Source organism: Tauraco erythrolophus, chromosome 14 (genome assembly GCF_009769465.1).
Source record: "Tauraco erythrolophus isolate bTauEry1 chromosome 14, bTauEry1.pri, whole genome shotgun sequence".
NCBI lineage: Eukaryota > Metazoa > Chordata > Aves > Musophagiformes > Musophagidae > Tauraco > Tauraco erythrolophus.
Window position 1 is genome coordinate 9,849,726 of NC_141478.1, and position 144,179 is coordinate 9,993,904.

At 41.7% G+C, this 144,179-nt stretch overlaps 3 protein-coding genes across 3 annotated transcripts; 2 read left to right on the top strand and 1 right to left on the bottom strand.

Annotated features, from left to right (window-relative positions):
* Positions 1-327: 327 nt before the first annotated feature.
* CEMIP (cell migration inducing hyaluronidase 1) lies at positions 328-53,857 on the top strand. Its single transcript, XM_086620106.1, has 28 exons — positions 328-403; positions 3,025-3,177; positions 3,855-3,993; positions 4,768-5,004; positions 5,388-5,567; positions 9,616-9,686; positions 10,421-10,516; positions 11,141-11,262; positions 13,461-13,602; positions 14,423-14,614; positions 23,584-23,759; positions 24,366-24,575; positions 30,364-30,569; positions 33,879-33,948; positions 34,822-34,950; positions 35,673-35,758; positions 38,548-38,679; positions 40,599-40,634; positions 40,713-40,868; positions 42,375-42,555; positions 44,266-44,481; positions 45,403-45,614; positions 46,086-46,271; positions 46,957-47,161; positions 47,996-48,082; positions 48,403-48,560; positions 52,712-52,812; positions 53,730-53,857. Exons 1-28 carry the CDS (start codon positions 328-330, stop codon positions 53,855-53,857), a joined length of 4,083 nt encoding a protein of 1,360 aa, XP_086476232.1.
* A 14,363-nt stretch (positions 53,858-68,220) lies between these two features.
* Positions 68,221-73,769, bottom strand: MESD (mesoderm development LRP chaperone). The gene is made up of 3 exons (XM_086620244.1): positions 73,605-73,769; positions 69,247-69,479; positions 68,221-68,513 (listed from the first exon to the last, which is right to left on the bottom strand). Exons 1-3 carry the CDS (start codon positions 73,767-73,769, stop codon positions 68,249-68,251), a joined length of 663 nt encoding a protein of 220 aa, XP_086476370.1. The 3' UTR covers positions 68,221-68,248.
* Positions 73,770-84,749: 10,980 nt separating this feature from the next.
* On the top strand, positions 84,750-86,070 carry TLNRD1 (talin rod domain containing 1). Its single transcript, XM_009990697.2, has one exon. It carries the CDS (start codon positions 84,750-84,752, stop codon positions 85,815-85,817), a length of 1,068 nt encoding a protein of 355 aa, XP_009988999.2. The 3' UTR covers positions 85,818-86,070.
* The last annotated feature ends 58,109 nt before the right edge of the window (positions 86,071-144,179 follow it).

Here is a 144,179-nt window from a genome sequence, read left to right on the forward strand (position 1 = left end):
TTATACCGCATTCCTAGAGTGTCTAGGAATTTCTCCGTAGATTTCTGAGTGTCTATTTGGATACCCAAGTGGGTTTATCCTAAACCAAACCAAGGGTGTGGAGCTGCCCTTGGTTTCTTGCACTGTTGGAGTTGGTCCTGAAGCAGCATGAAGATGTTCTCAGACATAGAGCTGAATGGGAGTGGAAGTGGGTTGGCATAAAGCTGGATATAACCTTCTTCTCTGCAGTGAATGTTTTTTTTCATGAGCTGGGAAAGAAAAAAAGTGACATTTGCTTGACATTCTTTCTTCACAGATACCCATCCAGAGAATTAAAAATCCTGAAGAATGGCTCTACCTACCTCCAAGTATCTGGCCGAAAACTTCATTTTTCTTCTGTTTGTAATCTCTTTTGTAAACACAGGTACGTTTTCCTGCCATGGGGAAAAAGGGCATGGTTTGTAAAGCTATTTTTACATAAAGACATTGCTGGTTTAAGTTGAGCAGCTTTTCACGTTTCTTCATATAAGAAGAGTCAAGGAGAGAGTGAGAAAACTTGGGAGAAAAGCAGTTCTCTGATGTGCCAGTACTCCCAATTGAGGGCAGCAGGAGTGGCAAAGGCTGCAATTTCTGAGCAGGTGAAAATACCCTCAGGAATCCCTCAGACTCTGCCATACGTCTTGCTGCAAACGCTGCAGCTGCATGAAGCAACATTTCATTGCCATACTCAGGCCTTTTTGGTCAAGAAGCAAAACTTTGACTTAATTCCTTGTGCTGTGTAGAAGTTGGACTCTTATTTAAAAAATGACAGAGTAATAATCCAAGCTGGCAAGGTACCTGGACGAGGTGGCAGAAGATGCTTAGCCCGCCAGTGTCCTTGACGTAACTATGTGGATGATGTGTACACTTCCTGCTTTCTGGTATGAACTGGTTAATGAAATTGTGAATTTGAGTCCTGTATTCTGGATTGTGTTGGCTTTTGCTGACTGTTATCCTGATCATCACCATAAATTCCTCTTGATTTCCCCTTAGGATTCACTGTCTACCTCTCTGTTTCTAAATAACAAATTTTGGGGGAACAAGTCATCTTTTGAGACTGCAGGAAGCAATTTGGACACTAGCCTAGCCAAATAAATGGAAAACTGAACAAGCTTTTATACTGGCCACTTAATCTAGTTGATAAATTATACCTCTACATTTGAATTGATTCTTTTGGTGTAATTTATCTTCTCATCGTGAGCAAATTTTTCTATTGTTTTTATTCCTATAGAAATAGTCTCGTTTTTTGAATTTTTTATCAATGTGTATTACAGTTATATTTCAACACCTATTTACAATGCAAGTTCCATTTTTTGCCTGAAATATTTATATTTTCCAACTGTTATTAATTCTGTGTATCTTCTGGTAGGAACCTAGAAGCTCCTTTATTTTCCTCAGTTACTGTAAATCGGAAAAAGTGCCTCTGACATTACTTCCAGTTTCCAGCTGGCACAAGCAGTACCAAAATCAGGTCCTGGATGTTTATCAATATTTGACTTGCTCCCTGGTAGATTATTAGTCCTCTCTGATTTGATCACTTCATGTATATTGAAAAAGTTTGCAGAGAGCCAAGGCATGTGTTGCCTACATGAAATGTCCCTTGCTTACCTTGAATAGCTGGCAGTTAATGGGTCTCTGGAGACACCAAGGTATGCTCTTGGTCCAGTTCTATTGTGTTTTTAAGAGATTGAACTGACGGAGGAATCTGAGAGGAAACCGAATGCAGATGTACAGATTTTCTTTCTGTTGTTGTGGAATTACAGATGTCCCTCAAGTTTCACAGTGGCTGCACGTAAGAGCTCCCTATCAACTGTACCAGCACGGGGACACGTTTCCTTGCATGGATCCACATGGCTGTCCTTTCCATTAGCTGCATGCATTAGTATCTGCAGGGAAAAAAACACTCAACTTCGCTATATGAAATGCCAGACCCATAACCCTGCTAAAATCAGGGGGTTTATCCCGCATCAGTTATCATGGATTTGTGGATCCTGTAGTTTTCCTATGGTGGTTTTGGTTTAAAGGATAAAAATTAGAGAGCTGGTGAGAACTCCCAACCCTTTCTGATGGCAAAGGGCTCATTGTTCAAACTTCCACTGACCTCAGCTTCCTTGGATTAGGAAGGTTTCTACCCTCAGGTAATATGCATCACACATGGGACTCTTGCACTTGCAGTTTTGTTGATTAGAGTAAGATGTGAGGCTCGCGTATCGAGTGAGATTATATCAGGGAAATATTTTATCTTAAGTAAATACTTATAACGTGAGACTCTTGCGTTTGGTATGAGAGCCGTTTAGACTAACACGTCGTGGCAGTCTGTAATCAAATTGTATGTGGGGACTGGTGATGTGTGAACCCGAAGTGGATGAATCCTTATTGCTTCTGCCTGGAAAAGCTCACAAACCCAGAGTCTCTGTCTTGTGAGATTCCTGTTGCTCTCTTTTACTGGGTGGACTGGTAATTCCGTGGTGCTCAGTGTTTTCATGGTTGTTTGAGCCCTTTCACCTTTCCGTCTCCAGTGAAAAGACAGTAAGCAAACATATTTTAACACCTTTACATTAAACAAAGCTTTTCAAAGCTCACAAGTGTTTTGGGGGCATTTTCAAAGGCAGTAGTTGCTTTATCCTTTCATCAACGTCTTCCCTGGGCTTGAGAAAGGCTTTGTGTCTGGATGGTGTGAACGGAGCTGAATGCCACTGCAGGAAGGGCTCAGTTACAGCCTCTTCTCAGGAGTTTTCTGGAAACTACATCCCTCGTAAGGCTCCTTTGCATCAAGTATTGGTTTTTTCCATGCTTCCAGAAAATAGAAAAACATTGAGCTTAAGCTGTTGTTTGTTTTCTTTTGGTCATGACCCACATGTACTCTGCTGCATGGAGATATCACTGTGTTCCAGGGAGACAGCAAAGCGGAGTACTGAGAAGGACACTGTAAAGATGCCCAGATATGGAGCTTTCTGTCTTGAACTGAACAAACAGTAATTGTCTTCACTCTCCATCTCTGCCCAGCAGAAGCAGCTGTCGCATGTCCTGATAAGGATCCTGAGTTAGAAAACTGGAACCCAGGTCACAACAAAGAAAACCGCATTGAAATCCGTAATGGCAGGAAGCTCCTTCTCTCTTCTTCTGCGACTGTCCACTCTATCCACATCACTGACGGAGGTAAAACATGCTGGTGGCAAGGCTGGGGGAAGTGTGCTTTCCACTGTGGCTATTTAAATCAGTCTATCTCACGCTATGAGAGCTTCTTCCTGAGAACTGGGTGGCTGCTGGACAAACCCAGATTTAATTTGGTACAAGGGTAGGTGGTAGCTGAGATGCTATCAGTTCTTTAGCCATTATAATTGACCTATTGACTGTCCTGTCTGGAGAATTTACAAAAGTAGCTCAGTATACTCATTAGTTCTGCTTCTGTGATTTGTTTCAAAAACATTTTTTTACTAAATCATTGTCCCGATAACATCATACTACGACAGTTGTGTTCTCAGGGTCTCAGGACAGGGCAGATACATATTACCCTCTTTGTATCTAAGGACAGAGTCATAGTGTTGCTGGTAGCTGCTAGCATGAATAGCTTTTATTCATCTTAACTCTGAATTTCTTTCTCAGTTTTGAATGAGTCCTCTTCCACGCAAATCTTAATTGCATTCTTTGGGAATTGTACTGAATAAAACCCATGTAATGTCTTTAGGATTTGTACTGAGAGCTAATTTGGGAAGGATGGGCAGAATTTTTCAAAAATTGAGATGAGAGCCCAGCGCTGGGTTTAGCACAATGGTGTCACAACCTCTGATGAGCTGCTGTGTGTTAAACCAAATGTCATAACCTTTTCTATGTAGGAAAACTGGTCATTAAGGACGATGTGCAGCCTATCGTTTTGCGTACTAGACATATACTTATTGAAAATGATGGAGAGTTACATATCGGCAGTGAGATGTGCCCTTACCAAAGCAATGTGGTCATCATCTTATATGGGCGGTACGTATGCATGATAAAATATTATCCTGGAACTTTCTAGGATCTCTCTCTCACAACGGGCAACAAAAATGTTCCTTGAAATTACGTTTCTCACCTATACTTATCATCAGTGCTCTGTGGAAAGTTCAGAAGGTTCTTAAACAATTTAAATGCCCTGTAAAAAACTGATGCAGTTTTGGTTCTGTTTTCAAATACTACTGGAAAATGAACATTGGGGTATTTGGGCATGCCAGAAAATCAGCATGCACCTTGCCACCACTCAAGCTGATTTTCCAGAATAGACTTAAAGCTCATAGAGTTATTTTATTTTCAAAATTCTCCTCCCTAAACATCTTTTCTTTGTGCATGAAAGTGGTGAGCCAAAGGATAATATGTTTATGTCTTGCAGATTGCTACAGGATCTATTAGATTTTCAAGGATGCCAAACTCGTATTCAACAACCACTCCTTGTTAGGGTCCTAACTTCCTCGAGAATTCAAAAACATAGTTGTGTCATTCAGTCTGGGCTTCAGGCCTCCTCTGGCCTGGATATAATGAATATAACATATATAATAATGTTCCAGATTGCTGCTGGTCTTCAGCAGTTGCTAGTATTATTTAAAATAATTTGTTTTTTGTACAATTTGAGCAGTTGCTGATTCTTAGAGGGCTTGAAAGAAATACATTGCAAATCATGACATTTCCCTCCTTGGGCCATAGCAGAACAAGGGGAGAAGCTCCTTGACTGTCAGATACAAACCCAAAACCTGTTCCTTTCCTCCTTTTCTGCTGCAGAGCGGATGATGGCAGCCAGCCAAATCCCTACTTTGGGCAGAAGTATCTTGGAGTAAGTTGGGGTGGCACTCTTGAGATCCATGGAAAGAAAAAGCTGTCCTGGACTTTCTTAAACAAAACTCTTCATCCTGGAGGCATGGAAGAAGGTGGATATTACTTTGAAAGGAGCTGGGGCCATCGAGGCATCATTGTCCATGTTATTGACCCAAAGACAGGGGCAGTTGTCCATTCAGATCGGTGAGTGACTTTTCAGCTGTCTAGATGTGAGGATCTTTGGCAACAGGTTGAGGACAGCATCTCGGCAAGCTCAGAAACACACATTTTAGCATCTTGTTCAAATGGGTGTTATTGCATGTATATACAGTTCTTTTTAGATCAGTAATCCCCAAAACCAAAGAGTGAGCAGTGTTAACCTCACTATTCTGTCTACTACAGTTTAATCAATTTGACTTAACAGAAACCCCTAATATACCCAGTTAGACAAGTGTTTTTTTGCAACGAGATAATATCATCACTGTGAACAATACAGAAGAGTTATTTCTTTGTAGCACTTGCATTTCAGTACAGAAAGCTGCAATGCTGACTGAAGTAAATGTTTCCGGGTGTTTTTATCACTTTAGGTTTGATACCTACAGAGCAAAAGAGGAAAGCATACGTCTTGCCCAGTATCTGGGCAGAGTTGCGAATGGCATGATCCTGTCGGTTGCAGTGAATGATGAAGGATCTAGAAACTTGGACGACTTGGCCAGGAAAGCAATGACCAAACTGGGCAGCAAGCATTTCCTCCACCTTGGGTTTAGGTATGTGCCAGTCCTGCCAGTTCTCCCAGCACAGAGGCTTTATTATGCTCTTGAGATGTCCAAATAATTCCACTCCCTCAAAGGCACAAAGTTCTTTCACATGCAAAAAAAAAAAAAAAAAGAAGAGAGAAACTTCTCAATGCGAAGTTTTAGCAGTTAATTAGGTCACTTAAGATGCACTCAGTGACTATATTGGGTATTTTTATTATTGGATTGAGGAATAGCATATGATTCCCATTAAAAAAGATGTTTTTCCAAGATATTGTTCCCACAAGTTACTTATTCCAATTTATTTTCAAGCCATCCCCAAAGATTTAAGAAGCATATCTACATACACACAGTGAATTGGATGGGCTGAACATCAAGGAGAGTAGAATATTAGCTGTGTAGCCCTGGCTAAATACATATAGACATACATACAGCATATTCTTCAGCTTGTCCAATACGTATTCAGGGACTTGTGCAGCACAGACGTTTAGCAAGCATTAATTTATGCTGTGGACTGTAAATACTTCTCTGGCCAATACAGTGTCTGTGTTGGCACACACACTGTTGAGAATATTTGCTAGTAGCCATTATATTTTTTGTGTTTATCTGAATTTATGTAGGCTTTTTTTTTAAGAGGCACTAAGAGGGTCACTGCAGAACATGAAAAAAAAGTCTGCCTTGTAGGTAGAAGTGATTCACTACAGCAGTTTGTGCGCGTGTGCAGATGGAGTAAGATTTGGGGTAGCTGGATAAAGAGGTTGCATCAAATAATACTACAGGGATTCCTGTGCAACAAATAAGGCATTTTAAAGAATCAACCAAGGCTGCAGAAATAGTCTCCAAAACTAGACTATCTCCATCAGTGCAATGCTTGCTTTCAAATACCCAGAACTCGTATTAAAGCCCAGTAGCCTGCTGGGTTTCTCTTCAAAGACTGAACTTAAGAAACAGAAAAAGATTTTTGAACATTATATTTTTTTTCCAATTGTGCAAGAGGAAGAAATTGATGGGTTTCGCATCTGTTTATAAAAGTAAATTGCACTTGATGTTTTTAGGCTGCTGTGGTGATTTAATGCTATTTTCTCACTTCTTTGTCATAAATGCTTATGATGGAAATACCATAGAAATTCATCTATGGAAGTGCGACTTTCAACACTGCTGTTGTTCGCAGTCAAAAGGCTAATCCTTGCCATGCTGTTATCTGAAATACCACAATATTTCCTTATGTAAATAATAGGGATGGTGTGGGTACCACAATGTGGTAGTAGTTTTGGTAAATATTATCTCCCACCAGCATGCTGGTATGTGGAAAAATACCTGCTTCTTGGTGCACTATTTAATGTATTTTTAGGAGTGTTCTCAGCATTTAAGTTCATCAACTTTCAAAAAAAACGTTGTCTGGATGGCAGCTGGATCCAGATTTATAAAGGCAGTTAGATGGCGGAGTGGAAGAGAGGCAACTTTGTCAGATGTATCCAAGCTTTTCTCCTTGTACACATTGAACTTCCACTTCAAAGTAGCAAGATTTAGATATATTGGTTTATGTTTCTGACACATCTATAACTATGAATAAGGATGTGTATACCTGATAGGTGAAATTAGAAAATTTTTGAAAAATCAGAAAATTAGGAATTTTTGGAAGAAATTTTTAGAAATTTTTGGAAGATCTTAAAAAAATGTTCAAGATGAGAAAGTGACACACATACGTATATACTTTAACTCCTATGGCAAAGCAAGGCTCTGACAGAGGAGAGTGGATGGATTTTTCTTTCTAGCACACCCATGTACACCCTCTACCCACTCACTGCCCAGCTCCCAGGGTTTGCTGGCTGGTCCTGCTGAGCCCAGCGCCTGGTTGTCAGATCTTCTCAGCTGGGGCTGACCATGGGCATCACCGAGACAATAATGTAAGCCCCAGGCAGTAATTTGGCATAGGAAATTTCTATTTCACATTTTGTGAGCTGGCACTTGAATCAGGCTATCCAGCCATAGACTGGATTGTTTTCTGACTGGGGGTTATATAGACAAATCCCTGTCTATCTCCAGTTGATCCATATTCAGCCAGATTGTAAGGCTGTGCAACTCCCCCTTGCTGTAGAAGAGCAATGCTGATTTATCCAGAACTGTTTCTGTGCTCCTGGCATCTCTTTCAGTTCCCTATTTGCTGGGGCCAGAACATTAGGAATTCAAGAAAAATCTTGCATTCCTCCTCTATTGTAGTCTTTTTGAAAAGTGAATTTGCTCTTTTAAGCATGAGCTTTTTTTACTTCCTTCTACTAATAAACTAAAAGAAAGCCTTTCAGCGCCTGAAGATACAGTTGTTCTCTTTGGAATCCCACTCAAATATCACTTGTTTGGCTCTGGATTTACTGGACCCTTCATCTCAAACAGATTGCATGTGTCCTTATGTGTTAGGGTTGAATGACTTTAAAACTATTTTTAGTGATAAAATAACTGGGAGAAACAAGTATTTTAACATATGAAATCGGGCCAAACCTCCTTGAGTTGCAGAACTAACTAGCTTCTTATTCTTGAGATTATTTTTCAGATTGTTTTGAGGCCATCATCTTTTTTGCCATTTGTTTCAAATTTGATGACCATAATAATAATAATAAAAATGAAAAAATGTATCTTGCCTGCTGAGTGATAAAGTGTCCTTCCTGCCCCCATCCTCTTTCTCTCCCTGGATGGAGATCACAGCCCCGCAGTGCCTTCGGCAGTTAGCGTACAGGCAAGTTTTCCAGCAGGAGCATCTGGCTGGCTGGCAGGCTCCTGCGGCACTTGTGCTGGCAGCTTCTACTGAGCCTGTCCTATGCTGGGGACAGGGACACGGCGCTGGGACTGCCTGCCCTTGAGGAGCCATGTCTGGTGTGGACACAGGGCCTCAGCACGGGGTACACCGCTGCTCCCCAGAGCCTGTTCCAGCCGACACCAAAGACTGGGGCTGCGAATCCCAGTAAAGCCCAGCTCATGCCAGCAGTGATTTGTGTGTGTTTTAGTGGCTATCTGTCAATGTCTGTATATGTTTTCTTCTGAAGTCCCAGGGCGGTTTATAACTTCACTTATACCTGCAGATGGTAAATGTAAGGTGACCTGCAAGACTCAAGGGTGAATCTTGATGCAATTGAAATCACTGGGTATTTAGTGATTTAGTGCCTGGGTGCCTACAGAGACATGATTTAACGTGTAGGACTGTTTGCTAAATTTAAGGCAGGGGTTACAGTCTCCCTACCACCCTAAAAGTCTATTTTTTATTCTCTTAGTCATTAAGAGCAGATATGCCTGAACTACTTCTGTTTCGAAGATAAAACTCCCTCCTGACCCCCACTAATTGGGTTCACCTCCAAGGCTGGGAGGCACTTCAGTCTCTGTCGCCGTTGCTTACTCATCCATGTGGTCATTCTCCAGTGCTGCTGATAGCTATTGAACCTACTCAACCAATGACCGTCAGGCTGTGATGAACTTACTTCTGATATAGGATCAGATTCGAACAGACAATTCAGAGTCATAAACCTTTATCCCTGTTCAGTGTTCAAAATAAGGAAACTGGATATCCAGACACTATCTAGGTATTTTTTTATTGCCCTTTGCCAGCCAGTCTGTCTATTAGAAATTCTCATGGGTCATTCCAAAGACAACTGTGATATACGAGGTTTCAGCATGAGCTAAATTTGTTTAAGCAGAAGTGGCCTCTTTTCATATTCTTAAACGTGCACACACATAACACACACAAAAGAAAGATTTTCAGGCTCCCTAAGGAGTTGCCAGTGTCCTATGGGTCTGTCACACATGAGCATCTTTAAATACTCATTTAAAAGAGAAACACAGTTGTTATAAAAGTGTATTAAGCAGGGATTTGTCTTCGAACTTCTTTCTCTTTTGATATATTTCCTGAAGAAATACAAAGTGTTAAGATATTTTTGATTTTAACCAAGCTGCCTGACACACTAATCAGACTGTTTTGAATGTGGTGCCCCTGAAATGCAAGAATATTGCACTATAAAAAAAGATGTATCTTGTGCATGACATAACTGAATCATTTCTCATTTTCTTTTTTCAGGCACCCATGGAGTTTTATTACCGTTAAAGGAAACCCCTCCTCTTCTGTTGAAGACCACATTGAATATCAAGGTAATTTCATGCACAAAATGCTGGCTTGACATTATCTCTGAAAGTTATTGGGTTAATTTGCTCAACGGTGTTTTTATTTGACGCTGCATTAATCGAAGCTGTGAGCAGTTGATGGCTAGACATATTTAATTGAATGCTTTCTGTATATATTGCTTCTTGCCATTAATACAGCTGAAGCAGTTGAGCGAGGTATAACCTAGGTTACCCAAACCCTGAGATAAAAGGTGAGATCCTGCACTAGTGTAAATCCATGTAACTCTGTTCAGCTCAAACTCCACCTCTCTTAAACACAAAGCTATGGAGCAAACCCAGTTCACACTAGCTGAAAAATTAATCACTGTATTCTGCATTGATAGCCTCAAATACTCCTGCAAAACCATTTTCTTGCAAGCTGAAGACTTTTGAGGCTTACCATGTCTTTTAATGTCATTTTCAAGAGCAGCTGACTTGACTTGCTACAACATCAAATAAAAATAGCAATATATTACAAATCATTGGGGTTTTTTTATCCTCTCTTGATTTTAACACATTTTTCCTCCTGATTGTCCAAACAGTTATAAAAGTGTCTGAAGCCTCATTCCAAGATCAGTAAAATTTTCTGGAAGGGCCCCGTGCAGCGCTAATACTGGATAATGTAGCCAGAATATGCAAACGCACACATGGACCATCACCTCTTCAGTTCTGACTTTTATTGATCGCATTCTGCGATTTCACCAATGTTTGGTTTTTTACAGGTCACAAAGGGTCAGCTGTGGCCAAAGTATTCAAACTATTCAAAGCTGAGAATGGAGAACATTTTAACGTCTCTTCGACTAGCGAGTGGGTTCAAGGTAAGAGGTCGGCATGCCATTTAACTCAGTGGTAGACAGTTTACAAATAGGGTGAATCATCCATTTTATTGCAATAGTTTTCCATTTGAGAAGAGTGGACTTGCTAGCTGCTATTTACGTTGCTGCTAACCCAAGTGAAAACATGCACAGATTCTTTCCTCAGTTGTCTCCAGGACTCTCTGAATAACTGGGATCCTTTTTCCTTTACTGTACTGGGTATGAAATTCCATCCCTTGTGATCTAAGAGATCACACAAAACCTCTTACTTCTTGTGACTGCATAGTCATCATGTCCGTGTTTCAGACAACATACAATAACTGGTCGTAATTCAATCTGAAGATCAGAAAAGGCAGCTAAGGAGGACATAGATCCAAACCCCATACCTATTAATAATGCTCATACTGCATACTCCAATTATGTAGCTTTTAATAACTCTGCTCTCCCTTGGCTGGTTGCACTTCACAGCATCATTAAAAGGGACTGACAGACTGGCAGGAAGAGGTAGGAATCAGATCATCAGTGAGGAAACTTGTGAACTATATCTGAGATCATATTATGCTTCATGCATTTTTGTTGCATTCATTAAGCTTGACTCTCGAATGACTTGTTTGCACTTGTCTCCAGATGTCGAATGGACAGAGTGGTTTGAGAAGCCTGATAGAGCAAGATCCAAGGACATGGAGAAGCTTTCAGACTTCAAAGCTGCTCATCCTGATAAAATCTGTAGGCAACCCATTGATATCCAGGTAGGCTAGTTTACCACTCGCTTTAGAGGGGCAAGTCCGCTTTGGACTGACACTGAAGCCCAAAATAATTGTGCTTGTCAGTAATTTTTGTTTCTAAATAAAAGACACTGATTATTTTACTGCTCTGGTACATAACCAACAAGATCTGGTATCCAGTCTTGTATGATTCTGAGAAAAAAGTGTACAGAATTGAGCTCCTTTCAGTAAATTCTGGATCCTGGCGTGAAAAGGAGTACAGATGGGGTCATGGACAGCACAGATGCTATCATGAAATATGTCATTCCCTGCTGGAAGATTAAAAGAAAAAAACACATGAAAATTAAAAAGTTTTTAAATGGTCCCAGAATGAACCCTACCTAAAAATTAATCATAAAATATAACAAGATGGTAAAACTACCAGCTGTAGTAGATTGGAAAAAATGTCAGTGAGCTTGCAGCCATTTCTTGGAGTAAATTGTTTTTTCTCTATGGAAAGAAATTTTAATTCTATTTGGGGCTAAACATTATAATTATACCATCAGGCCAGCATGCTGATGAGAAACCATATGTTTTCTGAGACTGTAAAAGCCTCTTTAAGGAAAAAAAAAACTCAAACCAAAAAACAAGCTGGTATTTTATTGGTAGATCCTTACCATATACTTTATATGTCTATCTGGTAAAACAACTACAGCTGAAGCATTGCCTAGCAAAAGACAATAAAATACTTCGTATCTGTGGGAGGCTGAACCTAAGGTTCTTACACACTCTGAACCAGTGGAGTAGTCCTTATTCACAAGAATACAGCTATTGAAGTAAACGGGAATGCTGACAGGATGAGTGAAAGTTTCCAGGACTAGATGTTATAAAGAATCTCCTCTTGAACAGAGGAAACAACTGCCCTATAATTTTCTGCCAGGTCTTAGCAAATCCACATTCATTTCTGTTTCCACATACACATATTAGAAGCAACAACTTAGTTCAGAACAGAGGTCAGATGTTTGTTATGATATGGCCCTTTCTAGCATGGGTATTAAAAGAGAAACAAGAAAGATATTCTTCTGTTCGAAAAACAAACCTTTATTTCTCCTCTGTTAAACAACAGTTACTTTTTTTCCCACATATATTAAGAGTGAAATAACATTTTTCACTTTATCCTGCAGATCTTAGGGCAAATCCTCAGGTAGTGTAATCTGGTGTTGCTCATTGCCTTCATAAAGTTACACTGATTTATAGCAGCTGGCCTGCTCCAACTATGCTACACACAAGAAAATTGAAGATATGATGATAATAACAGAAGCACGACACAGCCGGAGGCACATTCCTTCAGCTGACAGTGCTAATCCTATACGTGGCAGCAGAGTGTATAAGGAAGGTCTGCACGAGTGAGAGAATCAGGATCAGACCCTCCATTGAAAGACAGCTTATCTCCTGGTGCCTTGTTAAAATGCACGTTATTTGGAATGCCCAATGCAATGCACCACATTTTTGTGAAAGGGTCATAAGAATCGCAAGATGTAGAGCTGGACTGTGAAATTTAACATGACCCTGAGGGGTGACATTACCCCAGCAGCAACACAGCAGAGGCTACATATCGCACTGCTTCTTGCTATGATACTGCCTTTTTTCTCGAGGCAACTCTACAGGCTGGTACTTGTATGTGAGAATATGCCACCTCCTCTTATTCCTTTTGGAGCAATGGGTATTGCAACAGCTTTGGTTTTTTCTTAGAGAGACTGATCCACGCAGAGAAGAAATAAGACCCCCACCTCCTTCTTCGGCAAGGTTCAGACATAGTCCAGCCACAAGCAATGAAACAAGTACACTGAAGAGGCTTGAAACCATGAGTTCATTTGGGTACAAGCATCTGTGTTCAGTGTTTTCATCTATCCTCAAACCAATGGCAAGAGAAAATCTAGGGCACCAAGGCAGATGTTAGTGAAGCTCAGAATACTCCTCCCAAAAAAAGCACATGGTCTTAATATAGATAGAGGAGAAAGGCATGCACTTAGCAATAATCTGTGCAGCTTGCGGATAAAATAGCTGTGTTTGAGCACCAGCTGGAGTGCTGGATAGCACACGTAACAGTCACAATGTTTTGTTATACAACTGTTGTGCATCACCAAAAGCAAAGCAAAAGCCTTTTCTGACATCATCAATGTTTTGGTGAAATCTCTTCACTGCAAGGTAACACCTGTTTTATATTTCTATTCTCATTCCAGGCAATGACGCTTGATGGAGCTAATTTAACAACTGAGGTTTTCTACAAGAGTGGCCACGAATACAGGTTTCTGTGCCATGGCAAGGACCAGACGGGCGAGGGCTGCCAGAACTACCGAGTACGGTTCCTGTGCGGCAAATCTGGTACGTGTCCCATGTTTGAAAGCCAGACTCGGGCAAAGCAGGAATACCATCTTCCAATGACTAGCTCTTCTTCGGTGTAAGAACAACTTGAGTAATTTCCCAAGGTAGAACTTCAGCTGGGCTCTTGATGGGAACACAGATAAAACAGCTGAAGATTTATCTCAGGGTAAATTCCTGAGCACTAACAGAGGCAGCAGGGTGGTGTCTCAAAAACCCAGCACAGCTATGGCAAATACTTGGCAAGTCCCTTCCTGTAAGTATCTTGACTTTTGCTAATGCATTTTGGGATGAGATAGAATTAGTCAGTCACAGTGTGCGAAGACAACAGGTTTTGAAAGCAATATTTTATTTTGTCGTTATTAATTCCAACACTGCCGTACTGGTCGTTAGACAGGTCATTAGGATCCTTCGGCGCTCAGCTGGCAGGAAAAGAAGGGAGGAAGACTGTTGTTTTGCTGGAAAAAGCAGTCATTACGTTAAAGACCACTTGGCTGCTGTAAATAACAGTGCCCAGCACCCACAAGAGCTGCTGCTAAGTGGGTGTGGTGAAAATGAGCCGCTAAGAGCTACATTTAGATTCAGTTCTGGGGTTAGTGGAAAATCCACCTGCCTGCAACTGAAGGAAAACACTTTCTTGTTTGCTTGCTTTCCAAGCCAAAGCCCGTAAAAAGCGTGTTTGGAAGAGTTAACTGGTTTTTGTCGCATGAGGAAATCATCATTTTTGGTGGCATTCCAGGGGAAAAAAAAAAAAAAAAAAAAGAGCAAGCATTTTCTGATAAGATTAACTGAATCCTCCACCCTCCAACCTTTGGCTTTTCAGTGAAACCGAAGCTTACAGTAACCATTGACACCAATGTGAACAGCACAGTCCTGAATCTGGTGGATGACGTGAGCTCATGGAAACCTGGAGACAGGCTGGTGGTTGCAAGCACTGACTACTCCATGTACCAGGCGGAGGAGTTCCAAGTACTGCCATGCAGAACTTGCAGACCCACCCAGGTCAAGGTAGCAGGTAAGGTGCTTCATCTTGCACTGCTGGTGTTGCAGTTCACAAATTCTGGCATTTGCACCAGGTGACTCCATTAAGAACTGCAAAGAGTTGAAAGACACTTGAATTTGACAGCTAGTTTTTAGATGCTTTTGGGAAACATACACCTTTCGTGTTCAAAAGCCATCTAATTTGATTCGGGTTCCTTTCTGCCTTCCCTTTTCATAGCTGACACCATTTTTTATCCCCAAGCACACTATAGAATGGATGTATTTATTTAAGAGAGATGAATACAGGTCATGTATTTCAAATGTTCGATTTTACATAACTGTATTTGAAAAGGTACCACTTCCTAGAAAGCAGGAAATGAGTACAGCTGATATGAAGAGTGAACTAGGGCAGGAGCAGACTGGGAGAGACTTTCAGGCTATGAAGTAATGTGCAGCTGGCTATTTTCCTAAGAAAGTTATATTTAACAAGAACTGTAATCTTACATTTTAGAAATACTGTTTTGTGCTACTGAAGCTACTGTTCCTCGTTTACTGTGTCTCTAGACAGCATTGCTCCAGGGTGATGTGTTAACTAAACATTTCTGGAGTCACATGGCTAGTGAGTCGTCCTGAGCCACAGCATGGGGGGAGATGGAGTTGGTAGACTGCTGCTGAGTTAATCTGAGCAGGAGGAGCAGGAACCTCTGCAGAGCCACAGCCTTTTCTCTTGAAAGTGACTAGCTCAAATCCAGAACAAATTGCTTTTGATGAAAAGACATTGTAGTCCAATGATTATAAACTGGCCTTCAGAGACTAAGTCCAGTTAAGTAGCATAACCATGATGAAGCACAGACTATTACTGATATGAGTGTAAAGTGCAATCCAGAGTGGGAGATTTGCATCTCCACTTGAGTCTGTGAAGTGATCTTTCCCTTCTAGAACTATATTTTGGCACACTGATAAGCAGAGCATGGAAATACCATATGAACTGCCTCTTCTGTGAATAGATGAGGAATTTTTAATTTCTATAATTTAAAAAAACCCAAAAAGTTATTTTACAGTATAAAACTATGTAACAGCTGGGACTGTATTTCAAAGGCAGCATCTGCCCAGTGGTAAATCCTGCATGTTACGTTATCTTTTGGCTTACACATTGGTGATTGCTCTAGGCAGAGGTTTTGTCTGCATTTACAGTAAGATCTTTCTCAGAAACCATGAGGGCACTTGGAACATCCAATGCACCAGGGAGTTTGCTCAGTTCTGTGAAATGAACTACTTCATCATTATCTCTGATGCAACATTTTCTGGAAGGTACAAATATACTTCCTTTGGCAACTGCCTTCCCACAGAGCTCTAGCCGTTCATTGTCGAATGGCCTGAAAGAGAAATGTTCATCAAGCCAAAAAAAATGTTATTCACAGTTTGAATGTATCATAGTCTTATGACTTAAAATGACTGGTACTTTCAAAGAAGACGTGTGTCCAAGTTGAATATTTTTCTTGAGCAACTTTTGAGCTATTGGAAAAACTGTACCAGACTAGTATGATACAAGTCACATCATGAAGATGATCTTGGAAGATCATCAGTAAAAACAAAGATGACATAGGAATATTTCTCTTAGGCTTCCCATAATCTAATGGGTCTGTGAAATTCATGTAATTATATTTATCTTCTACAACAATGGCAACTAAGGTTGGAAGGATATTAATAAAGGGTTAAAAAGAACAAAAAATTTCTTGTGAATTTCAAGTAAAAAAGCAGTGGAAACACTTGTTAAAGTAATTGTGCTCTTGGTCTCCGATTACTCTTCAGGAGAATTAAGACATTCCTTTTATTACCACAAATGGCATGAACACAGGGGCCAAAGTCTGCCCTTACTTATATCCAGGCAACCCCATTGACGTCAATGGGATCTCACTGATTATATAAACCGAGGCAAAATCTGGTCCAGTAATAAAACTCATATCCAACTTTCTTGTAACAGAAGCACATTCACACTAGAAAATAAAATAATCTGCCTGATTCTAAGTTCAATATAGATGAAATAAAGCCTGGGCAAGCCTGAGATCTCCCCTGTCTTTAGGAGCAGGAGGTCCTTGAGATGGTCTATGCCCAGCCATGGTGCAACTACATTCATTGCCCTGTGCCACGACACGCAATTAGCCAGGACAAGGAGCACTAATGAGCTAGGGGGTGAGTGCTCTCCATACCTCCTCCCCTCCATGATGCCTGCAGCTGTGGGCAGCCAGCACAGCTCTGCCTGCACTCTCCCTGCCCTGCCAGGCAGGCAGCAGTACCATGACAGTGGATTTTGAGGTGTGCTCATCCCTGGAGGAAGTGAATACCACCATGCTGAGATCTTGGCTTGCACTGAAACCTGTCTGTGCATGGACAGGCGTGTGTGAATTCGCTGTCCCATGATCAAGTGGTGACTTCGATGAAACTCGTTGAGATTCAATTAATTACCTGTGAGATTTCAGTTAAATAGGGCTTTATTTATCCCAGTGGCTTATCAAACATTATGTGAAGGGAGAACGGCCAACAGAGATGGAGCACATAAAAGTAGCTGGCAAGCCGTGAGCTGGCCTCTAGCCTTAGCACAGGTGAGCAGCCCCTGCACAACCTGCGCGGCAGCATTGGGCTCTTAATTGTGTGCAGAAGACGTTCATCATAAATGTCTGCCTGCCTTTTATTATGTGAGATATGCAAGATTGCTTTGCTTCTGCTGAGAAAAGACTTCCACACAGATACGCTTATGTACGGGGTCTCATAGGGATGTCATTTGTAATACGTGGAATGGCCAAATTTTCCTAAGAGGTTTAGTTCAGCAGCTGACAAGTCCAAAAGTCTGCCCTTTGAAAGACAAATGATAAAACGATTCCTACCTGTGATGGTTTATATCCCTTTCAATCTTTATTTTTTTCCTTTCCATTTTTTTTTTAAATGAAAGCTAAATGTCAGGTCTGAACTACTGAAGAGTCTTTGTTTAAAAAGGGCAGAAAACCTCTGCTTAGTGGACAGACAATTTGGTGTGGCAGCCACTTGGCATACCAAAGTTCAATTATAATTGATGCTCTCATCGTTTAATAATATTTTAATAGACATGGTTTAGCATATTGTGCAAAATACGACAAACTCATTAGTTAGCTCATGTCTTATTTATATGTGACACTTCCTGCTGAAAATTCATACTTACTGTACTTGCTAGAAATGGGTTGATTAGAGGCTGATCTTTTCAAAACAGCTTAAGAGCATTTATATTCAATTCCCATCAGGTTTCTGTAGGATTTCGATGTCCAACTGTGGACTTCTGCAACTCTCAGTGTAGAAAGCACAGGAAGGCACCAGGTACTGATCTTGTGCACTCCTTAATTGGAGTAATTAAACTAATGTTAAAACTGCAGCTCCCATGAGTAAGCATGGTTTGCATGAGGACTCAGATCTGCAGGTCTTGCTCCTGGTAAAATGGTCGCTCACTTAAATGGAACTTTTTTCTCCACTTGCCTCCTTTGTTTAACTTTTTTTTTTTTTTGCCGCTTGTCATTTTTGTGCCTAGATCATTTTCTCTGTGGGAACAGATTAAAACTGTTTGATCTCGCAACTTCACAAGGTTTGGGGAGGGACGATGGTACAGGGCAGAGGGAGGAAGGAAGGAAGGAAGGAAGGGTTGTGTTGTTATGATAGAACTGGATAGTAGGAAAGATCAAGTATTTTGACTAGTTTCCCTGGGAAACAAGTCTTATCTGCATCTCGGTTGCTCTGTATGAAGTTACTACTAATGCTGATAAGTTTCACCATGGAACAAAAATGCTGAAATGCTCTTTTGTGCTCCTATATGGTCTTGATAAAGCATGAAAAAACTATTTGTGCCTGGGATAATTACTCCAATTATCCCACATACTGGTGAATCTATAATTTCAAGAACACATATCTTAAATCCTGCTTATTGGATTGCGAATGCTATAGAGATATTGAGTTTACTGTGATCTTGTTGATGCAGAGAACTTCAAATTAAAGATATAAATATATAATTGTCTAAAACAACTTCACAGCCTGTGTCAGCATTCATCTTGTGCTGTAAGGATGGGAGAAGTTACTCCACTATCAAAATTCAGATACTTTTACAGATTTAGGGGGTTCTGTTCCGAAGTTGGCATCGTTTTGGATGGAACTTGCTAGAAACTCTTTTTTTTTAAGGCAGCCCTGGTGCTTGAAGGCTGGGCAGGAAATGTCATGGAATGGCCCTTTCTAACAATCTTTTAGAGCTCTTTCTTCTGCCTTTGGGCATTGCCTAGAAACAGAGTTGAAAGAAACATACCTAAGTTTACATAGTGATTCGGAAGGGTTGAGTTTGAGCCTGATTGAAGTAAAGATTTGATCTGCTTGTCCACTAGGCCTGCCTAATCTTCCCATCCTGGCTGCAAGAACTTATATGTCAGGATAAGAAGAGGAAAAACTGCAAGGTCAGAGGGGGAAAACCTAGTATTTACAAAGTTATGTCAGTAGATTGCCAAATAGCTGCTGCAGAAAGAGGACGTGAGGTGGGACAGCAGTGGGCTTAGGAAAGAGCAGGACACTGCTGTTGGGATAAACCACTAATAGACCTTGCAGAGACCTCTCAGTGCTCAGTTAAAGCCAGCATGGGCAGATGCCCTGCCCTCAGTCCACATCAATCCTCCTGTCACACCTACCTGCAGTAGTGAGGTCTGCTCATTTCATCCTTGAAACCAAACAGCTACAGAGGCTTTGATCCAACACAGCGTTTAAGCGTACACTTAATAATATCCATGTGAACTCAAGGCTCTTCACGCTCCTACAATGGAGGGTGTATTTCTGTCATTTGCAGGACATCATGCAGGATCTTGAAGGAGAAGAGGGATGAAGGGCTATAATAGAATCAGTTACCCAGCAGGAAACTGTCCTAAAAAGACTTAGTTATCTCCGAACTACTTACAAAGTTTCATCCTTTTTGCTGTATGTCTTTTTACTGGAAACTTAATTTTCCGTGTAAAAGTTACGCATTCAAGGAATATTAAGATGTCAGGATGTACTGCATGACTCAAGAAGCTGGTCAGCTTACCCAAACCATACTGCATGGCATTAATGGCTTGTGGTTTAGGGATGCAATAGCAAACCCTATCAAGACAATTCAGAATAATGAGGATTTGACAGGATGTCTGTGTGAACGTTTGTGGTTATTAAATATAAGCAATAAGGGCATTACCACCAGTGATGACAAATGTTTGGCAAAAATGCTAAATCTGACAGAGATCTGGGCTGGCATCTGCAATGAGTTGCACTGATTTTAAAGACGCCCTGAAGGATTCACTGTCACTGGATTACGTGGGTTGAACAGCCAAGTCTGTGTTTAGCATTTCCTTTAAAAACTCTTGTTTAGGAAACATTAAAAGACCATGAGAGAGAAGGTCTCAGCCTTAGAGAGCCCAAAGGGAGAAAAAAAATCCATGAGCATCTTAGCTCCACTTTATCTTCACCAAACCCAGACCTTCAAGTGCCTGTTTCACTTCTGAAACAGAGATCTAGCAGTTTGTGTCATTTAGAACCAATGCATTTAGGAATGCATGAGTGTACCTGGGAGGATTTTCAGAGACATCTGTGTAACTTGCCAGAGCTGAGCACCCTTCCACATCTGTAGCAGCTGAAATAGTTTTAAAATTCCACACTTCCTAGGTTTGATAAGGCCTGAGACACAGCTTTTATGGCTAGGTTCAAGCATGGCAGGTTTTCTTGAAGGTTTGTACGGTTTGGAGAGACTCTGCTCTGACTTGCTGTGTTGACATAAGCATGCTCTTGATTAGTGGATCATCTATGTTTATCTTAATGCATACTTTCTTTTAATAATTACCTTGTCCATACCAATGACTGGTGACTTCAATAGTCACTGTCTTGAGTAATAAGCATGGAAATGTGCTCATATTTTGCTGAATCAAGACTTGTACCCGGCAAGCCCACACAGTCAAGAAGTTGTTCCTTGCAAATTTACATTTTGCTAATTGGAGGCACTGGTATGACAAATAGAGCAGCAAACCAGGGAGTTTTTCCTAGTCCATTGCACAGGCCTGTTGAAGGGAGACGTAATCCGTGTCACTGCAAGGCTTTGTTCAGTTTAGATTATCAGATGGCACAACAAGCCTGGCTTGCTGGCGAGGCAATATCTGTCCAAGAGGGAAGCAGCAAGACTGAGCCCAAAGGAGGAGACGGTGAATCAGTGAGCCCCGAGTTTGTCAGTGGTTGGGCAATCACAGGCATTGGCTTTGATGGTGGAGCAGCAGCCACGTTCCTCCCACTTTCAAAGCACAGTGTTGCCTTTTTAGTATCAAACCACTTAAGTGCCAGTTCACAAACCCCCTTGGCCAATGGTCAGTGCTCAGGGTCTCTGATATCGTGGTTGCCCTCTGGGAAGGCTCCATGTGCTGGCTGCAAGCAGCAGCCAAACTTCAGATTTGCAGCTCTGCAGAGCAAGACGCTCCTGTCCCCATGTGAACTCCCTGAACTCACCACGGCACAGCCTCTTTTGGTTTTGGTTTTGTTTTTTTTTCATGCCCGTCACTAAACATGCCCCAGAGGCTCCCTGGAAGTGCCACGTGTCTATAAATGCACATCGTGGTGCTCTCGCCCTCTTGGGAAGTGCCCGGTGCTGGAGCACCAGTTCCCAGCAGGCATTTCCAGCACCTGAGGGCTCCCGTTCAGGGTCTGTCTCTCATGAACTGTTTCAGGAGCATGGCCCCATTGCCATGGGGAGCTTGAATTTCTGGCTGCCTTGAGGAGAGGTTTGTTTTTCAAAACTCTGTTAAAGGAGCTATTATTCAAAATCCACTTTTACGTTGGAAGGGAATTGCTTTCCATCTCTCCTTTTATCTGCAAACAAGTCAAGTCAGCAAAAGTACAAAGTGAAAAACATGCACCCAAGAAGTTATATTTAGAAACTGGTTAGTCCGTATTTAACATTCCTGTCAGTGCTTACACTATTTTGCATGTCTGGACTAGTGTTAAATTAAATTAAATACACGCAAGCATGACATTTATTATTCTAGAGCTCAGCACATGAATAACAAAACTGCCTATCTAGTTTCACTGCCACAAATCCTGGAGATGTGGATTCAAATAGGATGTTCTTATGATTATCTGAACTCCTTCCCGCATTTCAGTAAATCAAGGAAAGGTCAACTCTGGGGGAAACGGAAAAATAACAGCTTAAAAACAGTTTCATAACAAGAGGCTGTGCTCCTTCACAGGCTCACTCAAGGGTCCAACATAGGCTGGAGAGGAGACTCACGGCAGCAGCTTTTTTAATGTGTGTGAATAAGGGAAGCAAAGCTGCTTTTTGGCGGGGGCTGGGTCTGGTTTTGGTCGCACACCTGATGAGGCTCACTGGATCAAGGCAACAACACGGGGAAGCCTAGGACTTTCTTGGGGGGCAATTGCAAAAGTAGGTGAGCTGCAGACTCGTGGCCCCTTGCACCCCTCATTTCTGGGGCTGAGCACAGAGTTGGAGTAGCCTCATATCCCCACCGCAGCCTCGGCTAAAAGCATCCTATTCTGCCATCACCACTCCTCTGGTTAACGGAGTGTTTTTTCACAGGATCACATTATTTGGAAGGCGAAGGTGCTGAGGCAGAGGGCACATGTAGTGATGTGAGCCCTGTCCCACAATACAGCAGTCACAGAGCCCGGCTGGGCACTCACCCTTCCCAAATCCCAGTATTACCATCAAACTACACTGATCCCAGCTACAGGAGAAGAGGGAGTGAATGGTGTGTGCTTATCTTTGTTATAAAGTCAAAACATCGTGTTTTGGTTAAAAACAAGACTGTTTCAATGTTTAAAATCCTCCCCTCGGCTTGGCACCTCTGCTTAAGCATGAAGGGCTTCGCAGCAATAGCCGGGCTTCAGGCTTGCCGTTTGTTTTTAATTACGGATTTGAACGATTCCATTGAAATTAAATACATGCAAGTGTAGCATTCCTTAAAGTTCAGTGTTTACTTAAAGAGTTTATTACTTATTTTTACTGGAATAATACAGAATGTAGTCAGTAAGATGAACCTTTTCCCAACTGCATTCTCTGCAGAAAGCTACGGAAGGAAGGAGGGAGTATGAATATGTTTGAATGAAATTACAGCAAAGAGATTATTTGGTTTCTAGACATCCGCACTGCCTGGACTTCACTGCTTTCTGGTCAGGTCAGGGAAAGCTTTCTGTGCTTTTAACCCCTGCATGGAGCCAGGTGCGTGTGCAGAGGATGTTATGAGTAATTTGACCTGGCAAAAGGAGGTGCAGCATGGGGTAGATGGAAGTTCCTATCGACTCCAGCTATACCAGGGCAGAAGGAAGTGTTGAGAGTGAGTTGGAGGCATGCAGGCGGATCTAAAATTGGGGGGTTTTAGGAGGACAGGCAGCAGGAATTTTGCAGCCCACAAACTGGATGAGGGGTTGCAGTTGTCCCAAGCCACAATTTCCACAAGGCTTTTTGCCCAGTCCTCTCCTTGCTTGCATTAACGGCCATGGTGTTAGCAGGATCAGACTGATCAGACTGATGCTCACCCGTGAGTAATGCTGTGGGATCTGAGCAGCTCACAGTGTCTCACTATGGGAAGTGCTGTGTTAACCTTTGGGATTTAGACTTTTCAGTGGCTATGTCATCAGTTATTACATGGCTGACAGTAATCCAAAGTAAAAAGATCTTGAATGATCGCAGTCCCTTTTCAAGATAGGAAATATGTTCTGTCTAATAGACTGTTTGTTTAACTCCCTGGCTAAAAGATGCAACTTAAGACCAAAAATCCCACTTCCTCTGTTGCAAATATCTCAGCAAGACCTTGGGTGACACCTGTGCTCCAGCCTTCCCCCCTTTGAGGAGTAAGCCAACGTTTTTTGCTGATGCAACTACTCCTTTCATTATCACGCCAACCCCACCACAGGAAGCACAAGGGAAAACCAGCAGTGTTGGCAGAGTAACCATGAAACTGGATCTTTTTCCTTTAGGGAAAGCAACATACCTCCACATTGGTGAAGTTGTGGATGGTGTTGACATGCGGGCAGAAGTGGGGCTGCTGAGCCGCAACATCGTGGTGATGGGCGAGATGGAGGAGCAGTGCTATGAGTACGGCAGCAAGTTATGCTCCTTCTTTGATTTCGACACCTTTGGGGGACATATCAAGGTAGGGCTGAAGCCCTCTCCTTGCACTTTCCTCTGCCCAGCCACACCTTCACATACCAAGGGAGCCAGGACGCAGGAGGGGAGAAATCCCTCATGTCAGCCGCTGAGCAAACAGCCTCTGCCCACAGTACAGCAGATACACCCCACTCCTGCTGACTGTCTCTTGGCTTTGAAGTGCACCTCATGCCCCTGCAGACATTGCTTAGCCAGCCAGGCTGGTGCTCAACCCATCCTAGATATAGTCTCCACATTCCGATCCCGTTTTTCCCCAGATTCTGCTGATGCTCAGCCGAGGGAGTTCAATTTGAGCCCAGCGAGTTCGATTTGAGCCCAGCTGACTGAAACTCATGGAAAACATGAAATGCAAATGATCTTCCTTCTCAAATTAAGTCAAATGTAGCCATGGCAGCAGTGGTGGGATCGAAGACCAACTATGGTCCCCTTACCACCATGACCCTCTTTCCCTTACTCGGCAGCCCTACATTCCCTTCCACACAGTAAATCCCTCTAGGAGCTACAGTGCAATCCTCCCTGTCTCTGTATTCCCCATCCTTCTTGCCCTCGACAGTTTTTTATGCTGCTTGACTGATGTTCTGTTGTTCTTCAGATTGGTCTTGATTTTAAGGCTACCCATATTGAAGGTCTAGAGTTGAAATATATGGGCCAGCAGACAATGGGACATTACCCAATTCACTTCCATATGGCTGGAGATGTGGATGAGAAAGGAGGCTACAACCCTCCAACGTACGTGAAGGACACCTCCATCTACCATACCTTCTCCCGCTGTGTCACCGTCCATGGATCCAATGGTTTACTGGTAAGAAGCCCCAATGTCTACCTTACAGATCATGACACCAGGAAAAATATTTCCTCGTAGCACGAAGACAGCTTAATTATTGCAGGGTGATGCCTTTTGTTGTTAGAACTAGTGTCTGACTCCTCCCCTCATCCTGATTATGTAGCTACATATTCCAGGCGTATTTCAACATGCATTAAAAAGGAGGAGGCTAATGTGGCACTGTAGGCTGTGTGTGACTCAGAGCGGGCAGAGCTTTTGTCTGTGTGCAGCGATGTCTGCAGACCAGCCCACCTCTAATGAGTAGTTGGATCTATCTATAGACAGGCAGCTTGCTATTTAAAGAGGATAATCAGAAGGTTTAACTGTGCTTCATCTTTCCTGCAATAAAGGTTTGTGTTTGCAATGCCATTCACAACATTAAGAACTCACAGAGCTCTGATTTGTCAGAGTTGCTCTCCAGAACAAGAAATCTTTAGGATAAATCTATAAAATGAGCTATGCTTACCAGACAAGTTACAACACACCAGAGATGGTAAGAACACGTTCAGGTTCTCCCCAGACATAGGGGTGCTGCCTTCTTTGGATGCAGAGGGAAAACAATGCTACCTTACTGAGTGTCCTGGAGACTGGCACATAACCCCAAAAGGCTTTCCCCACTGTTATCCCACCTCTGATGGCTTCTTCAAAGGACATGGTTGCTCCTTTGGCACTTCTGGCATAGGAATGGGTTGTGCTGGTCACGTCCCTTGGTGCTTTTGTCAGTTTGAACTTCCCACTCTTTTAAGACAGTATCTTCAAAGCCACCCACATGAGAAATTATAGATAAGGTACCTTACCTGGTAACCTGCCTGCTTACAGTAACAAAACCGAGATCCAAAAAGTACTGTATGAGTGTCATTATTCAAACTATATATCCAATCAGCTCCATTCACAAAAAATGAACGTGAGAAAAGAGAAATCTTTACCCGTATTCAGGAAATGTGCAGAAATCTGTCCCAAGGGCAGATCTGCTAAAGGTGTGAAATAAACCTCAGGTTTGGTTAGACAACTTTTCCCCAAGCTCAAATACAAAGTCTTAAAATGCTAAGAATTCTATAGGAAAGGACTCTCACCCTCTCAGCGAGATGGCAGTGTATTGCAAAAGGAAAAAAGGGTATGGGAGCCCTGAAGAGGAGTATCTGTACAGTCGAGAGCCCTGCTACCATATGTGATGGAATTTTAAGAGAAGACACGTCATAGGCAGTTGTAGCCTGAATGGTCACTGTGAATTAGGAGTTCACATCCATACCACTGTATTAAAGTTATCGTACAATCTTATAGTAGGAGCCTGTAAGAACCTACTTTCCTTGAACTTATTTGGGGAATAGCATTTGCTTTCAATCCCTGGCTAAGACATGATTTTTGCCCTTTGCTGACTGATAGATGCTTCCTCCTTTACTGACTGTAGCACGTGGAGAGCTTCATCTTACAGTCTTCCTTTTGGCAGGGGCTGCAGGCTACAGCCTCTAAAAGAGGCAGCGTTGGAAGGGAAAATCACAGCATAATTAAAATGTACAGAAGTTGAAAAGAGGGCATTGAAATTGTAGCTCCAGAGGCAGAGCAGCTTTTCTCTCCTATTTATGATTCTGAGGTTTTGGGTTTGACCTCTATCCTTCTAAGTTTATAACACAATCCTAAAAACCTACCATGTGAACACAACTTCTGAAGAAAAAAGGCGTTCTGCTATATAAATTCTATAAGGCATTCAGGGTCATATGGCATCTTCCCAATTCAAAGTCGCCAGCACAGGGGCTCAGTATATGGCTAATGTGCAGCGTTGCGGGATTTGTTTGCCACACCATCACAGACTGTTACCAATGACACCATAAACACATTCTTTGGCTATACAGAGGTTGCACAGCTGTTGATGAGCTACAGGTCAGCTAAAGCCCTACTTCTGCACCTAATGCGAGCTCTTCATTCCCTGTTGATTAGTACTTGCCAAACCAAATACTCAGAGCTTGGCTTTTTTCTTATAGGACAAACAGATAGGTTCATATAGAGCATTTGGAAATAGTTCTGTCTCTTGTGCTTTCTCCAAGTGACAACTGTGCCTTGAGGGATCCATGGCATAGGAATCCATGTTCTCAGGCTTTTCCAGCCAAGATGACGTGATGAAATTTATGCAGGCTGATGGAGCTGATGAAAGCAGCTTGATTCTCTTGCTGTTACTCAACAGCCACAATTCCCTAAATGACCGTGCTTTCCCTCCATGATAAGGCACTCAAGAGAAATCTTAGAATTTAGGACATATAATCTGAAATATTAATCAAGAATTTAATCCCTGTTGATTATATTTTATCAAAATGTGTGAATACTAAGCTCTACTCCTAATACTTTACTTGGTTTTTATTTTAACCATATAATTATTGCTGACAGCGGAAAAGAAAGTCCCAGTGAAATAAAGCATTCTGACCAAGTCTGTTCAGTTGTGTCACAGAAGACGTACTCCAAAGGTTGCATCACTTAAATACTATTTCATTGCTCTGCGATAGACATCTGCAGCCAGCAGCACGATGCCTTGATTCATCAGGTGATCCCGCCGCAATCTTTTCATCTGCTTTCCGACTCTATTTTCCTTCCTCTCCTCTTCCTTCTGCCCTAGATATATTCACAGACACCCACACAGGTCTCTGATGATTACAATGGTTATTCTATACATTTTCTAGTTACCTGTTATCTTATTACTTGGGCAACTCTACCTGTTTCTACATGCATGAACACCATTTGTGCCAACAGCGATGAGCTCCATCTTTCCCCAGATAACATTCGTTCCCTCTGAGATCAGGCAGATCCAAAGCACACTTTGCTGAGTTGAAAATTTGCCTCGATGGTGTGCACAGACCACACTTTGGAAACAACATACAAAAACATCTAGCTGGGCTATTGAACCCCAATATAACACAACACTTAATGATGTCCTTAACGTTGAACCATTGATTTCAGAGAGGCTTCTCGCATGGCTGTGGTTGAGTACCCATGCAAATGCTTTAACAAAGGGGAGAGAGGCATCAGTTATTTTTAACTGTTATTAAAGCAGGTTGGTAATTTGCATACAGGCTTCCCTGTTTGCTTTGCTGTCACTATTCTCATGAGACACTCAAGTCACTATCTCAGCACTAGCTCATTTCCATTGATGGCCTGTTCTGCACTTGTCTGCAAATTCGTATTCACTGGAAGGCACGTAGGGTCTTTCTGGAAACAAATTTGTAGAAATTCTTTTCTTACTTTAATTATTGTTTGAAAACGCAATAATTACCCAATGTTTTCTTTAGTTCATTGGCCATAAAAACACCTAGTTACGCCACTGCAATCCCAGGGATGAAACTTTGCTCTGATTCCCACTCTCTCCACTGGGTCCCAGTGTGCAAACTAAAACAGAAAGTGCCGTTGGGGAGGGAAATTAAATGGAGGTCAATAAATAGTCTGGCAGAATCCAGGGCAGAGCTGTACTTCGTGCAATAAGAGGCTGTGCTATCTAATCGCTTCAGTGGTATCTGCTTTTACTAACACAGCTATGCTACACGGCAACTGTTTTACCACGAAGGGCATTATCTGGCCATAAATTACTCATGATTAAAGTAAGACTATGGACTATTAGGAAGGTTTTAATCAAACAAAAAATTAAATCCATTGGAAAAGTGATTTTGGAACAAGCATCTCGTTTGCTGCCCAGGTATTTCAGTGCTGGGCTCATGCATGAAAATGTGCACAGGAAACTAAGTCAGAGCTGACCCAGAAATGAGATATGGGGAGACTAATTAATCAAACAGAAGGGGACAAATACATTAGGGACCAGGTCCCTGACTGATAACAATGTGTTGTTCTGTGGACTTTCAGGGATGAGTTAGGAGAACAACGGGCATTTGCTGGCTCTGAGCCCCGCAGCCAGCACACACCTCTCTTGCCACTTTGCTCGTCTCTTGCTCTACTGGGAGACGTGTTCCCCTGCCATGGTACTCCCCATGCACAGAGGTGGGCTTTGCCCCAGCTGAAGTCTGGTTGCTACAGGTTTTCGTACCTCAGTCCTGGTGCAGTGCTATGCTGGCTGGAAAGATAAATGGCCACGCGAAGTGACTGACATTTCTCTAGGGAAACTGTTTCCATCATCTAAATGTCGCAGCACCATTACTTACGTGTCTTTCCAGTATTACTGTTGTGGAAGAGAAAGGTAACAGGTTTCACTGGCAGTTTCTGTGCAATTCTGACATCTCTGTGGTTAAAAGGCTCCCTCTACATGTTGGAAAAACTTCTTCTGAAGATAACTCACTCTCCTGAAAAGTTCTTATATCCTGTAAACCTTTACTATTGCAAGGCTGGGACAGCTTATTCTTCTAAGAGGAGACAGTTCAGTCTAGTACATACGTTTGACGCCTGAATAAAGAAGCCTAAATCTTGCAAAATCTATCATCTAACTAGATCAGGGAAGTTAGTAGTAAATTTCTGTGAGGTAGCTTAAAGGAATGCACCACTTTGCAGGTAATTTTAGTTGTGTTTAATTTACTGTGATGACTCGTGTTTAGAGGTTTGAGTATTTACACTGGAGTATGGATGATACATAATAGATGTGTATGTGGATGTAAGCTTGTAGTAGATTTGGCAAGCAAAGCGTTCTTTCTTATGTGAAAACGTATTTGTAATCATTTCAACACTAGTCCTGGGATTTTATTTGAAATGGGTGCTCCTTGCTTTAAGAATGAGCCGTGAAGATGACAGAGGAGTCTCAGGCTTGTTTACAAAAGTAATTCAGGCACTGGAGCACCCAGGTCTCTCAATGACCCTGTAAAGAGTAAGTCTTCCATCCAGTTTAATACTGTCTGTTGTGCCTTGGCAACTGCTATTTCATCAGAAGCATGTGTAGGAACACATCGGTGTCAGGCTAACATTTGCCAGGAAGGTTCCCTAAGTCCAAGGTGGTTGATGGGCAAAGGCTGATGGGAAGAGCAAGGAGAGAGCCTGGGAGAGCCATCACTTCACCCAGCCAATGGAGACCTGAACTTAATTTTCCATATCCCAGACATATCCACTAACAACTGTCTCGCTGGACGTAGTGTGCCTGAGGGCTGTTGTTTCCCAGCCAGTCCTAGCCTTAGGCTTTGAATTCACGTATCTGCTCCTGAAATTGTTTTCTCACATCTTTCAGTGGGGTGATGGGTATTGTTCTGTCCAACACAACGGTGTCCCGATGTTAACAACATTCAAACCAAAACCAGAACAGCACTGATTAACACCAGCTGATTTGTCTCAGGGTCAAGTAAAGCTTCTGTCAACAACTTGGAAAAAAGGATCAGGTCAAACCTAAAACAAGCCAGCCTGTCTGGAAAACAACTTGCTGCCTCTCTGATAGCCTGAAAAAATATTTTTTCAGCTCAGCTGCATTATTCAGATGCATTTTATGTAGCTGCTCATGTAACTCCACGTGAAGATGAATGAGCCCAGATGTGATTTGAACATCTAACATCCTCCATTCATCCCTCACCTCATGTTTTTTCCAGCCTCATGCTAAGGCAGTCTCTGATTTCACAGGCAGACAAAAGAATGGAATGAGCATTTCCTAGGTGATGACAAATTCTATCTAAATTTAAGTCTTGGAGTTACTGCTTAGACTGTAAGCTCTTAAGAGCAGAGAGTGATCTTGCTTTTGCTTATACACTCTAAGTTCAAGAGGGTACTGAGGTTCCTATGTGCCAGTGCTGTAAAATTTCATCTTATTATGCAGTGGCTGAAGCATGAAACCTGAACACTGACCTTTGTTTGGTATGTGCAGGTGAAGGATGTGGTGGGTTATGATGCACTGGGCCATTGCTTCTTTACGGAGGATGGACCAGAAGAGCGCAACACGTTTGATCACTGCCTTGGACTGCTTGTTAAACCCAGCACTCTGCTTCCCTCCGACCGAGACAGCAGGATGTGCAAGCTGATCACGGAGGGTGCTTACCCAGGCTACATCCCTAAACCCAGACAGGACTGTAGGTGAGTGGGAGCTTTTGTTGTCTTCTTTCTTTCTCTTTTTTTGCAGGAGTTAGCCATAGAAGATAGCATTACATATATATCATATAGGTGTAATCATGTGTAGAGGTCTGGGCTGCTTGCCCCAAAGGTTGGGAGAGCAGTCTCCTCAGGATCTTTATACTTGTGCTATTCAGATGCTTACACACTTGGGCATAATTTTAATTTTTAGCATAAAATCAATAGAGATGGTTACTACCTCAGATATTGAAAATCTCTCTTTCAAAGTACGTAGAGATGCCTTGTGGCTTACAGAGCATAGATCCCAACGACTCAGCCAAAAGCTGCTGAGTTCAGAATGGGTTGGGTTCTGACATTTGTGGTCATGTCGAATGGTAGATGATTTTGAAAATGCTTCCATTAATTCATAAGTCATTATCTGTGAAGAACAGGTACTGCTTAATGAAACAGCATTGGCATTATGCATTCATTTGGCACAATCTACCCAAACTGTAAAATGAAACCAAAATAATATAATAAATGCAGTTTAGCACAGAATTGGAACTTGGCAATAAAAGATCAAAGATTGTATACACCCACTGGATCTCTAATAGTCTGTCTATACATGAGCTCGTGAAAACATTTCCATGAGAACTTCTCAAAACTTCTATTTGCCACAAACACTGTATTAAACTTGAAAAATGCCGAATGCCTTTCATCTCCCTTTCTGCAAGATCCTTTCCTCTAAGTGTCCTTGCAGATCTGCCAACTGAGGTTTAGATGAGGATTATAGAAGCATTTGCAATAAGAAGGGATTTTACAAGCACTTTTTGTCCTTCTGTTGCCTTGTAGAAAAAAAAAAATCAGATGAAGTATGGAAGAAACATAACCAGCTTGGCCACACAGTTAAACATTAGAATTTTTTATTTAGAGGAATTAATGGATTCTTCATTAGCAGTAGTTTTTAAGCACAGGTTAGAGAAATGCTAGTTGCAAATACTGTAGTTGTAGCAGACCCTGTCATAAGGCAGGGTATGGATTCACTGAGCTCCTGAAGGCCATTCTAGCCCTTCTTTCCGTGGTTTTCCAGCTGTTTTTCTGCCCAAAAATCAAGGTGCACAATCTTGGCATGTGATTCCATTGCTAATTACTGGCTGTTCAGGGAACCTACTCATTTTGATGTGTATCAGGCAGCTAATTAGCTTCCTTTTTTCTTCCCCTATCCCCTTGGCTCTTCTTGAGAGAATACTAAACTCTTAAAGTAAAATCTGTGTGCTTAGCAGCTAGGCAAGCAGATCTCAGCTGTGGTCCAGGGACCTTAGCAAGCAGTCTGAAGAAGATCTGTGGAATCACGTTTTCAGAGTGTTTTCCATTAAAAGCCGGATGTCAAGCTTGCCTTTAAGAGTTTAAAATTGATGGTGGATCATGTTGAGGACAATATCCTTGTGCAGCAGAACAGGAGGTCTTCTACTGTGGAAATTTGTCTTGAGACCACAGAGTGTTGGTGCTGCGTTGAAGCTGCTGGGAGAAGGAACAGTTCTGCCCATAGTTCAGATTTTTCTCCAGGATTTTATTTTGCTGTAGTTGTAGAGTAAAAAATAATCTACTCTAAAAAAAAAAAAAAGAAGCTATATTTCTGACCCAAAAAAAGTCAATGAGAGAGTCTCTGGAGCCAGACTTCCATCCTGAAAATAAGAGAGTTAGAAGCTGATTGATGCCTAACAGCTAGAACTCTTCAGGGGATTTCTTTTATTTGGAAATACTCTCAATCTGCTGAGACTGTATTAGTATCACCCATTCTGTCCTCAGAACAAACTGGGGTTTTGTCCAAAGAAACATATTTTTAGCTTTTTACTTTGGCAAATGAAAGAGATGAATTCATGCAATGCTCTTTTTCACATCTGTGTTTGTTTATAAATTACACTTAATATCTTCATTCATAAAATAAGAGTTAATCAGCCATTGTGCTCATTTTTCACTGATAATCCATTTAATAGTCAGAGGGAGGTATTTTGTGTCATTTTGAAGCCTGTTACATAAAAAAGCTCTAGGAACGATAAGCAGAGGTCTAATGAAAAGGTCCTACAGTACTTTGATCTTCCCTTCTAAAAAAATTCAAGGTCTGATCAGAAAAATAACTAATTTTCCACTGGGCTTATCCAGCCTGCAAGTGCCTGAGTGCACTAATGCTACCCCGGGGCCACGGCCAAGACACCCAGCACAGGGATGAGGGACGAGCACCGGCTGCGACTTCGTCGGCTTGGAAGAGGCAGGCAGGCAGCTGCTGCCAAAAATTAAGACAATAGGATTGTGCCAGATGACACAGTAACCTGCCCAATCCACGTGGCTCGGAGGAACGGGATCAAGCTGAAAGATAGGTCACTGTGGAAATACAATGTCCTTGCCCTTGCCTACGCAGCAGGAGGTAGTCTATAAATAATCTCAAACTGTTTCTTTCTAGGCCAGTCCCATGCCCAAAATAGAAAAATTTTGCTATGTTTTCATGTTAAAGTCGCACAAATGGAACTTCATCTTAAGCCAGCAAAATCAGTTGGCCTGAAGCCCCCATGAAGTCCTTCATTGCAAGTTTAAAATAGATGTAAGAGTTACATAGGTTCATCCCCTGCAGGAGGGAGAATGTCACCATGCAAATTTAAGGAGCCGGTCTGCTGGGTGTAAGCGCTGGATATTTTCCTCCTAAAGTTCATATGCCTATTTGTTAATGAATGTTGTATGTCACAGGATGGACAGTGATGGATTGATCTTCCTTCTTGCTGGGAATCTTTCCATTAAGAGTCTTTTATGTGCATTAGACAAATGGAGTCCTTTTGTCCCAAAAGAAATACATAGGAGGGTGGGAGCAAATAAAGTTAATGAATCACAGCAGCTCTTGGAAAAGGCAGGTACTGGGGTACACTTGGAAAGCCCGTAAGAGGCAATTCGTCAGGTCCCTTGATTAAACGAGTATCTAATAAACCTGAGGGCTCCTTTGGGAGCAAAGTTCTTTTCTGTAAGTTGTGCAACAACATATTTACCTTATCATAAACATGATTGACATCTGACAGCTTCATAGCAGGCTTGGAATTGCAGTCGAAATTTCTCATTTAATACTCAGGGTTTTAAAAGATAAGGCCATGCTCTCTGTCAAACCGCAGAGGACACGTGGTATAAGAAGAGAAAGGGAAAAAAAAACCACATTCCCTTTGCCCCTTAGGCAGGACCCCCTTATCTGGGGAGTTATCGGCCCCGCCTGTGCTGGGGGAGTTGATGGGTGACTCTGGTGTGTGCTCAAAGTGTCATTTTCATATTATTCTTTTTTCCCCTGACCTGCAGTGCCGTTTCCACCTTCTGGATAGCCAACCCACACAACAACCTTATAAACTGTGCAGCTGCGGGATCTGAAGTGAGTGCAGAAGGTTCTTATTTGGTACCGACTCAGACCAGTTACAGCCCTGCAAGGCTGAGGCTCTTGCTGGAATAAAACCTGCTTCTGTTGCACAGGCATTTTTGAGAATGCTAAATCGAGATGTGTATGAATGTGGCTAGTGCCGCCTATAAAAAATAACGCTTTTCCTTTTGCTCCACACTTCTTGTCACTTGCTGTTTCTAGAGCTGGATGACTTTAAGAAAAATTCCCAGCCTTTGCACAGTGTGCAGCCTGAATAAATTAAATAAATGTGACTGCAGAGACCAAGTGAAGTCTTTGGCAATGATTCTGTTGATTGCAGTACAGTTATGGTGCTCTGAAATTTCAATCAGCACTAATGCTAATTCCACAGGAATTCTTGGTCACATTGGGAGCCTTTATTTTCCTACTAAGACAAATAAACAAGCAAACTTAAGACTTAAACAAAGAGATGTGGTCTTTCCAAAGCTTCCACATCTGAGTACTGAGATTCAGGCTTGTACTATGTACAGTTTTAGGCAACTAAGTAAAAATGGTCTGATTTTTAAGATATGTGCATGCAATGGTTGCAGGACATCTGTGTGTGCGTGTGTGTTATGGATTTCAAAAGTCTTGCTTGTAGCTTCAATATGCATTTCACCTTGAAGGCACCTTGAAGATGCTGATCAGGAGTGTGAATGTGAGTGTGAGTGTGTGTGTGTGTGTGTGTTAAACTCTCTGCTGCATAGTTATACAGGTCGATGCTACTAGCTGTGATTTTTCCTGAAATCTTCTGGCTTACGTCTTGTGGCTTTACTGATAAATCCTTGGGCTAATGTAGACCAGCAAATAAGTTCAAGCAAAGGCTCAGATGTCCATTGTCTTTCTCAGGAAACAGGCTTTTGGTTCGTTCTGCACCACGTGCCCACAGGGCCCTCGGCAGGCATGTATTCCCCTGGTTACTCGGAACACGTGCCCATGGGGAAATTCTCCAACAACCGTGCGCATTCCAACTACCGGGTGAGTCTGCACGCAACGGGAACGCTGCCCTCGCAAAAAACACCCTCTTCTCCCTCCAGCTCTTTGGGTCTGCAAGCTATTAATGCCTGTGCTTTCTGTTTCACTCGAAGTTGCTGCGAGCTTGTTTGTGTCTGCAGATAAAGCAGCTTGCGTGCTGGCGTGGGAGCGCTCGGAGTCAGCCAGCACCCGCTTCGCTTGGCTCTTGGGCATTCAGAGAGGCTCCTCCCTCTGCTCAGGCTGCTCCTCTGCTTCTGCGCTCCTAAAATAGTGCCTCCAGGAGCATCTATTGGCAGCTTGTCTAATTATAGACCTCAACTGCCAATGTTAGCAATTGGCAGCTAATTGAACAGCTTCTAGAGGGATAAATACGGGCCGCTGTGTCTAATCGCCTTCACTTTACGCGTTTACCCTTTGCATGCCGTGTTGTGTGGCTGTGTGTTAGTGTCACTGAGTGCTTTAGACTGCAGCAGGTGTTTATGTGTATGGTGATACATACATTTACAAGACAGGTTCAGTTTCTGGAAATCTGCGGCCGTTTTGGGGAGTACGTGCAAGTCTGGATAGTCCTGGCAGCCCTCTGTTTCACGTGTGACTAACTGAAGGCAGTTATTAGGATTGTGCAAGTGACTTGGGCTTAGAACAATTGGAGGCTGAGCCTGGAGATGGAAAGAACTGTAGAACATATGAATATACTGTAATATTGCATTTTTATTCTCTTTCAGGCTGGAATGATCATTGATAATGGCGTCAAAACCACTCCAGCCTCAGCCAAGGACAAAAGACCTATCCTGACACTGATTTCTGGAAGGTAAAGTGTTTTGTACAGTTTGGTTTGGAAAAGACTTCTCTATAGCACTGACTGAAAGCTATGAAATTGCTCCCAAGGAAGGTGACAAGAACGATGTCAATGCCTTTGGGGTGGCTTTTATTGAGGAAAGATCTTCGCTTGGATTTGCCACTTTCTAACTTCATCTTCTCCCTTCCCTTTCCTAAGGCACCCCCAGCACTCACACCATTCTGTTTCTGTCCTTGCTCTTTAGCTCTGAGCCGAGCTGGCATGGATGTTACATCTGCTCTAGGGTGTTCCATTGACTATTTTTTTTTTTTTTGATAAGCAAGAAAATTAAATGCTGTCTGGTTAACAACCCCGCTGGGCAGAACTTGCTGCAAGAGTTTAGCAGGAATAAGAAATGAAAGTGTTTCCTCAGAATACTGTGGATTTTCTTCATTCTTTTAGAATGTACTTGAACAGGGCGTGCTTACATGATGGAGCTCACATTTTGGTTTCCAGTTTCTGTCTAGTTCCAAATCTGATGTTGCAATAATAATTACAATTAAATACAAAGAGTGACCCTTCATCCCTGCTCCTGTGCACAGCCTCTGTGTGGCATAATGGAGTCATTTAGAAATACTGAAAACCTCTCCATGGAGCGTATCCTATCAGCAGACCTACCATGGTCTGGTGACTTCTGAGAGTTCCCGCTCTATCCCCAAAGCTGACCCCAACCAGGACACTGACGTAAGCAGAGGACTTCTTGCAGGCAAAGTGTAATAGCATAAGGACCACACTTGCACCCTTTTATCTCATTAGAGGTTGGGGCTGGCTCTTAACGTAGTTACCAACCCCAGGGAGAGAAAAGGACTTTAATATTCTCATGTTTCATAGGTTTCTTTCCTGACAGACCAATTGCCTCCAGTGACACCCAACCTGTATTCCTCCATGACTGGGTTTCTTGACAGAAGAAACCATGTAGGGAAGAGAAACCTACTGAAAACCTCTACTCAGCAGGGCAGAAGGGCTGTTAATTTTTTCTTTGTCTCCTTTCCATCTCTGGGGTGTGGGTTAACCAGATTGCTGTTGTCATGCACTGGGCAAGCATTGCAGGGCTGGGATCAGTCGTCCTCCCCAAAGGAACGTAGCCAGCAGCTCAGATATTGGTTATCCTGTGATCCACGTCACTCCAGTGCCCTGCCTAGCAGCTGGTGCTAAAAGATGTTCAAAAGTGAATACTATTTACATTGTTTTAATGTTTAGTTAGTTGTAATGGTTAATTCAATAATAAAAGTAATTACTAAAAAATATCTTATTAAGAGCATTCTGCTCTGCAAGTACCAAGCTTGATGCTGCTTTTTTTTTTTGAATATGTGCCTTGGGAAACCGCCTGCTGCCACGGGCACAGTAAGCGATTACAAAAAGCAATTTGTCCCTTGCCATACAAGGACAGGAATGACCTCTGGCAGCCCAGCAATTCATAATGCAGTCATGTTTATGCTTGGTGATTACCCACCAGCACAGGCTGCAGCTCAGACTCTTTATACCTTTTTCCACTTTTCGTGTGTCAGGACAGAAAAACTGAAGAACTGATTATAGCTGGACTGGCTGGGGCAAACTTTGAGGTAGGCTGGGCAATTACAGACATGGAGAGATTATTCTGTATTCAGTTACAGCGTTAAATATCTGAGTCAAATTCTGTACCCTGTAGTGTTGCTCCAGTTATACATGGATGTGAATGAAACTGGAATCCATCTCAAAATATCTGTATTTAACTATGTCTGGGGAATTCGCAAGGGCTGATAATAAATCTCTCTCTGAAAGCAAATTCACAGTGATGAAGCTGCCAAAGCAATATTCATTTACTGGAACCCTATCAGCCTGATGCTCAGTTTTAGATTGATATGATGGCTTATTAAGCAAAGCAAAGTGCTATTGAATATCTGTTAGCGATTTGACAGCTTGGCCTCACTACCGTTGGTGAGGCATGAATTTCAATCTCTTCACCGTCCGTTGCTGACACTGAGTTGGATACTCGTCTGTCAGCTTTTGTAAGCTGTGCAGTATGGTGGAAGATGCTCCTTCAGGAGCAAAAGGCAGAGCTGTGCCTCAGGACCGGGTAAACGACAGCCGAGCTCAGCATTGCCGTAACGAGCCAGATCCTGGCTCAGACCCTGCGGCCCAAGTGGTGGCCAACAGGCGGGAGCTGAGGGCACACATTGCTGCAGTTTCCACTTGTGTCTGCTTTTTTCCTCCGTCAGGTCGATATTTCATCATACTTGAGAACTTCAGAGTTAATAAATCTCGTACGTGTGTCCTGGGTAATGTATAATGGAATAGCGAAGGACATACTCTCAGGCTCTCTCCAAGATGTTTTAATTCCTTTCCACAGCAAGGAAAATTTGGCAGCAGTACTCATTGCCACAGTATAGCCAAGGTTAGGAGATAAGAGTACTCAAAAGGGAAAACAAAAGGATATTTATCAAAATAACAGGAATATGCTAAAGGATAACAGTGAGGGATTAAAAAATATCTCAGACTTTTGGGAGCAATAATAAACTTTCCGTGCTTTCAGCAATGCATCATCAATACAATAATGGAAAGGTGAAAGGAAACTTGGAGCGGGTCTTTACAACTGCTTCGCCTGGACCGTACTTCCCTTGGCAGTTGGGTCTGGCCATCACTGCTTGACTAGACACGCTACTTGGATGGACTATTGTCCCAAAGCTGTTCCTGAGTTAGCAGAAACCAGATGTTTATCAGGGTCGTGCACTGAGCAAGGCTGCCTTCCCTCGCCAACCTTTCTTCTCTCCTTCTGGTTACAGATACAGCCCACACAAAGATGCTGACCCTTTGAAGCCCAGGGAACCTGCAATAATTGAGCGCTTTATTGCCTACAAGAATCAGGATCATGGGGCCTGGCTGCGGGGTGGAGATGTGTGGCTGGACAACTGCCAGTGAGTTTTGCCTTATTTCAACTCTCGGAGTTCAGCCTGGTGTTTATGGCGAGCATAGCTGTGGTTCAGACTATTAGTATTGCTTTACACCTTTTGTATGGCCAAGATTGAAATAAAGATGAAACGTTAAGTAAGCACAGGCTTTATTTTACACAAACAAAACCTGCCTTGTCTGAAGTGAAGATCCCTCAGATTGTTTCTGTGCGTGATGCTGACCAGCATTCAAAAATGGTCACATACACACACACACACGCAAATAACCAAAAATAAAAACTAATTTTTTACGGGAAAAATGAGGTGCTTTGAAAAGAAAGCAGAAAAATCCACCACCTTCCCTGGCTAAGCCTGGTCACAGGTCAGTTTTATGTGGTTTGCTGTTATGCTGAATAAGCGAGTACTGATGAAGCAGACATAAAACCATGCATCACAGCAGCAAGAGCGAGAGATCGGGCAAGTGCGTGTTGTGCTCTTTGAAGGCCATTTCCTGTGCTGGTCAGAACAGATTTTTGTTTTACGCTTGAAAACAGATGATCTTCTACAGTTTCTTTTGCTGAGCCAGGCTCTTGACATTAACCTCAGTGAAGAAAGAGGAGAAAAAAAAAGGAAAAAGCTACATTGAGGCGTATTGTGATAACCTTAGTACAAATAGCTGTCACACCATTACCTGATGTCCCATTCCTGGCCAGAGCTGCCTTACCTTTGAGTGACTCAAACCCCTTAAAGCAACCGGTGGCATAAACTGGCTTTACAACCAGTCAGGTTGGTGAGAATGAGACTGTAGCAGAACAGCCAGAAACGTAACATTGAGCGGTGCAGTTTGTGCTTCTTAGGAACTTATGAACCAGAAGTATCTAGCCCACTCCATGGACAGCAAGTGTTGTCTTCGCCAATCACACTCATGTCATTAAGACACGTATGTTGCTTGTAAAGAAAAAGCAGAAGTTGCTAAAAGACCAAGTACTTTTTAAGTTTCCAGCAGCAAATCTAGGCGTGTATGTGAATTAGAGGGAGCCGCCGTCAGACTGTAATTGACTTGATAGCCATAGTAATTTCTATTCCTGTTGCTACAAAAGGACTTGGGCATTGCATTAACAAAACCAATGTTGATGTAGCGCGCAGTGCATCAGCTCCTTTGTGGGGAGGCGATAGCGTGTGAAGGGCTGCCACCTGCAGACAGGAGCAGGGCATGGCTGGGTTGGACTCTGCCGTGGATCTCCACTGGTGGTTTTGCTGAGAGCAGTGACAGACAGATCTCAGCAGTCTTGAGATGTGAAGATACCGTCAAGATTTACTCATACAATCGTATTAATTGTAGCCTTCCTATAAGCTAAAAGCTTTGGACTTTCAGCAAAATGGGTGGACATTTTAATCTTTTTCTTTTTAATAAAGAAGATCTGATCTCTTATCTTCCTGTTATGAAAGAGAAGCCAAGCTTCTCTGGTTTTATAGTGTTTCCCCTTGCAAAGCTAGTTCATGGAAGCAGTATGTGACACATGAATGCAGGGAAGCACAGAGGTGTGCAAAAGGCAAAGCACTGTTACATAATAAAAGCTAGTTGGAGTGAGAGAGAAGTGTGATCTTTTTACCTAACAGTGAAAAGCGCGTGGTCGTTCAGCACAGAGAAAAAGCTTTATCAGACAAGTAAACTATGCCCAGTAATCACCAGCTTAACCTCAGCTTGGAGCAATCAGGTGCATGTCTGCTGCTTCATATGATCTGCATACACTACAAGATGTGCCAAAAAAAGATCTTCCAAAACTACACAGGGAACAAACCTGGAAAAGCCTGAGTTTTCCATGAGCACTGTTCAGTAACTAAGCCCTGCTGTCCTCCACCTCATTGGTATGATTATTTTAGTTTGACCTGATAAACCAAAGCAAAACCAAACCTCTTCTGAAGCCTCTCTCTTCTCTTTGCAGGTTTGCTGACAACGGAATAGGCCTGACTTTGGCGAGGTAAGTGTGGCACAGGTTGTGCACAGCTGGTGGGGACGGGTATGAGCAGCCCCTTCACCTCCAGCCCTTCCTTCCTAGTGGTGGGACTTTCCCTCATGATGACGGTTCAAAGCAAGAAATCAAGAACAGCCTGTTTGTTGGCGAGAGTGGAAACCTGGGCACCGAGACAATGGACAATGAGATCTGGGGACCTGGAGGTCTGGATCACAGAGGAAGGACCCTGCCCATTGGCCCGTAAGTTCAGCTCAGCACATCAAAGCACTCTCTGTTCCCACTCTTGGTGCAAACTCCAGCCCAGTGTGGTTTCTTCAGCACTGTTGGGTTTAATAACCATTACACACAGAGGATATGGTTTCATATCTCCTGATCCCAAAGTCCCCACCGTGCAGCTGCTGCTGGCAGGTACACGCTTGAAGCCTGCCAAGACAGCATCAAACTCCTCTTTCCTTTCCCCTCCCCTCTGCAAACAGAGCTGAGAAGACAGCAAAAGGAATGTGTGCTAGCTGGGCACTTCTGCATATCTGGTCAGCAGTTGTTGAGCTATGTGACAGTCTCAGTCCAGGCCAGCTGCCAGGAAAGCTCATAGAAGCCCTTCCCTGAGCTTGACCCAGATGTGGTCATAGATGCCCTCAGAGCTGCTGTTGCTGTTGCTGCTGTGCTACAGGAATTTGATGCCTTTGTTAAAGTTTTCAAATGGCTGGTGAACTTCATGTGTGGTCTCTTCCTAGACCTTAGTCCTTCAGATTGGTTTGCAAGTGCAGTAATGTTTTGTTGTTAATCCTAAAAACATAATTATCCTCACAGTAGCCCTACAGTGAACAAACAGCTCAGCTGATTTTTTTTCTGCCGTATTATATGCCTCAGTTTTGCTTGTCGGTAGTGATACAGGAGGCTTACTAATAACTAGAGTAATTACAAAAACCCAATTGCTACGACTGTCCTTCCAATATCCTTTATGTATATATATGTGGGCATATCTCATCCTGGGTATTGTGTGCAGAAACTCAGAGGTACAGAACAAATGCGCAGGAGCGGATAAGCCTTGTCTAAGGGAAACCATTCATATGAGGAAGGGATCAAATTTATTTATCATAAGTGAAATTTGAAACATCTTCTCATAGCCTCTTAGAGAGTTTAAGCATGTCATTCACTTAAGCAGTATGAAAAATGATGTCTTCTTTACCTTGCAGATGATATCAGAAAAGGCTGATAACAAGGGTTCATTAGTCTGCCCCTTCACCTCTTTTCAATCCTGTAGATTGTAAGACCTTTCCTTGTTTTAAATCCATTTTTATTGCAGTTGAGTTGCACTGTTTCTCTCTAAGTTCCTTTGAAAGATGTGGTGGTACATCTTTTAGCCGTTACTTGGCCCAAGGAGTCTGCGCAGCTCTGATAGGTTTCAGTTTTCACTACTGCAGAACTCATTTCTGATGGCAAACACGAATTTATTCATTTTTAGGTCAATGCTTTGGCATTGCTGTAAGTTCCTTCCCTGGATGATCACAGACCAAATAAAGATGATCTGTTCAGACATGAGAGAACTTGAGCTGAACTTGCAAGACCTAAAAAGGAGGGAAATCCCTTCTCTTCCAAAACATGAACTCAGGATTCATCCTAAGAGCTGTGAAAAATGAAAGCAACTGCGAAACAAGTGCTGTGGGACTGTACGTGTCTAGAATTCTCATCCTCTTGCTAACGTGTCATGACCGAGTCTTTCTGTCTCCTCCGAATGTGTTTTAGAGATTTTCCTATTCGAGGAATTCAGTTCTACGACGGACCGATCAATGTCCAGAACTGCACCTTCCGCAAATTTGCCGCCCTGGATGGCCGGCACACGAGCGCCCTGGCCTTCCGCCTCAACAACGCCTGGCAGAGCTGCCCCAACAACAACGTCACTGACATTCATTTTGAAGACGTCCCTGTGAGTTATCCTTCCCAGCAAAGCCTTTTCCACTTGGCTTGGAAATGCAGTTGTGGGCAAAAAGAGTGTAGCAGCCTTTAGGAGAAAACACGAGATCTTCAGAAGGTTGCCCATTGTCTTTGCCAGAAGGTTAATAAAGAGAGCGGCAGATAAGAAAGAGAAAATTGGATGGGTAAAATAACAAGAAAATGCAATTCTCTGACAGATTTGCAGCAAACCAGAAGCAGACGTTAGTTTCACAAAAATAGTGACATTTGAGTGGAAATAATTTCCATTTCTGTGTGTCTCAGAAACTGTTGAAATAGGGAGAAGAATTTGCCCCCTTATTTTCAACAGCAGTATAATGCTAAAGCAACAACAGAGGGAAGTCTGTTGTGGAAGGTCTAACTCACCTAGAAGCAGAAAATACTGATTTTGTGAAACAGCCAGTGAAACTGAGCCAATGCAGGGTAATTTCACAGCCCTGCATACCAAGGTAATTCCATGGACTCCAGTTCTGCAGACATAAATGAGAGCAGGACCCAGCCAAAAAGGCTCTGCCAAACTTTCAATTACGGTATGAACTTCTGGGTGCTGCTCTGAACCCATCCTGGGGTCTGTGCTTTTGAGTTATTTTTGTACCTGCACAAATATGTGCTAACTGGTTTGCTGAGGTTCACCTCTAGCAGCTGTTGAATCCAACTGCCAAACATTACAAACAAATAAATAAATAAAGTGGTTGGGACTGAAAAGATTTGGATTGCTTACTTTCAAAAAATTAGCAGACTTGCTCGCATGTCAGGAAAAGTGCTGACTAGTGCCAAATGGGATGGGAAAAGCAAAATTCCTCTGTAAGTGTTGGTCGGCCACTCTCTCACATTGCACCAGGCAGGCTGGTGACATGACATTTATTTATGCTGGATAAAAATATCGGTCAAAAGTTGCCTGAGCAGCCATTTCCCAGGGGAGGTCGCTGGTTGTTCCCAACATCAATATGACTTCATGTGGCTTTGGAACCTTAAAAATTTATTAGCAGACAATGAGTGAAGTGGCTCTAGTGAAATCGCTCCGTCTCCTGAACCTTCCTCCAGAATTTTAAAACTGACCTTCTCACAGCTGAGACTGAAATTCTGGTTGTTGTAACCTTTACCCCACGGTCAACAGGGAAATCTGTGTCTGCTCTGTCTGACAAATCGCACACACCTTTTCAGTGTGTGACTGAGCTCTGCACGGACTTTAGGCTTAACGAAGAGGCAGTGTGCAGGCAAAGGAGAGACAATCCTAATATTCCTCTACCAAATGACACCCATATTCCTGCTGACTAAAAAAACCCAATGATTTTGGTGCTTCCATCTTTGGATACTCAGTTTCAGAAGCTCATAGTTTTATTACCAGACAAGTGCTATCACAGAGGACCTGCAACCCCAGACTTTGTCTGGAGTCACAGGGCCTCAGAGCCATTGGACATCAAGCCTACAATGTCTCAAGCTGAGCAGCCAAAATCTGTGGCTGTTTAAAGAATGGTGATGTTAGTGCATACACAGATTTCTTCATGCACAAGTTGACCCACAAACCCAATACTATTTCATGTCCAAGCTACTTTCCAATGCCAAATAAAGTCAGAAAATGGTTCCTCTGAGCTACTCTAATGACCATAGCCATCCTTTGCTATGTACTGTAAGTGATTAATTCCTTTCTGGAGATGTAAATGTGTTTCACTGTTTTGTTTAGATTACCTCAAGGGTCTTCTTTGGAGAACCTGGACCCTGGTTCAATGATCTGGACATGGATGGTGATAAAACATCAGTTTTTCATGATGTAGATGGTTCTGTGTCAGAATATCCAGGCTCATACCTGATAAAAGAAGATAACTGGTTAATCAAGCACCCTGACTGCATTGACGTGCCTGACTGGAGAGGTTCCATCTGCAGTGGACACTTTGCACAGGTAAAGCTGCTTACCTTGCAGGATTGTTATGGCTTTATGTTATTTTAATTTTCTTGATACTGTAAAGCTTGACCTTTAGATGGACTTTCTTCAGCGTGCTCAGGGTTTGTTTATCTGCGTGTCTGCACAGGTGGTTTTGAACATGAGGATACTGTGGTACATTTTCAGATGCTTTGCCTTGACTGTTAACTCTAACAGCTTCTGCCTGAAGTCCCCTAAGAGTTCCATGAGAATTAACAGATTAGTGTTCATAAATCTACGAGCTGTTGACTGGCTACTTTTCCTTGATTTATGGAAGGCAGTGTTGCCTACAGTGTTATGGTAAATGTGCTGAGGAGTTGAAATTAGACTTCAGCTCCCATGATCTTTCCTCCTGTTGTGTAATCACCAAACCTTTCTTCCTAAACACAAGCTCCGAGTACTGCCTTGATAGAGTCCTCACTTTCCTCTGATGAGTAGTGCCTGTTTTTGTCTTGGGTTTTGCAACTGTTGATTTTTTTCCGTGTAGTGCCACTAAAGCCAATTTGTAACCACTGAGCTGGTTTTCCTGCTTCTGAAATCCAGACAGAAGGGTCTTTGTTCAGTAGAAGTCAGATGGCTGAGGCAGATACTGTCCCACTACTGATGGCTGTCACTAACACCATGAAATACTTCAGCCCTAATGCAGGCTTGTTTGAAGCCTTGACCAGCACATCCTCTGGAGCTCAGGGGATAAGGAAATGATCCTTTTTTTTTTTTCCCGAAAATAGTTTTCTTTATTGAAAAAGAAGCCTAAGCAGCTGAACATATGAGTATAAGTGTTCGGCGTACAAGCCACTGCTGAAGTCTCAGGCCTCATGATAGTTCAGCTCTATTGAGTAGCTGTGCCTTTAATGTTTTACTGTAGTTTATTAAACCCTTGGTGATCTTTTTTTCATCTAGATATACATCCAAGCCTACAAGCCAGCCAACTTGAAGATGAAAATAATAAAAAATGACTACCACAGTCACCCACTCTACTTGGAAGGGGCTTTGAGCAAAAGCACTCATTACCAGCAGTATCAGCCAGTTATAACCCTGAGGAAAGGCTACACCATCCACTGGGACAAGACGGCCCCTGAAGAGCTGGCCATATGGCTCATCAACTTCAACAAGTGAGTGATCTGACCGAATTCCAACATTCTAGCCCAATAATGTAACTGCCCATTTTTAATGGATGAGGTCATCACTTCATGAGCTCTTCCAGAATGAACATGCTTGTTCCAGGAAGTCCATTGAGTTCACCGTCTTTCCATTTGACATCTCAGATTCCTGTTTCCTCCCCCGGGAAGCCCTGCAAGATAACACAGTTCATTTTTAGGAGCCTAGAGCTAATCCGTTCCTGGTGCATGGAAGTCACAGGTGTAGAAGTCAGGAGCAGATCTGACCCACATTGCTTAACTAACCCATGGTTGTTATGTCTAATTTATGTTGCATTGATCCATCACAAACCATTACAATTTTAACTGGTCAGGAAAAAATTAAGTGATGTTTCAGAGTGCATTATTTCGTTTGGCTTCTAGCATGCCCAGGAAAATAATAGTCATGTGTTGACTTGTTATAATGTGGGTGTTTGCTATTTCTAGGAATGACTGGATCCAAGTAGGGTTTTGCTATCCTAAAGGGACGACATTTTCCATTCTCTCAGACATCCACAATCGTCTCTTGAAGAAAACGTACAAAACTGGAACCTTCTATAGAACCTCTCAAATGGAGAAACTGGAGCACAGATATCCTAGCAAAGGATACTACTACTGGGATGAGGACACTGGGTAAGGAAACAAGCCTTGGACACAGCCTTCAGAATGCTGCTGGAACTGTGAGCCATTTGGCTAATGCCGTTAGCAGGGATCACAACAAAAACGGAAAATCTTTCTGGGAATGTGACCAGTGTTTAATTTTCCTGGGACTCCCACGGCTGCCAGTCATTCACAGCCTCTGCTGCATTGCCAATTACTCTGGGAAATGCTTTGCCAAGTGAATACAGATTAGAAAAAAAGACAAAAGCCAAGTGCAGGACATTAAACTGAACTGAAGGCACACCCAACCCTTTTTGTTTTGAACAGCAACCATTTATAAACACCAGGACAGGGATGCACAGGAACTAAGAGTGTAAAGCCTGTTAATTTTCTTTTAAAGAATTGAAATAATGGGAAAGAAAGAGAGGCCAAAACCACGTATTTCTACATAAATGTATAATTATAAAACAGAGCTCAAAGGGAGTTCAGGTGTCATCTAATCTTTCTATCTTAAGTCCCCTGGCCTCCCCAAACCTTTTCTGAGATGTGCGTGTCCATTTACTTGCACGTTGAGCACTATAAAACACAGACATCGGCACCGAGGGTTTGCAGTGCACGTTATTGCAAAGCATTAGGAAGGAGTCCACCACGACTGGGACTCAGCTCTTTTTGCACAGAAGCCTCAAGGATGCTGTTCGCTTTTCTCCCCTACCTGCAGGCTGCTGTTTCTGAAACTCAAAGCTCAAAATGAGAAGGAGAAATTTGCTTTCTGCTCTGTCAAGGGCTGTGAAAGAATAAGGATCAAAGCTGTGATCCCAAAGACGGCTGGCATCAGCGACTGTGAAGCCATGGCCTATCCCAAGTACATTGAGACACCAATAGTAGAAGTGCCAATGCCCAAGAAGTTCTCTAGTGCACAACTGGTAAAGTAGTTGATTTCTTATCACAGAATTATTGCCAGTGTAAATCTGTAGTTCTGACACATATTGTGCCCCTAGACATAGAAAGACTTTGTACCAGGTTCACTATATCCTCTGTCTGATTTTCTGAAACCATCCAGACATGTGGAACAGTATGAACCAGATTCTTGCATGTGTAGAAAGCACAGGTCCTCTAAGGACAGAGGCACCCAAGACTTTGGTTGAAGTTGGATATTTAGTCTTTTGGGGCTCTGTTGTAAAGTGCTATGCTTAAAAGCACAGGGTGAAAAGTGATGAGCAGAAGACAGATTGGTCCAGGGAACGAGATTCTGGACAGACACAAGGTTTCTTGCCTTGCCTTCAGCTCCTCCAGGCTGTAACAACGGCAGTGTCAGAGAAGAGACTGCAGAGCTGAGTGTCACATTCATATAAAGGGTTTTATACAACACTGTCTTTTATATCCAATCCAGTCTGGTTCTGGGGGAGCAAGGGGGATATTTATCTGTTTTTTGTTTTTTTCACTCATCACTCTTGAAGGAAAAATGCACAGCAAAGCCTCAGAGAATTATGTGTCAGCTCTGCAAAGCGAGAATCACTTATACCCTGCCTTTTGGTGAAACAATTTAAATGCTGACAGGATGAGCAGAGAGGTTACTGTTGTGCCCAGTCTCATTAGCAGTGTAATTTGGCAAGTCAGTGCTTATCATGTAGCTTTCCTGTTGATTGAATTTCGAGGTTTAAAATGTTTTCTGAAAATGCAATGTTCATGTAATGGACATCCTCACTAGAAAAACTCTCCCTTTTTCGTTTTTGTTTTGTTTTTTTTTTTTCAAACAGAAGACAAAGGACCACCTACTAGAAGTGAAAATAGAGACTTATAAGAAACAGTACTTCCACCTAAAGGATGACTTTGCATACGTTGAGGTGAGTAGGTCCTCTCAGTGAACTTTCTGGGACAAAATTCTAAGACACTTGCTCCACTTTTATGGAAAACTTGCTTATGAAGTTACCATGAGTAGTTAGATTCAGGTTACTTTCTCTTCGTATTTTGCAAAAAAAAAAAAAAATGACTGTAACTTTCGCTTACTAGTAAAAATGCAGGGCAGTTTGACCTCAGAGATCTGGAATTTTGCCCTTTGATATAAAGAGCAGTCCCATGACTCAAGATTATCAGGGCTTCTTACAAGGGATTGTTTGTAGTTGTGTTACTATGATAAATCCAGAATATTTTTCCCCCTGCATAGGTTGACGGTGTCAGGTTTTTCCTCACTGACGAGGGTATCCAGCTGGTTGTGATTGATGGACATCATGGAAAAGTTGTTGACCGAGTAACATTCAAAAACTCAATCCTACAAGGAATCCCTGCGCAGATAGAAAATTATGTCAACAACATCAAAGATCAGTGAGTAAATAATCTAGTGCTACTAAGGTACAATATACAAGACTGGTGTACAACACTCATCTTTTTCCTGGGTTTTGTCACCCAACAAGGGCCGGGCTGGCCGGGCTGACAATGTGCTTTTGTACCTGCTGACTCCAACAGAGTCCAGCCATGAGCGGGACGTGCAGGCAGCAGAAAGATGCAGACTGGGATTTAGGAAATGATGGAGCCCCAGATAAACTGCAGAGCTACACTTGATTAATAAACTGCAGATCTACATTTATGTTGTGGGTTACAGACAAACTGCAGACTTAAATTCACAAAGCACTTGTCGGTACAGATGTGCACAGTTTACATTTTTCTATTGCCTGCCTTCTCTCTCAAATGGGAGAAAGTTCCACTAATAAAATACATTCCTCTTTGCACATGTTCCCTGCCCAGACCTAAGGGCTGAATGTTTTTATTTTTTAAGTACGGGCAGCCAGAAATGCAGAGTTTTGCAAGTGGATGGTGAGTAGCCAACACAAGTTCCTGCATCCTGGAGGACAGCAGCTTTGTCTTCTGGAATAAGAATGGGAGTATCAGAAACCCTTTAACCAAAGAGGTTGTTCTCATATTAGTTTGTGGAGTGCTGTTGGGAAATAAATATATTTCATTGTTATTAAATCTGTTTTTGGTTTGAAATCTGATATGTAACATTTAATGCAAATATGATTGCTTTGTTGATGAATCATCAGAAGTAGCTGTGGGCAGATCAACAGGATATTGTTCTGGCCTTTATTCTAGAGACTTGGGGGAAGTTTCAGCAGAGTGTCGTGCAGGTGGATACAGATGTGTTTCTACTGTCCTAAATAATTCTGAAGGTTGCAAAAACCACAACGAGTAGTTATTGCAAAGAAGCATGATAGTTGCTCACTTTTCTTTCATAAAAAAAAATGAAGCTCTTCAGAGAGGCCATCATCCTCCTTTGCAAAAAATTCAGTCGCAATCCTGGATAAATCCAGTTCCTGGATTCTTTCTTACTTTAGAAGATTGAATCGTTATTAGACTTTAGGTGTATTTAAGTCTTTCTGAGCTTCATTGTCTTCTCTGGATTAGTGTTGAAACAGGATTAGGATTAGGATTAGGACTGGAAGTTGACTCAACTTTGTCAACGCCTCTCAGGTCTCACTCATCTGTGTTTTTGCAAGGTTTGAACCCCCAAATTATGGTCCTTCCGTTACCAAAAGTTTTCCCAGACCAACCCCTGCAGGCCTTTCCAATCGGATCAGGCGGGAGCCTCAGCTTTAGCTGTGAAACATCTTTCATCCATTTGCGGATGAAAATGTTGTTTAGACTCCAATGTGGACACCATGCAGATGGCAGGACTGAACAGCAGCTTCTTGTCACCTCTCTGCGATGCAGAGCAGGACTGTATGGAGAGACGGTGCTAAGGGAGGGGAAGGGCCCCCCTGCCTCGCCAGCCAGTGCTCGTGAAGGGACTGCTGAAACCCCTCTTAGGTTTATGGGTTTGGGGATGCAAGAAGAAGTGTTTCTAGCAAGGACAAGCCTCTTTGTTCGTTTAAGCAACTCTCTGCAGGCCAAATTCCTTTTTTTTTTTTTAATAAATCCATTTTTCTTATGCGATTCCCAGGGGTAAGAAAACAAAACATCTGCTGAATTTATTTTAAACTTCCATAGCAGGAATGGCTTCATAGAAAGTACTGATTTTAGTGAACTGAAGGAAGAAAAAAGAATTGATTCAGCATTTGCAAAGTAGAATCATAGAATCATAGAATGGTTAGGGTTGGAAGGGACCTCAAAGATCATCTAGTTCCAACCCCCCTGCCATGGGCAGGGAAACCCTCCACTACACCAGGTTGCCCAAAGCCTCATCCAACCTGGCCTTGAACACTTCCAGGGACGGGGCATCCACAACTTCTCTGGGCAACTTGTTCCAGTACCTCACCACCCGCAATGTAAAGAATTTCTTTTTTATATCTAACCTAAATCTGCCCTCTTTCAGTTTAAATCCATTGCCCCTTGTCCTATCACTACACACCCTTATAAAAAGTCCCTCTCCAGCTTTCCTGTAGGCCCCCTTTAGGTACTGGAAACCTGCTATAAGATCACCCCGGAGCCTCCTCTTCTCCAGGCTGAACAGCCCCAACTCTCTCAGCCTGTCTTCATAGGAGAGGTGCTCCAGCCCTCTGATCATCTTCATGGCCCTCCTCTGGACTTGTTCCAGTAGCTCCATGTCCTTCTTGTGTTGGGGACTCCAGAGCTGAACGCAGTATTCCAGGTGAGGTCTCATGAGAGCTGAGTAGAGGGACAGAATCACTTCCCTCGACCTGCTGGCCACGCTCCTTTTGATACAGCCCAGGATACAGTTGGCTTTCTGGGCTGCTAGCACACATTGCCGGTTCATGTTGAGCTTCTCATCCACCAGCACTCCCAAGTCCTTTTCCTCAGGGCTGCTCTCAATCCATTCTCCACCCAGTCTGTACTTGTGCATGGGATTGCCCCGACCCACGTGCAGGACCTTGCACTTGGCCTTGTTGAACTTCATGAGGTTCTCACAGGCCCACTTCTCCAGCCTGTCAAGGTCCCTCTGGATGGCAACCCTTCCCTCCAGCGTGTCCACAACACCACACAACTTGGTGTCATCTGCAAACTTGCTGAGGGTGCACTCGATCCCACTGTCCATGTCTCCAACAAAGATGTTAAATAGCACTGGTCCCAGTACTGACCCCTGAGGAACACCACTCGTCACTGGCCTCCACGTGGACATTGAACCGTTGACCACAACTCTTTGAGAGCAACCATCCAGCCAATTCCTTATCCACCGAGTGGTCCATCCATCAAAACCACGTCTTTCCAGTTTAGAGATAAGGATGTCGTGTGGGACAGTATCAAATGCTTTGGATAAGTCCAGGTAGACAATGTCAGTAGACAATGTCAAAGTAGTCAAAACCAGCCTGCCAGCTCAATCAACTCTCATAAGCTCTGGAGCATTTTAACACCTCAGGTTTATTCTAGGAAAAGTCCTGATGACTTCTTAACTCTTTTGCTTCTCTTGTTCCTCTGCGACCGCCTGTTGCTATTTTCCCCTGAATGGTTCTAGTTCCGAGGTGTTAAGATACAACCACTGCACTCAGTAGCTCAGGGCTTGAGCTCTACAGGAGCTGTTGGCTAATTAATTTTAGTAACTTGTGTCCACTGTGATGCTGGAAAGCAGACCCAGCAAGGCTCTCATTCTGCAAGATTGCAAATGCCCTTTAAGTCAGAGAAGTTTCATTCATGGAAACCCTGCAAGGTGGAACGAAATAATTTCATCTAAGCAAGTGTTTGCTCAATTACTGTTGTACAACTTTAATTAGGAGGTGAAGAAAATCACATCCCAGCTCCACTGAATTCACTGGAGTGTAGCTCTTCATTGATAGCCATTGAGACAACCATTGGAGGAGTGTGTGCATCTTGTAGGAAGAAGTGAGCTCAACTTCACTGAGTGTCCTGTGCTTCTCCCCAGAAACATCTCACTATGTGATTATCTCTTCATGTCTAATTTGTGTTTTTATTCTAACCATCTAGATTTAAGCCTAGGCAGCCATCGAGTTCTACCCAAGCATTTACAGATTTGCATTAGCTTAACACACTTACTTTATGTCTTCTGTTTATCACTTGGCATTTGTAAAGGACGCCAAGAATTTTGAGGTGAAACACAGTACATGCAAGTAAGGCAATAATAATACTACTACTATACTTTTTAAGCAGAAGCACACTAAAAATGAAGGAAAAGTGCAAGGCCAGCGAAAGTCTCAAAGAAGTGCATTTCTTCAGGTTTAATCTGCTAATGAGAAACAAGAAATTACTTGACACTTGCTAAGAGCATCCCAGGGAAAGCATGTCCCTTTCTGAGCAAAGCAGGATGGAACTGCTGGTTGGAAACATTTAAATCATCCTAGAAAACAGAGTTTAATTCTGTCTGCTTTCTAATGGGTTTTGCATGATTGGAAAAGCGAATATATGACTAAACTGTTGGAAAGCATTGACAAAAGCCATTAAAGCAGAAACCACTGTAGTTCGTGGGTGTCTTTCAGTCACACAGGCAGGAGTTACCAGTGCTCAAGACAGACAAGGGAGGAATGTGTTCTGACTCTTCATCTGTTTATAAATGGCTTTGTTTCCTTCAGCTCCATAGTGCTGGTGACATCTAAAGGAAGATTCATTTCAAGAGGACCATGGACTAAAGTACTGGAGAAACTTGGAGCAGAAGAGGGTTTAAGGTTAAAAGGTAACCGCTTTTTAAAAACACAATTCTAAATCCCTTTGATCTATTCCCCTCCCATGGTTCCAGTAGAGAGACCTTTTTTCTGCTTCTGAACGTTTCCTTGCTTGTTTCTATCAGCGTCTGCTCAAACATCCTGGGATCAGACATTTATTTATTCAGTAAAGTTGTATCCACTGCAGCCTTGCATAACACCACTCAGTTTAATACCATAGATGGAAAAAGTGCTCTGGCAGTTCTTCTTAGAAGTAAAGAATTCAGGGGTTTAGATTTTCCAGATTTATTTTAAATAAAAAGGCATTTTCACTACAGGAATATTGGACTTTTTTCCCACTAAATGCTCCAAAACAGATTTTTTTTTTACTTCTCTGAATTTATTTTCAACTGGTTTTCTCTTGAAACAAAATTCTGACTCGATGACACAAAGTGTATTAATTCCAAAGCATCACACATTGCCCTAGAATATTGCTCTCTTGTGCACATCGCTGCAATCAGCTCTAACTGGGAGCTTTTGGCACGCTTTCCTCTTGTGCGTGTGTTATAGTCACTAACGTAGGTCTTGTCTGTTGTCCTGTCCCTCATCATCCCCTCATCTTTCCCAAGCAGGGAAGAGTTTGGAGTATAACCACTGTGAAATAACGATAGCTTCAACAGATAGCTCAAGCTGCCTCCTAGGAAGGGGTTTTCCTTTTCTCTTTCTCCTCTGCTATGTATCACACAGTGTTAATTAATGGAAATGTACAACATGTAAATAAAATTTTAATTAAGCTTCATTAGGAAAGTATTTCTTTAATACCTGGAAGATGTATAGTAGGCAAAGTTTGTGTGCACACGTGTACTCTTGTCCACCTGCATCCATCGAGCCGCACTGTTCTTTTGATGCAGATTTGACACACTCCTAATATCGTTACTTCGATTTGCAGAAAAAATGGCTTTTGTCGGCTTCAAAGGCAGCTTCCGCCCTGTCTGGGTGAAGCTGGTCACTAATGAGGACTCAGCTAAAATATATCAAGCACTGCCAATTCCTGTGGTGAAGAAAATGAAATTATGAGGACACACTGCTCTGCCTTCCGGCTGCCAGCACTGCCCCATGGGATGGACTACTGACTGCTCACCGCAGGCACCTTGCCAGACACCGAGGTGTAGCATTTTGTTGTTGTTGTTTAAAAAGAAATCTTACTGTAAGTAGCTAGCGTGGCCACATGTGACAGAAAAGCCTTCCTCTGCGATCAGCGTTACGTTCTGTGATCACCAGCTCCTCGCCGGTCAACTTGCTCACCGATGCTGTGTTGACTCGTGTTACTAAGCAAGGTTTGACATGTTTTACGAGGTGCTAGTTTTATCAGCACCCCTGTGACAGACTAACTTATGTGCTGCCTCTTGAAGGGAGAGTTCTAGGTCTAAAGGCCTTCAAGGGCTGCTGTTTTTACCAGCCTCTAAGTTGCCCAAACACTTTTTTTTCCATAGTGTAACTAGCTGCTCACGTAAACACGGAATGCCATGTCAAAGGCTGGCTGAAAAACCTAAGATAGAAAGAGTTTATTTGAATGATTACCTAGATGCTGGGAAACGTAACTGGACAGTAAGAATTTACCCTCAAGCTTCTATGATGTTCAGTCAAGCTCTTTTGAGATCTGTGTTGTACATGCTAACACAGGGCACATAGTTGGGGAGGAGATGAGAGGAGGAGTGGATAAAGTATGCCAGTGGAGACTGATAAACCACATCTTTCTGCTTGCTCAGAAAACTGTGTTTCTCCTATGGATCAAGGGTTTTTAATAGTGGTTGCTCAAGTAGAAGTTTCCTTCAACATGCAGCTGTTGGCTAGAAGGAAAGCAATGTCAATTAGCACATATTTTCTCAGACTTTCCTGTACAATGCCTCCATATAATAACGTTCAGGATAAGTCTGGAGGGTTTATTGTAGCTAGTCGAAGTCATCCTGGTCAAGGCTTTCAGTTTTTGACTGGAAATACTGGGACCTACCTTATTCAGTCTCAAATAGGGTGAGTGGCCTTCACCTTTCCAGGGCGGTCACAGGAACGGGATCAAACTGCTCTGCTGTGTGCTGCTTTCTGATCTTGTCCTCAGGCTTAAGGACATGGATGTCTTGGTCCTCCTGGAAGAGTTACGTGAGATCTGGATGGAAGGTGACAGAGGTCTTACGAAGTAGCTGGTATTAGACTGGGACTCCCCATACACTAGTTGGATGTCTTGTACCTCCTTTTCCTCTTCTTCAAAGCAGTATCTGGGTAATGAAGGCAGATTAGTGTGAATCAAGACTCCTGTGGGGATGTCTCTTGAAGCTGGGAAATTAAACATTATCTTGTAAAACGTTGTAAGCACTTCCAGTGTTCAGTGATATTTCTGTCTGTTGCTCAGAAATGTCTTGAATATGTCTCCAGAGGCTGTGGCTGGTCTAAGAAATTCAAGGGGGTATAAAAGACAGGATGAAGAGCTTTTCAAAGCACATGGAATGTCAAGTTTGCCAGTAATATCTGGATTTGTTTCCCTACTTTTTCTCTGCCTGTCCCTATTACTACAGAAATTATTCTAGTTGCTCATGGTTACTTTAGTTTGCCTTGTTTTTAGTAAAGCTCATATAATTAAGTTGCTTTCTTCTCGCAATATCTGAAATGTTATCTTTCTGCTAGAAAGAAAGAGCAACTATTTCGTGTGTCATTCCAAAGTCTGGGCTGCTGTTGCACTCTATAAGCCTGGTTTAGATCAATTGCTGTGAAAGTCAAAGCAACTGTGAGCAAAACTGAGATAGTACTGTAGGTTACATTCTCTTCAAGCTTCTCCTGGGTTTTGAAACTGGAAACGTTATTTTCAGTCTTATTATATAGTTGGTTTGAACTCACTGAATGTCATGTGTATTGTATTTAAAAAAAAAGGAGCGCCAACCTTTCCTTCCTTTGCTTCTCAACAAAAGTCTGTTAATGGATGCTCTTTAGCCATTTGTGCTGTTTCCAGAATGAATGGGAAACGTTTATATAAGGCAAGTAAGGTGGGTTGTTTTTTCCCCCAATGGCTTATGACGGTTTGGGAATTTCCCAAACTATTCCTTGAAAAAGTCAGTCTCGCTTGTGGTTCAACCATGATTATCTGAATGTCACTTATCTGACGTTCTCTGATAACCAAAACAGAGCCAGATCCCTGAAGTTGAGCAAATAGACTAAAAAAAAAGTCCCTTGAGTACATTAGTCTGGATTATCTAAACCTCTTTCCTGTCCTGAGGCAATTCTATTGATATCGTAGCATCAGTGTTAGTGGAACACATTTACTTCCAAGAGATGGACCAAAACACGAGTATGTCTTTCACGAGCACTTGATGAATGGTGGGGAGGAAAGCTGGGCTCAGAGTGTACCCGGTTTGGGATTTGGCTTTGTACGACCCCCCGGGGCAAGGCTTGGCCTCCCTGGTGCACTGCTTCACTGGCCACCAGTGATTGCCCTCCTCCTGCTCTCTCTAAGCCTGTAAATGCCGGGGTGGATCTTGCCAGGTGGGTCTATCCTCTAGTCTGGTTTGTTCAGCTTCTACAAGCATGCTGCCTTTGTGCTAAAGTGTAGCTTCCGGTTTTAAAATGTTGGGAATTCTCAGGGTGAAATCATAAGACTTGGCTCTAGGAAAAAATTTTTCTATTTTTTTTTCCTAAAAAAAAATAATTTTGTCTTATTAAGAGAAGAAAACTTTTAAGTAGCTTAATCTATCATGCAAAGCTTGTCACGTGGGGCATGTTTTGGAGCGAGGGTGGGTCTCACGCTGTGAACAGGGAGTCCGGGATCACCGCAGTCTGTGAGCCTGAGGGATAATAGCGCATCGTAGCAGGGTAATGGGGCAGATGCTCCTGTGAAATGCGGAGGGCTCCCGTCGGCCTTTACGGGATGAAGCCAGCGTGTGGCTCTGAAGACAGAACGAAGCCTAATACCATCACCAGTCAGCAAGAGTTTTGTGCCACATTATTACTTTTTAATCTTTGACTGTTCTAGAAATTGCACGTGCACATTTCGACTAGTGAGTTACCTGACTGCTTGTACTTTGTGCGTCCTTTGACCAGTCCCTGCACAAGCTGCAGTTATCCTCTTTGTAAGGTTTTATTACTGCAAATGCTTCCCTGTTTGCCTATGCAGTTGCCGTTGGTAGAGTGAGATTTTTTTGATTGAATTTTGATTGTCTGTTTGTCTGGATGTTTGTTTTTTTTTGCCTCTGTTCAAATGCTTGTTTTACCTGTCGCCGAAATAGCTGGTCCTTTTTCGGAGTTAGATGTTTGTACATTTTCTTATAGACTTTCCGATGAAAAAAGATATATTTTCTATTAATTTATTACAATGGCACTAAAACAATTAAATTGCAGACATATGAAGCATTTTTACTGGAGTTTAGCATTGTCCAGGTTGTTAAGGAAGTCGCCAATATGTCTTTTCTGATAATCTGCTTTGCATTTGAAAGCTCTCTGTGTCCGCAGACCATGGTAACGCATTGACTGTCTGGTTTATGATGACAAGAGCTCTGGGGACGTTGGTTCCAACAGATTGTGGCTTACAACTGAAAGAACATGTAGTTGTTTGAAGTACACAATGTTTATAAAAATAAATATTCAATGCAAAGTTCTTATTTTATTTTTGTCTCTTGTGTCTTCACTGTATCTCTATAACAATGAACCGGCGTTTACTGGAATAGGGGCTGTTTTACCCAGCTTGGTTTGTAGACTGTTGCACCGAGAGTGTCTTAGCTTCTCTTGTAGGAGCTTGCATTACCTGAGAAAATATGGCTTATGCAATTGTGCTGGCTCTAGAGAGGACACACACATACAAACACACATGACTTAGTACATGTCCTGATTTTGGCTGAGGTGAAGTTAGTCTTCTTCTTAGTAGGTAGAATAGCACTGTGTTTTGGGTTCAGTATGGGATTTGGGACGAGAAGAACGTTGATAGCACACTGATGTTCATGCTGTTGATATAAGACATCGAGGACTTTTTGGCTTCCCATGTTTTGCCAGTGTGCAGGTGCACAACAAGCTGGGAGGGAACAGAGTTGAAGCAAAGGACCCACAACTCATAGTTTAGGATTTGAGTTTAAGTTTAAGATTAAGGCCCAACTTGGCCAATGGAATATTCCACATCATGCAGTGTCATGCCTGGTATATAAAAGAGGATTCGCTGGGAAGTTCGCTCACTTTGGATCTCTTGCTCTTTGGATCTCTCTTCAGGGCTCTCACTCTTCTGGGACTGTGGTTTTGGGATGTCTTTTTTTCAGGATCACTAGCTGGGCCAGGCCAGGCATTGGTCAGTGAGTGGTGAGCAATTGCACTTGTTTATATAGATTATTATAAATTTTATATTTTTTCATCATTATTACTTTAAATTTTATTTTATTTCAGTTATTAAATTGTTCTTATCTGAACTCACGAGACTCCTTCCCTTTTCCACTTTAACTTTCTTCCTCATCCCCTGGGGCTAGGGGGGGTGAGCGAGTGGCTGTCGGGGGTTTAGTGGCCAGGGTGGATTAAACCACGACAGTACAGCATCCGAGAGAAAGGTATGCAGCTCCTTCTCATTTTGAAAGACAAAAAACAGGGGGGCTAAACCATGTCTGTGTGCATTTGCTGGCTGGTCCATGCATGTTTCATGGCTGCCCAGTCACACTTGTAGGATCAGAGACAAAGGAAAGGGAAGGAGATGAGAGTGGGAAAGGAGATGTTGCAGCAGGCAGACACAGGAAAGGGCTGTAAGTATTCATCTGTACTTGGGACGAGTGCGGGACTAGTAGGTGATATAAAACAAAAAATCTAGTTCCCCTAGTAATAAAACTTTTTTTCATTGAGTAGAGAACAAGGAGTAAACGTATATTAAAATTATATATAAAACGAGTGGGTAGTTATTAAAGCTTATGAGAATGTCACTATCAGGTCAAATATGACTTTGACTGTAAATTTTCCACCCTGGGATGGTGCCAGCTGAGTAGATTTTGCTATAAAACGTTTTGGAGGCTCCAAAACTGGAATGGAATTTTTTGGGGGCAGCAACCAGCATTTCTAACATCCAAGCACATATTTTTTAATCAAATATCAAAATAGTAGTTAGTGCTTTGGGGAATATCACCCACCTAATGCTTTCAGGCCAGGAAACCAAAAACACACCCTGTCAGTTTGCCTCAGATTGAAATTACTGATACATTGGACTTTTGCAGATTAATTCCGTGGATGGAAAAAAAAAAAAAAAAAAAAGAAAAAAGCTGAAAGTCAAGGCAGAAATCTCACTCCACAACACCAGGGTAGGGAAAAATTAAAACCTCTTTTTAAGAGTGCGATAAGATCAACGCCTTCCATGCTGAGAGCTCCAGAGGCTGCCCCGGGCGCAGGGGCAGAGCTGGCCTTTAGCCCCTGGCTGCGGCACGGCAGCGAGGTGGCAGAGGGGCACAGGGAGGGCCCAGGCACCTCCGAAATGCCTGACAAGGTGGGCAGGCCAGGAGTCACATCACACATGCACTGGTACACATACACGTGCATAAACATACACGTACATACAGCTTTTGTATATGTGCACACATATCTTATGTGTGCACGTACACATATAAACACATACGTGCACATTCTTTTATATACACATGCATGTACACACATAGATGCACATATTAATATCTACGTATACACACTCCTCCCCCCCCATACACACACTCTTTGACCTTATTACATTACTGATTTTTTTTTTTTTGAGGGAGTCAAAGGAAGGTGTTTTTCACACCCTGCCCCTCATCTCACCCTCCCATGGCACGCAGGCGGACATCACCGCTGCACCATTATTGCTGAGTGTGCATGTCTGTCTATCTGTCTGCGTGCGTGCACGTGTGCGTGTGTGTGTAAGGAGGGCATGTGGTGATATGTGTGCGTAAGGGAGGGGCTATGTGTGGATATTTATATTTGTGTATCTGTGTGTGTGTGTGCACCTGTATATAAGGGGAAGGGAGTGCGTGTATGTGTGTGCACATGCATATATAGATGTGTGTATAGAGGGGGGGGTCTGTGTGTGGATATTTATGTGAGTTTATTTGCGTGTGTCTATATATAGTTGTGTGCATCTGAGTATATGTTTGTGTCCATGTGCATTTGTGTGTATAAGGTGCATGTGTGGATACGTGTGTATGTGTAGATGTCTATGTATATAAAGCCATTGGAGCAAAGTTAGCAACCAACTATACATAACCATGTACAATTCATTACATTACTTCTAAAATTACCACATAATTTTTAGTTATATATATATATATGTATTCAAATATAGACCAGATACATTCACTCCATCACTGTACGTTAAATGTATTTTATTTTGTAAGACAATATGCTTAATTTGTTACCAAAGATTAAACTACATAAAAATATAAAATATTTAATATAATTGAGATATGTTATAAAGAAGTTATAAATTATTAAATATGATATGATATGATAGATGAGATGAGATGAGATGAGATGAGATGAGATGAGATGAGATGAGATGAGATGTGATGTGATGTGATGTGATATGATATGATGATATGATATGATAGAGGATAGGATAGGATAGGATAGGACAGGACAGGACAGGACAGGACAGGGTAACACAACACGCAGCACTAACACGGCTCCCCAGCAGCGCCCGGGGCTCACCCCGCCGGCGCCCGCTCCCGCTGCCGGTCCGCGCCCGCCCTCCAGCGGCGGCCCGGGGCGCAGCGCCCGCTCCCGCCACGACCCGCCGGTGATGCGGGTGTCGGGCCCGAGCGGCTGGAGCGGGCAGACGGGGCGCGGGCTCCAGCAGAGCGTCAGCCCGATTTGATGCAGCCTTCTATACACCAAACGCTCGGCAAAGCTTGTTATCCTGCAAAAGCCAAGTGCAAAGAGTGTTCAGGAGGGGTTTTGTTGGGGTTTTTTTGGTGGTTTGGTGTGTTTTTTTGTTTTGTTTTTTTTTAGTTTTATTTTACATGCCGCTTTGGACAATGTGAAAAGCGAGTATGGGTTGAATCACAAACCAAGAAAAACTCAGAGATTTTGGCTCTTACATAAGCATCTTCTTATCCGGGCATGACAGCAATGTTCCCGGCTGAGTGTCACACTCACGTTTTGCGTCTTCTGAGCAGCAACTGAGCCGTCGCTGTTTCTGCTCACAGCTACAAGATGCAGAGATGTTCCCTTCTCTGCTTCACAGAGCTTCGGTTCTCCCAAAGCTGCTGGACAACTAGAAACACTGTTTGTTCTGTTCCCCAAAGTTTTTTTTTACGCAGCCCTTGCAGATCTTCAGACCAACCAGTCCATCACCTCCACCAGAAGCTGAAGCCCCTGTGATGCATCCTGGCTTCTTCAGCCCCAAAGGGCCATTCCAGCAACTGGCTCAGAGGCTGTTTTGTCATCCCCCACCTTCTTTCTGACCAAAGGGTGGGGGAGAGACGTGTAGAAAACACCACTGCAGCTACACCCTTCCTTCCTCTTGCATATCTTCACAAAACACACCTTTGAAAGCGCCTCCCTGCAGTGATCCCTTGGCCATGGAGCTGAATCCAGTGTGTACAGTCACTGTATAATCTTAAAACCAAAACCCATGGGAGCCCTCCATCATTTTGCATATAATTTGCATTTTCTGAGTTTGAGTATCTCAGCAGTCGGGAGCAGTATCAGGACACAGTGAGGGGCAGATAAGGAAGCAGTGACAAGCCTCAGTGGGAAATTGTACTGGAGAAAGTCCCTGACAAATGTCTCTCTCCTCCTCTGGCAAAGGGTGTAATGTGAGACCACCACCAAACTCCCAGCACAACTGCAAACTCATCTTATCTTCCATTGTGTTAGTATTGAATGAGTAGTACAGGATAAAGTTTCTTAAAGCACAGACGTCTCACCTAAAAGCCAAGGGTCTGTCAGTTGATAGTGCCACCTCAGGAAATTAATGCAGCTGATCTGACTTTCTCCTTTCCTGTATTCCATCTCCAGTATCCAACTGGTACTGCTACATCATTTGGGTTTCTCTTGAGTATGGTCTTTCCTGTTACAAATCTAAAGTTGATTTTCTCATCCTAGAAAGTGAGACTGTCCTGGCTTATCACTATGGACAGAAAAACAAACATATTTCAGGCCTTACTAGGGTTATTTGAGAATTAAGCAATGTGTCTTCAATGGTGATGCTGCCACTTAAGGGGGTTGGGGAGGAGCGGTGACAAGATGGAAAATGGCCTTTCCCTGGTCAGCTTACATAGCTCGTTAGATCACAACAAAATCCCTGGCTCCCGCATAAAATGAAAGTTAGCTTTTCAAAATCTTCTGCTCAACTGCTGTCTTAAGTGCCAAAACACTTAAGAATGAATAATAAAATATTCATACAAAAGTCTCATGCAATTTAAAGTATGCACTAATTTGGGTACTTGTGAGATTTCATTTTAGATGAGGGGATGAAAACTGACTTTTTTTTTTTTTTTTCAAAAGAAGTTGAATTAAATAAAATTGCATTAAGAACAAGTTGAGAAAAAAACATACAGGATGGCTTGCAGCCATGGATCTGGGAAATAATAAGCAATGATCACAGGAAAACACGTATTAAACCTTTATTTTGTTTGTTTATTAACTCAGCAAGTACCCAACTGCAGTATTTTTTTTCAATACAACCTTGCAATACAGTTACTCATGTATAGCTCAGCCTTCCTCCTTACAAAGACTTATCAGTTACAGCAAGATCCAGGTTACTCTGTGGTGTTGTTTCATAAACAGCTACTTTTCATCGCTTGCACCTTGCAAGCACATGCCGGGGTCCTGCTGTTCACTTCTTTCTAAAGCACACGGGGGCCTGCTGACATGTAACACTGCCGTCAATGAAGGCACCTGAATCAATTTAAATATTAACGATTTAATGAGTGCTCAGTGCTCTGGTCAGTGGTTTCCATAATGAGCATGTCACCAACACAGAAACCCAGGCTGTTTTCAGACACTACTGAAAATGATCTTCAAATGCAGCAGTTGTTACAGACAGTAAAGATGGCCCCACAGGTTTTTTTTTGGATGTATCACTAAATTACAAAAGAAAAAAAAAAGGTTTTGGTTATAAACCTCATGGATTAGAGCATTCCAGTCCCTACTCTGTAAAAAAAAGAGTTTATTCAGTCCAACTGCCACAAAGCAGAGGCACAATAATTCTGGAATAAGAAAGAAAAAATTTTCTCTTTCTGAGAAGCAACAAAAAGCAACACATTCTTTTCCCATTTTATTCAATGTTCAGGCCAAGGACATTGCCAATAGGATTATTATTGCAGCCTCAGCAGGCACCGAGCCACCTGAACATTAGAAACTCTGACACAGGTCACCTCCCTGCTGCTGTTTCGGAGCCGAGGACTTCGCAGGCATCCTAACGGGATGAATTACAGCACTTCACAAGACAAGAAGACTGCTGTCATCACGTAGTGAGAGGTGCGAGGGGTCACAGGCGAGCGGGAGGACCTCTGGCACGAGGACTGTCCTCTTCTTAACAGTGGCTGCACAGCAAGACCATGAGCTGCAGGAACACGTATTCGCTGGCCTTCGCCAGTAACACTGGGAAGAGGCTGAAGCTCCTTTAACTGTCCCATTTCTCCTTCCCAAAATACCAATGTCTACATAATAATAATAAAAAAAAAATCCTCAATTTGTTGAGAAATTCTTTATTAGAATTATTACTGTTAAGTGATGATTAACAGATCTGCTTTTGATATTACAGAAATCCATTGATACAATGTCACTGATAACTGATCCCAGCTGACACCAGCATCGAGGGTGAAAATACCCGTCTGTTAAGCAGCATCACATGGGGAAAAAACAAAGCTTTCACCAGCTGTCTTTGGATAAAGCTGGTGTGCCCTAGAATGCTTGATTGTAATGTGTTACATCAACCCTTTAAATATTAATCAAAAATCACACTGCACAGACCTCTTCTGCTCGAGACAGACGGTGTGTCCAATGCCCTCACACTACCCGGCTTCTCTGCAGTAGGAGAAAAAGCACCACCAAAAAGTTTTAGTGTTTTTCCTTCATGAATCCAAGCAGCTCTGACCTTCGGGTAATTTAGTATCACCTGAATTCAGTGGGTTTTGTCCCTGTTAAAATGACACAGTATGAGAGACTAAGAATAGTGATATGCATAGATAGTTCATTTTATCCTAGAGTAAGAATTATCAAATGAAAGTGTATCGACATAGCAGCATAGAGATCTTAAAAATTATAGACACGAGAGTAACAATGAAACAGGTATTTGTAAAAACAGAGGCATCTCCATACCTCTTGTTCAGGCACGAGCTCTTCGAATTTCTATAAACGTCCAATGTAGTTAAAAAACGCCCCTCTGGATAAGGCAAACACTGTTACTCCTTGATTAGCAAAGGAAATAAGCCACAGATAAAGACTGGAAATAATTTCCAAGCCTTACTATAAACCCCATGAGAACAGTGGCCACGTATCAGACAAAAGTAGGCTGTTCTGTATCTTAACAAAACGGCATTTTAATTTACTATTTCCTTTTTGCAAGAAAATTGAAAGAGTACAGAGACAGGAACGTAGAATCTTTTTGAAGTCAAGGCTGGATACCGTTCAGAGAAGAGAAATGCTTTGACCACTCACGTAAAGATCAGAAAACCTGTTTCTAAGAGTTAAGTCCATTAAAGATGGAATTTTAAAAATAGGTACTTCACCTAGTAATAACTGCAGCAACAAAGCTAGAGACAAAGTAAGAGAAGCTGCAAAAGAAATGGGAACCACCAACTTCCCTGCCAGCAAACGATGGGTACGGAGAGAAAGGCTGTGCAGCAGTTAGAGATAAGACCGGAAATGGGCGTGGTATTATAGGAAACTTTATTGCACCATCACATGTAAATCCCAGTAATGTCATAGCGATGGCATCTGCAGTTCTTTTTTTTTTTAAATGAATATGGACACTGCTTGCATCTCCTAATTAGTAAGATTTAGTAGTTTGTGAGGATGTTTTTTATACATTCAACCACCAGCGTTCATTCATTTACTGCACATCATACTCCTCTCAGGGCTTCCAGGCCCTGGTCCTAGTGATTTAAATGTCAAATTTCCTACTTATTGGGTCGATGAAGTTAGGTCCTCAAGAACGGGGGCTGCACTTGTACTCTTCTACGTAGGAATTTAAATGGATTTTTTTTTCTTCAGTAAAACAGACAAGGCACACAGTATACATCAGAATTTTAAAAACAACAAAAAAAAAAAACCAAAAAAACACCAAACAAAACACAATCAAAACAATAAAAAATATCCACCAAGATATTTGTTCCAGTATTTTATTACTTAAAAAGTTGATTGTCCATTGGAAATTTTTCACAAAGTGCAACCACATCTTGTTAATTATCAGTGACAAACTGTTTTTTCTGAGAAGGACAAATGGGTTAAAAAAGGTAATAGTAACTAAGAAAACTTAGTTATAGCACTAGAACAGAGAAACCACTAAGCTGAGTAGAGAAAGGCAGCAGACATTCAGCTGTCATAAAAGCAGATGATTTTCCACGTACCTCCGTATAGTACTGAAAAAATAAGGAAATAATAAGAGCTACAATCACCACCCTACTTGTTGAAATTGGTTTTAAAGGCTGTATCTGAATTGCCTGTATGTAAAAATCTGTTACTGGAAGTCTGATGAGACTCAAACGCAGAACCCAACATCTGCTGGGGTACTTATAGAACATTTACGACCTTAAATAATGTTTTGAAGACATTTATTTTTAATATACATACATATAAAGTGATATTGTGTTCAGGCCTCCCGAATCATTACAAAATAACATCTGCTTATGTAACACTGTACCAGAACAAGTGCCAAAATCTCAAAGACTTAACTAGTTTTAAAAGAGAACGTAAGTTGATTTCTGCGATACCGGAGGAAGAGTAGCTGGTGAAGAAGTTCCTGCCAGACTGCCACATTATACTTACTAGTATATTTAATTACTTGTTGAGTGTAAAGCATGAAAAAGGGAGAAGAAAAAATGGAAGACAAAAAAGCTACCTGAAGGCAGTATTTTGTATTTTACATCAAAAAGCAACCCTCAAGTCATTACTCCTATTAAAAACCTAGAGAAACCCCGAACACTTTAAATAAGCTGTGTGGCACAAAACACGCCTGCATTTGGCACAGGCAGCTTAATGACCTAAACCAACCAAAACTTTAAAAAAAAAAATCCCAGTCAATTGGCTGGCTGAATTTCAACAAAGCTGCCCCCTTCCTTTTAACTATAAAGGGAAAAGACCCAACCTACTGTAAACATGGATTTATGAATGACTAAGACAAGTATCTCTTCTAAAAAGCTGGGCGATAGCTATCGTGTAGTAACTGTTTCTCCTCTTTGCCTAATTTGCTTTTGTATTATTTCTATACTGGTTTGCATTGCTTAATTATTTAGTTCAGGAAGGCCCTAATTTGATCAAAAAAGAAATCATGTTTGTTTCATAACATTAGGAAAACTACAGAAACTGCATTTCCACAGGTTTCTGATCATAATCTGAATTGTCATCTTTAAACCATAGATTCAAGTTGTTAAAAGAAAAAAACTCATTAATACTTCCTATCTATAGTTTCATCTGATCTCTGTTCATCTCTTCTGATGAGAAGTAATAGTCTTTAAAAAAAAAAAAAGGGGAGATGCAAACTCAGAACACTTGACAAAATGATAAGTTACTTCTGGACAAGAAATGGACTGTACCTCTCTCTCCTCAATGCAATGACTCTTCTCAACTCTGCTACACATCTGGATTAATAGCAGAATATAAAAGTAATAAAATTAAACCTGAAGAAACATATGATTTTCATTTTTCCACTCAGAAACAGGCACAGACTTTTTTCATCAAGTGTGGCCAGAAAGGTTTCTTTAATCCTAAATTCATACAAATAAAATTAAATCAAATCGATCACTTGGAATCTCATAAACATCATTTAGTCCAGAAACCCAAGATGAGTTAGTCTGTCTCCCAAATACCTAACTAAACACATAATTATTTAAAAGGTTTTACTACTCAGTGAAACAGAAAGTTCAGTGACATCTTTTATTTTAGAACAAGCACTCAGTAAGTCACAGTTTCCCACGTTTGATACTGAAGTATTCCACAAGAGCAACCATTATGGTTCAATTAGGACCTTTTATCCAAAACACTTGGATTTTAGCACCTTAAATAAAGAGTCAAAGTAACATTTTAGTAGTATCGAATGAAGACAGCTAATACTGTGCTCATCCTGTGAAAAATGATGTGGACCATACATACTAGGTGCATTTAGTCCTTAACAGCTACTAAGGCAGAAGGGAACCAATTCTAAGCAATGTATTTGGCTGAATACAATCTGAATAATAATAAAACCTTCCCAATTATACAAAATCTGCCAAGGAGAACTCGAATTTGCTCCCATACATCAAACTTCATAGTATTTAAATCAAACGTTCATTTACAATCAACTGTGTCAATCAGGAATCTGTACCCTAAAAAAACATATAATCTGGTTATTAAACAACGTAAGTGATATGTCTAACTCAAAGTTTTAACTCTGTACTGTAACTAGTGCTTTTTCAAAGATTTAAACAAACTCTTAAACCAGTGGAAGGAGTTTCAGAGTTAAAGCTATTTCTTCTAGCTCACTGCCTAGATAATGGGGCACACATAACATGCTCCCACAAGCACAACTCTTTGGCGGCAGCAGCAACCTGAATGCCAGGAACGTGACTTTTCCTTTCATCCTGACACTGCTCATGTGGGTGCTGGAATTCCATTAACATCCCAGCATCACTTCTGATGGGTACGGAATCTCCCTTCTGCACTGACCTGGAGTGCATTAGCTGAGTATCTGCCTTAGCTTCTATCACGCTTCTAAGCATTTCCATGGATTTCTTGGGACAAACAGCACAGGCCTTGTTTATTTTGAAGAAACAGGCAGCCTAATCAGACAGGTCCTACGTCTTGTAATTTCAGGCATCTTTGGCCACTGCAACACTATTCTTTGCAGTTTTAGGCAGTTTTGCCATCTGAGCCTAGCCAACTGGCTTCCAAGAGAATCTTTGAGCGCTGTTATCGTGCCGTCTTAACAGCAGCTATGAACCAATGACCAACTCACACACCTAAGATGGATGTGGCTACTACGGATGAACATCAGTGTATTTCTTCATTTCCACTTAAGTTTGTGATGTTAGACACACAGATTTGTATGTTAATTTTAAACAACAACAAAAGCTTAAAAAATTACAAACTAAAGCAGTCAATTGCCGGTATTAAACATTACCTTTCCTGTAACTAAACAAATGGCCAACATTAATAAGTAAACTAGTGAATTTCAACACAGGAGTCTTAACTTCAGTAATCTCTGCTTCCCCCCTTGCCCCCAAGTAAAGCCAGGAATCGTGGATATTTAGTTTCCCTTCAAGAACAGCAGGGCAGCACTCAGTCTGGTTACCGGAGTCATAGCTCCTCTCTCTGTTTGGTTGCTCGGTTGTCCTCTTTGATGCTGTTAGATTTCTTGTCCGTGTCTTTTTTCTTCTTTGCTTTTTCAGGTTTTGTTTTGTTTTTCACTTTCTCATTTTCTTCTGCTCCTTTGCCAGGATAAACCTGGCCTTCCAGAGTAACATCCGCACACCTGTCTTGATTTATCAGAAAGTCTTTGATCTCCCAGGCATAACCGCCATCACGTAGCATAAAGATGGCACGATTTGAGCCAACAATAAACCTAGAGGAAAGACATATATTTTTTTTCAGTTAGCTCTGTGCCTTTCAAGCACTACAACATTTTGCTTAATTTCTGCCTCCACGACTGAGGCACACATCTCAGAGCAAGAAGCTGGTCTCGTTGTTGCCCAAGGATGGGGACGAGAGAACAGTTTGCTAGCACATGTAAGAATAAAACGTATTGAGTTTACAAATAACCAAAGAGGGGTAAGAGTATGAAGAAAATGTAAGAACTAATTTGACACTATGTAAAATCCACTAATGGGCATTAAATTTGCCTTATACACTTACTGCAACCCTTCTCAGCCTCAATAAAAGAGCGCAACATTCCTCTGTTTCAAAATGATCCTCTCTCTCTGAGAGAAAAGTCACATTTTCAAGCCAGAGGAACAAAAAGTCTTCTGTGGTGACAAGTCTTCCAAGTGTGACGTTTTCCATTGAGCACATAAAGGCAAAACTACTGCAGCTAAAACTGATAAATAGCCGAAATGTAACGAGATAAAAAAACTAGGCTATACGTATTCATGCATAAGAAAAAGATTTCTGCACCACACCAGAATTTTTGTAGCATGACTTAAAACAAGTTGGCATATAAACTGACACAGAAACAAAGAAATAGTGATGGACAACGGAGGTTCGGAAGGGCACAGGACGGACAGTTGAAAAGATTTTCAGGAAGAAAGAAACGAGTGTTCTGTAAAAGCAAGAACGTTATCCTTGCGTACAAAGCTTACCTTTGCACATCATAGTTCGCATTGAAGAGACTGCCCTGCCACAAGCTAGTAATTTCTTCTGTCTCCTTTTCTGTGGGATTTCCTGACACCGTGACAAACATCATCAAAGTCTTCCCCTTTTTCGTCAGCTTCAGGATACTTTCAGGCTTGCCTGGATCAATTTTTGAGAAATCTATTGGTGCTGGAGGCCTCTTGTGCTCGGGAAGATCCCCCTCTTCAATGTCATCATCTTTCTGTTTTGAAAAGGAAAAGGCAGCCTTAAACTTAACTGTTCCACAAAGCTGTTCTTTTAGTTTAACGATGGAGATTCTCAAACCAGAAGAAATAGCGAGCTTTGTTTCAGAATACTTCACCAAGAGTGCTCTTTCCATTTATAACTCTCCCCTGAAAATGATGTACATTTTCATACTGACAGGCAGAATCTCATTTTACCATGTACTGAGAAATATTTCAGCCTCAAGGCTAAATCAATACAATTCCACCTAGGTACTTCATAAAATAACACTTTTTTTTCATCAGTTTCACAGAAATGTATTATGTGTACAAGATGAACAGAAAAAGTTGCATTAAAAAGCCTCATACACACATAAATAAAAAAGCATTCATCTGCATATTGCTTCCAGAGGTCAAAACTCACTTCTGGAAATCATATGATGGCTTGAGAATTTAATTTTCCTTACTTTGTGTCTTTAAAGAAATAAAACCACAAGAATTCAGAACTTCAATGCTCACGCCATAGGAAAATTTTTATTAAAGGTTTCATGACTTTTCTAATGCACAGATGCAGCTCACAGTCTGACAAGATAATCACCAAGAGTAAATCACTCTTGGAAAAAAGGAAAAATCTCTTGATGCCTCTGCTGAGGTTGACAGACATTTAAATATTTGGAAAGGCAGAATGCAAATTGCTGCCCCTTACAACAGCTCGCGACAGAGAGGAGTGAATACAGTGACAACCTACATTGAGCCAGAACTTGATTTCTTAAACAGTATTTGTACCATAGATTAAAAAGCAAAAAAGAGAAGAGAAAGACCCAGAAGCCTTATACTGGCATCCCCCCAAGCACTAGTAAATCAGCAGGAATTTAGGCAGATATTTAGGTGTTGTTTTAACTTCAGGCATTTAGTGAAAATATGCATCACTCCATCAGGAACATGAATTGTAGCCATATCTAAAGATATTCCCTTCAGAAGCCTCCAAGGTCAGGAGCTGAGCTCGATGTTTACATCTAAGTACGCATTACGTTCTCATCTCTACGCATGCGTATATACCAGCTCAACATCATCCTCTTCCAAAATCCCACGACAGGGAGCATCCCATACCCTTCAAAGGTTAAGTTTTCATACAACTGACCTATGCTCTTTTCCCATCTTAATTATGTAGCGTTTACTGTCTTTCTGACAAGAGTTTAAAATTCAGTTACCACAGAATAAAAGTTGTAGAAGCCTTAGATTTTATCCTTTCTTTTCTTAGTAATTACATATCTGTTTCAATTTTGCAAGTCTGAAGCACGCTTTCAAGTCCTTTGCATTCTTTGAAAATAAAATTCTTTTAAGTGAACTGGAAGCAAAGAGCCCCAGGAAAGTCCCGCAGTCCTCACTAAGTGGGAACACCGATTTTTGAGAAAGTTGGAAAATGCTCATTTCAGTTTTGAAATGAAATGGCAGAAACAAACGTTTCCAAACACGCCTTACACAACACAGAAATTGACTATGGATTTAGTGACAACACAACCTACTAACATTACCTATTTTTCCCTTAACTATTCAACTAAATGCTCATAAAGCTGTATTGTTACAGTTGATTATAAGAAGCAGTCAAAGGCTCCCCTACATGAGATTTCTTGATCCTATACAAACTATCATGCAGCTTTGTATTTATAAAGCTATCTACAAAGTAAAAGACTGGAAGAGAAGTGTAAGCTTTTGCTTTGAAACGTCTAGTAGATTCATTCATTTAGACAGTAATATGAGGCAATATTCCTTCTCTTCCTCCTCCCCTCAGCTCCCATTCTCATGCATTTCTCATCAATGTCCTGGAATTTTATTTTTAAAAATATTAGCAACATATGTCACCTAATTCCCCAGCCTGTTCAATAATCTTCGCTCAGAGTCAAGCTTGAAAAACCCTGAGCTTGTAACAATAATGAACTATTTAAAGAATATGACATTTCAGTAACAGAAAGATCTCCGGACCAGATTCTCAGTTCCGTTTCCAGCTCCCCTGGACTCAAAGCTGCTGGAGAGTCCCTCTCCATGAGGGAAAACCCTGGGCGGCTTCCTTCAAGCTCTAGTTGTGCAACTGAGCTGCTGAAGCAATGTCTATCTCTTTTCCTTGTTCCCCGTGCTCATTTGCCACTAGATCACTCTCCCAGTTCACCGGGCAGTCACGCACATGGTTGCACCAGCGCAGTGCAAGGGGCAGCACAAGAGCCGGTGCAGAGAGGTGGCTGCTGGTTCTGGGAAGGCTGCTGGAGCCACAGCCTCACCAGGCCTGTGGCTGAACCCAAGGGTGTTATAGCCACCATCTTCCAATGCTTTTAGACTAACTGTCAGGGAAATAAAAAATATTAGGAGTCATGTCACTCAGTTGAAAGCAGCGACCCTTGATTCTGCGCAGATCTGTGCCCTGTGCCCCTTGCTCCCGAGCATAATTCCTGCTCTCATCCAAACTCATAATGGCCTCTTTGTTTCTCATCCCACCCCATCAAGTCCACTCAGGCTCTTTCTTCTCCTCTATCCTCCAGCCACCCCCCCCCCCCCCCCCCTCCCCCAAGTCTTTCATGTTCCTTATATATGTCCTGACTACCATCAGGCAGAATGCCATACAGCTGACCATCCCGAAGACCAAACAATCGTTAATTGTTGAGCCCTTGCTTCAGTAACTTTCTTCTCCCAGGGCTCTGGCTGCGTGTGCGTTTCCTCAGTGGCAATGCCAGCCCAAGTGGCCAACTCCCTAGCTGCTCAGCCACATCTGCACGCAGCCTGGCTAGGAACATTCGTGCAGCACATGGCCAACCGGATCAGAGACCTACTCCACCTAAAGACACAACATCCTGAAGCGCTTCCTGGCCCTGCCTGACACGTGGCTGGAACACAATGCACAGCCAAAGAGTCACGACAGCATTAACCTGAGTCTGCCTTTCACCCAGGCACCTCATTCACCAACTCAGAGATGCTCGTCTTTTAAGATTTTTCCTACAATGCCAGATTTGGTTGAAGTCGGCCGATATTATAATTTAAGCCTTCATTTTTTAGCAGCTGGGACTACCTGGTCCTTGGCTGATACCACTAATAGAAAGGTGAACTTTGAGCTTTTTATGTAATTTTATTTAAAATTTTAACTCAATTTTCTAAGAAGCTCCCTTCCTAAAAGGAAACACACAGTAACAGTCTATGAACGCAGAAGTCCATTACCTGCCAACCAGGTCCAAGGCAGACATACTTACTTCTCACAGAAGTTACTTTATCTATATTGAATGTACAAAATCTACTCCTCTGCCTTGACTTACAGGTGACAGAAGTTTTCACTCTATTATTTCCTCCAGTTTTTGTGCAAAACATTCTGGGGAATGACCTCACGGGAAAGAATAAAGACAGTTATGAGTGCTCTGGCATTTATCAGAAGATGATGGAAGATGAAAACTGTGAAAAGAACCAAACAGTGGCATGAAAACCGCATGGAGAAAAGAGTGATGGGCAACTGCCCATGAAAGTTAAGGCAGCGGGCTGACGAGGATGAAGGGACCCAAGAGAGAGCTGGAATTAGAAGTCCACGAGGAGTGGTAAGGAAGGAAACACCGAATCAAAAAAACCCAACTATTTATCTACCCTGGAAATATGAAACGAGTATTTCTCCCACTATCTATCCATGCTTCAGTCACAGAACGTATATCCCTTAATACCCCAAAGCAGCAGACATTTAAGCCAAACCAGGCTGCTGGCACGTATCGAGAGCGTGTTTGGGGCTCAGGGAGCAGGGCAGGGGGCAGCACGGCAGACCGGGGGCAGCTCCCCCAGGAGCCCCTTCCGTGCCCGCTCGCCCCGATTTTGTAACCTGCCCCCCACGAACCCGGCGCCTCAGAGGAAGGAAACCGGCACCCGCCACCCGAACGCCACCGGGGATCGCTCCCGCCCGCTGCAGGCCAGCGCCCCAGCCAGGCCCGGGGAAGGACGGCCGGGCCGCGGGCGCCGAACCTCCCGCAAACCTTCCCCCGGCGGAGGCGCCGCGGGGCCGGCCAGAGCGGCCGCCCGACCGCGGAGCTGCCGGCAGGGCCGCCCCGAGCCGGCAGCGCGGCCCGCGGCACCCGCGCTCCCCGAGCCGGCGGCAGCCGCGGGTCCCCGGCCCCTCCCCGCACCTCCCACTGCTCCAGCAGCCGAGCCATGTCCGCGTCGTTGTAGTCCCGAATGTCCTTCTTCTTGGCCGGCCCCGCCCGCCGCTTCCCCTCCGGCTCGCCGGCCCCGGCTGCCGCGCATAGCCACAGCGCCAGGCCCAGCAGGGCCCAGCCAGCGGCCGCCGCCATCTTCTCCCGCACCTCGCCGGCGCGGGAAGGCGGCCGCGGCTGCCTTAAGGGGCGGGGGCAGCGGCGGGCCGGGCCGGGCCGGGGGGAGAGGAGGAGGAGCTGGAAGGGGAGAAGGGGCGAGGGAGTAGCGGCAGAGGCGGCGGGCTGGGCTGGGCGTCGCCGGGGGGTGGGACTGGGGCGGGGGGTGGGATGGGGCAACAGCCGCTGTCTGGGTCATGGCGCGGGGAGAGCGGGGCGGCGCGGGGCGGGACGGCGACCGCCCGCCGCCTCCTCCTCCTCCTCCTCCTTCTCCTCTTCCTCCTCCTCCTCCTCTTCTTCCTCCGCGATGTCGCACCAGGTGGCGGCCGCCCCGCCCGGGCCGGCGGCGCCCGGGGGCCGCTGTGGGTGTCGTCCCCGCAGGTCTCGGCGCCGTTTATCGCATGAAAGATGGACGTTGTGGTTTGTTTTGTGTTTAAAGTAAGTGTATGATGGACCCGCTCCTGCGCTATAAACGATGGGATTTCTTTTTGTGGCTTTTTGTAAAGCAGGATGACAAGTATCTGCGTTCACTCATCTGTGTGATAGGAACTGGGCCCATTGCACTGAGTCTTAATGATTTCAGCTAGTATCTCAGCAATATTAGGTTTTTAGGAAAAGAATTGAAAAATAAAGCTATTTTGCTACTTAAAACTCCAGAACATCTGAACACTCAAAAAAAATTAAAGAGATGCAGTTTTTTCTTTGTACAGACTTGTGTTATCCAGAACAAACCAAATTACATGGATGTCTGCACGGCCTTATTTCACTCTTCGGTCTTTGTTTTTTCCTCATGGAAGCCTTTTAAATCATAAATAGCACTGTCTCCTCTTTCACCTTTTAGACTTGGGCTCCAAGAAGTTTGAATTTGGGACTTCAAGGAAGCATCACAGTAACTGCTACTGGTAGATACTAATTGTGGTCAGGCTGATGAGCGAACAGAGTGCTTTCCCATTCAAGTGGTGGCATCAAAGGGAGAGCAGGTTCAGAGCAGAGGAGCTAATACTGTAGAGTGAACACCTCAACCCCAATTCTGTTACTGTGCTATAATGAACCAGGAGCCCGCTGCCCTTACGGGCACAGTGTGCAAATACAAAACAGAAGCCGTCAGTAGCCAGAGGGATGGGTTTGGGAGCCCTTCCGAAGCCTGGACTAACTCTTCATACGACACTGAAGGGCTACGTCACTTGTGAACGCCAGCGAGACACGCCACACGAAGCAGCAGCTTGCCAAGTACATGCACAGCATGAGAAATAGCAGAGGAGGCTGTGGGATCCAAGATTTCAGCACCCTGATAAACAACCAGCCTGGTCTGCCACCTCCATGCTGAGGGTTATCCTTCTATAACATTTCAGACATCCTGCCAGTGGGCCTGAGAAACAGGAAGCAGTTAGACCATAACTATTCATGGAGCTTGTTAAATGTAGAGTAACTGAAACGGGGTTTTAGTCAAGTACCTTTCACAAAGCTGTCCAGTAAGTCACTAATGAGGACGTTTGCTCAGTGATTTCTCATTAAATATAATGAACATCAGGTATACTATATCAGATTGCCCTGATTAATGAGGTTTTACTAAAATATGTTTCTGGTAAATTTTGTTATTACTGGATCATGCGTACGTTCACAGGAAAAAAAAATAAAGACTAAAGATTCAAGTTCGGAATGCTGGATTAGAGCATAAAATAGTTTCACTGAATTTCTACTGGGAAACATTTTCTTCGATTCTGTTTTCTCTTACTAGAACAAACCAAGCCAACTTTGACTTCCTTTAATATCTGGTGCTACAGTCAGATGTGGATCTCAAAAGTAATCCAATTCTCTTTGAAAGTGAACAAGTCGTTCAGTATATTCAGCACTGCACCAAACAACACTATACATTTCCTTGTCATACATATGAAAGCTTTAATTTGAAAGGGAGATACTTTTCATGCTTGGCCTTGACCTTGCAACTCTCTCTGTTCAGGCAGAATTCTGTGTCCAGGAAGAACTTGTTCAAAGTATGCTCTTTGTGGAGTCAGCTGCAGGACAAACACCTATTCAGCCTCTCTCTGTACTCTGCTGTTCTTCTTTCCCATGCACGAAACAAAAGCAACACAGCTGGAAATACAGATCATTGACAAGGGCACATTAAATTGCATTTTCTTTCTATTGAAGAACACGGTGTTTTGCTCAGAGTATCTGTAGAATCATACAAATACGCTTTTCATTGCTTAAGCATTTTACTATTCCATAACAGTTTTTATAGTCCTAGAAGCTAACCCTGTTACGATTACAATACAGAACACATCCAATAATAGATGGCTACTTTCATGACAGATGGCAAAAGTAAGGTGTTTAAGGCTTTATCTTGTAGCTTAAAGTCCCATCTAGTCATGCCAGGTAATGTCTCAATGTGGCTGTCATTTTTGCTTCTGCAACACGCAAATTTTATTGGTAAAACTTTCAATTATAAAATTACATCTTATCAGAAAGGCACATCTATCTCCCTCTGTTGATGTAAACTGTTTTCATTATTGAGTAGGGCTGGGTCAAGGTGTAATATGAGAGGATCAAGGATGTTCTAAATTTCTGTTAATGACGTTTGCGATTCTCTTTTTTTAAAAAACAAACAAACAAACCATAACCTGCATTTTTTGAACTATATTTCTTCAAAATACACTTCCCGTACCATTATTTCTTATAAGTTAGGAAAGAATATGCATATATTTTTATCTGCTGAAAGCTCTCTCATGTCTTTACTGGTGGTGGGTATTTGTGCGCAGTTTTCTATTTTACAGTGGATTCTCATTCATCGCATTTTACTTTTCTTTGCAAATATAGTACAGTAGGGTCTCAAATCTTGTCCTGTGACATTCTGTGGAATGAAACCTTGGAAAGAGCAAAGAACTCGACTTCCCCAAGGAAAGGGTAGCACCTTGTTGGAAGGACATGTAGACAATTAAGACATTAAACTAACAGGAGCAGAAGATCAGCCCTAAGCATGCAGGAGAATGAACACGCAAGGGCTACTTGCTATCAACAGATGCTGTGTCTGGAAGAATTAATTCATTTTAAGAACTCTACTAATAAGAAAGGATGTTTAATACTGGCTCAGACGAATGAAGTGTTGCGAAAGGCAGCCTTTTAGTGATTACTTTGAAAATCTAAAATGATTGAGGTCTGCTGCACGGCTGTGCTCTTTATACAGCCTGATGGGCACTAGAACTGCTTTTGCACTTACTGGCTTAGTGAAGGACCAGGACAACTGTTGTACATTTTACAGAATGTCAGGATATTCTGAGTTACTTTGAGTACAACATTCAAAATGAATGTTTTCATAGGTCAAATTATCTTCAGTACCCTAAGTGTTCCCCTGCAGAGACAATCTAATGCATGAGCTGTCATGCAAAGACAGTGCAAGTGTTAATTCAGACCTCTGAATGCAGTCACATTCGGAGAAAAACTTGAAGAATCAGATCTGAACATGTTATCTTTAAAAACAAGAATATTTCTAAATCTCAAGAAAGAAAAAAATAAATGCTTTTTAATACTGTTACTAGCAGCATACCAAGCAAAACATGCTGTCATCTAGAGCACAAACATTTGAATGATTCCGAATCATTTCCATCCTCAGATTAATTTCATGCATAAAACAAGCACACTCACTTGCCATCTATCAAGAGAATGCCGATTTTGTTCCAGACCTTGAATTCCTGGGTCGAATTTGAAAAGCTAAGTGTTTAATTCAAAATTCTCCCAAATTAGAGGTTAATTATTATGGTTTGGGCAGGAAATTCTGATTCAGGTACTAACCTTGAAATTCAGATTCTGAATTCAGTAAGTCTTTACCATAAATTTGTGTTATCCTGTGCATGTGCACTTTTGAAATTAACACTTAGTGACTGAATGGAGATGGTTGGCAAACCATCATAACCAATTCAGTTAGCTTTGTATCGTTACCTGTCTGATCAGGTTTGGGGAGAGGGTGCGACGCCTGACTGTCTAGTCAGCCGCGATAAAGCTATACACTGTAATCCTTAAATTCAGAAACTCCACAGAATGTTCCTGTTAATACTCATCTTACTGCAAGATTTGCTACAAATTGCTGGTTAAAACTATGTACTGGTTACACGATTTAAAGTTACCCTATTAATAAAGGAATTACATTAAATCGATGTCAAAGAAGGTTTACTCAGTTCCCACAGGAATTCCATTTATAGTCTAATTTCCACAATCTAAGTGAAATTAATTTTGTAGTCCCAATTAAATTTTAGGTTTACAGGTCAGTTTTGGCACCTACATCTAATGTAAGTAATACACTACACGAACTTCTGATGAGTTAAAGGTGCCAGACTTTAACCAGTAATGATCAATGGCTCTCCTCATAGAACACATGGGCACAATGAGAAAAGTGTAGGATCAGAGACTCCTGTGAAAACATCTATTAAAATTAGCTCATGATATGTATTTAAAAAAAAAAAACAAACAAAAAGTGGGGAGGGGAACCTAAGCCGTTCTGTAGAGTTACAGCTGCAGGACAGAACATACTACCAAAAAAAGTGCAATTCAGGAAGGGTGGGCCCTTACACGTTTTATTCAAAATACTGTGTTCTCCTTTGATCTCAAAAAAACCCAATGCAAAACCAAACCAAACCGAAGAGTCTGAAGGGAGGGTCTTGGATGCCTGTTTTTGCTGGACCATTCTTACCAATAGCATTTACCACTCTTCCATTAAGTGCTTCTGAGTTTCAAGCCAACTGACCTACAAACTTGCACCTGGCCCTTCCTGCCAGCTCCGGGGAGGGAGAATGGACACAAGGGCCTGTGTTGCCCCTCGCTCTCTCCTAGTCACTGGCCTCATAAAACATCAGGTGTAGGATGGATATCCAAATGCGTAGATGGTAGATCAGAACATGAAGCAGAAAGCCATTATTGGCTGTAGCAACATAAAAGGTCGCGCAGCCTTCCATTCCGTGCAAGAGGAGCTGCGTTTTCTGTTTCATAAAAATGTCTGTTTTCCATGTCAACGTATTAAATATCCATGGTAACAGCAGGGGACAACCAATCGATTATACATGGTAAGTGGGGAAAAAAACAGTGCAATAAATGGTGAATAAAAAGAGAACAAAATAAAACCCACTTTGGCTGTATTATCTTTCAGTTGAGCAACAGGAGCTAACCAGTGTTTCAGACATAACTGAGATGCTTACATTACTGATAGCTGAGTAATTTATTTTTTCTTACCTTTGATATTGCGTTTTTAACTATGCCATATTAAAAAACCCACCACAGCAAGGTTAACCCTGTCTGTGAAAGCCCACCTATTATTCTAAAAGCTACTTATTTATACACAAAATAATTTTCAAAGAAAGCCCAAAACTTGTGACTGTGTTTGCATTTTGCTGTCACAAGTGACCAGTTAACTGTTCCTCCAGATCTCTAGCTGTCTTTTTTCGCTGCACGCAGACCAGTTCTCAGGTTGCATCCCTAGTGTATCACCTATGATTACCTCTGCAGACCTGAGACAGACCTCGCAGTTTTGGTCTCTCGTGAAGTAATGACTCTAAGTCCTGACCACAAAACACTTACTTAGCACCAAACCACTTTAGATAAAATAGATCTTAAAAACAATAAACCAGTCAACACGCTTGCCTTTCCTTCCGTATGACTTACCAGTTCATTGCTGCAGAGAGGAAGGTCCAGCTTCTTCCAGCCTCTTCTGCAAAGTCTGGCTCTGTGTTAAATTATTTCTTCTGTCTCTGCCAACTTTATCCTCCTCTGATTTTTAGTTCTCAGCCCGACAAACCAGCTGCATCGCTCAGAATTGGAGCTATCGTCTTGTAATTACCACCTCCTGGGTTTAGTCACATATTGCTGACACAGGGGAACCACTGAATTGCCTTTTATTCCTTCATCAGCTAGCTCCCTATTAAGTTAGATCGATACATCTATACAGGAAAGTAATATAAAGTCATCTGACCCATTGTATAGTAACTTCCTCTCACCAACCTGGCTGTATACAGTGTTCATAAAATTATTACAACTTGGTATTCTTCAGCTATTACTCAACACTGGCTACACTGGCAAAAATCAATTCCTCCGTCACAGAAGAAGATTTTACTAAGCAATAAAAGGGCCAAGTCCTGTCAAATGATTCGGGAAAGAAGACTTCAGCCTCCAGTTTCTGTTGTACTAAGCACAATGCAAAATAGAGATCAATGTGACGAAAGAAGAGCTCATACAAGTAAGCCAATCTTCTGTACACTGCTAAGCCACATTAAAAAGCCTTTTAATCCCATGTATCTGACAATGCCTGCTGTTTTGAACCCCAGAGAGTTACTTCATTCAGACTCGGTCAGTGAAATCTTTTTAAAGCCAAGCACGGCCGCCTGATATTCATGTTTCCTAAGTCTTTACACCAGTTCATAGAGCTGCCCAAGTCCTGCGGGTCACCTTTGGACTCAGCAGCCGTGAAAAAAACGGGTACACGCACGTTCTCCTTGAAAGAGATGTGCAAAAGACTCATGAAGGATATACCCACCCCAGACATCACTGAGTAAAAAGTTCCCTCCTAAACCACACAGATACATCCACTGGACCTTTAAAGCATATAAGCAGCTGATCCTCAGTTTTACTCAAATTACCAGACCCAAGAGAATCTGCCTTTTAGAACAGGACTAAGTGTTTACAGTCAAATAATAAGCATGGTAAACACAGACTCTGAGCGATCTTCAACGCAGCCAGGCCAGGCGTACTTGAAGAAGGCTCTAACGGGCAGCTGCTCCAAGAAACACCTCTTCCATGGTGAACATGACCAATTAAGGTGGTATTTTCTACATTGTTTTTTCAAACGGTAAACCAAAAAGGGACAGTCATGTCACTCTTCATCATACGTTTCATATGCAGAAGAGCTGAACCCCTGGGACTGCCACTGGAGCAAAATGACATTTGGCAAGATTGCCTTGGAGACCGTCGACAAGCAACACCTACTACATGACAACAATTATGAGGTTTGCCCCTTGCTAATACTGAGGCTGATAAATAGTGGATGTCTTTTGGATGGATTAAAGGCGCTCAATGTTAGCTTTATATTATAGCAGTTACTAAGAGCTTTGGTGGCCCTGTCACCTGCTAGAAACTGCCATGGGTTGCAGCCTTGCTGTGTTTCTGGTGTGGGCAGCTGGGAGGCTGGTGGAAGAGCCACAGCAGGAACTGTACAAATCAAGGATCTCTCCTCTTTGCCTTTGGGAATGACCCAAAGCATCATGGCAGGCAGCGGCATCTAAAAACGGAAAAAATTATTAGGTCATTTAACGCCTATTCTAGACAGGAGTGAGACCTACGTTTGCTAAAATGAAATCTTTCAAACCCTAATTAAATGTAGTCAATCCTCATTAAAAATAAACTAGGTTAATATTTATGAGAGGCATTCCTCGTGCTACATAATATCTCACTGCCTCATTTAAGGACCTATCTGGAAATATTTTGAAATACAATTCAGCTGGCTTCTGCTCCCCATTGATTTCTACTTTTCAGACTATTCTGAAATCATTCCTATTTATAGTTTTGAAAACGAGTTGCTGGCAGTAAGCCAAAATTGTTTAGGCCCAAATCATGACCTTCCTTTAAAATGCTATAATCTGCCTCAAGTAAACAGAATTTCTTTCACACTCTTTCTGTGAGGAGGGATGGGTGGAGAACTGCCATATTTTCGACACACCCAAAGACCAGTATCTGCCCCTTTCCTCAAGCCTGGCTCTACAGCAAGGGCTCCCCCCTCAAAAAAGCGTGCATCCTGTTAACCCTCCACTTTCAGATCTGTAGTCAATCCTGTTCATGTCCCTTCCTCCAAGTCTGTAGAGAAGGCCAATGGTTCCTCTAGCTAACGGCTAAGAATATGTACAAATAAACTTGTCTGAAGCTTTTTAAACGTATGCAATCCATTAGATGGGCTTCGTTTGTGCCAGGATATTGTTGGATCTGGCGTGCCAGTGAACAGTCTGGCCAACTTTCATTTATTTCAAGGTCACTTATACCCCTGCAGTAGTATAAACGTAGCAGGACGTTAATGTAACTGTGAATTGGGACAAATGTATTTCTGGATTTCTGTAGTCTGCTAAATGCATTGTAAATGCCTAGAATTAAGAGGCTAACTTAAAAAGGAAAGCCTGATTGAAAGGCACAAAAGAATGTTATTATTTAGCTGCAGCTTAAGCTGCAGTAAAATATGTAACAAATGTAATATGTGGTTTCAATATGGACTCCGATTATTCAGGATTATGTTGATGGAGATACTGCGTAACAGGAGAGAATGTGATGTCTGGGACATAAATATTCTCATCACCATCATTTACCAAACTATATATTCCCTTTGGAAGCATCCCGGGCAGCATTAAACCCATCTTTTTTATAACTTGTTCCAGCCCAATTAGTAATTTTAATTTTATTATTGTTTAATGGCATTTACTTCAATGCCTCAGATTTACTGAGCATCACATCTCGCTTTCAACAAGAATCGTCTAATAAAAGTTCTTGGTGTGCTGCAGAATGGAAACAGGTCAGAGGAGAAAGTCTTCTTTGCAGAGGCTTTCCGGACACAAAGTGGGCGTCAGCAGGTTCACATCTTCCCTGCTAAATTCTAACAAATGGTAACCAATCTTCAAAACCAATGGCAGAAACACGAGCAAAACATACCAAATTGACTTTAATTGGCTGAATAAATAGGTCAAGAGCTGTGCTGAGGGAAATAAGTCCATATAAATAAAGATGCAGTAATACCCTCTAGCATATTTATGGCACCCACCAATTATGGCTAGCAAAAGGTTGGGCTTTTTAATGACATCAAAGCCAAGCCAAGCTAAGCCCCCGCTGCCGGAGGGCAGATCCACCGCCTCTACCTGTGCGGAACTGTCTTTGATCCATTCCCGTACCGGCTGAAACAGGGAACGGATTCTTCTACCCGAAGCCCGACCGTCCGCGCAGGGCGCTCGGCGCCGCGGCCCCGGCGCTGCCGGCCGCTGCCCTGCGGCCCCGCACCCCGCCGAGCCGTGACAGGGACGGGAGTTCCGACCGGAACGTCAAACTTACCTGGCGGGCTGCCCGGGGCTACGGGCTGCCCGGGGCTGCGGGCCCGGCGGCCCGCCGCGCCGCGGGAAGCGGCACCCGGGACGCCCCTGCCCCGGCGGGCCGGCGGCGGAGGGCGGATTCTCTCCTCCCCGCCGCGGCATCTCCTCCGTCTCCGGTATCCGACTGCACGACGCGCTCCCGCCCAATCGGCGGCCGCACCAGCCCACCCGGGCTGAGCTCATCCGGCGGCCCCTCTCCGGCTCCCTTTCACTTTCCTCCCACCGGCCTCTCCCTCCCCCCCTCCCGGCCCCGTTATTTATTTATTTATTCATTCATCCAGCCCTCTTTAACCCCGCGCCCGGCGGGGACGGCGTCCGCCTCTGGCCGGCGGGGCAGCGCGGCTCCGCGGGGACGCGGCGGCCGCCGATGCCGCGGGCCGGTGCCTCCGCGGCCGCCGGGCGGGCGGGCGGGCGGTGCCGGCCGCGGCTCGGCGCTGCTGCCCCCTCCGCCTGGGAGGAGCGGGAGGCGGCGGGCGTGGAGCGGGGCGGCGGGGGGAGGGCAGGATTTAAACGAAGGGCGGTGACACCGCACAAAAGATTTCGATAGGCTTAAGTGAGGTTACAGCAAAGGCAACGGGGAGGGGGGAGCCTCCCTGAGAGCCATGCAGCGTCTGGCTGGCAGATCCGCCGCAGCCGCCTCTTCCCAATAGTTTGTCTGAAAGCCTGAGAAAGGGAATTTAAAAGAAGATTTCCTTCCTCCCTCTTCTTCCTTTTTTTTTTCCTCTTTTTTTTTTTTTTTTTTTTTTCTCCTGGGAGTTGGCGACTCAGCCAGAAAACATGGCAGGAGGAGCGCAAGGCCGGGCGGGTCGCAGCATCCGCGGCTGTAGCCCGAAGCCACCACCCTTGTTTGCGGGAAGAGCCTAAGTTGGTGCGGCGGCGGCCACAGCGGGAGCCGGGCGAGGAGGGGCCGGCGGCGCCGAGTCTGCGGGGCCCTGGGCGAAGGGGCATGGACCGCGGCGGAGGGGAGCGAGCTCGCAGCGGCCGCGTGAATGATCGAGGCAGGAAGGAGTGAGGCAGCGGCAGAAGGAAGGGGAACGGATCCCGCCCGCCCGCCCCCAGCACCCGGATCCGGTGGATCTTTTTTTATTTTTCCCCCCTTCTTTTTTTTTTTTTGTTCTTCCCTTCCCCTCCCGCGCTCTCCGTCCCGCTTCCCCGCGGTGCCCTCTCCCCTCCCCGGTGCGGCGGCGGGGCGCGCTGGCGGCGCGGCGCGGGGCGGCGGGCGGGCCACACCCTCCGCGGCGCTTCCTGCGAGCCGGCGGCGCGGGGCCGCGGCGGGCGCGCCGGGGGCGGCACATGGTGCGCAGCCGCCGCCCCTCCGGCCCTTGCGAGCTGCGCCCGGCTGGCGCTCGCCGACCGGAGGAGCCGGGGGCACGGTAGCAACTTGGAGGGCTGCGCCCCTGCCCCAACTCCGTGCGACTGCCGGGCGTCTCTGAGGTATTCCGTCTCGTAAAGGGAACTTTGCGCAGGATCCCGCAGCCGGGAAGCCGGAGGAGGTGGTGGAAGGGAGGGAAGCCAACGTGCGGAAAAAAAAAAAAAGAAAAAAAAACCCACAAAAAACATTTTTAGCTAAAGGATGCCGGAACGGGGCCCGGGGGCTCCCGGCGAGCGCCGACCCGCCGCGGGAACGCCGTAGCAGCGAAGGCTGGCGCCGGAGCGGGGCGGGCGCCCCGGCGGAGCTCGCTCCCCGCAGCAGCGGCAGCCCCGGCGCCCAGAGCCCTTTCTTGCCTCCCGGCGATTAATGGAATGATGTTGCGGAAAAGGCAGAGCGATCCTGCCGGGCTCAGTCGGGACTGCTCGGGCGGCGGTGGCAGAGGCGGTGGCAGTGGGGTAGCGAGCGGCATGCGAGTGCCCCCCCGGCGCTATGGCTAGCGGCGGCTCTGGCAAGTCCAGCAGCGAGGTGTCTGGCGGCGGCATCCCCAGCAGCAGTTCCCTGCAGAGGAAGAAGCTCATCTCTATCTGCGACCACTGCAAGATCAAGATGCAACTGGTGGCTGATCTGCTTCTGCTGTCGAGCGAGACCAGGCCGGTGAACACGGAGAGCCTGTCTGTCTTCGGGGAGTCCTTCGAGAAGTGCAGGGACACGATCATTGCCAGGACCAAAGGACTCTCCATCTTGACCCATGACGTCCAGAGCCAGCTCAACATGGGACGCTTCGGGGAGGTGGGGGAAAGCCTGATGGAGATGGGGGAGCTGGTGGTCTCCCTGACCGAGTGCTCTGCCCACGCTGCCTACCTGGCTGCTGTGGAGACTCCGGGCGCCCAGCCTGCTATGCCTGGCTTGGTGGATCGCTACAAGGTGACCCGATGTAGGCATGAGGTGGAGCACGGCTGCGGGGTCTTGAAGACCACCCCTTTGGCAGATATGAGCCCTCAGCTTCTGCTAGAGGTTTCTCAGAACATGTCCAAGAACTTGAAATTCCTGACAGACGCCTGTGTGCTGGCCAGCGAGAAATCCAAGGATAAATTTGCTAAGGAGCAGTTCAAACTCAGTGTCAAATGTATGAGCACCAGTGCCTCTGCCCTCTTGGCGTGTGTCAAGGAGGTCAAGACTTCACCCAGCGAGCTGACCAGGAATCGGTGCGTCTTGTTCAGTGGACCTTTGGTGCAGTCTGTCTACGCTCTGGTGGGCTTTGCCACTGAGCCCCAGTTTTTGGGTAAAGCTGCCACCATTAATCCAGAGGGCAAAGCTGTGCAAACTGCCATCCTAGGAGGAGCCATGAGTGTGGTATCTGCTTGTGTGCTCCTGACCCAATGCCTCAGGGATATAGCCCAACACCCCGAAAGTAGCACCAAAATGAGCGATTACAGGGAAAGGTTGAGGAACTCAGCTTGCGCCGTCTCGGATGGTTGCAACCTGTTATCTCAGGCACTAAGAGAAAGATCTTCACCCAGGACTTTACCGCCAGTGAACTCCAATTCTGTGAATTAACCCCCCCGTCTTCTGTTTAGATCCCAGTTGTTGCTAAAGGAAAATAATATCCCACCTCCTCACCCCTTTTTTGTATACCAAAGAATTTGCTTGGATGAGCCCAATCCTTTGATTTCGTGTGGTGAAGAAGCAGAACAGCATATTCGAACTATACGTGCTAACAAGGGTAGCCAGTTTTGGCTTCTTTTTATTTTACTTTAAAGTCAAGCAAGCATCTGCAGATAAATTTTCCCTTATTCAACAAGGTCTTCACACAAATGGTAATAACAACTGTTTAAAAGTTTTTTTTTATATTTGGGGAGGTGGGGATATCTTAAAAAAAAAAAAGCAAAAAAAAAAAAGCTTTAATCGCGCTGGGTGCGGTTTTTAAAGTTTGTCTTGTCTTGTCTTCCGAAATTTCCCTTCTAAATTTTACTGTTTGGTTGTGCAGGAAAAAGGTTACCTCAGTTCTCACTCATTTAAAAAAATGAAAAAACCCAACAACACATAGATGATGGATGTAGCTACTATTTTGTTTGTTTTTGTTTTGTATGACTTTTTTTTTTTTATTTTGCATCAAGTGTTAGGTTAGAAGTGCATTTGGTGTGTAGGAGTGGAAGGACTGGAGGTTGTGATTATGTTTTCCATGTGTTGATTTCCAAACTGGGGGAAAAGCTACTGTGAGTGTTTAAACAAACAAACAAAAAATTACACTATAACAAAAGTGATTTTTAATTTTTTTTTCCAATGTCAGTTTTTATCTTGCATGTACTGGAGTATTTATTTCATCTATTAAAATGTTATGTTTCTCAGATGTCTTTCTGTGAATCTCTTAATACTTGAATAATTGAACGACTAGGCCTGTTTGCATTGTATGTCATTTTCCCCAGGGAATGGGTGGTACAAATGTAACTGTAGTTCTAGACAGCAGCTTCAATTCAGTTCTCTTATTTTCCTAAATACTGTCCCTCCCCCAGTGCTACCCCTCCTCCTCAGGACGCGTCTGACGGGGATACGCTGTGGTTGTATTTATGGAAAGCTGGACAGTGCTGTGTGCGTTGGGATCGCTCTGTGCAGAGCGCTGGCGGTCGCTGCAGCGGGGCACAGGCTGGCTTTGTTTGTCTTTATCAGCCTTCGGTGTTATCTTGGAGAAGCTTGTGTATTTTAACTCTTGCAGATGTTGTGGGCCATCTGTCTTAAATTTGTGAGTTTCCATATTCATTTATTAGGGATTTCTTGAAAAACTTTACCCAGCTGGATAGCCCTGCTTGTTCCGGGTGTCTGCTTAGGAGTGGGATGGTTTGCTGGAGCAGGTCCTTTGATTCCTCAGGGGCTTGTGTTGGAGCTCCTCAGCACAGGTTTCTGGCAAAGCAGTTCGAGTTGATGTTGCAGATGATGGGAGAAGTTAGCTAACTTTTTCAGGCTCGGTCCACTTCCAGTTGAATTCCTTGGGAATTATGAGTGGACCTTGGGGAGTAATGCAGTAGTTCCTGTAATCACAATGATCTTTTTCGGCCTGGTCTTTGTGGACCTGTGGGTTCGGTTACCTTCTATATGTTCCATGAAAGGTAAATAGAAGAGCAGATCTTTGGGCAAGGACGCTTTGTTTGCATAACTAGATTATTTTTTTATAGGTCTTCACATTGAACAATGTTGAAAGCTATTGGAGAACGTACCTTAAAAATGTTGTTACCATGGTTTAAACCTCTAATGTCCAAGCACTGTCCTGTTTCTTTCTTTGAAGAAGTAAACCTTTTGATTCTTGGTTATGGAGCAGTCCCAGAATGTGAAAGGTCTTTCTTTTATAGCATTATTGTTTCTCTTGCACATTACTTAATTTCAAAGGGGAGTGAAACATCACTGGGTAGTGGACAAATACATGCTATTGAAAGAGACACAAGCTAAACTTATATATCCATATCTCAAGGTTAGAAAAAAATAATTCCTTGAGTGCAGTAGACTGCAGTGTTAGGTTTTGTTTATTTTTCAGTTAAACTTTTCTGACTTAAGTGAATTGTATGATTAGGACTTTTCTTTGTAAAAAATCAGTCCGAGCTCTGTTGCTCGTCAGTGCGTGATTTTCTCGCCGTGCTCCCTCTGATGCAGTATAACCCTGTCGGTGTGGGCTGCAGAGCCATGGATGTCCGCATCTGTGCAGTGTGGTGTGAAAGTTCTCTCACTGTTTTTTCATAAATAAATAAGTATGTACACACGCACCGTTCTAATTTTGACTTAGATGCTTCCACAGGTATTTCCTCTCACGTGCGCATGCACATACGTTTTTCCATCTGGATGGCAGGAACAGCTGTAGGACACCAGAGGGGTTCATAGGAGGCCAAGGCCAGCTACAGGGAGGTCCTGTGGGTCTGTGGTGTTTGCAGTTGTCTGCTCAACTATCCTTTGTATCTCCCTCCCTTGTAGCATGTCTCCGTGGGAGCCAAGATACTGTCCCAATCACCCTTCCTTCTTTTCCGCAGTTGCGCTGAAGGGGAAGGAGTAAAAAGGGATTGTAGCAAACGTAATGCTTTCAGGATGTGCTATCTTCTGTGGCTGCAGACAGGAGGTGAGGAACTGGCTCCACCCTTCCTTTACATAGATCCTAGATGGTGCAGAACTTCGTGTGGGACGTGCGGAGAGGGTGCTGAGGCGGCTGCAGGGCAGCGCTGCTCGGGGAGGGTGCAGGTACCAGGGTGGCATCCTTCAGCTCCGGTTCTTTTAACTTACCGTGACCTACGTGTGAGCCTTGCTTCCAGATACAAACCAGAGGGGATTCTGAAGGGCAGCTCTGCAGCTTGTCTGACAAAAAAAAAAAAAAAAAAGTAATGTCCTGCTGGCTCTTTTGATGTTTCTACTTAATAATTTTTGGCGCTGCTGAACTAATTAGATTCTTTTTGATTCATTTCTATGTTATTGAGGTTATATGGATCACAGTGCAGCCTCCTTATTACCTCTGCGTATGAAAAGCATTATATTATTAATGATGATAGTGCCAATTTTTGTTGTGGTAAGATTTTAAGTGGTTCAGCACAATTTTTGTTTTAACAAGGATATTGCAGGTTCTTCCTCCTTTTCTGATGATATTTTGAAGTGAAGTACATACATACATATATAAATAAGTAGGTATCTTCTTTTTCCTTTCTTAGTGCTGAAGGAGACCAAACTGCTCTGTATCTCCCTTTGCTTTTGAGGTGTGTCAGTTTTTAGGGGATTCAGTTTTATGAAATAAAACTTGAAATGTAGCCAGGCCATTATTTTAGTTAACAGGCTGATTAAAAAATAAACCAAACAAATAGTAAATTCACTAAAGTAACTTACTGTAACATTTTAAACTAACAGTAATTTTAACACTTCAAAATGTTCCATCGTTTCTTTCCAGAGTAGTACTCACACAAAGGGAGCCATGGGCTCCCTGGCTTCAGCTCAACGGAGCATCTGTCAAAATCTGTGCTACTCATGTAATTAGCACAGTGAAGTTAAAAAAAAAAAAAAAAGGCTTTTGATGCAAACAAGTACTTTTTTTTTATGCACTCTGATTAAATGATTAACAGGGAAAAAGTCTCTATATACCTATGCACATTGTGTCATTTTCTGAGCTGAAAGAGTGTGGTTCTACTACTAAGTGTGAACTTACATATATTTTCAATGCTGTAGCGCCACATTTTATAAAGATTTAATATATGTTGTGATAATTTATTTGGAATGTTTCCTATAGAATGTTAATTCTGACACAAGACATTTCAGTAAGTATATTCATGTTGTTGCTTTCCTTTGTGCTTTCTGGGACTGAAAAAAATACATAATGGACTAGTTTTCAGGGTGCAATTGCAGGCCCAGTCGAGGTTACTGATTATCGCTTGGCATCATACCTTAGGCCCTTGTCACCCAAATGCTTGCACTATTTAGGTCAACAAGTAGTGTCACTATTTCAACATAGCCTTAAACAAGCATGAGTTGTGATTTCTGATCTGGAACTTTGGTGATTTGACAAAAGAAAACATGGTATTTCAGGGTGCTTGTATCATATATGTCATAGATCAGCTCTAATAGTGCATTTAATAAAAGGGTTAACTTATTTCTAAACACATTATGCAATGCACATTTGTAGCCAAAAATAACACTGTCCCCACCAAAAGAGAATTAAGCTTATTTTTTAAATGTAAGAAATTTCTAACAGGGAAGAAGTTGTCACTTTTATATTGTCTGTGAATTTAATATTACCTTTTGGTTGCTGCTTCATCATAGCGAAGTTCATTATTGATTTAATACAGCAATTGAGTCATGGAATTTGAGATCGGAGCAATGTGTTTTCTGATTCTAAAAAAATAATGAGTTCTGTAAGACAACCAGTAAACTAGCAGCAAAAAGGTACTGAAAAGCAAGTACACTATTTAGGGGAATTTGCAAATGTAAATCCATGTTATTTTTCAAAACTAAGAAAAATACGACCATGGGTCAGATAATTCCCTTCACTTTTTACCACAGGAAATGATCAAAGTAGCAGAAAATCTGCTCTTTTTGGCCAAACTTCTGTCAGAGACAGAAGGGGTCGAGCCAACACATGGTGTGTGCAGCCTTGCAGCAATAGGGGATGTGGCTGATGGGAAAGGAGGTGGAACCAGAGAAAATCTGTAGGGTAATACCTCTTATTAAGCCCACAGGAATTTTCCTATTCTAGATAAAACAGAGGCTGATCCAATAAAGCAAATCTCAAACAACGCAACCTTTCTTTCCGGGCTGTGAATGGCGATGTGGGACTGGGAGCACTGGGGATGCTCTGTGTGGAGCAGCTGGATGGCTGTAGGGAGCCAAGGGCCTCTGGGGTTGCCCTAAGGTATGCAAGAAGGAGAGGCAAAAACATGTACTTGCCAGAAGAGTTTGGTGGGAAATTTTGTTTTGTTTTGTTTTTTTTTATTTTTTTCCCTATCAGGCTCTTTCTAGACTTTACAAGCAGAAGCAGATGGTAGGGACCAGCACGTTTTACTTCTTTGTTCTTGCTGCCTGCGAAAGGTGCCAGATGGGCAATGATAAAGATAGAAATTCCCTTCCTGTAGCTCACGGATAGCGAAATGCAGAGCTTCAAGGCTGCCCTATCCTCACAGGCTCACCATAATGTGTTTTTTTGGGCCCACTGGTTTCACTCTGACTTTTTGCCAAGAAACTGACAGAAAATCCCAGTGGCAACTTGACGGGGGCATCAAGACCGTTAAAATATTTCACCTAGGACACCAAACCACCTTTGTGTTTGGATCATTCACAAATGGGCCAAAAAATATACAGGTTAGTTATGTAGTGCAAGGCCAGATCCTTCCTATGAATAACTTGGAAAATTAAACACTGTGTAGTATGAGAGGTGTTTATTTACTGGGGAATTATGAATTATCAAAATTTTTATATAAGAGTAGTTCAAACGTATATTTAATTAACATAATTAGCAGTCGTATTCTGAACCTTTTTCTTAATGAAGATGGACATCTATGGACATGAAGGGCCTCATCTGTGACTCAGTGAAGTCTGTAATTAAATATTAATGTTTTCCACAAACTATGTTAAAATGTTAGGAGTCATCTTGTGTTGCAAAGCGAAGAATTATATATTGATTTTCATTAATCTGAATCTTTTCCTAGAACTAGTTTTATTGTACTGGAGTCCTTTGAACTTAAGGGTTTTTTTGTGTGTTTTTTTTTTTTTTTAAAAAACCACACAGTGTATGATGCTATATTCCAGCAAAGTCAAAAGCAGCATTTCAAGATTAATGCAGAGATTCCTGGGGTCTTTTGTCAGCTTGCCAGACTCTTGTTCCTGTTCTAACTTAATTTTTTATAATTTCCTTTTATGTTAATAAAGGCTTCTTGTGGCTGTAAAAGTTGAAGTTGTCTTACTCCATAGACAGCCTGGTTCTTATGTAGATACTATTTAGATTATTTAGAAATCCTGCTGGTTGCCAGATGGAGCTCTTTTGGATTTTATGTTAAATACTTGGAAAGCTAAATAGCTTGATTTTTCTCTCCTTCCTCCCCCAACAAAATAAATAAATAGTTGAAAAGTGATTACTAACAAGTCGCTTAACTTCAGTTTTAAAATCAAATGAGTTTGAGGTGAAGTGGCTGCGAGCATGAGATACCTCAGAGTAGTCGGGTTTTGGCAGAGCTTGACTTACCTACCAAGATTTCAAACCAACAGTTTTTCTCCAGGTTTGTCTGGGCAGCAGGAACCTGAACTTGAGTCTAAGGATAAAGAATCCTGAAAACCATAGAACACGGCCCTGAGTCCTGCAATAGTATTTCTTACAGGATCTGGACTTTAGATGGAAACCCCAAGACGGTCTTAGGCTGCAGTGGCTGTTAGGATTGCTGGAAATAACTTGCAGGGTGTGGTTCAGTGGTATGCTAGGCTGCTGCAAGCCACTTGTATCCCTGAATTAGCTTAACCAGCCTTTGGATGGCCGGGAGTCTGCGGTAGCTTCTGCGTCTCTCGCCTCCCTGTTCTGAACGTTTACCAGTGAGGAGGAGAGATCTGACACCAGGTTCTCCATCCCCAGCATAGAGCCTTGAGGCTGTTTACAAATTGTACCGTTGGTGCTGGGAGCCCACGTGGATGCCAGAGTGGACTCGTAATGGGGTGGTTTGAAACCGCTTCTATTCCCTTGCTCTTTGGGGCTCTTCACTCTTCAGCCCATTCAGTCAGTTGAGTTGGCAGGGTCTCCGTTAGCGCTCAGAGCATCAGCAGCAGAGCAGGCCAGGTCTGATTGGCCTTTTTCTGGATTTTAGCAATTGCAAGGCTTCATTTAGTTGAAATTCAAGCAACCTGCTGAGTCTAGGAATGTTTCTCTAAAGAACAGTGCCTATTGGGCACTGTGGCGTTGATGAACTGAGGGAGGGACCTTCTGTCTTATACTTGATGTGTACAAGGTGTTCCTCCAGTTTGTGCAGAAGGTGCTTAGGAAACACTGGGAGTCAATGTCCCACTAATGATAATTCTGTTGTCATCAATTGCCAAACAGTCAAGACAGTAATTTTGGCCTCCAGGGTTATGTTTTTAAAGTGCAGGGTAAAAAAAATGCCATTTCCTAGTCAATTTTTTTAGTACCTATTGATTCTGTCTCGTTCACATTAAATATAGGAGCTCTCTTGAATTGATGGGCAAGCTGTTCAGGTATACTTTGGGCCCTGTTTGCATTCTGAGCAGGCACACTATGGAAAAAAATGAGAAAAGTCAGGCAGATCTATATGTGCAGTGTGACAAATTATAGGCCCTGTAGCACTTCTGAATTGGCATGCAGTTAATGCTCTGGTCTTATTTAAATGCTTCAAATTCAGTCGATGTTTAAAAATTTACTTTCTGTTTAAAAATTTACTACAGAATCAATCTGTTCTGGCAATGTTAGATTCATAGTTCAAAAACTTTATCCCCTTTTATCATCTTTAAGTAGCCGTTAGTCTGAAACTTTTCAATCTCTGGGTCTGGCTTAAAAAACAAAAAGGAAATTGAGCTCTATATTTCAGTTTTAGTATTTTTGAAAGCTTTAAAGCTAATGAATGGGTCGACCTATTTTTAAATCACAGAGCATGGAAAAATAGTGGGTGTATTCTTTTTCATGTTGAAGTGAGCTATTGTTTCTCTGCTTGTAATTAAAAACTTGCTTTTTAGAAACTCAGATTGGTCCTGGGCGTTGCGAGAAAATCTGTGAACAAAACTCTCTGCATGAAATTTCCTTAATACTGACTTCAGGCATGAACTCATTCAGAATCTGTAATCTTGTCTTCTCTTCTTCTCTAATATTCCTCATATTAGAGGAGTTCATCCCAACAGCCTGTAAACAGAGCTGGTAGCATCTGGACAAGCTGAAGGACAGTTGTTGAAGCGAGTGGTACAAGCTGCAGAGACACGAGTGCTATCTTTGAAATTTCAGAGATATGTGCTGCTGGTTAGGGCACAGCAGGTTGTAATACTCATGAAGAGCTACAGTGAAATACAGGACTGAAAAAAGCTACGAGCAAGGGAGGTTTGCTTCAAAGTGAGGGCGCGTTTCATAGTTTTTAAGGGGGGGAAAAAAAATTTGGTCAGAACTATAAGAGTATTTAGGGGCTTAACTCCCATTGATTTTCAGTGGGAGTTATATCTTGAAGTTTTGTGGACCTGGTTGTTTATGACGCAGTTTGATTACTTGTGGTTTTAAAATTAATTATAATTATAATTTATAATTTAAAATTAATTATAGGATTTTGTGGTAGAGTTTTACTGAAAGTCTATAAAGCTAGGAAATTTGCAGCTGAAGTATGAACATGGGCCATAATTCTGTTTCTGCCATCCTGACCTTTCCATATGGGTTAAAAGCTTTTGTCATCCTTGCGTACGCCCTGGCTGGCAGGCAGCTGGAGACCTACCTCTGCCTCGTGTGTCTCTTATGGTTGCCAGATGCCAGCGTCGTGCATCTTACCTTCACATCAGAATCACAGGTTTCACCTCCCTCCACCCTCTGCTCTCGGTGCGACACCCAGATGGGGAACAGAGATCCCTTTGTACTCTGCGTGTTATCCTCGCCCAGGCCATATACTTAAAGACGGTTTGTTGAGGTCCAGATCGCGTTAGGCACAGACCTGTTCTCTCTGTATGCAAATTCCAACTACCTCAATACCACATACATCCTTTCAAAACAGGTCTCAAAGAGTTGCCTGTAATCCATATTCCCTGGAACTGTGTTTCACACACAGTTTGTCAAAGAGCTGTAATGCTGTTCAGAAGAAAGGGCGATCTGACTTTAGGTATTTATGAGGTGTTTTTTAGTTGGGGGAGTGGCGAGTGAGCTGGATACCGTGAGATGTAGGTTAGTGGCCAGCTTAAAGTTGTAGCAGCTCTGGGTGCCAGTTTCCCAACAGAGTAGCATTTGGGCTTTGTGTGGCATTTTCTGTCTCTCTTCTAATTCACTATACTCTTCTGCTAACATTGTGTATAAAGTTAATCTGCAACTTTGAGTTTGATAACAGAGGTACTATCTTGGATTTACACTGCTCTGTGAAATCTGTTTATTGATGAATCTCGTATAACTTTTCTGTATAGGACCCTGAGGCTTCTTTTAAAATTTCTTGTCTTGCCACAGGTTTTTTGTTTATCAAAATTACCTTAACTTTCTCTCCAACTGGAAAAAAAAACCCAACAAAAAACCCACACAAAACCCTACTTGGTATATTTATCCAATTCCCTGTGTATCTGGCTTTTATGGACAGTTTCAAGATAATTAGATGAAACTCACTTTCTTTGAAAAATAATTTTACTCTTACATTTCAAAGTCATAGTCTGAAACTGGTGAGCATTTTGGTTTGTACGTAATTAAACCCACATCTGTTCATTAGGGTAGAACGGAGGAAAAGAGATACTTTTCTGTCTTGGTATGTAAAATAACAAAAGGCCAAATATTCTTCTTTGGTTCACTTACATGATTGTGCCATAGTACACAAAAATGCCTGGCTGCATCAGTATTGCTGTTCTGAACGTGGAGTATCCTTTTAATTACAGGCCCAGCACTTTACAGTCACTTGCATTGGGGAAAAAAAAAAATACGTGAAGGACCTTGTTAGTACATTATAACATTCTGTATTAAGTTTGGTTTTGTTTAAGACAAGAAAGCTCAAATCAGAATTACGTGCCAATTCTTTATAAGATCCCACTCATTTGGCAAAGGAATTGCATTAATTACATCTTGTTTTCTGTGCTGTGTCATTACAGAAGAGAGAGCACATGCTGCACTTCTAAGGGGATGAAATAATTCACTCACATCTTTGAAGCCTTTGCTGTATTTTTTCCCTTTTCCTTTGAAAATAATGGTGGGCTGTAGAAGACTTTCTCTGGATTATAAACGTGCTTTGCAAATGTACAGAAGAGCTCAGAAGCTTGAGTAAAGCAGGCTTTTAAAAACTAGTAAATTATCTGATACAAAGTAGGTCAAAGTACTTTTTCAAAGCTTTTCCTAAAAGTATTGCTTTAGCCATAATTTTACCTGTTTTTGTTGTTATGTTCATTTAATATTACTGTTAGACGTTTCCTCCCTTATGGGATGATTTTATAAGATGGACTGATTTCACTTACAGAAGATGCAGTTGCTGGCTGGTTTTGGATCCGTTTTAAGGCTGTGATCCGTGAGGTGTTGCATGTCCTTCCTTGTAAGACTGCGTTTCACTGAAGTGATCTGGCGTTCACATGAGTCACTAATGTCGGGAGAATCAATCCTGTCAAGAGAATAAAGCAGAAAGAATGTTCAGAGCACTTCTACAGGAAAACTCTGAAGGATGGACAACTCCCTTTCCGTAACTCTGAACTAGCCCCTCTTCCTCAAGAATATCAATTTAAAAATAACGACAGTATTTGAACAATTTCAGCTGCCAAAAAATTGATAATCTACATGATGCGTGAAAGCCTTCCTTCATATTTTGCTTCTGTTCATAATCTGTCTAAAAATAACAGCTTAAATGTATTTTTATGCCAAAAAATAGCATTTTTTTTTAATCAGTGGAGAGAAAACAAAGTGAAAGCCTCTGTTTTGCTTTTCAGAAGTGGAATGCAAAACAATCAATATCCCTTTTGCTCATTAGATGCTGTGTAACTAAGTTATTCCACTGCTTATTGAACTCTAAAATACCTTTTTACTGTTGATTTGCATTGACATCCTACAGTTTTATTTCAGAAAAGCGCTCAGCTTGTTTATCTGCTTCAGTCATATCCACTGTAGATAAATTCTTCCTTGGAACTGAATAATCCTGGTTAACGATCGAGTGAAACAATATTAAATTTATTTCTAAAGGGAAAAGCTAGCATTTTGCGTAAGTCAGATTGACGATAAGTTCAACCCAGTAGTTTTAAAGGCTGTTGTGTTTGTAGTATGTGTTTGAGGACTCTTGCAAGCCTGAAGCATATTGTTTTCAAACTGTTTAATTTATCACCATTCCAGAGAGAACAGAATTATCTCTTCCAGACCGGGTTATTTGGGAATTAAAGCCTTTTAGAATATACTTAGTAAAAATGATCCAAGTTAGATCTAGTTTGCAGGGTGAGTCCTGCCTGCAGATATGAAACTGGGACGTACAGGTTTAGCATGTTGTGAGGGAGATGATTGTTGTAACGCTAGTTAAGAACTGCATTACCTGAGATTGGGGTATCTGGTATTTTTCAAATAAACATATTTTTATTTTTATGAGCGGCCTTTTAAATTTGTTTTTGTGGGTGAAAGTCCTAGAAGCTTTTTACAGTCATCTTACCTCTCTTTAGTTCTTCAGTTCTTCTCAAATGCTTCCATTCCTTTTTTGTTTGTTTGTTTTGTTTTCTAAATACACAAGTGCCCTGTGCAAATGTGACCCATTGATATTGGTAGCAAATCATCTCCTGTTTTCATGGGGATATAGTTTCTATAATGATTCTCTTCACGGGATAAATTCTTTGTCTCTCGCATCCTACCTGTACTGTTAGTCATGATGGACAAACTCTGAAAACAATGAACTTTGCCTTGATCTCAATGAATAGTGTAGCCATAGGGATTCTTTCAGACAGGTAAGGATCAGGTGTGGTAGAGGCAGGTACGAGGTATAAAGAAAAACACACATACAAAAAGAGGACTCCTTCATAAGACTCGACCTTTCTTCCCAACACAGCTCTCTACAAAATACTATGTTTCTTGTCTTCAAAGAATAGTAAGTACTGTTGGGAAGACAGAGTCTGTTGAAAAGGCAGTTAACCATTAAACAGGGGCCCTGGACAGAGAGCAGATCTACCAAATTACTCCTAAATACTTGTTACGTACTAAGTAGTTATTAAATTGCTATAAATCTGCATCAGAATTAGCAGCGAGCTGAGAACTTCTGCTTATAAGCAGAGAGCGACATGAAAATACATTCGGTGATAAGGCAAATGCTTGTCATCATCGTGCCTTGCCAGTGATTTTGGGCCTCTGCATGTTGGGACTAAGGAAGAACGTGGAAACGTGATTGGTCAAAAAGTGTAGATCTGTTCCCAGGAAAGGCGGTGGCCCTTGCAGAGCTAGCTTCAATTAAGCTGATACCTAAGGAGATACAGCTCTGATACTTAAGGGATTTGTAGAGCACTGAGTCACGGTACCTGTTAAGGGCACTCGGGCCAAGTCTGCTTAGAGTGAATGTTTCTTCTTAAAGCTTTATTGTTTACCCCTGGGCTGTCATATATCTTCACCTTTCCGTATGTAGAGGGCTGTACCTTTTCTAAAGAGAGAGATAAAAAATAATGCACCTCTTTCCCATGAAGCGTATCCCACCAGTCCTCACCACCTCATTGCTGTTGGTCCTGAGCGTGGCACTGGGTAATACTGACTAGTGATGCTTTTGTCTTGCTTTTTGCATTGTCACTCACATATTCCTTAGTGTACATCATCAGACTAGGAGCCATTCCTCACCTCTGTTTCTATTTCTCCTCTAATGCTTCCAAAAAATCTCTTGTACTGACTTAGAAAAACAGCTGGAACGGCAACATCACTCCATTTTAAGCTCTGAATTGTGTTAGCCGTTACATTGGTTCCACATGCTGCTTGGGTGGAGACATCAGTTAAAATTCCCAACACGGCCAGTCAGGCCAGGAATTGCAGCTCTGTGTAAGTGGTGGTGACTTTCTAATTCTTGATTACATTATGCTAGAAAAGGGGATTGTTCCCAGAGCAATTTACCAAGAGGGGAAAACTGGAAATACTGTTCAAGGATGACCTTCCACACCAGTGATCTATTTGGCTGGTGTCTGTTATTGCTCAGCTTCTCCGTCATGGGTTTTGCAGTAGTCTAGTGCTTTGTCATCGCTACTAAGTGGAAAACTCCTGAGCTCACTAAACAGTTTGTGATGGGTTTGGGTAATGGCAGATGGATTTATGAATGCAACCGCAGAACAAAGTATTCTTCAAGGTTACCTGAAATAAACACGAGTCTTATTTGAGGAGACTTTAAATGCATTGATTCTAAAATTTCCTTCAATCCAAAGGGCTATTCCTGAGCCCAAGATCCTGAGAGAGTTAGGAGAGAGGAAAAAGAAGGGAATTACTTTTCACCACACCAGCATGGGAGCAGGAAAAGTGTTGTTGCGATTGTCTCCAAGAGAGAGGCAGTGCTGTAATCCTGTTTCATTTTCGTACACAGAACTTGGAAAGATTTTTCCTAGAAACGTGTAATGGGACTGTCAGAAAACAGACCACTCCCCTTCCCAGTAGTTTCCTGCTGAAGTCATTTAAGGCCTCTCACAGCTTTCATCTGGGTAGGCACTGACAACTCATGGGCCAAGATTTTTTTTTCTTTTTTTTTAGTGGAATACAAGCAAAAATGAAGCCGTTCAAAAAATGTCATTAGGAAAGAAAGTTGGAAGTCTCTCTGTGTGTGAAGCTGGCTCACCACTTAATCAGTTTCTCATTTCCGTTCTGTTTCTGTCAATCCCAGTGAAGTGGATCTAGGTGTTTTTCTTGTTTTAGGTACTGCTGAAAGCATGTGTGTGAGCTGCCCAAAGGGGTGGAGAGAAAAGTTGTTCCTTACTTCACTTCTGGGACTGTCTGTTGAGGGCTTTACACAGGAGGTAACTTGGAAAGGCTTGTGAATTCCATTTACTGTGCACTCAGACCTGATGATCGCAGTAGGCTGAACATATAAAACCTTCTCTGCAGGCAACAGCCCTAGTGCAGTAGCTGTTTAAAAAAAACCCTTCCCTTTGTGGAGCTGGCAGATAGCCTGCATTTGCAAAGATGGGAATTTTTTGTTGGTGTATATGCCATGTTTAACACGAACCATCATGGCAACATGCTTTTAAAAGAAGCCGTTACTACCCTGAATAAATGGATGCTACTCAGCGTGCATTTTCTGGCTGGACTGAATTCAAGCCTCCCGTTCTGAAATGGATAGCTTTTTTGGATTGCGTTCACTTGTCTCTCAGACAAATCTGTAGTGCGGATTTGTTCCTTAGATGAATGATACACATTTCATCCGGTTTCTTTCAAGTTGAATTCTGCCTGGCACAGGAATGATAAATGTTTTTTTCTTTCTCCTTCTGTCTAGAAGACCATGTTGTACTGTGAAAGATGAACTTCATTCCCAAGACAGATGAACTTGCATTCAAAGGTGCATTTACTGATACATGTTTGTAGTGCTACTGCAGTGCTCTAGGCACCTCATCAGACAGACATATATTGTGGTAGTATTGAGCCTTGGTCACATTCCACATATCAGCCCTTTCGTAAAGCTTTAATTGGAACTTATATGTCCTTAAAGCCTGGAGGAGTCTTCTCTATACAGAGTGGATTATCCTGTTTTCTTTTACTATTAGTCTTTGGGGGTAGTGATGTAAATACAAGTATTTGAGCCTTGGAGCATGAAGAACTTCATGAAGTTAGCTGGCCATTATAAATTACATATGCATTTAAGAAAAGAAAATGCTAGTATTTAAGTAGGCTGCCAGCATGCTATGAATGCGACGCACTGTATTGATATAACATTTAAACTGTGTATTTGCATTTGCTATGAAATTGTGCCTACCTGATGTGTCATTTTTTTGAGTTTCCTTGATCCAGTGGATAGGGAAGCTCGGTGAGATGAGTACAGCCTAAAGAGCAATTCATGACTGCTTTAAATTAAACTCCCAATCAGGTCCCAGGATCAAATTTGGGACTGATGAGCTAACTGGCTCATCAAACTTGAGTTTGCTCCAAGCATCTGACTCTTATCCTGCAGTGTTAGCAGGCTCCAAGCATTACCTGTCCCTGTCACCTCCCTACATCCCATCTGCCCTTGTGGTGAGACCATATGTCTGAGGCTAGACAGACAAGATGTCCTGTGGCCTTTCTGATAAAGGCTGACATGACGTGATGTGAGGACACATGGCACTTTTAGACAGTCTGGATTCATGTTGTCTGCAAGGGCCATCTGGAAAGGAGAAGTTGGGTTGTGTCTCCAAACCTGTTTCTAGGAGTGGCCATCTCAGGTACAATTAAGCAAGCCTCCAGGGCTATAGCTATGGTCTTGTTTGTGCTGAAAACTTACCCAGCCTTTCCTAAAGCTTTAGATCCTTACCTACTTGTTAAGATATTTTTGTTTGTCTTGTTACTGGCATTCTTGTTGCTTAACTACAGTGTCGACAAAAGTTCGTGTCACACTGAAAACAAGATTTGAACTGAATCCAAAGACTGTGGAGCCAGTGCAGCTGTGCGATGGGGAGGAGCTGGTACATGCTTTCAAAGATTTGAAACTATTAAGTATATATTCCAGGAAATGGCATCTGAAATGCTTTTATTTCTGGTGATAATTGATGATTTTCACCAAGTACAGCTTTGATTCTTATTATAACTTCTTATCTCAAGAGTCTAAGACTAGCTGACCCTACTTTTGTGAGTTAGCAATGGTAGTTAGAGATGCCTGGTCTATTTTATTGTGGTACGTACATACACTAGGATACATTAATAATAGGAAGCACGCCATTCAGAAGCTGTTCTGCCAATATCTCTGTCTGCTGTAATGGCCCCTTGTGTAACGGATGGCACCAGTCACCGCAAGTCACCGGTGGTGACCTAATGACCAGTCACCACTAGTCCCCACGTACTCTTAGCGCCAGCAGCATTTTTGTACAGAATCCCTTTCTGTGTGTGAGAGCCCTTCTAAGAATCGTCAGCCCACAGCTGGCAGAGTGTCTGAGGCATGCCATATACAGAGGTGGCAAAAACCTCTACAAGCAGTATAACCCATCCTTCCTAACAATAAAACAGTTAGAGTTGCTGGCAGAAAGTGGTAAGAGTGTCGGTGGCTGTTTAGATTAGGAAAGGATCGGGTGTGTTTCAGCGAGGAAGATAGTGTTTGTTTAAGTTTTCCCTCCTGGGACTAGTTTAGTATTTCAAGCACGTTTGGAAACTTTTTTTTTTTCCCAGTGGAACTAAGATGTGGGCCGGACAGTGTGTGTGGATCCGAGAGAGTAAGACGTAACGATGCTTCAGAAAAAGCGATTGCGTATCCTATAATGCTAGCTTTGTTTCTGAGTGCCTGTATAGACTCTCTCAGTATTTGTTCGCTGACTTTTCTTTCAGCTTAAAATACACAAGAAGATGCCTGTTTCAGCCTGTTGGGGCTGACAAAAGACTAAAGATAGACAAAACTGTAGAGTAAAACGGAGCTGAAACCAGTCCTGTACAGGGAGTCCCTATGTGTGCTGTATCAGTGGGAACAGCTGGGATCTGCTACTGACAACACTACTAAACCCACGTTTTTTTTCCATCTGTCTGACTGTGCTTAGTGTGCATGCCCTGTCCAGCAAAATGGAGAGCTGAGACTTGTCTCCTTTTTATTCACTGTCTGTGGGAAGGTTATTTAGAGCAACATTGTCTGAGTCACGTTGTCACAAGCTAGTTTGAAGGCATATACTGTATGTAAAACTTCTCCAAGAAGATGAGGAGTAGCCACAAAGAAACATACTTGTACAAATCACTATTCAGAGATATTGAAACATAAATACAGATAGCTCTGAAAGAAAAGGCCAGGACCCCGAACATTATTGGCCAGGAAAATGGAAATTGTTAAAAGAATGAATGGGAGCAGCCACAACCATTGCCAAAATCATTATGGTTATCAAACTGAAAAATGAGCCTGGCGGCAGCAGTACCTCCAGATGGCCAAACAACGAGACTTATTGGTAATCCATCCGTTTGCCCGATTGGTATCTCATCCACCCACCAGTTCAGGGAGAGACTCCAGAGTAGTCCCAAAGGAGCTCCCAAAATCACAGGCACTGAGCTCCTCTCAGTCCCTGAGAAGGACTCAGCCTCCTCAGCAGTTACACGGCCACCGATGGTCCACAGGTTCAGTGGAACCTATGCGCGAACAGCTCACCGTGATGTTAAAACAGATGATTTTTGAACACTGCAGATCGTGTATTGCAGGTGGCTGGGCTGAAGCACTGTGTGTGCTGCCAGTATGGCTAAATGCATGTCAGCAATTAAGGACCCCAGGAGGTCTCTGAAAACTGATGTACAGGCTTGTGTAACTGCCTCGCAACACGACTTTTCCCAGCAGCATGTGATTGCTGTAATACGGGAGGGAGCTTTGCTCTACACATGCTAAGTACCCTTATCTCTCAAAGTGGCCTGACTAACATAATTAGATTAAACTAAGAGGAATTGGGCCTAACCTTGTGTCTAGCTTGGATTTTGCCACTCCTTTTCAGACCCAAAGAAATGACTTTGAGCTTGAAAGCCTGCCTGTTCTTTCCAGTTATACTAATCAGCCTAATAAAAATTTTATGTGTATGTTCTCTTCCTACAAACTGCTTCTCTCTTGCTACGATACAATTATTAGTTCCATCCTGGAATGATTGGCATGTATATAAATCGGAATAAAGAGTTCTGACCTGAACCACTAACTAAGTTTAATTAAAAAAAAAAAAGCCAAAGCTGCTGTGCATTGGGGTAAGAGCCCTTTGCCAGCTGACTGAGGAAGAAACCCCCTCCCCAGCAACTGACCATTAGGGCTGGAAGCCTGAAGTCACTGGCACAGAGGATGTGGGAGTACATAGAGCACGAGTCTTTTCTCATAAATCAGTCTTAACTGTAAAGAAATTTGCAGCTTTTTGTGACCAGCTCTGCTCCTTAGACCAGTGTTAAGAACAGTGCCCGGCTCCTGTGGCATGGAAGCAAACCTGGTTGAGGAGCCTCTTCCCAGCTGGCATGGAAACAACCAACTTTCCAGGTAGAACTCAAGGAGATTGAAAGGGGTCCTGAGTCATAATACAAAAATCCGTAGAAGCAGTTCTTTGTTCTGGGATCGCAGTTTATCACTACTTCGTATTGACATAAGCCAGTTTGATGGAGGAAATTCAGAGTAAGAAGCAGATGAAGGAAGTGCAATAAACAGAAAAATGAAGCTTCTACTTCTCAACATGTCTTTTTAGCTTGAGATTAAGAGGCTGAGTTTAAACTTAAAAAGACAGAGATGGAAATGAATAGTGGAAGTGTTCCTCTTAGGTTTTTTGTTTTGTTTTGTTTTACTTTTGTAACAGTTACAGTTTTTGAATTCTTAAATTTGTCATTAACATGGCACTATTTATTAATATGGTTAAAAGTCAAATCCAAGTGGCTACCATAATACTAAGTTGTCCTCTCCCCAAGTCACCAGTCATCTTAAAGAGACAACTTTCTCCATAAAACCTCTGCTTTATATTTAGACAACATTGTACATATTTAATGTCTAGCTCATTTTAAAAACTACTAACGAGGTAGAACAAATAGATGCTGATGTTACAGCAAACCTCACTGTTTTTCTTTATTTGTAACCTTTTCTATGATTCTAATATTGCAGTATTATTTCTTCTTCACACTGACCAGCATCCTGATGACCAATGGCAAAAACTTGATGTGGTACCAATAAACACTACAGTAGTTAAAACAGTCCTAGATGTCCTTTTGCAGGACATAAGCACTATGAAGTGAAGTGTGTGTCAGCTGCATTAGCCAAGTAAAGGTGCCAGGGACTAGTTCTCACTTCCTCTCCTATTTAAGTGACTCCTTTTAAGGACAAACAAACCTCCCCTTCAGTATGGAACTGAAAAGTAATACAGAATGATTCACGCCAGATAAATAAATGCTTTTCAGTTGCAATCATTCCCTATTGAGTTGAAGTGGTGTTATGCTGTTTTAATCTCATCAGTTCCAGAAAGCATGCACAAATGAAAGGAAGTGATTTTAACGCTTTAGGAGGGGGAATTGCAGCTTGCACAGAGTATCCAGCCAAAGGAACAGGAATAACTTTACAATGACTGAGCTCAAATCTATGCCACTTTACAACTTCCACTACAATAAATTTAATTTCTCCACTTCATTCCTGAAAAATTAACCTCGCTTGATAACCCCCATGCGTCTCATCTGTCTGCAGTTTCCACAGTATTTGCCACTGAAGAACTCAAATGAAGTGTAACCCTTGTTCAGTTTAATCTGGTTGCCACTGGGGCTCCCACACACCTTCACAGGGAAATTCAACTTTTACTCATATCTGCAGGATATCAATGAACATACACAACAAAACTTTTGAAATGGTCATTCTGAGCACAAACGCAGGCAGAGGAATACTCCCCACCTAACGCTGAAACACAACCACCTCTTTGGTGAGCAGCATAAGTAACATGACAGCTTGTAGCAACACTAAATAATCATCTAGCCTGGAGCAAAAATTGAAGCAGTGGGAATGTACAACATTTGAATCAGCATTCGTTGGGAAAACATTTCTCTTGTGACATAGAAACCTCATTGACTGCAAATATCCAGAACTTTGATAGCACTGTGCTTAAAGCTGGTAAATTCAGCAAAAAGTACTTCAACGCTGCGATTAGGCCAGAGATTTTGTTAATAGCTGGAGTGAGCTGGCCACATGAGAATGACCGTTGTTCCTGAGGGTAACACCTGTGCACTTCTGGGAAGATTTCTTCCCATAAACGCCAGACTACTACTGTGTGAAAACTTTTCCCGTGTACAACAGGAAGCTCAGGTCCTGCAAAACATATAGATTCCAATGAGACTGTAGCATGAGATGGTGCAACAGCCATGACACTAATTTGTCACAAATAGTTTCTATGTTCTGCCCGAATGGATCTCCCTCTCTTCAAACTCAGCTCTGTAGTGAAAACACTTTGTTTGAGATATGAGTTTGTTCTTTCCTTTCGTTCTTTAATATTCCTGGAGAGGTGAGGTCTGTCACTACTGTTTGTGTGGAATAGCATCCAGTTTCCCAAAATGTCCTATTATTGATTTGAAGAGGATCATTTGGTATTAGCCATACCATGCAGATGTTGCAGTTAGCATTTCTGATGTTTGTCTGTGCTGACAAACAATTCTGCCAAGGAGTTTGCTCATTAAAACAGCAGTGAAACGCAAACATAGGTGAGACCTGAACGCATTTAAATTAAGTTTTTCGATATGCTTAAATAACAACAACAAAAAAAGTAGATAATTTTCCTGTATTACTGTTGATAACACAAAGGTGTATTTCTAACGTTGTTCAAAGTTCAGTTTTTCATTGGGTTTGGGATCTATGGAAAGTCTTTCCTCAGTAAAGAGAAACAAACAAACAAAAAAATCTCTTTTCCCAGTGGTGCTCGTTACCGATGCAGACTTGCTGTCAAAATTGCCACTACACTGCAGAAAGATACACAAATCAAAAGCCTTCATACACTGGAAATTTAACAATTTAGCAAGCAAAATATACAATTCATATAGCTAAAGAGAGCAGGCACCAAAAAAAAGGAAGTATCTTGTCAGTTTGAGTTTTTTAATATAATTTAAGAAATTTAAGAATATTGTCTTGAAATATTATTCATATATCATGCCAGATTATCTGAATTCAGTTCTACCACCATAGCTGCCTTCTGGTTGGAAAAAAATACATGTTAAAACATTGTAACTATCTAATTTTATTTTTTTTTTTTTAATTGAAGCACTGCACAGAATTAGTTGCAATTATAAAATTTCAGATCAAACTACTTAAAATTCTGGAACTAAAAATATATATATGTATAAAATTAGCAACGTTGAAAAATCTAAACAGATCTGTTTTCATACTAGCCGATTGTTCACTAGCAAATATGCTCCACCTCTCTACTAGGAAACAGCAGATGAATTCTTGCAATTCTCTTTGTAATTGTGATCCAAGTCCTTCTGAAGCCAGTGGAAAGATTTATATTAAGACAGGTTATTAGGACTTCATTTTACACGTGTTTGTCTCACTAATATGAGTGCTTATTTCATCTTGTTTCAGAGCTTCCAATCTCAACTTTACAGTCTGTAAAGAGTTGGGGATTTTTCTTGAATTTGAGATAGTCTATTAAAGAGAGTGCTACAAGATAGCATCAGACATTTGTTACTGGTCCACGGCAAGATTCCAAACAGCATCAGTTCTAAGAATATCCTTTCGATAAATTTTGAGATAACAAATCATACTGACCACAAAAAATGTCCTTAGGTGACACCGATAATGAAGCAGAGTCGCTTTCGATAGGCAATTCTTGCTCTTGCAGGTGTACTCTCACAAGGCTGGGAAAGTCTTTATTTTTGGGTGTTTCCATGGTAATGTTGGCAGTCCTAAATGGAAACAAAAATATTTAAAAGGAGATGTAAAAAAAAAAAAAAAGGCAAGATTCAAATGTGACTGAAGTTTGTGTTTTTCTAAGAGTAGAAAGCAGAAATGTTGTACACGGTTTTAAAAATCCTATCTAAATTAAATCCAAAGACAAATTCAGGCACATTTTTACAAACTGTTGTGGGTTTGGCATCATAAAACACAGTTTAAGGAAGGCCTTTTAAGAATCGGCAAACACAAAGCAACTCCTTTCATGTTTTGTTTTCTGAAATAGGCAGCCGTTTTCTACATCTTGAATTTCTACACAATCCAAATAGTCTTTGCAAGGACAAAAACAGTTGCTGCCAGAAGTACGTAACACAAAAATCCAAACAGGTTTCATTTATTTTAGAAATAGCCTTTAAACATTTTGAATGCTTAAAATGAAACGTAAAATGTTAATCTTAAATTAAAAGAAGTCATCTGAGACACTGAAGAGAGATTTTGAAATTTACTTTTTTTCTCCTGAAAATGAAATCTTGTCAGAAACTGCACCTGCATTGCAGTGGGACGGCTGCTTCAGACCGCGCTCCCTGCCATGCCTTGCCAGCCTCCGGCAAAGCAGGGCACGGCCCCTGCGGTGCAGCCAGTGGTACAGGTTTCAGGAGAAAAGGTCTAAACAGCCTCTGGAGCTGGAGTTTCCAATTTTGTCTCAGAGAAAAGAATGGCCACAAACTTAGGATGAGTTATGAGAGGATGACAGGATCACCATTCTATGAACCTTCCTCTCAAAAGAAGAAAAAAAGGAAAGAAAACCCCACCCTCTCCTCTAGAATGAACTGCTGTCCTGGAACCCGCTCTAGAACCATCAAGTGAGCTAGAACACAGTCTAGAACCCACTCTAGAATCAACAAGAGTTAGGACATGCTCTGGAACCTAGTAGTAAGCTAGACTGCAATCCAAAACAAAACAACTGTCTTCACCCAACAAGTGAGCTACAAGTTCAAAAGCATCTTCCTGAACATGAAATTGAGTGCATAACAATCAGGAACCAGTAAGCAAATTGAATCCCAATCTAGTTACATAACAATCAGGAACCAAACCAAACCCCAATCAAGAACCCACAAGTGACCTAGAACCCGCTCTGGAACCAACAAGCAACTAGAACACAGTCTAGAACCTGCTCTAGAACCAACGAGTGATCTAGAAACCAGCAGGCATCTAGAGCGTAATCTAGAACCAACCAATGATCCCAGTTAGGACCCTGCCTAGAGCCAAAATTGAGATCTGGAGTCCCCAAAACAAGAAGGACATGGAGCTGCTGGCATGAGTCCAGAGGAGGGCCACGAAGATGATCCGAGGGCTGGAGCACCTCTCCTGTGAAGAGAGGCTGAGAGAGTTGAGGTTGTTCAGCCTGGAGAAGAGAAGGTTCCGAGATGATGTTATAGCAGTCTTCTAGTACCTAAAGGAGGCATAGAAGAAAGCTGGAGAGGGACTTTTGACAAGGCCATGTAGTGATAGGACAAGGGGCAATGGCTTTAAATTGAAGGAGGGGAGATTTAGATGAGATCTAAAGAAGGAATTTTTTACATTGAGTGTGATGAGGCACTGGAACAGGTTGCCCAGAAGAGTTGTGGATGCCTCATCCCTGGAAGTGTTCAAGGCCAGGTTGGATGAGGCTTTGAGCAACCTGGACTAGTGGAAGGTGTCCCTGCCCATGGCAGGGGGCTTGGAACTGGATGATCTTTGAGGTCCCTTCCAACCCAAACCATTCTATGATTCTATAACCAGGCATAAGGCACTGGCCAGTTTTGTGCAGTCCCCTTGAGAGCAGGAGCCAAAATGACTGAAGCACCAATGCCAAGGCGAGGGCAGCCCTGGTGCTGCGTTAACAAGCCGGAGAAGGTGGCACAGATCCCCAGAGACCTTGGGAAAAGACGAGGCGAAGCCACCTCCTTTCTGTTCTTGCAATAGGCTGGGAAGAAGAGGCAGGAGAAAGCCGTGCGTGCCGTTCCCTTTGCTGACAGCAGTCGGACGGCCCGGTGCTACGGCAGTCTCGGGGACCTGCTGGCACTGCTATTTGTACACCGCGGCTGGAATATAGCCCTTGAAAGTGCCCCCGTTATAAGGTCCTGGTTGACAAAAAACAATTCCGCATCTGTGAAAACTTCCAAAAATTGCTTTCCTCTGTGTAGAAGCCGGATATATATTTGTTGAATCAGGTTCTTAATTAAGTAGGATGCAAAGGGCTTTCTCCCTCCGCGATACTTCCTGCTCAACAACAGCGTCCCCCTGGCTTTCTGCTAACCCTGCCGAAATTTGGGCTGGGATTTTTTTTTGTGGTTATTTATTTCCACAAAGATACTGTAGCAATCAGCAACTGATCCCCTCTCTTTCCCTGCTCCCCCTTTTAATGTTAATATTTTTTGCAGGCCAAATTTCTTCCCGCTGACTTGGGCCAGTCTTTTCATTAAAACGAGTTCTTCAAATGACCCCAAATCATTTGCCCTTCCTGTTCATTCCTGGTTATGCCGAAACTGTTAGTTCACAACAGGAAACCAATAGCTTGTGCTATCGGGAGACATTTCCTTCACAGCACAAAACGTCTGAATAATAATTTCAAGCAAGGCTTCACCCATTTCCTGTGAAAGGAGGGAAGTTCGCCTATCCCAGTCCCTCAGAGCTCTTTGTTTCCATCCCTTCGTGACATAATGCTTTCTGCATGGGGAAGACGGATCATTTTCCCTTAACAGCACTAAATTCAATATTCTGTGTAAAGTTTTGATACCGCTCTTCAGCAAGGAAACACGTAACGTTTACAAATAATTAAAAGTTACGCTCTAGTTAATACTTGTGGTGTCTCTTTCGAAAAACAAACTAAACTTTCGGTACCTGGAAAACAGCTACAATGAAAACATGAAGGCTAACAACAGTCTGGTTTATTAAATGTTTTACTTGCAGGCTCTTTAGTACTACAGGTCTAACTACTGCGTATCATCCCAGCAGATATGAGACCTCACCTGGCATCAGCTCTTGCTGAGCACCAAAATGCCCCAGACTGAAATGTCCACATGCTTAACTTCCTCCCTATATAGCAAAACATTCACTTAAGCAAATACCAGAGAGCGACTGGCTCTTTTAAGTGATGCACTACATCAAAGCCTTAATATAATGGCAATGCTGAATTGTTAAAAAGGGAATTATCAAGCAATGTCAGCTCTCCAGTGCTGGAACAGTTAGGGATATCCAGGAGGCATAATTTAAGCAAAAAATGTGGGAAGCTCTCCTTTATCCAAACAAAGCAGGCATAGAAATTGCTACGTATAAGCTACTTTTTTCCATTGAACCCTACTGTGGTGTTTCTTAACCTGTTTTTGTTAAATGAAGCAACCTGGAATCAGGATATGTGTTTTATTTAGTTTCCTATAGGTTTTTTTAACAAGCTTAAAAGGGCTTGTGAATATGATTTATTTTTTTTTTTATCACCTGTTACAGGAAGCAAGAAAGCTTAAAAGGAGAATTTGTCAAAGAATTTGAGAACCTTAAAAATAGCTCTTGTCACAATTGTTATTATAGTGCAGTCCTAATTACATCATTTGCTGTCACACAAAAAACATAATAAATCTCTCTCTCCATTATTCTGAAGACAACAAAATTTTAATTACATTTGTGTCCTCTGTGTGTTTGTCATTTGAAATGTTCAAGCCAACATGAAATACTACATCCCTTATTCCAATTCACTCGTTCCAATCCAGAGGCCCAGCAGAGTCAACTGAGCATTTTCTTCCCTCCTTTAACAGGCATCGTGTGCCTTTCCTACTGCCTGCCTCTGCAGCTGGGATGCCGCAGCTAGTAGGCACCTACCTTGACGCCGACTCTAGTCATGTTGTGTTAGCTAAATAAACCTTTTTAACACCTCTCTTCTAGGAGCTATGTTTAAGAACAGCAGCTTTGTGTTTCAACCTCTCATGCTTGAAAGGTGCGAATGTGGTTTTCTTGCTGAAGGTCGGCAGGACCTTTGCATTTCATGTTTTCCAGTCCATTACCAGAAGTACATTTGTCAGCTATGGACCCAAGCAGCAGAGAGTCCCTGCACTAGGCAGATTTCACCCACCCTTACCACCTTCAGTCCTCACTGTCCCCATCAGTGACTGTAAGATGTGAGACAATATCAGTCTCTTTATGTTTGTCTCAGAGGAACTGTAAAAATGAATTTTGTTTCACTTCAGCTGGGGTAGAGGAAAGCATTTCCCCCGCAATGTCTTTTGCAGATCAGAAAACTGTTTCTGAAGAAAAAAAAAAATCTGTAAAATATCATTCAGTCCTTTTTCTAATCGTTCAACCTTAAACTGGGACATCTTGTTGAAAAGCTTCTTTGAAGGTGATACCCCAAGGCTATTGTTGCATCTTTCTTTTCTTTTTTTCCCTTCCAGATTTTGAACCCCCTTTCAGCTGAGCGTTTGAGTATGACTAAGTTATGTTTAGTTGTCTAACAAAACCCCAACTGGTTGTTCATTCAGTGGTTTGTAAGGGCAACTCTAGAAACCCTTCCTTTGTCTGGCTCCAAAGCAGAATAACAGGTGAGCTGGAGGATGTTCTGAGAAAAGCAATGCAAACGACTGATGCCTGAAGAAATCAGCTACTGTAAGACTGGACATGCTGGATCCATCTAGCTGTGCCTAATGGCAAGAAAAGCTAATGACAGTGTTATTCTGTTGGCTATTAGAGAAATGCAAATGCCCCAAGGAATAACCATGCATATGTAGGAAAAAACCAAAAAAATCAGGTCAATTATCAGAGAAAGCTTCGTGTCAATCCCACATTTCAATATCACAGAAAGATCTTTTATAGCAACTGTGGGAACACAATGTCCTTTTCCGCTTGTAAAACTACGTTTGCAAAGCACTCTGAAAAGGTCTGTGGGTAATACCACAAACTGGCAAGAAGTGACATCTAAGTCCCCTTCTTCCTATTACTAGCTTGTATAATACTGTGTATACTTCAGTAAACTTCACTAAAAATCCCATGAGAATAGGAGTTGGTGCAGAGCATTTATATTTTGCTACGGAATAGATCACGGTACTCTGTCCATCTGTCAATACACTTGAGTAAATCATGCTTAAACTGAATTCTCTAGTTGGTGAGCTGAGACTCAGAAAAATTAGGAAACTTTATGAAGGCCACACAGGAACGAGTAAGAAAGAAGAGGCTGATGTAGCATAGTCTGTTAGCCATTACAGAGGCTGTAACTGCACGTTCCAGCTTCTGTGACGGATCACACAGTGCTAGCGTGCAGATGGTTCTAGACTTCTCTATAGTACACATACCCAATGGGCAGAGAAGTCTAGTGACCTCACTGCAGCAGGGCTGGAGGGGAAGGGAGGAGAAGTGGTACACAACAACCCTAATAGACCAGGCAGTGCCAGTAGCTGGGAACGATCAGATGTCCCTACCAAACTCACAGAGGCACAAAAGGAGCTAATAGCTGATGTTTTTAACACTGGAATTTTCAGGCAAGTAAAACAATGATTTTATCAGAATAGTGATATAAACATTGTATCGTATATAACTCTTGGCTTAGAGTCCTGTTAGGCAACGGAGCAGTCTTGGAAACTAGATACCTTTAAAATCTATGCCCCTTAAATAGGTTAAATCCCTCTAACACCTTTCATGCCAACATTTTTTCTGCATAGTGCTCACACTCTCATTATGTTTGACATTTTATTTCCACTATTGAATTGTCTTTTCCTTGTTTTGCTCATTCACAGTGCATACTGGCCAACCTACAAAAATGTAATTTGAATGTTTTAAACTAGACTAATATATTTTGACTGTATCCTCGCTGACACAGAGGACTGTAATGCAGCCAGCTGTTCATTGTTACTATGTTAAATAAAGTAGAACTCCCTTGTGATATTCTATATACTAACAAATGACGTAATGAAATTCTGGCCATGTGAAAATTCTATCATTATACCACCCAGCATCCCCATGAGCAGTCAGAGGCCAAGTCACTCGCCTGAAAAGCCCCGTTAACGCATCATCCTTACATCTCAGAACTGTAATTGGTTTAACCTGATGTGCTGCTCATTTTCTGTGTCCTGCGTGCTCCAGTAGTACAAGTGCATTTTTCTTTTCTCTGTGCTGGTGAAAAGGTGTACAAGACTAAGACTGAACACTTTGCTTCGTGAGTATGACATACAACTGTACACAGAGGATGTGAAGAGCTGATGACAAGAAACATGATCTACAAGTGGCAGGTGGGACTGCTCAGGTAGGCAAAGATAAAAAGGGAGAGGAAGCCATGCACAGAGAGAAGAAAGGTGTTATCCTCCAAAAGAACTTGGTGAAGCCAATTTAACAAGTTTCTGCCCTCTTCCTTCGCCCATCCCCACCTGTATAGCTGTTGTATCATGTCAGTGATTCAGTTTCTAACGCAAGCCCACGCACATTTGGAGGGTCACAGCTAAAGAAACAGAGAAATGCAGAGTGGGAGCAAGGCCAAATGCAAACTGTTGAAGTCTACATCAGCACTGAAAACAGCTTCTCAGAGAGCTATACCTGAAAATGTGAAAAGAAAAGCAAGAAGGAGAGGAATGAAGGAAAAAAGGTGGGTGAGCTTTACCTCAGACACTAACTACAAACAGAAATTTTAACCTTGACTTAGGTGGCTATGGGTCATCTCTGACTTACTCACATGCACCAGGGTGGCAAAAAGTACAACACAAACAGACTGGGGAAAGCTGGGAGTGATGAACAGCCTGTGTGTTCCCACTACACTTGAGGAAGCAGGAAAGGAGATAAGAGCAAGCACTGTTTTTAGCAGGGGAGTTTTCAGGCAAGAGAAACCAAATCAGAAATAGCAAACTAAATTTAAAATTTTAGAATTTACAGATGGGTGCCCAGTTCTTCAAAGGAAAATCTATATGTGAGAAGTACCTTCCAGACAGTCATATGCTGCATAGGAGACCTGGTTATTGAAATGAGTCACTTAAATAAGCCAATTGGCTGTGGAAATAGGGCACTGCAATACAACTGTAGCTGAATTCAGTGAAAAATGTACAAAAAAATAGGCCTTCTGTTAATTTATACTTCTATTAGGTTTGAAACATTTATCTCTTGCCCTTTTTAGAGCCCGTACAACACACTATTTTGGTGGAGAGCAGATGCTGGCTGGAAAGTGGTAAGGCATAAAGGAGAAAGTTCTGCGTTAGTTGGGTACTTGGGGAGAAAAGGACCGAGAACAGCCATTCCCAGTTAATGCTGGGGCTTCCAGGGCAATCCTGCACGATGCTGGGCATTTTGGGCTTTCAGAATAGGGCCTCTAGAGCAACAACATGAGCACTCCATCATACCTGACTAGGATGTTAGCATCTTTCTTCAGAAACTGAGTTACTGGGAGATCCCAAACTCTTCCACTGCATGACCATGGTTCAGCACTGCCAGCAACAGTGAGGGCTGATTTCTCTGGTGGGAAGGCTGTGAGTTTGTCTCCTGTCGAAATGAAAGGCAAAAACTAGCTGAAGCATTTGCAAAAACTGAAGTTAGGAGAAATCCTAAGATTGCATGAGGACAGCAAAGCTCTGTGCTGCACAAAACGGAACTGTTTGAGAGTTACCCCCATTTGCCTGAACAAGGCAGTAGGGCTGTGCAGCCCAGAGCATGGCCACACAGACGGATCAGCACACGATAACTAGTCTTATGCAAAGCACCACTGACACAGCTGTATTGCTGCAGGCTCTGGAGAAAGCTTGCTTGAGGCCAGAACAGGTATCTCTAGTATGCGATGCAGACATACCCCAAGAGCCAATTTAAACAGGTTAAAGCAGGTGGGATGCATCTCAGAGAATTGAGGTGATGTTTCTTTTCATGACTTACATAAGACAGACAGAAACAGTAAGTGCAAACACCAGTCCCATGTAAGCTTTACCCAATTAAGGCTTTCAGGCATAAATTCTCATCTGAGCTTAAGCCTTGCTATGCTGCAGTTTTGTCTAGGTGCTTGTCTGTTCTCTCCTAGAGGATTCACTGAAAAAAAAAATCAATGGGCTTTCGCTAGGAAGGATGGGGAGGAGGAACACCACCATATGGCATTTCCCAAGTGTGTTCATATCACATGCCTTTTAAATGTTTACATTTCTTGACCATGGTCTGAGCCCAACCTCAGGCTAACCTTGAACCTTGCAAACTAAGTATAGTCCTGCTAGTGCAGCTGGAACAGGTGGGAGAGCCAAGATAACACAGAAAGAGCTCAATCTACAATGTCTTATGAAAAGAAAGAAAAAAAATACTCTGCAAAATCTGTGCTGTTAGAGCTACGCTTCTTGCTACACTGACAACGTTTTATTATTGAAATGGCAGTGAAGTATATTCACCACCACGTATCATGAAGCTGAATGCAAAAAAATCTTACAGTTTTATTGCCTGAATAGCGTACAGGATACTGATACCTTAAGGATGGAGACAGACTGCTGACTCACACACCCTTTCTCCCAGCTGAGCAACAGCCTTGGGGAACTAAGGAGCAGAAAAGCCATTATACAGATTTGCTCCTACTCCATAATCTGCCTGGAGAAAACAAATAGATATTATTCCCTTCCTGTACCCTGGATGGCGTCTGCTGTGAGCACTGCTAAAGCTGTCCAACTCCCACAGAGCCACGTCTACGCTTGAGCTCCCAGGAGGGCTGCTGACCCAATTGTGGCACCTGGGAGAATATTGTGCTAAAATTCCCACGAGCAGATATGACTGTGAACCTGCAGGCTGTGATCCGGGATCCGAGCCTCCACAAAACAGTTTTATTACTGCAAGAAAATTAGTAGTATAAATGAATTGGCAAGAACCATTTTGCATGAAAGACCAATAAAACAATTTTTAATTCTTAACACGGCCTCTAAGATTGTCTAATCATAAAATACATGTTCTAAATAATCTTTATTTTATTTTGTAATTCACTTCATTTTTAAACAAACAGAACTCCCCTCCCCACTCCCCCGGGAAGATAGACAACATTTTATGAAGTTTTTTTGGCAGAAGACAGGTTATTGTGTTTATTGGTGACATCATAATGAATTAAAGTAAAAGGGAATAAATTAAAGCTATTAGAAAGCGGTCAAATTTCAGCCATTTCTCTAGAGTAAGGTTCAGTTTTGAAGTAATTTTTAAAAGAGGTTTTACATTTACAAAATAAAACAGGGTTAATTTGAAACTGAATGGGCTAATATCGGTTTTATACCCTGGATGCTGCAAATGTATTGCTTCCTTTAGTATGAAAATGTTATTTATCATCTTTCTTCTGCTACCCTGTCAAAAGAACCATTTCGATTTCAGACTTCCATGTTCATGAAAGCTTGTACTGCTCCATTTTCTTAGCACTGAAAAAAACATTCCTGGAAGGATCACAACAGTGTGAGTTGTTAAGGGTGGAAAATAGGATGCTGCCTCCTGAACATTACCTGTTCAGGATTGCTAAGCTTAGGCTGGGAGTCTTTACAGAAAGTTGAGCATGAATGCTACCTCATCTAAGTTTTTGGGGTTTTGTTGGTGTGTGGTTGGTTGGTTGGTTTGGGTTTTGTTTGTTTTTTTTTTTTTTTTTCCTGTAGCCTTTCTGGCATCACTTATAGAACAACTCCCAGGAGGTGCCGAGTCTGAATATTTCCAAAATTTGCAGGTTTTACCCTGAGGCTTTGAAGCACATATAAATCCTACAAGGCAGAAAAAGAAAATAATGGCTTGCCTTCCACCTCTAGGCCACTGAGCTAAATCACACTCCCTGGTAAGAGTTGTTCAGTGACATACTTGAGTGGTGCTTACAGTTTCAATACATTTTCTAACTTACAGATGTTAACATCCAAACTCCTCTCCTGTCTAGTCCTACACAAAGCCCTCAGCAGAGCTTAAAAAGAGAGTGAGAACTGAGAGGGGCAGCAGCCCTAACACAGATGTTTACTATTCAATTAATTAACTCTGTCTTGGTGTTAATCACTTGCACATTCCACTCAGAGAACAGAAACATACAGGAGGAGAACAATACAACAGAAAATAATACACACATATACACACAAAAAAATCCATTTCAATATGAATTGGGAGGGGAAAAAAAAATGGAAAATTTCAATCCAAAACCTGTGTGCTCTGCCCACAACTCAAAAGTGACAAAAACACTCAGCAATATTGTTGGTTTCCCTCTTTGCACTGAAAACCACCACATACATAGGCATTACCAAGCAAGTCCTGTGAAGACCCAGGATAACAATCCTCCTACCCTCCACTCGTTTCCTCCCTTATCACAAGGCTTCAGCACTACACAATTTTCCCCCTTTTCCCATGCCTAGTTCTGCCCAATACACAGGGCCCTGTGACCACTCATGAACTAGCCACCATCTCCTTCTACCCACCTCTTTTGAGAGCCCTGGTGAAACACATGGGCCTACATGAAGGAACTGATTTCTGTTGGGTATTTTGCTGTCTGAACCACGGTGTTTTGAGCTGCTGCCTCTTAAACTGTGAGAAAACAGCTAATGTAATACAATGGCTACCTCCACCCTAGAGCCTGTGGTTTCCCAAAACCACCAACTGACTACATGGCAGACAAGTTCCCCATTTTTTTATATGTATTTTACATATATGCATATATTGATATGTATAAATTTATATGTGTATGGCAGGATATTCACACTTCATAAATGGATAATCTATTTATTACGGCTTATACACAGAAGATGTCGGTGTGGGCTAGTTTGGATGCAGGCTACAAAACTCCAAGAACTTTGTTGAGAGGAAAAAACATCAGAAAAGATCTCTGTCACATGGTTAAGCACACTTGTGAAACTCTGCCTAACCAATGACTTTTGTGCATTGGCTTGAAAGTACAGCTGCAAGCTGTACAAAGGAAATGACGACAGGATATAAAGGACTAGGGAATATCCAATATTTACTAAACAAAGATCTTGGTTTGAGCATGTGTCCAGTCATACTATAAGTATTTGACAGAAACAGCTCCCTGTGCTTGGACAGTTCAGAGAGTCATTGCTGTCATTTTGCAGTGCACATGCAATAAATCACCTTGCATTAATGTACTTGCAACAGCTGAATTTTTCCTCCTCTCTTAAATTATGAATTCACGCTAGAAAGACTCTAGCAAGCCAAAAGGCAGTGATAAAAACTGGAAAACCTGAAACCCTCAAAGACCCGTGATTATTTTGAGAAGTTCATTTCACACCATAGCTGTCCAAAGGAACCCTTTTCAGAGGAAGCATTTCCAAGCTCAGACCTGAACTCATGTTAAAATCACACCAACTTGCCGAAAGGGATTTTACAACTTCATCTGACTTCTGGGGCAACTAGAGAGCAGTTCAGAATAATTTTAATATTACCAGATGAGAGTTCTTTAATACAATATGTTATGTCTTCTCCTTGGACACTGAAGAAAAGGGCTGTTTTAAAACATCATTGTTTATGAACTGTGTTATGGTGTTTGCCAGATGACAGCGTGCAAGGGGCTCCATGTCTAACCAGGCTGTACAGAGCTTAGGCACTGTAGTGACAGACTGTCACCTTTTAGGAGCCTTTAGCCTGGAGAGACAACAGAGGCAAAAGGTTGGAGATTACCAGCCCCATGTTGGAGATGGCCAAAAGTGATTAAACTACTTGCCCAGCTTCAGAGAGTGAAACTTGTGGTAGAGCAAGAAACTTCTCAGATCTCCTGAGGCTCATGGCTGCATGTCTGATGTGCTGTGACTCACAGCTAACTCATGGTTGATTAACGATAGTTTTGATTTCGGTTATCAGAGATTACCCGTCTCCTTTCTCCTTTGCATTACATTTCTGGGAACATTTAAGTGGTCACATGTTACTGGCACTCTTGTTTGTAGAAATTAATTTTGAGGCCCAGATACCTAAGCATCCACAGACATCTTGGTTGGCAAAAGATGATAAAAGACATGAGAAGATAATAGAATCATAGAATGGTTTGGGTTGGAAGGGACCTTAAAGATCGTCTAGTTCCAACCCCTCTGCCATGGGCAGGAACACTTTCCACTAGATCTGCAATCCTATGTCACTCAGATGAGTCAGTTGCAAGCGAGCAGCAGTCCCAGCTCTGATAAGATAAATTTGAAAAGACCTTTGATTTGCTAGCTGTAAATTCAGGGGAACTATAAGCACTTTGCAGTTAGTCCTTGGCAAGAATAAGAGCTATAGCCTTACAATAAATTATTTTCTAACACCTTCAAAGCAAACTCCACTGGAAGGAGAGGCCCCAGTGGTCCCACATTTATGATGGACTTGCTTCTGCTTGTAAGTTTTCTGCTCTCCTTTTATCAGGATCCTCTGTCATCATTGCATTTCCTGAACCTTCCCACATTGATTTACTTTTTTGTCCCGATATATCCCTAGTTCTTTTCTCAGGTGCTGCTTATGCAGCAATTTAAACAAACTGATAAGCAAACATTTGTTGGATCAGTGTAAAAATAAAAGTTTGCTTGATTCCTAGCTGCTAACACGGGTGCCGGATTGAAGAGAACCACAGAGATAAAAAAAAACACCGGACGGTGGCAAGTCAAGCTTTTTGCACCTTTTGAACATCTTTGAAATGCAATTTGTTTTTCTTTTACCTTTATAGTTCAAATAATATTGAACTCTGAATCAGGTCTCCTTGTTCAAGGGACTGGCTCCTGCCTAAGACAGTAATAGGTTTTATACCCCTGCACTTACCACTCAGTTCAGAACCGCTATAAACTTCTCTAAGCTGGCTGAAGATCTCTATTTATTTTATTTTTCCTATTGGGAGCTGCAGGAACAAAAAATTGTAATATTTATCCTCCCTGCAAGTTTCTTAGTGCTTATCTCTGGAAAGGGGTTTGATCTTTTCCTGCTTTGATTAGAGGACGATGCAGATGGGGAAGTAGTGTTATTTGTGCCATTAGCAGCGTTGCTGATTTTGACAGCCCAGGACTAGGAGAGAATTTATTGTAGGAGGCTTTTTTTTTGGTAGTACCTGTGCAAGGTATAGAAAACAATAGAAATAGCTGCATAGTATCTGACTAGCAAGCCTTAACAAAGTCAGTTACCTCAGTTGTGCTTGATGTTACTGCACAGGGAGCCCAATCATTATTCGGTTGTTAATTTTCTCTTTTATGATCTCATTTTCCCTTGTAACTGTAAAAATCAAAGTTTTACTCAATCCTACCAGCTTGTTCCAAAGTCAGGGGAGTACAATACGCGCCGTATTGAACAACACAACAGCATGTCAAGAAAAATAAATGAAATGGCTTTGTGGTGTCAGCTTGTGAAGAAATGAGATGAAATATTTTTTTCCACGTGCTGAATGAGGCCAGATAAAATCTATGCAGATACTAAGCTCACTACAGCCTTCTTGTATCAGTTTTGGAGGAGTGAAGAGTGTTTTATGACAGGTACTCAACCGTGCTACACATTCTGAAAAACACTATCTTTTCTCAGAATGAAATTCTTCATAGCTAGATAAGATAGAGCGGAAATTATTTGACAGAGTCTTCTAGAATAGCAAAGCACGTTAGCTGTGATTTTATACAGCACTAATATTTTTTTCTTAGGTTCTAACTCCTCTTGAATCAGAACTAAATGAATAAACCCCAATAAAAGGAGAATTAAAAAAATCAAGTGCCTGTTTCAGGTGATCTCATATGTTGGAGAGCAAGTTCTGGGTTATTGTGGGTTACTGGAAGTCTGTTCTGGATGGAAGTATATGTGATTTTTATTTTTTTTTCCCAGGGCTAGGATGCCTCTAGATTCTACTAAGTTGATTTCAGGTAAATACATATTCTTTAAGCCTTCAAGTTTCAGTTCACAGAAACTTCAGATTGTTACATTTAATTTAAAATACAACAAAACCAAAAACCCAAACAAAAAAACTTGAAACAACAACAACAACAAAACACAACAAAAAACAAACAAGAAAAACCTCTATGTTATTCCAGGGAGGATTATATACGTGTAAAATGTGTATTTTTCTGTCTTTGACCTACCCACATTCCTGTGAGTTTCATTTAATATCGAACTACTGTCAAATGAGAGAGACAGCGTTTTCTGTAAATAGCAGCCTGTAAGTTTCATTTTGAACATCGAAAATATCACAGTGTCTGCTTTAAGTACAGCAAATTGAGCATGAAGAAGCAGATTTCAGGATAAGCTTTATGTGAAGAGCCTCACAGTCTCTTCAGCAGCCTGAAGAAGGTAATTGTTTTTTTTAGACTTATAGGTGACAACTCTTGAGTTTTCATTCGCAACTTCTCAAAAGTACTAAAATTTTGCTTATAAAAATCCCTGCTTATTCCATGGCTACATTGCAAATACTAGTAAGACCCTTTATTTACTGCAGTAACTGAAGCACCACCCATTTGCACTGTATCTTTCAGGCCACAATCGCTGGTGTCAGATGTGTTTTTACTAAAGAGAGTGTGGAACTGGTGAGCAGAGAGCTTTCCCACCCTTCCCTTCTCCCAAGCATCCGACAAGCCACGGTTTCAGAGTGGCCACACCCTGCTTGTTATTGTTGAATTCAAATATTAAAGGTGGGTTCTTTTATATTTTCCTTAGCCTTTCACCTTTATTTAAAACAGAGTGCATTCAAGGGACATCTGTGTTACTGGCAACAACATCACATGAAGGAGCTTTCTATAAATAACATCACTATTAAATAAACAGCTGGAGCATAGCACTTACTTGCATGATTAAGTCAGGATTGTATTATCTATTCTTGGTAGATCTGACTGTTAGTGAAGTAAAGTATAGATTTATTTTCATTTTGAAACAATATCTCTAAGGTGCAAATAAAATTGAAAAGCAAGATTCAGAAGATGTGTTGCCAAAATTGCTACATTTCCTAGGTGATACTGGCAAAATGACTTAACATCTGAATTCAAAAAGCGGCTCCTGAATTTTTGCACTTATGTTTTTTGAAGGTCAATTTTGAAACTGTAGTTTCTAGTTTCTTTTATCTCGGTGTTTTTCAGCTGTAAAATGAGGTTAATTACACCTAACTAGTTCACAAAAGTATTATGATGGTTAAAACATTCATGTGAGCAAAGCACATCAAGTTTCTCTGACCGAATGAGTCACTAAAATACAGAAATTATTTCAATTTGAGATGTTTGGCATATGAAGGAGCAAGGTAAATACTAGATCATTTTCTTCTGTTTTCACAACTGAAAAAAATGTGAACTCTGTAAAACAGAGGCTACAGTAGATTTCAAAGAGCTACAGAAAATCTATCCAAGTATAAATTCATAGCATAACGTAGACATACCCCACACCAGTCCTAAATTGACTGGCTAAGAGTTGGTCAAGGTCTAGTCAAAGCTGATTTGCTGTGGAAATTCAGTAAATTAGCCTGCCAAGCTTCTTACTCCATCTCTAAACTATTACTCTTCAATAAGCTAACTAGGTAAACCTAGCTTGAAAGTTTATGCTCTGAAAAAATGACTGCAGTGAAGACAATCTAACTTAAGCAAATAACATGATAAAAATTAGGATTGTCTGAGATAAACAGAGACAAGAAAAAAGAACATAAAAAGACATACGAAGTGGTAATGGGATTTCACCAAGAGGGTCCAGTAGCAGTAAAGTGATTATGGAAGAAAATCTGTAGAATCGATTGGAATAATATATTGTTTTCCTATTCCCAAACATCCTGTGGAATGTCATTAACACGTTAAAAGCAAATTTTACTTTTCTTTTTCTCCATTACATGAGGAAGTTAAAAGAGCTGCACAAGCTGCACGTTAGCCAATATTAAGTACACAGATTTCCCAAGCATAATGTTTACAGTCTGCATTACATTTCTATTTAATGCCAGAGGTTTTAAAATATATATGACATTTCTTCAAGGGAGAAACCAATTCAGCTGAAAGTGAAGAGCATTTTGTTGAAAGATTTGTATATATCAATGAACAGGCCTTGGAAATATACATATTCAAGTACAGATGCATGTTCAAAAATTGGACCCATGATTCCAAGTAAATTGTATACTCCAGAAAGAAAGCTATTTGGTTTCTGAAGAATACATAGATAATAAGGATATCTCAGTCTTATTATGCTCCAAGGTTTTCAAAGTAGGCCCAAAATACCCACCAGTTTTCTTTTTTTCTTTGCAAAACACTCAAATAACATATCTTTTAGAAGGAATTTGCATAGAAAAGCCTAAGAAAGAGGAATAGAGGAAAAAAAAAATCTTTTTGCCATTATATAAGTATATGACTCATCCACATTCTAAATACTTTGCAGTTCTGGTCCTCTCATCTTAAGAAAGGTATGTTAGAACTGGCAAATATTCTGAGAAAGGTACAAGGGTGATAAAAGATTTGTAAGAGCTTTCATATAAAAATTACTAGGCAGGCTGGGAGTCTTCAGAATGGATAAAGAGGAGAAGGCTACAAAACTGTTAATGACATAAAGGAGCTGGATAAAGAATCACTGTTTGCTGCCTCTTTCAACACAAGAACTAGGCATAAACAAATGGAGATACAAAGAGCCAGGTTCAAAACCGTAGGATTTTCTTCATGTAACAGGCAACAGCGAAACTCATTTTTAAAGGATATCATGGATGCAAGAAATTTATATGAGTTTGTGACAAGTATAAACAAGTACCTGGAAAATAAATCCTTTAGGGTTCCTCTACAGACAAACCACCACAGGCTCAGGAAACCCTCAGACCTAAAAATAGCTGAAACACAGGAGATTGCATGGCAGAAGTATCATATCTTCTTGTTCTGTTCTTATTATTCCAATACTTTTTTTTTCAACAGGTCTCTGTTGCTGACACTGAACACGCTGATGTTCAGTGATACAGCTCCTGAAGTAGTAAAGCTCTGAACACTCCAAGATTATCTCCAGCTGCTTCAATTCTTCACGCAATTTATTGTCTATCCCCCATTGGCCATGAACTTGTTTCTGCCATCCTTCTGCCTGCTAAGGCACAAGCTAGGGACACTGTGCTGCTGGGAGATCTGCTACTGGTGAAAATATGCTAAATATGCTCCTCCATATCTTCTCTCAGCTTCCCTGCTCTCTTGGTAAGGTCAATCTTTTTTCCTCAGTACCATATATGTCTAACATTGGCCCACAACCTTGGATGGCAAAATGATTTTATGCCAGATTCTGATATTGCTGTTTTGCATATTGAGGAATCATTACAGATTTTTCTCTAATGCTCCACTTTCGGAGGCTGGACGTTGGATTAGATGAACCCATGAGCTGTAAGGCCATTTTTATTTTCTAAGAAAACTACATCATTTGTCGCTTTATCCAGAAAAAAGTGCAAACACAAAAATCCTGTATTAGCACAAGTTCATTAACAAACGCATTCCAAATCAAGAATAAAGATTATAGTTGTAACAGTCAGTTAATGAGTGACATTTGGTACATTTTTCATGTGTGTACTGTATTATGGAGACATGAAATTAGATCTTCATGGGTCAAGTATATTGCAAAGGAACATTTCCTTCTGGGCCAATTGCGGGGAATAATGCCACATGTCATTAAGTGGAAGTGATATTTGTGCTATTTTGCAGGACTGATTGATTGTGCTCTTAAGTATCTTCTATTGAGATGCAGCATTAAAATATTGAATGCTGAAATCAATAAGGTTGCAGGAATACAATCGCCAAGTAAAACAAAACAGAATTAAATGTAAGTTTCCACTATAGAGCCCCCATGTGTTGGTATATGAGCCTTAGGAGAGGAGTAGACGGGGTTGGGTTTAACAGAGACTTGGTTTATTTGGCCAGTAAACAGCTAATCATTTTTTAACTCGACTCTTGTTTCAGATGTCACGTTCTATATGACTGCCCTTTTGTTCCCCACTTTTTAGTCTTTTGAATTTCTTTAGTATACAACAAAGTTTTCTAATTCCATATCAGTTTTTTGCTTAGAATAAGAAGGCAATCTATTGTATAGTATGTTAAAGGGAAGCCAAATATTTCTGGTGACAGCTCAACACCTAAGGGTTCAAACTCATCCTAGACTAGTGTTGGTTACCCTATGCTGTCTCCCTCAAGCCATATGGATTTTTGATTACAGTGTAACCACAGACATGCATAATAAATCAGTCGCTACAGTAAAACAGCAGTAATGACACATTCAGAAGTGTAACTTGTGGCATTCAGCCATCAGTTAAGGGTCTAGGGGAACTGCAGTACCCCAGAGAGGGTGGAGCAGACGCCAGCTCTTCCAGAAGAGCCTCACAGGATCGAGGACAGTGAAGCTTGCGCTCTCTGTTTTAAGTTAAGCTGACTGACTGTCAACTTGTTAACTGGCATGACTACAAATCCCAATTTAGAGGCACTCAGCAAAATGACTGTTCAGGAGCACTCTTTCATGATTTACCTCAGGCTGAGTACAAGCTCTGGCTGCGATAGACTCCTGCAAACTCCTCCAAAGTGCTGGACTGTGGTGAGAAGCTGGTTCTCCTCACCCTCTCCCAGGGCTGTACATTTTCTAGCACGCTGGTCTTCTAAGGGCCTTCGCTGGGATAAGTCTCCAGTGCCAGCTATGAAAAGAAGGTGCCAATCTTTCTACAATCTGCCTTTCAAATGGCAATTACCCTTTTGAATCTTTTGAGCCCCTGGTTTGCTGACTCCTGGCACTTGTACAGATGCAGGCTGGAGGCAGGCCACTGTCCTAACAACAGCACTGCTCACTTGGGAGATCATTTGTCCAGACCCACAGTATTACTTTCCAAATTTCATTTCTAATAGCCACCCGCTAAACAAAAATCAACACATCCACACAAAAATACCCAATACATTAGTATAACAGCTTTACCACCCCATCCAGGTTCCATATGGTATTCCAATGACGGGTATGGATTTGTAGACTACTATCTAATATCTTCACACCTATCACACCTACCAAAACCAGTAACATGGCTGTAACTAAGCATATCACATGAGCAGATCGATTAATTCAGACAAAGCGCTGTCGATGTCTAAAATGCAACTCAAACACCATGCTTCATTTACAGCTACGTGATTGTTGTAAAGGCAGATGCTGAAATACCTCAGATGTGTCATAGCTAAATATGCTAACGCTGCTGGACTGTTGCATAATAGGTCAAGAGATGCCACAACATTTCTTGAGACACATCATGAAGTGGTAAAGTTTTAATCAATTGTATCACATAGGAAGGAATATGAATATGCAGAACCCTTAAAAAATAATCAGCGTTGCAGTTTTAGGAGAAATCCTCTAAGTTACACTTTTTGTAACTGGAGAACTATCATGATTTACAAGTGTACAGTAGTAACCAAGACATTCAAGAGTTAAAAGAGTGGTTCAAACTTGTCAAACTATTTTTAGTGTTCATAAAACTCACTACAGTTCATGGACCTGTTTCTTCCATCAGTTAAATTCATATTACTTTCAAAGAATGACTCCCTTTTCTTAGTTTTAATAACCCTGGTTTGCTACTAACTGAACTTCCATTGAAACAGAGCAGTCTCTAAAAAGTAGACTGGCACAGATACTTATTTGCATTAAAATTTTCATTTTCCCACTTTGCTTCTTTTCACACAGGCTTCTCTTGATTCATTTTTTATTTGAGTCTTACTTGGCTCTGTTTGGATTTTGATTGATTTTTTTTCCTTTTTATGCCATCTCTCTGAAACATAATGAAAACATACTGCATTAAAGCAGACTTGGAAATAGCATAATAAGATTGCTCATCCCAAACAAAAACACATTCCTTTTTCTACAGTTATCTGACACCTCCTCCTTGCTAAAAAAAAATCCTTTAAAAAAACAGGCTTACACATAGAAATAGAGCACTTAAGAGTGGCTGTCACTGGGGTCCAGCAGTTTTATTTTAAATTTTAATGTCTGACAACTTTATCAAAGAATTAACTTTCTGTGTATATACAGAATGTTCATTTATGTGTTTATTTATTTAATCATACACAAACACATATGTATTAGGAGCTACCTGTTAACTGAATATAGCTGCTCCTACAATCTCATGCCAAAAAAAATTATTGCTAAAAAATTAAGTTGACAGGCTCAGAGTCTTTGCACAGGTTTCTTTAACACAGCATACAGATGCTTGCAATAAGCTCTTCAATAAGCAGACCCTAGTGCATCTTGATGGTAGGAATCACATTTTCAATGCACAATTCAGGAAGTTGCCTGCATAACTTGCATTCATAAAGCACAACATCAGAAAAAGCATTTTAATAGCATTTTGAGTGTTTATAACTTAAAGTAATGAAAACCACACTTTGCTATGGAACAAGAACAAAATATTTCGTTTATGTATATATTCATATTTCTTGATTAAAGATATCAAAGTCAGATTAACATTTGATTACTGTCCTTCTACAATGGTCAGAAATTTATGTCTGAATTTAAGAGAGGTTGCCCAGCTTCTTACAAATTCTGATTCCATACAGGAAAGACAGATGTTGCAAAAGCAAACAAGTGATTGCTCTTGACAGGGCAGTCAATTTGGAATACCAGACAAAAATGCAACAGGAGAACTTTGGCTTCAACAGCAGTCTCAGATCATTCTAGCTGCAATCACACTTAGCATCAGAAGAAAAGTACATCAATTACAACATTATGCTCGGGCAAATTTATTTAACCTTCTTATACCAAGTCTGCATTTGACACTCAGTGTTCTAATAGATAGCATTTCATTAATCATGTGTATCTGACACCATTGTTGAAGATTCTCAGACTACATATCTCACCAGTGCATAAAGTACACGTACTTTATGGCTCACTACAACTTGGAGAACAGCAAACTGGCTTTGCTGACGTTATACAGCTATTTCTGCAGTCTAACTTTTGGACAGACCCCAAAAATTTCACAGCACTGAATCTCAATGTACTTACAACCAAGTACTAGCTCATCTTGGAACTACTGAAAAACATTCTGTCAAATAAAGGTACACAGAGCTCAGCTAACATTTGTCAGTCTTTCAAAAACAAAGCGAAAAGAATCCTCTGAAGAATGACAAAACGTTAACAATTGAATATTGAACACCAGCAACGTCCGGTTTTGCTCCATCTTCCATTTCTACCACAAAAAAAAAGAAAAAAAACTACGTAGCATAACTGCAAAGACTGTTTCTCTCCCATCTAAATCCAACTCTGGCAGAAAGTGAATGGAGTTTTTGGACTGTGTCAAAGAGGTGAGTAGGGAGGAAGTGAAAATAGCCACTCTGGCTCATTCACTGAACTTGCTATAGGAATGGAAAAGAGCCACTTTTTCTTAAACAAGGTGATCCCCTCAAAAACCCTGGCATGTAGTAGCTAATCTGCAAGCAGCCAAGTTAAACACCTGCATGCCAGACAAAACCAGCTGTCTGTGTGTCTCTGCCAACCCATCTGCTCAATATACCTCCTACTAGTGGGTTGAGATCTTTTAGTAAATACACAGTTCAAATACAAAGTTGATTATTTTCCTGTTCTCTAATCTTTCTTAGGACTTCAATTTTCAAAGCACCCATTGATTAACTACAATGATACTGCTACCTTTATTATCACCAGCAGCTGGACATCAGCTCAATTTTAACTGGCTACTGTAGAGATAGAAGTAACACACACACTAAACTGGTTACCATTGAACTGCTTTCGCCTTCATCACCCATAGACACACAAGCACTGTGTTACTCAAACTTTTGCCAAAAGAATTAGAAATGTAGGATAAGATTGTTTTCAAAATGTTAATCTTTCAAAGGATTCAAGAAGGGATTCTATAAGGACTTAATAGAAAGTGCTTTTGGCTGTGTCCAGCTTAAGTCAAATAGTACCTCACGAAATGAAAATAAAAGTAGGTTAGATACTATTGTAGCATACATATGTTTCAGAAGGGATTGAATAGCTGCTGGACTTCTGGAAAGAAAAAGAGAACATGTCAAAGTAGCCTTTTATTTCGTCTATAGCAGCTCCACAGTTACACACGCAGCTGTAACGAACAATATCAGAAGCTGAATTTGTACAAGGGAAGAAATGCCACCCCACGCTCCTTTCCCAGCACAGAGGTTTTCAGACTCATCCTCACAAAATGAACTTTTTCCAAATAATAGCAAGACATAGGTGTTTTCATTGCTCACATTAGTGAAACAGCAGCCGCAAAGAACCCTCAGCAAACTGCCACAGAAACTAACCTTGTGAGGTGTCCATTATCAGGCTTGAACACGGCTTGAACCGTTTGTTCTAAAAAACATAATAGCATTTGTTTTCCCCTCCTTGACCACTTTCTCCCAAGTTTTCAGGTCAGTTTCCCCATCTGTTTTGGGAAGTATGCCCACATTTGTCTGGATGAAGACTATTTATAGTCTTTCTAAATCTCTTTTTATCTCTTTTTCCTCTCTCATTCTGCTCCTCACTGCATTATTATTTTGGAGGAGGAGGGGTTAAATTTGCATCAAAAGAGCACTGACCAATTTGTGTCTGATGAGGAATGACTATGAATCCACCTTTGAAATGTTCCTAACAGCTTTGCTCTCTCTCTTTGCTGGGTGCAGGGAAGCTTCTCTCCACAGTGAACTCTTTGTTCACTCTTTGTTCAAACAGGGCATCTATTTTCAAACTGGTGAAGCTTAACTAGTGCTACGCAGGATGTGCCTGACCAGGAAAGCCAATACAAACCAGCCGGACACCTTCAGCATCGTGCACATTCCCTTATACAATGTCACTCTCGCTGCTGACATGGGGGGGGAAAAAAATGCATTTATATTATTTACTTTTCTGAAATACATAGGCAAAGTACAGAAACTATTTGAAAATTCTTAATTTCAGCATATTACAACAATTTCTGGTGCAAAACATATTAGAAGAGGTAAGGTAGAACTACATCCTCACTCCTTTCCCAGCTAGGAAATGTTTGCCGTAAAGTTTGCGGCTATCCATGAACTGCAATTTTAATACGGAACTCTTACCTTTAGTTTTAAATAAGCCAACGCCAGAAAGATTTTGGAAGTGTATCATTGTATTACTTAATTCTACAGTACCTTTCTAAGCATGCACATATCATTTGATTTCAGTGTAAGCTCTGTTAAGATAGTGTTTTTCTTTCATGGGATAGTCTGGAAAAATAAGCATATTAGCAGAATTTCTTACCGTCAACTCTTCTACTGATATGGATGCACATGTCTTTCAGCCTTCCTGATTCAGTTTCTCCAAATAAATTATGGGGTGGGTGGAAGGAATGCTCATGTTTTTCTGAAGGAAAAACTTATACAGTATTTTGAAGTTTCATAGGTATTATTTCATCATTGCATCTTCTTAGCAGAGAATGCAATGCATGTCCCATGGATGGGCACTGTATTTTAGAACTATTAAGAGAAACTGTATCTTTCCAGAGGAAGAGGAGGAGGAGGAGGAAGGATGTTACAATTGCTGCTATAGCTTGTCTTCATACAATCACTCACGGCAAAGTGAATAATGATTCGCTGAGCTCAGTCTTGAGTAGAAAACTGTAGATAAGAGATTGAGGGACTGAGGTTCTTATCCACAAAGCTGGGGGTTTTTTGTCCTTTTTTTTTTTTTTTTCTGGGGCGGGGGAGGAGGCTGGGGGGCATGTAATATTCATCTTAGAGCTTGGATTCATGAAAGCTGGTGCCTTATTTTGGGATAGCTGCACTATTTCTTACTCCTGCTTCTCCCCTCTCCAAGATTGCCTCGCTAAGAAGGGTTATCTCAGGTTCTAGAAGAGATGATGCTGAATGGTCATGTACAACCAATCACTCTCAGAACAAATCAGTTCAATTCATGTTCAGTCTGGCTCTAAATGCAGATGGTTCAGCAGCTGCACCACACACCAACAAGGAAGGACAGCAGCCGTTCCAATGTGAGTTGTGCTCCTCGTACTAAAACCTGTGCTGACTTCTATATTCCTTTTATTGATATCTAACCCTGGATATATAATCCTTTCTTTTCTTCCTTTTATTGTTGGTTTTAATTTAAAAAATTTGAGGTTAAGAACATATAAATACATTTTATAGGAAATTATTTCTGTCAGTGGTATAGAACCGCATTACTTGCTTAACTATGGATTGATCCCATTAAACTAGAACTGGCAGAACTCTTAAGAGTAAGGCACTTTTGGGAAGTTCTGTTATTCTTTAACTACATCCAAACAGAGGTAAAAACCAAATTATTTTCAATTTGGACTCAAAAGCAAAACTATACTCTTGAATTCAAATTCAGAGTTGCAATTCTAACCTCCTCACATCCATCATCAAAAACGTGGGATGGAATGGTCCTGAGCAGGAAGATACATCTCAAGTCTCTTTCTGTTTTTGAGTAGTGTTCGCCCTACTTGCTATTGTCAGAGCGGCAAGAACTCAATCCATACCAAGGTCAGAGTTCACCCCTCTTTAACTACTGATTTGTGTGAGGGAATGTGAAGAATTTAATACAGGCTGCAAATTGTTCCATTTCCCTTAATTATTTTCTCTGTGTCAGATAGAGTTCTTTGGTGGGTGTTTGTTTTTGCAACCATAGCGATGAGATATATTTGCTGGCTGCAGTCGAAGTAATTCCAAACAGTTATCTACTGGCATCATTTTTTATTTAGCAAATCCAGACATTCGCCTGCTTTACACCCAAAGGGTAGGAATTTGGAGACTATACTATACTCCCAAAATAGCTCTTAAATTATTTTTCTAAATCAGACCCATAGTTTATTTTTTTGATACATTCCCACAAAAAAATCAAGATCACTGCTCACAGGAACACAGAACTGGATCCATTCAAAATTTTCTTATTATTCCATTCTTGAGAAAAAAACCCAGATGATCTCATTTAAATCATAAATATAAATATTATTCCTTTATAACATATGCATAATAAATCACTTTTCTCACAATGCTGCTCGGCTACTAGTCCTCTTGGTGCGAAAATCTGTCAGTATACGATTTGACAAACTGCTGACAAACCAACTGGATTTTAGAGCCATGTAGGAATCACTCACTGGAAGATCATAGTTATCTGGCAGCAGAGTATTTAAAAGCACGTGTACATAAATACACATTGGCTAGTTGACTTTACTGACCTTGGATGTAAGCAATGATTTTGACAGATCCATACTGCTCCCAGCTTTGCAGAACAGAGTTCAACCCCCTGTGATTAGAGTGGAAGCTCTGATTACAATTTTTGTTGGAGTTATGAGTGATAGTGGGATAGCAGCCTTTTCTGCTGCTGAAGTCAAAGTTCATCGAGGACTGTGAATCAGAACCCTCAGCAACCGCCGCTCACAGGAAAGTAAAAATCGAACTTTTTTGCTCTGCTACACCAAACTGCGGCTTCTCAGGACAGGAACATTGTCTAGCTACCCACCCCTCCCACCGGCCTGATAGCATCTAGCAGGAGAATAGACAGAGAGCTGGAAGCAGGAATCTCTTTAGTCGTGCCAGCATGAATTGGCAGAGCTTGGGATTCCAAGCATGTATTCACATGAGCAGGCCTTATTCTCAGAGCTGGAATAGCCCCATTGATTCAGTGTATCCGAAGTAATTGGATTATGAAACAAAAGTAAATTCTATCCTCATGTTTTCTCTACGTCACTTCCTATTGATATGTGGTGCTTTCAATTCTATTTTCAAAAAGAGGAGGCCATGGCTTCAACATCACTAGACTTACAGTGTAACCAGCCAGTTAATAGTGCTGGAAAGCCTGTGGTTTGCAAAGAGCTAAGTATGCTGGTAGGAAAGGTAGAAGAAACTTCATTTGAGGAACCATCAGTGGTTATTATTGTTTCAAGTAACTCTGGGCAAGTACCCAGCTACTCTGAGCTCCAGAACTGTCACAGAGCAAGCAGCTATTCTGCTAACACTTGCTGGCCACCCCTAGGAGCTGCTCTGAGCCATTATTGGAAGCAGCAGAGGACTAAAAGTTTTTTTGTTGTTGTTATTTTTTTTTTTTGGTCAAATTACACAATAAGATTGATTGTTGAAAGGAAACTAAGGCATAATCTTGCTCACATAAACTGGAATCAGCAAAGCACTTTTTGTCTCCAGCACACAGTTTGAATCCAATCTGATGACAGAGATGATTTTAGGGGCTTCAGCCTGTTCCCTGACTGACAGCTTTCCAACATATTCACTTTCTATCATGAAGAAGACATTGTCACGACGACTGTAAGAACCCTTTGTGCAGAAACGAGTTTAACAATGCAGCATTGTAGGAGCAATTTTTTTCCCTTTCATTAATGAAGATGTATAGGACATGAAGTACTAGTCACTGACTTTTCATCGTTTCTGTTAGAAGAGATGGCGTTTGCTGTTCCCAATTTAAGCAGGAGTCGGGATTGCTGTCAGAGCAGTTGATGTCCTCCAGGATGGGTGTTGCTAGTGAGTATTATTGTTTAAAAATAAAAATAGTTTCTAAACAAAATGTTGTGGGAGGATAAAAGTTCAGTTAAAGTTGGGAAGTGGCCAGCTCGGGTTTCATGGAGTAATTGCTAATTGTGTAAGCTCTGCCCAATGCTCTGTTTACCAAGGATGTTTTGCCCATTTTAGCTGAGGTGGGGCTCATTTCCTTAACAGACACAGAACAGAGCTGCAGTCTGCTCTGTATCCTGCTCGACAGAGCATGCTCAGATCCTTAGGCATTCTCGAAAAGTAAAAGTAACTTCCCCCCCTTCCTGCTATACAGTGGGCTCAGATAAAAGGATCAGGATGGCCCTCACATTCAATATTTACCTTCTCTTACTTGTATATTTCAGAAACATTCCAGGTCAAGTGCAATTCAGTGCTTGCCCCAGTTAATCCTTCCTGTCAGACTCAGTTTAAATGCAGCATTCCCAGTATTCCATTTTGATCATCAGTGCATGTGAGCAGTGTAAGACACTGAATGCACAGTCCCTGCCTCGACTTTGTTCAGTAACTCCTGCTCACAGTGAATAGCAGTACAGCAACACATGTGGTGTGCCGATACTAGTGAAGCTCAGTCCCGACTGCAGTCGGAAGAAAGCTAACACTTATTGATTGCAAAAACTCGCTGTGAGTTACAAGCTCTACAGTGGATATTAGTGCATTCATGTAAGTGATTTACCTCTCATAAGAGCCACTACTGCTGGAAAAGAGAAGAGCTGGAAAACCACAGAGTATGAAAACATTGCTTTGTTTGTTAATGAGCTCTTTTCTCCTTCATTATAAAATTAATCCAAGACTGAATCAAATAAAAAAGTCGTTTAAATAACCTAAAACTTAAAGCGTGTGGTGTCTGATTGAAGGAATGGTTTTAGGATGCACAGAATTCTCTGCCAAGAATTCAGAAACATTAGCCACAATACTTCTGTGAATCAGTGCCAGGTCAGAGGATTATAACTATCATTTTACTCTGATTATTCTCATGCCACATTACACTGGTAATTCCTGCTACAGTTGCAGTTAGGGCACCCACTTCTACTTTGCTATCTTGTAAATGCCACATTCTTAGAAATTTTTCAGATGTTGGAGGTATTTATATAGCCCCATGCTAAAACAGAACACTTGAACTAGTGTTCTGAACCCATTACACAGAACTGGGTAGGCACTGGATGGTTCATATGGAACTCTGCAGTTGTGTCACACGTAATGGCACTGGAGTTAATTATGTCTGCAACAGCAGTCTTATTTCTGGATTCCTCAGCTTTTGCCAAGCTACATCCAGAACATGGAAAAGCTTGTATGACTCTGTTTGTTTAAAAGGAGTATGATCCACATACCTCACCTTTAAAAACAAGGAGAAAAGGGTTGAGTACATCAGTCTTTCACTTCTAACAATGACGCTGCACTTGAGAAGGCAGCAGATACCAAATAAAGCAATTCCTTGCACCCTGTCCCAAATCTGAGTCATAGCCCTAGGGACCTCAAGGTCTCTGAATAGCATTTCCTTTGCCTGTTGTCTTTAGCTTATTAGCACACCCATCTGACTGAAGGAGATTGCTACTGATTATACACCACCTTCAAAAGTAAGACAGGGTGGGTCCTAGGGGGAAGGATGTGTGAAGTGCCATGGAACAGAAACTGTGCAGCAAAAACTTTAAGCGATATTGTTCTCCAGGGTTTAGACACACTGAATTGCATACCAGTGCTTGAGAATGTGGTGCACCTGCTGAAAAGACAGGACAGCCAATTGGGCAAAATTTGTGGAAAAGCAGAAAAAAAATCCCTCCTTCCAGGAAAAGTTGCGTTCTGTTGAACTGATGGTCACAGCTTCAACATACCCCTGGCAAGTTCCATTTACAAAAAGTGGCACTTTTTTGTGTTTTGGCCAGGCTCACTGCACATAGTGATGTTACAAGTTTTGTTTCCACTCTTTCCTATTCCTGCATGTCACACTCCCACAGTTCTCTACAGCAGGGTTTAGCTGTCATATTTCGCAAGATTTCACAGACAGTGAAAACTGCATGTTTGTTATAAAATACTTAAGACCAGTGCTTCTGAATCATGTTAGAACTATCGAGAATACTCATATTAGGTCTGCAGGAGGTTTCTGTGGTGCTGCCCAAAAAACATCTGACTTACTGCAAATGTGCTCTGTGTTTGTTCTGAACACGTAACATGAACGTATCTGGAATCTCCAAGCTACACAGCGTCTCTGCCTAATCTACTGAACATCCATAAATCCTGGACAAATGTAGAAAAGGATCAAATTCCTTCAGCAAACAAATTTCCAGATGGAAAAAGAAGACATACACAGGGAAATCAGACTCTAATTCAGAGATTCCTTGCAATCCCAGTGCTCTCTCCCTTGTCAAGAAGGATATAAGCACACGCTCTCCCCTTTTTCCACGCCAGACTTCTGATCCTTTGATGATACACAAGTCTGTGTTTAAAAGGTATCATGTGACACACAGAAATGCCACTGAGTTGAAGAAAAGACCTTGCCTAATTAGCTTGGCATCTATTTAAAAAGAATGCTTACTATAAACAACGAGCACACATACCACCCTAAAGCATCCCTTGATGCTCTTCCACTACCTTTTCCTTTCCCTTTTACAACAGAGTATTTTACAGTTGTATGAATTAACCCTTCTATTTTCCTCCTCAATAAAAACCCAAATAAATAAGAGCTGTATCTCATGGTGCAGTTTCACAAGAATCTGAGCAAAATCAAAAAAGGGGAAAGATTGTTTCCGCTCTTTTATGCCATTCCTTCCTTCTCTGCCATGGTCCCACCCTTGCCCCTTGCACTAACCACGGCACTAATCAAATATTTGCATAAAGCAATTCAGTTTATTAACTCAAGAAAATCCTGCCCTTTTCATGCTGGGTGAGCAGGTTGAAGTGGCTCACAGCGGAGTCTGTCAGTCGCTAGACCAGATGCGGAGTAAGTGCTGGGTGTGGTTAGCTGGGAACAAAGGAACAGGCTTATCCTTTCAGCATTGGTAAGGTACTAGATCAGCTTACCTCACCTTATGGAACCGCGAGCCTAGAGGTCTACCTCTCAACTCTTGTAACCATGTAGATAATCCACTTAACCCAGCATCTTTATAGGGACTATGGGGAAAGAATGTGCTTAGCCGATAGGATCCGACTGCCATATGGACCCAGAGAACTTACCAGTAATTCGGAACTCCCTTCTCTGGCACTGAATGAGGAGAACACCATCTTAATAGCGCCTCTTGTCCAGATCTTGAGACATGGCTGCATTTACAGTCCAGTCCTCAGGATGGACTGCTCCTTTGGTAGATACTTAAATGGAGAAGAAGAAGAAAGAAAGAAGGAGCCAAATGAGAAACTAAGTGCATCTACTTTTCTCTGCTTGCTTTCTCTTTTTGTTCATCTTTAATTGACATTTCAGTATTGTAAGTGGTAAAAATGAAGCAAATTTACTTCAAATAAATTGTGAAAGATTACTTCAGGGTTTCACCTCTCAATAGCAAGAACGAAACAAAAAATAGCCCTCTTTAGTAAAATGGGGCCAGTTTAGAGTAATACATTGCTGAACAGATATTCTCTGGTTCTCCCACTCCATTCAGCTCTCTCTCCCGAAACAGGCATTAATGAAAATACACAGAGATGGGCATAGAGAAACTATTCCTGTTTCATGATCTTGGGAAGAAAATAACAGCTGAAATTACAATTAAAAAAAAAAACAGGAAATAGATGTCCTCCTGATATTTGGGTGAATCGGTGCATGCCCAAGAGCATCATAGCACATAATCTCCACACTATATTGGTGCTGTTGGTCTCTTTCACATTTCTCTCACTCTATGCTATACGCTAAGCATACAACCCGTAGCAATTCCAGTGAGCCATTTTCAGACAAAGTCATGTTAATGTGTAGTAAACAACGCTGTAGAAGGACTGATTTCCAAACAAATGCACCTCTTAAAAGTATTAAGGAGTACAGCTTCCCAGAAAAGAAAGTAATTTCTCTTGCATGCTAACAAAAACTCATTTCATGTTTTTTGAGGTGTTTTGGGTGGTTGGTTTTTTTTGTGGGTGTTTTTTTTGTGTGTTTTTTTTTTTTTTAACTTAAACTCACATTTACCTTGAGAAATCCTTTCAGATGTCAGAAATTCATTTACTTTAGTTAAATGGAAATCAAAACTGTCTCCCAAAACTTTATTGAAATCAAAATATATGGAAATAGAAGGCTACCTTTCAGCAGGAATTAAGGGGAAATTCTGCTTTCGGCCATAGTCATGTAATTTATTAGTACAAAGTAAGATTTAGTACATTATGAAATGTTGGAGCAAGTCTTAATGTTTCTAATTCGCTTTTGCTACTTGTAGTTTATATAGAATAACAGTAGTGATAGGCCAGTATACATTGCTAACTGCCCTATTCCTAAAGCTTATAATGTCTAAAATTATGTTCCATAATTAAACAAAACAATACTATAATATAAGAGCATTAGTTTTAATGAAAACCAGTTACGTATCAGTCTTCAGGATAATTTGCTCTTCACAGACTCCAGAAATAAAGGGATTAACTATTGCAAATCATCCTGGTACTTTACATTTAATCGCAAGCAATTTATGATAATTTATTCCACATGTCTGATACCACTGAAAAAATTTGCAAATAAAGCTTGCTGATGCCTCCAGGAAGTGAGCTGTTCATTCTGTTCTAATATTAGCAGCCGACTGCAGCAATGCAACGTGTAACATTCATTCCATACCCCTCAACGCTGTGAGACATCGTTTTATGCACGTACAAAACAAACGAGCGTTTGATAGTGATTGAGCTGAGGATATCTGTCACATGAGTACTGAAGGACTATCAAGAACTGAAAAAGAAACTTTGCTGATGTTTCAGTCCAATAGTAGAGGAGTATCAGAATTAATTTGCTTCTTTTTTCATAATTGAAGGAGGTCTCCAAGTGAGAAAGTACTTTTAACAACGGCATACATTTTCCCTTCTTGATATCGCACACAACCATAGTGCTGTTTTCTTTCTTTTTTTTTTTTTTAATCAGCTAGATTTTTGATATGCAAAGCATTCTTTTTAAACCCAGATACTATAATAGAGGGGTTGACTTCTGGGGTACTGTCACCAACAAGTAGTTGACATACCCCTCATATGGCAATGAGGGGTTCGCAGCTCCTGCTGAATTTGACGGCAGTGAGATACCATGGACTCACTGATTAGCTCTATCTTGACTCTGGATGAGGCCAGGGCACCTGGCTCTCCCTCAATTTACAGTTCAGTATTAACCAGGAAACCTACTATTGGCACACTCAACTTCTAATTTGGGAAAAGAAAATACTGCCTGGCAAGCTTGCAAGGCTGCTGACCCTGGTCTGCTGGAACAACGCGAATCACGCTGCTCTGCACTGCATCCTGAGCTAAGCAGTCTTTCCTTAGCTTGCACAAATCCTTTGAAATCCTCTGTGGGAAAAGGAACCTGTGCAACAGATCCACCGTGTCTTCTCATTATTGTCTCCAGCTTTAGGTGTATAAATTGGACACTCCGATGTGACTTTTTTCTGAGATGTTTTTTCGCTTCCATATGAAAGCATAATGTGGAAGTGGGCGTAGCATTTTTGGGAGCTTTCAGGTTCCATTAGGCAAACTAGCACTCCCTAGGAAACAGTGGCATGAAAATGCTTATCTAAGCAGCTGCTTCAGTGGCCTCCAGTTCTTATCAGCAGACAAAACACAGAGAGATGCTAGGCTGGCATTTATATTTAGATATTAATTAAGCTCATAAATTAATGGCTGTATTTCCTTGACCATATTTTTGAAAGAGTTTCAAGGTTGTTGGTTTTTTTCCTAGTACTAAAAGCCTTTGTTCTCTATCTTCCTAACCATAGCCCTTCCCCAAAGGCTGCAAACCTAATTATGAGAGGACTAAAAGAACTGATTAATTTCCCAGTAGCAACATGCCTTCAGTCACCATGTGTATGTCATTAGGTAATGGTTAGGTTTCTTACTTTGCTGTCTTTTTAAACCCATATTCTGGCCTGCAAAGATCAGCAGTGCCAAGCACCAGTAGGTGGCTAGACATAAAAAGTACTATTGACCTTGAAATTCAAACTACTAATTCACTTCCAGTACTTGTTGCAAGCATTATTTTTCAGATTATGTAACATCTTGCTATATGAGGTGGTAGAATCCAAGCTGGAAAAACTCAATGTAATCCTGCATTATTAAATGTCTTCAATCATTAATAAATAAATAAATCAGTTTCTTGCTGAAACTAAATTTAAACCACAAAGCAGGTTTAAAAGGCTAGAAGTAGGTGTGCTGTTGGATAACAAAACATGAGTTCTGAAAAAAAGAGAAAAGTTCAATTTTCTTTTTTACAAAGATGGCAAACAGAAAAACACAGATAGTCCTGGAGGCCTTGGTTTCTCCACAGTAATTCTTTTTAGCATAAATTTATAACAATGTGTATGTGAAAACTGAATTTTTAAAAAAGATCTCCCAAATAAAACTCTATCACACTGAAGTTTTCAGACCTTTGGCTGACCCATGCATGGCTCAGGTGTGATTCTGGGCAATCTGTTGACTTCCCCGTTCCAGGGCATTAGTTTCAGACATTTGTTTTTTTTCATGTTGCTGTCATCTCTCACCCAGAGGGGTTTGGCCAGTTCGGGTATTTCTGCAGTAGCCAAACAGAAAAGGTAGAATGTTAGTAACAAAATAGCATTGCCAGGAAATAGTCGTGAACAGTGAATTCAAGGCAATACTAGAAAAGAACCGAAAGCAGATTTCAGATTAATAGTTTTAAAGAAAACGTATGCAATATCTTAAGTATTTCACTTAGTACCCAGAGAAGGAAGGAATTAAAATTTAACAATTAAACTTCTGCTTATGCCACTGTTGTTGTTACGATGCAAACAGATTACACAACCAGATTAATTTTTGGAATAAGATTTAAAATAATAATGAATTTTCTTTAGAAGTAAGAAAGAATGCCAGCTCCTTGAGACCAGGTTGGTATGCCATCTCTGTATGATTAATTTGGCTTTGAAAAGCAGAAGCATTGCTACACATCTGGTCAGGGAATATTACAGTTTAATAGGTCTGAACTCAGTGGGTAGAAATAGAAGTTTCTGTAGCCCTGCAGTCAGAGTAGGTAGCATTTTATTTAAGTTATAAAAATAAAATTCCTGCTATTTTTTGTCACCAGGGAAAGTTCTCAGCCATGTAAATCACTAAAACTGCCCCACATGTTCCAGTAGAATTCATGCCACGTTTACAAGCAAATATAAAATAAGGAAATCCTTCCCAGATACAAAAACTCTTACTGCCTATTGTTTTTCTCAGATTAAAGCATCATTTCCTGTTATATACCAGAGTTTTTAATGTTAATTCATTACTGACGTGTCATTTTTATAGGCATTTCAAGAGTTCAAATGTTGATCATTTTAGCAATTCTTAGCTGTCAAGGAGCTCCTATTTTCTCTGAAATGCGAAACATCCAATAGAAATTACATGAGCACACACACCGTTCTGTCATATGAATGATGATCTTTGAACACATTTCAGGAAAAAGTGTGTACTATTCTAAACAGCTTTAAAAATAGCTTCTGTGCAGACAGATTGATTTCTGCCTAGTGGTATTTTGTTCTGTTCTGTCTGTTTAAATGAATCACCTTTACACCATAAAATGTGAAGGAAAATGGAATGATGAGTAGGGGAATGAGTGATATGTATGAGAATCTCAAGGATGACACAGTTCCATTGTGTCTTTGCAGTGTTAATCTTTCCAGCTGTAAAGTTACAAAACACTTAAATCCAGGATTTTAGGGCAGGTTTGGCATGTCCTTTCCTGAATCGGAGCTTGGGTGGGAGACTTGGAAATCTTTCAGCAGAGGTTTGAAGTAATTCTTAGAATAAAAGATAAAAATGGAACTCAGTAATAGCCAGTTTGTCAACATATGTTATCTCTACATTAGCAAGTAATTTGGGCACAATAGGAATGAATCAATATACCAACACAATTTGTTCTCAGGCCTTTATGCTTACATAATCTACTTTTCTAGGGTTTCACTTTGGACTAGATTTAGTCTGGTCCCCAGATTAAATGTCTCCCACGTGTATAGTTTTACATCAGCCAGAGGATCAGTCATTGGTACAGACCGCAATGTCCTCATCAAGGCTTGAAGCAAATAAGGTGCAAACCTAGAGTGAAATTTCTTGTTTAATTTTCCCCAAGAACAGTTTAGCTCACATGTGCCAAGAATATTTTGCAAACCAATCCAATACATCGGGATTTGCCTCAAAACAATCCTATATCTTCAAACCAAAATGCTAATGTAGCTAACTCTTCTTGGACCCCTTTGTTCTCACACACTGTATCATCACCTAATGGCAGTTTCCAGACATTGAATTTTCATGCAAAAACCCGTATCAGTTCACTTCATATCACGTCCTTTCCCACAAGGTGCTCTCACAGCTGGCACCTCCATCTTCTCCAGTAACACTCTTCCTGGGCAGTAGGTAACGCCAGGAACAGGGGTCCTTGCTTGACAGGTCTCTCTTTATAACTTGGCTAGACCTTGCCAATTCTGGTAGAGGCTCCCTTCAAGGGTTCCAGGTCAAAGGATGAGCACTTGCTTGTACTTTTCAGCCTAACCTATAATTCATTTTTTAAAATATAAAATATTAAAATGCAAATTGCTGTGCAGCTTTATCAAATCTGTGCCCTTATAATATGATGGAAGATGGAAGGTAAGCAGTCACTTCCTTAAATTGGTTTATTCAGAACCGTCTGTGGTTTCACCTTTCCAGATCAATTAGAATCTGTACATTAGAAGCCAAGTCCACTAATAATAGAAGCAGAAAAGGCAATGAAGTTCTCCCATAACATTGTTCCATGAGACTCCAGTCCTGGCCTGGTGGGATTGTATCTCCGAATCCATTCTCTCCCTCTTCACTGAGATTATCATTAAGAATGCAAGAACTCATGTTCCTTGCGATGTTCCTCTCTGGGAAGCGATAGCAACTTGTTCATATCAACTTATTTTACAAAGCCCACAAATTAACATGATATCAGCCTGAATTCTGCCTTTGCACTGGACCCAAACCCGAACTGATGACCATGCAAAGACTGTGAAACAATCACAAGGAACTGAATGGCACGTGGAATTGATATTTGAACCATGTAGTCTGCTGTTAATCCTATAAATCACTTTGGTTTTAGATATGGCTGCATAGTACAATTTGCTGGCCCAATTATTGCTCTTACCTCTGTATCAACTGGATTTTGTGCAATTGCAAACACTAGCAGGATAATAGGCCTACTGTCTGGCTCATAAATTAGTTAGTCTACAGCAACTTTATTCCGAAAGCAGGAAGAAAAATATAGGAGGTACATGTAGGACTGGGACTGGTTGATAGATACACAACTAGTGGACAAAAAAAAGGCAATGGACAAAATATCTACAGTAATGTACCTGGAGTATTTAACAGAAGATATTGCTTGCACTAAACTTACTTTATTGTCACTGAAAACAGCTGTGAATGCTCAACAATCCTAGAGTAAAAAGGTCTGTAAAATGGAGAAGCCTGTTAGTGAATTACTCCAGAGAAAGCTCAGCAGCTTACAGAAGTTTTATGAAAACTTAACAAGATCATGGGTTTTAAACTCTTAGCTTGCTCGGTGCTTATGCTTATCAAAGGGTCACTGATGGCAGCATTTTCAAACTAACTTAAAAACCAAGTGAATGATTTATATTCCCTTCCTCTGCAACTTTGAGAATGCATGATTTTGACATTACAAGTGAAAATTTAAATAGAAAACCAGAAAGGTATAATACAATTCAGAGTCTGCAATTCTTCTGGTTTTGTTACTTTTCTGAATGCTCAGGTCTACTCAGGTCTCACAAAAAGACATCTTAAGAATGAAATCTTTTTCGGCAAAAAGAAAAGGCTGAAGATGCTGTACTTATGAGAACAAGAAACCAAACTCTACATAAAAATTGACTTAACGGAACAGTAATATATGAATTCAGTGTCAGTAGATATAAAGATAAATGAATGAACTGAAAAGTACACAGAGAAATTGCATGAACTAGTTCAGTTCTGCTTTTTGGAGTCTTGAAACAAATGTTTGTTCCATAAATTTGAAAGGCTAAAAGCTTTAAAGATATTTATGCTCACTTCTTATTTAGCTTGTGAGCTCACTGACTGCTTCAGTACAGCCTAAGACTCTAGGTGCTTCATAAAACACAATGCCACGTTTAAAGCAATACACACAATAAAGAAAACATAACGTTGATAACCCATAGCCCCAATTTCTAAGCATCATTGAATGCAATGAATGAGTTACAAGTTTTGAGGGATAAAAAGTCGGAGGGATGCAGGATTAATAAATAGGCTTACTTCTTTATTCTAAAGATAGTGTTACCACATCAGACTGAATTGAAATATGAAACAAAAACTTCCACATACCTCAGATCCTTTTCATTACCCACCTTGCCAACCTCAATGAAGCCAAAGTTGGTGCAAACTGAAAGGAGACTGTGCAGCTGCACACACTTCACTCGCTTATTAAGGGTCTAAAAGACAGAGTAAAAATACTTGCAGGCAGAGAAGCTTTATGGAAGCAGTGGACCTCCTACCAGGAACTACCCTGGTATTAACAATGATGGAAAACATTTGCCCATAACGATCGCGAAGCAAAACTACCAGTTATCCATCGAAGACAACGGCACATTGAATATCTGCATTGCTAGCTACTCAGCAGAACTTGGTTTTCACTTGATCATACAACAAACAATTAAAATCATCACAAATGGATGCTCCTTCTTTTTTTGTTATAGAATTTACGATATGTTCTATTCTCTTTTTCACAATATTGAAGGGAGAGGTATTGTTAATATAATTTAACCACTGTCAGTGAAAATGAGCCTAATTAGGGTGAAATGGTATTTTATTCACTGAGAAAA

What these genes read in the sequence shown, in the direction of transcription:
- MESD (XM_086620244.1), bottom strand. Translation starts at nt 73,769, where the DNA reads ATGGCGGCGGCCGCTGGCTGGGCCCTGCTGGGCCTGGCGCTGTGGCTA. An exon ending in GGCTGCTGGAGCAGTGGGAG is followed by an intron (nt 69,480 to 73,604) that starts GTGCGGGGAGGG and finishes TTTTCAAAACAG; the next exon opens with AAAGATGATGACATTGAAGA. An exon ending in GCGAACTATGATGTGCAAAG is followed by an intron (nt 68,514 to 69,246) that starts GTAAGCTTTGTA and finishes TCTTTCCTCTAG; the next exon opens with GTTTATTGTTGGCTCAAATC.
- CEMIP (XM_086620106.1), top strand. Translation starts at nt 328, where the DNA reads ATGGCTCTACCTACCTCCAAGTATCTGGCCGAAAACTTCATTTTTCTT. An exon ending in TTCCTCCACCTTGGGTTTAG is followed by an intron (nt 5,568 to 9,615) that starts GTATGTGCCAGT and finishes TTCTTTTTTCAG; the next exon opens with GCACCCATGGAGTTTTATTA. An exon ending in GGCAACCCATTGATATCCAG is followed by an intron (nt 11,263 to 13,460) that starts GTAGGCTAGTTT and finishes TTCTCATTCCAG; the next exon opens with GCAATGACGCTTGATGGAGC.
- TLNRD1 (XM_009990697.2), top strand. Translation starts at nt 84,750, where the DNA reads ATGGCTAGCGGCGGCTCTGGCAAGTCCAGCAGCGAGGTGTCTGGCGGC.